This window comes from Cupressus sempervirens, chromosome 9 (assembly GCF_028749045.1).
Source record: "Cupressus sempervirens isolate cs-2001-9-10 chromosome 9, ASM2874904v1, whole genome shotgun sequence".
In the NCBI taxonomy this organism is placed as follows: domain Eukaryota; kingdom Viridiplantae; phylum Streptophyta; class Pinopsida; order Cupressales; family Cupressaceae; genus Cupressus; species Cupressus sempervirens.
The window spans coordinates 531,820,185-531,964,363 of record NC_143126.1 but is presented as its reverse complement, the minus strand read 5'-3'; the positions used below and the strand labels follow the sequence as shown (position 1 = coordinate 531,964,363).

At 34.1% G+C, this 144,179-nt stretch overlaps 1 pseudogene; it reads right to left on the bottom strand.

Moving 5' to 3' along the window:
* Positions 1–134,106: 134,106 nt before the first annotated feature.
* LOC149539688 (putative protein phosphatase 2C 55 pseudogene) lies at positions 134,107–134,652 on the bottom strand (annotated as a pseudogene).
* Positions 134,653–144,179: the final 9,527 nt, after the last annotated feature.

Genomic DNA, 144,179 nt, shown 5'->3' with positions numbered 1-144,179 from the left:
ATTTGGTTGCCATTAGATGTATCTTCTTTGGTGTACACATGAACTAACTTAAGGTATTAGCAGCATAACATATATCAAGTCGAGTATTCACCAAATACATTAAAGATTCAATAATTTGCCTATAGTAAGTAGAATCACTAAATTCACATTCGATCACATCATCCTTTAGCTTATGTAGATTGGCTTCCATAAGAGTAGTAACTGGTTTACAATCCATCATTCCAAATTTTGTCAAAATATCAATAGTATGTTTTCCTTGATTCAGGAAAATGTAGTTCCCCTTCTACCAAACTTCTAGTCCTAGAAAGTAGTGGAGAAGACCTAAATCTTTAATATCAAACTTTGTTGTTATTTCTTGTTTGCACCTGTTTATAAGATGTTCTTCACCTATTATTAACAAAACATAAACATATAACACAAGAATAATCATGTCATCACCATCTATTTTGAAGTATAGGTTAGGATCAACTTCATTCTTAGAGTACCCTAACTTTGTTAGATAGATGTCTATTCTTTCATACCATGCTCTGGGAGCTTTTTTAAGACCATATAATGCTTTCTTTAACTTACACACATAATCCTTTATGCCATGAGTGATGAACCCTTCTAGATGCTCAATATAAACTTCTTCAATTTCACTATTTAAGAATATTGTTTTAACATCCATTTGATGAACTTATCATCCTTTGGATGGTGCTATTGCCAAGATAATCTTGATAGATGTGTATCTAGCAATTGAAGTAAAGGTTTCTTCATAATCAATACCTTCCTTCTAAGAGAACTCGCATGCTACAAATCTAGCTTTGTATTTTTCAATGTTGTCATCAGGTGCATGCTTGATCTTGTAAAGCCACATAGAAGAAACAATTGATTTGTTTTTAGGTCTAGGTACAACATCCCATACATCATTTTTTAGTATTGAATTATACTCTTCAATCATTGCGTCTTTCCAAGGTTTGTTTGATAAGGCTTCTTTAATATTTGAAGGTTCTATTTTGATAAGTTCAATTAATAGTGCCAGATAACATGATTGATTTCTTGTCCTCTTGCATCCTTTAATTACTTCATTAGGTTCAACATGATTCTCTTCTATCATTTTTCTAGCCCAAAGTGGCCTCTTTTTATTGTCAGCATTTTCAATTTCTTAGATTTGATATGGTAGGTGAAGGAGGTTTGGTACTATTATCCCTCTCATTCTCTACTAGATGATCTTCATCTAATTCAATGACAGGTTCTGTATATGATTCATCACTATTTTTAGAAAGATTGAATTCAATATCTTGTTCAAATCTAGCATCTCTATTGATCTCAATTGTTCTTTTACTTGGAACATAGATCATGTAGCCTTTGGTTGTTTCATTGTAGCCAATGAGTATTCCCTTCTTTCCAAATGGTTCTAGTTTTTTTATTTTCTCTTTGGGAATATGAATATAAACAGGGAATCCAAATATTCTTAGGTGACTAAGATCCGGTTTGATACCTGTAAATACTTCTTTAGGAGTGTTGTTTTCTAGTACTAAGTGAGGACATCTATTTTAAATGTAAACTGTAGTGTTAGATGCTTCAACCCAAAAAGAAGTATGAAGATTTTGGTTGTGCATCATTGCTTTGGTTGATTCAATAATTGATCTATTTTTACCCTCTGCAACTCTATTATGTTGAGGATTACATGCTGTAGAAAACTCCATCTTAATCCCAATAGTAATGCAGAAATCTTTGAAAACTTTAGAGATGTATTCACCTCCATTGTCTGATCTTAGAATTTTTATTTTCTGTCCTAACTAGTTTTCAACTAGAGCTTTGAATTCTTTGAATTTTGATAATACTTCAATTTATTCCTTTTGTCTTAGGAAGTATATAAAATTCTATCCATAAATCCAATAGATATTGCTTTCTTGATGTTAGAGTTATTTGGCCAAGATAGAACTCTATTCTCTTGAAAGGTGATTTTGAATCCTTGATCAACAAGACCAGAGATAGAGACCAAATTTCTTTTTATACCAGGTACATATAAACAAAAATTAAGTTGGAGAGTGATACTTGAATTTAGATGAATTGAGAAAGACCCAATACCTTTAATTGGATGAGTAGAATTATCTCCAATGTTACCTCTATTGAGGAGTATTCTGAGAAGCATTCAATTTTTTCTCTAAAACCTGTAATATGACGAGATTTTCCACTATCTATAGTCCAAGTGTTTTTTCTTGAGTTTAATTAACTTGAGAGAGCTAGATAAAATGAAAGGTTTTCTTCTTTTTCCTCTTTCTCTTCTTTGACTTCTACTAGGGTTGCTTGAATTCTTTTGCGTTTAGGGAAGAAGTGGTGAGAGTGACCACTTGTTGATCTCAAATTGGTTTTGATGAGTGAGTGTCTATACACTTAAGTCATTTACTTAGTTTATGTTGAACAAGTAGTATATGTCGAGCACAACATGTATAAGATAAAGCATGTCGAGTCACTCAAGTGTTGAGAAGATAGTGTATGCCGAGTGATTCAGGAGCTGAGTAAGTAGTGCATGCCAAGTTATTCAAAGGTTGAGTCATAATATAGAAATCAATATATGCCAAGCATCAGAGACTTCAGATGTCAACTAACAGAGTTTTTTCATAATTATTTGTATTGGCACAAACTACTATAAAAACCATTTTTGAGCCAACTTATAGATTGAATTACGATATTTTGGTGATAAGGACGAATCTCATGTTGGAATCCCTATGCATTACATGCATCTAATTAGGTAAAAGGAAGGTTTAAGTGGAAAAATGGATGATTGACAACCATTGATTCATACCTAACCCTAAGTCACCTAGGTCTTCTTAAGGAAGATAAACCCTAAACTTCTTATGTGTGTGAAAGGAGGGAAGAGAAAAGTTTGCATGCACAAATAGGGTATTCATGGTGACTAAGGTATTGTGAATTGAAATTGCATTGCATAATTAGTTAAAGGAAAACAAAGGAAGGAAATAGTGAGAAATAGAGAGACATTTGATCAAGAAGGATCAAGAATACATCGGTTTATAAGTGATATGTTATCAAGCAACAAAGTGATAACCACAGGATCAATGTTAAGACATTCTAATAGGTGTATCAATTAAATCTCTTAATAGAGTAGTCCTAAAAGGCTGTATTGAAATCCTCTAACAAGGTGCTTACTTTATTGTGAGTTAAAGTCCTTTAATAAGGCACACTTTTAACAGGGTGTTGAAATCCTTTAACAAGGTAAGACCTAACAGTCTTTGTAAGCCTTTAACAGGGCAAACTTTTTATACGGTAGATCATGTCTCATGATCAAACATTGTAACCTTCATTTGATACACTTTATTACTGTGGTAGTGAAGATTTATGGGTGTCATTCCCACCCTATTTTTACCTTCTCATTGGAGGGTTTCTAAGTAATCATATCTAGTGTCATATATGTGTGAATGCTTACTTCTTTACATGATTTAGATGTACATGCTTTACATGGTATTTTAGTTTACTTATTGAATGTATGAGATGGATGTGTGGGGAATGTTTTATGAGTTTAAACTACTGATTCACCAATCCCCCCTCCAAAACAAAAAACAAAAAAGGTTTAAATTTTCTATTATAATTCCAACATTTGGTATCAGAGCCTAGTTCTCTAAAAGAGAAGCTTTGTAGCTTTGAGGAAAGATCTTGGAAATGGAAGTCTACAAGTTGGGAAAGATCATTGAAAATCAGAGAATTGAAATACAACTCATTCTACATCAACTGAATGAAGCAAGAGAAGACTTAATTAAATCACTAAAGAGAAGGAAGGAAATTGCTACTGAGGAGAATGACACACAATACAGAGAGATTGACACTACTAAGATATTCACTAATGGTGAATCTAATGAATTTGATGCAACAACTGAAGATCTAATGGAAAAGAATAGAGCCCAAGTTGAAGAAATAAAAAATCTCAAGTTAGAGCAAGAATTACAAGCTATACTACTATGTGAGGTGAATGAATAGAAAAAGAAAGCCATGGAAGACAAATCCATGATTGAAGATGAAAAAAGAGTTTTGACCAATAGACTGGAAGAGAATTGAATACTTTGAGTCAAATGATGAATGCCAACAATGAATTGAATGTCAAGGATATTGAGATAACAACATTGAAGTTGCAGAATGAGGCAAAGGTGTGTTGACAGCATTAACATTCTCCATAGAGAAACATTGCAACACCTTCTCAATATAATCAACCTGAGATAATGCCAATTTCTTGTTCTTCCTATCTTTGCAAATCTTCATGCCATGGATTTTTTTGCTTGCCCCAAATCCTTCATAAAAAATGCATGTGCTAACTAGTGTTTCAACCCTTTAATGTGATCCACATTAGACCCAACTACAAGCATATCATCAACAATAAACATAAAATAATGTAGCTATCATCATCCAACCTCTTAAAATAAACACAATGATTTGAATGACACCTTCTATATCCATGCTCATTCATAAACCTATCAAATTTTAGATACCATTGTTGAGATGCTTGCTTCAAGCCATATAAACTTTTCTTCAATTTGTACACTAAGTTCTCCTTACCTTTGACCTCAAATCTTTGTGGATGTGCCATATATATCTCTTCATCCAAATCACCATGAAACAAAGTTTTTTAAACATCAAGCTACTCCAAATGCAAATCTTTAGTAGCCACAATACTTAAAATAGTGCATATAGAAGTCATTTTAACAACAGGAGAAAATATCTCATCAAAATCAATATCTTTTTTTTGTGCAAATCATTTTACCAGTAACCTGACTTTAAATCATTTCTTACCTCCATCCTCTTCTTTTAACCTATAAACCCATTTATTCTGTAAATCCTTTTTACCTGCAGGCAACTTGCGTAAATCCCATGTCTTGTTTTTTAGCAAAGAGTCCATTTTTGCTTTTATTGCAGACTTCCACTGAATCTTTGTATCCACCTAGACAACTTCATCATAACATTTAGGTTCACCAGCATCAATAAGTAAAATAGAATACAAGAAAGAAGAAATTTTTTCTAGAGGTCTACTCATCCTTGTTGACCATCTAACATTCACTAGGGTGTGTGGTATTCATTGTTGTAGTTGTTGCACATCATGAAGAATTGTTGGAACATCAACTTTTGGAGTATCATCTAACACTACATAATCATTTTGTTTCTTCTCATGTTGATGCAATAGATCTTTGTACTTCTCATTGAATATGACATCCTTGCTTTTTATAATTTTACAATTTTCAAAATCCCAAATCCTATAACCAAATTCGTTAATGTCATATCAAAAAAATACATATTTCTTTGACTTAGCTTCCAGCTTGGTTCTATTTTTAGAATCTATATGAGCATATGCTTCGCAACCAAAGGTTTTGAGAAAAGAATAACTCACCTTCTTACCAGTCCATGCTTCCTCTAAAATACCACAACCCAAAGAAGTAGAGGGACCTCTATTAATCAAATATACAATAGTATTGACAACCTCAACCCACATGTTTAAGGGCAACCCAAAATGCAGCCTCGTGCTTCTTGCACGCCCCATTATAGTCCTGTTCATGCGTTCAACCACTCTATTTTCCTGTGGAGTCCTTGGAACAATTTTTTGTTCATGAATACCATTAATGGAGCAATAATTTTCAAATTCTTGATTGCAATACTCACCACCATTATTAGGTCTGGGACATTTTAATTTCTTTCCAGTCTCATTTTCAACCAAGCATTTCTATTTCTTAAAAGTTTGAAGCACATTAGATTTCTGTCTAAGGAAATAAACCCATTTTTTTCTAGTTGCATCATTAATAAATGTAATATAATAATGAGAGCCACTAAGGGAGATACCTAAGCTAGTCCCCATACATCTGTATGCACAAGCTCTAATTTCTCACTTTTATTTTCCTTCCTAGCCTTCACAAAATTCACTCTCTTTTGTTTTCCATACAAAACTTTCACAAAAATCCATATTAACACATTTCAAACCTGGTAAAACTTCCTTTGAATGAAGTACTTTGATATCTTTCTCACTCATGTGCCCAAGTCTATTGTGCCACAGTGCTACATTAGAATCTACAATAGCTATTTGTTCTCCTTGATCAACTGCAACAACTATTCCTGAACATTCATTTTTCTCTGAAACAATCAAAGTAGAAGGAACAATATGACCTGTATAAAGATATAAGGTGCCTACTTTTACACCTTTTGCTACTACAAGGGAACCTTTTGAAACCTTCCAATTTTTATCATTAAAAGTAACTACACAACCCTCATCATAGTTGCCTTACTGAAATTAGATTCCTACTTCGCCTTGGAACATGTCTTACCTCATTTAGTAGCCAATGATTTCCATTATACAACTTAATCTTAACTTTTTCCTTTCCAACAATCTGATAGGGTTCATTATCCCCCAAATAAACAAGCTCAAAATCTCCTTGGACATAATCAATGAAATAACCTTTATGAGGTGTAGCATGAAATGAAGCACCAAAATCTAAAACCCATGAATCATTAACACTTTCTAAAGATAGAAGCAAAGCGTCCTCTTCAGATTTGTTTCTTACCACATTTACCTCCTTGTTCCCTTCTACTTTATCTCCTTCATTGTTCTTTCGAGTCCAACAATCTTTCTTCTTATGCCTTGATTTCCCATAGTACCAGCAATCTCTCAGTCCTCTGGACTAAGACCTCTTCCCCTTTGAATTTCCTCTTGATTTCCCATGATTTTTGAAATTATTTCCTCTCACAATCATTTTACGTCTACTTTTTATTCAAAGAACTTCCTGATGTAGATCCACCTAAGGTTGTACCTACGAGTTTCCTCACTCAAAACAACACTAAACACATCATAATATTTTAGGGTACTAGATCCAAAAATAGAATTACTCACAACCATTACCAAGACATTTTAGCTTTCAGGTAAAGAACATAAAATAAAGAGAGCCCTGATTTCTTCATCAGCGTTGATACCCACAGAAGATAATTGACTAGTAATAGGATTAAACTCATTTAAATGATCTGTAGCAGATCCACCTTCTATCATTTTCATATTAGATAAGCTCTTCATGAGAAATACTTTATTTGAAGTGGAGGGTTTTTCATATAGTTTTGCTAGGGTTTGCATAAACTCTTATGTTGTCTTTTCTTTTGTAATATTGAATGCCACCGATGGTGCTAGGCATAATATAATGCTTCCAAGTGCCTTTCTATCCAAAAGATCTCAGTCGTCATTTGTCATAAATCCATGATTCTTGGTCTTTCCTTCCAATGGCTTCCATAAATCCTTCTGATAAAGATAGTCCTTCATTTGCATTTTCCATAACTGAAAGTTCAGCCCATTAAACTTGTCAACCCTAAGCTTACCCTTGTCTGGCATCGCTCCCATTCAATTGTGAGACTCCTACTCAAACATGAGAACTTCTTGAAGAGGAACACTAAAAAAAAGGCAATAGTCTAACCAAAAAAATGTTGACCATCTGGCTCTGATACCACTTGTTAAGATTAACCTCAGACAAAAATATCAATTACTTGCAAATATAACCAATACTAGAAAATATTAGATCACATAATAGAGAACACAAGACAACAAGACTTAACATGGTTCACCCAATCCCTGGGCTATGTCCACCAACAACGAGTCCAATATTATTATTATCTAGTGATTACAACCTGATTACAATCTGTAACCCCTTATAGCTCAATACCATTGCAAGAACCAATTTTCGCATCACACATATGAAAATCCCTAACTCTAAGCCTTTTTATACAAGCTTTTTGCCGCTTACAAAATTACAGCTAGAATAATAAAAAAATAGTAGCCGACGGCTTTTACAATATAAGGGCATTTTCGGCTTCGGGAGTGTTGCCCCCGAAAACCCCTGCAAGGGCATTGCCCCTCAATTCCACCCTGTACTATGACAAGGAGCACTGCCCCTTGACCCTGTCTTGGGGGGAAACCCTCGTAGAAATAATATGGAGAAAAAAATGTGCTGAATAAACCTTCAATTTCGATTAGGCTCCACATCACAACAATCTCCCACTTGGAGACTAATCAAGAATGTCAGAAAGTATTACAATTGTAAGCAATTGTAACATTGGTAGTATTGGTGACATGAAAATAAGAGAAGCATATGGAGAACTTTGTTAAAATGGTGTGTTAAGGGAAGAGTTTAAGATTGTAGAAAAGAAAGGGTTAACTTGTGCTCTAGATTTCCCTAACGTTTTCAAAACTGAATAGATCAAGATTTTTTTGAATAGGATTCATGATAGTTCACTATGGTTAGATAATGGGCCAATCAAAATTACAAAGAGAATAATCCATAGGGTAACAAGGTATCCAACCCTAGATCAGTCAAAGACTATGAGGAGTGAATCCAAAGAAGTTATTAAGAAGAACACAAGGGCTATGTGGAATAAGAGAGGAATGACCATAGACACCATCATAGATCCTCTGATAGATTTTGTAGTAACAGTAATTGCACATAAGTTTTACCAATCAAAGAAGATTGAATAGTGTACTCTACATTGCAATGGATGTGGGTTACAAGATTGTGAAGAAGGATCATACATATGATCTTACTGAGTTGTAGCTACAACAATTGATTGAAAACCTAGGAGCAATAAGGAAAACAAAGAGTGCTCATTGTAAATTTGGATCTATTTTGATATGTATTGTCTTTTATGTTCAAAACACGTTTCCTACATTTGACACTATGGCATGGAAGACAAATATGTTTTTTGTAGTTCAAATAGGAGAGTTCATTGAACAATTAGGTGAAAATTTTGAGTCAATAATGACCAGTTACTTTGAAGACTTCAAGAAATCTATGAAGAAAAGATTGAGGATTCCAATTTCATTAGTGGGAAAAAACTATGATGATGTTTGTTTTCTAGTTGATGTTGATTATACATTTGTTGAAGTAGAAACTCCAAGAGTAAGATGGTTGAGGCCATTATGATATGAAATTAATGTAGATGAGGCCTCTATAGCAATAACAACCCTCTATAGCAATAACAACATTAATTGAAAAAGAAATAGAAAAAGATGCCAAAGCATTTGGTAATTATGAAATGGCCAAATCTAAGATTACCATGGAACTAAAGACTGCCTTTGTCATCAAGAAGAAGGAGAAATTAGTAAAGAAATTGGAAGAAAAATTTGGTGAAGGTACCAAGAAAGAAGAGGACGAAGAGGCAAAAAACACTTAGATTCAAGCCCCACTTGCACTAACATAAGGAATAGGTGAAGATCAACAAGAGAGAGAAAAAAAAAAAAAAAAAAAAAATTCCAGAAGGTGCCGAGGAAGAAGAGCCAAGGAAGCACCTATTCCTATTGATCAGAAGAAGAGAAAGGCTAAGGCACAAGCAGTAACTAGACCCAAAAATATTGTTAAACCAAGGCAACCCAAACCTACTACACCTACCACAAGGGTTAGTGCACATATCACTGCACAAAAGGCTAAAAAGAAAGTGAAACCTACAGAGAATGAAATAGGAGCACAAAAAAGACCAAGGAGAAAATACATTGCTCAGGTTGAATCTAATGACAATAGACAATTCCAAGTGGTGAGTAATAATCCATCTTCAGATCTAGATAACCTATGTAGAATGTTAGAAATAATGTAGATTTATTAGGATTTTCTCACATTGATTTTGAAAATCTTGGAGAAGTTGAAAAGAATCAAGTCGAGGAGGCAATATATGCCATGATGGTTACTTTCAAGAAAACTCCTCTAGAGATTAAGAACTCCATACCTAAAAGCCTATATGAAAGATTTGAGCAAAAATGACACTTTTGTTTGGATATTGAAAGGCACATAAGAGAAATTTCCCTTGCTCAAGTTATGTTTGAACTTAGCAAGGCACCAATGGCTAAATCCATAAAGAAATATGCTATTAGATTTGTTCCCAAATATAGAGCCTTCAGCATACTATAAAATAATATAGAAGATGTCGTAAAGAAGACTACATAGATGTGGAAAGTTATATCTGGGTTAGCTACAGTCAAAGCAAGAGAACAAGAGCCTAGTGAGGTTAAACATGATGAAGAAGATGACTATAATGAAGGAACATTTGAGGGAGGTATTGAAATGAATATAGATGATCAAGCAACAGCTGAGAAAAAGCAACAACAAGAATAAAGTGTACAAGATACACGATTGCTGAATGTTAGCCCTCAACAAATAACAAGTGTGAGTACTGAAACTATCATAGTAAAGGATGTTTCTAATCTCACTGCTCAGAACATCAATCCCCTAACAAAGGAAGACTTGAAAAAGATACTTGATCAATCTACACTACAGGATAAATTGTGTGACAACCCTATATTGGTGAGTGTAGATAAAATTTAGAAATTGGTGACTAAAACTACAAGGGAGGAGGTGAAAATGCAAGAACCACCTACCAACACCCCTCAAGTCACTAGTGTACAACTTTTAGATAAAGCACCAGAAGTTACACTAGAAAAGGTTGATACAATTGGAGAAGATAAATTGGAAACTCAAGCCACTATTGAAGCACAGAGTCAAATAGGTCAAATAGATTCATCTGCACCTCTAGCACAAGTTCAAGGTGTAATTCAAAGTAATGTGGCAAAAAGGGACAAGCCTAAAGAGACTAAGTTGACACCAAAGCCAAAAGAGCTAGCATCAATTCAAGCACTGGTAACTTTACTAGTATCTGGCACTCCTTCCAGTCACACTCTTCAGAGGTAGTCACACTCTTTAGAGGCCGAGTACAAATGCAACACCTTTGCAATTCTCAATGCCGAGTCCAAGGTCATCAAAGGCAAAAGAGGTAATAACATATGGAGATGTAAGCCTGGATGAAGAAATTGTTTTGCCAAAATATGATTATGCCATAATGACAATAGAGCAAATGGGTATACTTCAAGAATCCCTAGCTAGAAAGAAACGTCAAGAACTTCTCAGAAGGGAGCATATGTAGAAGCAAGCCTTGCTTGATATTAAAGACATTTTCCTAGATGCATTCAATCTGCCTACTCTAGTTGAAACAATAATACTTATTAAACAATTGAGAAATATAGTGGAAAAGGTAAGTGATGCCAACCTTGAGACTGATAAAAAATTATTAGGATGGTCTGAAAAGAAATTTCAAAGCAAAGTGAATGAGAAAATATCTGGTGATATAGCACTTACATAGGTTGCATTGGCAACTAAGATAGAAAGTGTGAAGAAGGTACTTGAGAACATTTTCTCTTTATACACCAAACTATCTAATCCTACACTCTTCACACAAGAGACAAGGAGTCACATTTTGAGCTTGGAAAGTCAAATTAATTCATCAAGTGCAAAATTGCACATGACTCTAGCTCAAAGTGAGAAGCATTTCAGGACTTTATTGCAAACCCAGAGTTAGTTAGCAACATTATCTACAGATGAAGCCAACATAAGGGCCAAATTGATAAGCACCCAAACAATATTGACTCCTCACATGGAGATTTTGCACAAGGAGATAGGCTATGCATAAACTCTTACAAAGAAAGATCCCACTCTTTCTACATTAGATGGCCTAGTTCACCTTGTTGTCGAGCTGGGCATCAAAATTAAGTCTTTGGAGGTAACTTGTAACAATTGGGTTGCCGCTCTTAAAATTATTCTTGAGGTCCATTTATCTTTTTTCGACAAACACAGTATCAATGTATAACCCATTGACATCAATGTCAAAAAGGGGGAGAAAGAGAGCTAAGCAAAGGGGGAGAAAGTTAGCTTAAGCAAAAGGAGAGAAACAGAGATAAGCTAAGGAAGAGTAAGAGCATGGGGGAACAAGCAAAGAACAACAAGTACAGACAAAAAGCAAGTAAAAGAGTATTAGTTGAGGCACATCTACTCAACAAGAGTAACTTTTTGAGTACAAAGCCAGATCTAATAACTTAGGGGGAGTTATAAGATTTTGAGGTATAAGTTGTTGCAAAATTTTGATATTTTTGAAATTTTGTACAAAAGCTGAATAAGACATATGTTATGCTCGTAAGATCAGTAGTATTAATGCATGACCAAGTGTTTTTGACACTCATGTCAAAAGGGGAGATTGTGTTAGAAGCTAGAGTTGTCGTTGCACCAAAAGATCGACTTGTTACTGCCCGATACAACCACTAGACTTATAGAACACAAGAGGCGATTAAGCCATGTCATGAATCTCAAAGAGGAACACTGGCAGTTTTTCCAACAACCCCCCCCTTAGCATTACTCAAGGAGATTTGAACCTATGACCAAGCTTTGATACCACTTGTTAGAAGCTCGAGTTATCATTGCACCAAAAGATCAACCTGTTAATGCCCGATGCAACCACTAGACTTATAGAACATAGGAGGTGGTTAAGCCATGTCATGAATCCCAAAGGGGAATGTTGGCGGTTAGTCCAACATATTGTTGATCTCATATTGGTTTTGACCAGTGAGTGCCTATACACTTAAGTCATTTACTTAGTTCCTGCTAAACAAGTAGTATATGTCAAGCACAACATATATAAGATAGAGCATGCTGAGTCACTCAAGTGTCGAGTAGACAGTGTATGCTGAGTGATTTAGGAGTTGAGTAAGTAGTGCATGCCAAGTCATTCAGATGCCGAGTCATAGTTTAGAAATCAGTATATGTCGAGCATCAGAGACTTCAGATGTCGAGTAACATAGTTTTGTCATAGTTGTTTGTATTGACACAAAATACTATGCAAACTATTTTTTAGCCTACTTACAGATTGAATTATGATATTTTGGCGATAAGGATGAATCTCAAATTGGAATCCCTATGCATTACATGGATCCAATCAAGTAAAGGGAAGGTTTAAGTGGAAAAAAAGATGAATCACAACCATTGATTCATACCTAACCCTAAGTCACCTATGTCTTCTTAAGGAAGACAAGTCCTAAACTTCTTATGTGTGTGGAAGGAGTGAAGAGAAAATTTTGCATGTGTAAACAAAGTATTCATCGTGACTAAGATATTGTGAATTGAAATTGCATTGTAGAATTAGTTAAAGAAGAATAGAGGAAGGAAATAGTGAGTAGCAGAGAGATATTTGATCAAGAAGGATCAAGAATACATTAGTTTAGAGGTGATTTGTTATCAAGCATCAAAGTGCTAACCGTCGAATCAATCCTAAGACATTCTAACAGGTGAATCGATTAAATCTCTTAACAAAATATATTGAAATCCTCTAACAAGGTGCTTACTTTATTGTGAGTTATAGTCATTTAACAAGGCACACTTTTAATAGGGTAAGACCTAATAGTCTTTGTAAGCCTTTAACAGGGAAAACCTTTCACAAGGTAGATCATGTCTCATGATCAAACATTGTAACCTTCATTGGATACACTTTATTACTACAGTGGTGAAGATTTGTGGGTGTCATCCCCACCCCAGTTTTACCTCCTCATTGCAGGGTTTCTTGGTAATCATATCTAGTGTCATATATATGTGAATGCTTACTTGTTTACATGATTTAGATGTACATGGTTTACATGGTTTTTCAGTTTACTTATTGAATGTATGAGATGAATGTGTGGTGAATGTTTAACGAGTCAAAGTTTAAACTATTGATTCAGCGCCCCTTCCCCCCCCCCCCCCACCCCCCCCAAAAAAGTTTACCTTTTCTATTGTAATTCCAATGCCACTTTTTTCACATTTGAAGCATTTTACTTTTGACTAATCTCATTTCTTATATGGTTTGTTAAATTCCTTCTTATTACATTTGAATTTTCCTTTCTTGTTAGAATTTGCATGCAGAGCTTGAATGTCTCCATCTTGAGTTATACTTAATCCTCTTGAAACTAATCTTGATTCTTTTTGAGTGCATTCATTTTTTAGTAATTCAAATTTAGGAAGTTGGATCTTAGACCTCGAATAAAGGTTTCCCAAGATAGTGGAAGTCCTCTTAAAGCTATCATGTTGAGTTCTTTGTCATCAACTTGACTTCCAATTGTTGCAAGTTGATATTTTAACTCAGAGATTCTTAGAAAATAGGACGTAATTGACTCCCCATTATTCATTTTAATGTATAGAAGATCTTGCTTTAAAGTTAGCAGTCTACTAGTATTATTGATTTCAAAAGTGTCCTTAAAATAGAGAACATTTCAAATGCAGTTCTAAGACTGGATATAGATGTGAGAATATGATCCTTCACAAAGTCTATAATAATTTTCATGGCCTTGTTGTTGTGTCTTTTCTATTTCATTTTATCTGGATCATTTTCAGGAATAGATTTGTTTGATTCTATGTAATCTTCTAATTCCATTTCTCTTAGTATTATCATGACTCGATTGACTGTCTTGTTCTAATGATGCAAATCTTCAAACTTAAACTATTTTCCAATGCAAAATAATCTTCAAACTTGAATGACAATGGAGGATGATGAACTTGTGTTGAATGATGTCTCTTGTTTACTGATCTGATTAGGATCTAGGACTATTACAGAGGAATGCTTAACATTATTTCATAAAGTAAAATTTCAAAGCGTTAATTAGCAAATTAACACAACTTAAATGCTGAAATGAACAAAGCATAAAAAGGTAATGACTGAAAGAAAGAGAGTAGAGAGACATAAGGCAAAACACGAGATTGATAACGGAGTTCATCTGCAGGTCGGACTACATCTCCGGGTCCTGCTCCAATAGAGGGACCAATCCGATTTGCTCCAAAATCAAATACAAGTGTTCAAGAACTTCCCTTCAAGCACAATTACAGCATTACTCTCCAATGTGCAGGAATAATCATCAAGTCTCCAAAATCATAATCTCCTTCTCATCACCTAGATGCCTTTCCAAAGCCTACTACCCCCATTTTATACATCAAATTTAGCCAAAAATGGGCTAAAACAATTAACTAACAAAATCCCCCTTTTTGGTTACATATTTCGAATTTACCCCTTTAACCATTATTTGGATATGATTTGACACCAAAATTAAGGGTTTGTTTTCAACAAATACCCCTAGTTAAATAAGCTTGGGCGGATTTGTTATGAATAGATAACAACTCTTCCCTTAATACTACATATGCCATAAATAGCCCATTGGTTGGCCTTAATTTTAGGAGGCCAATGGTTAGGAGTTCAACTCCCATTATCTCATTCCTTTAATTCGAATTAAATAGCTATTTTAATTCAAATTTGAATGTTTTCCCTCTCTTTATGATTTCGTGATGTCATGCTGATGTCATCGAAATCCATACTTTTACTGGAATTTGAAACCATCATAACTTTTATATCCGATCTCCGTTCTTGATGAAATGAACGCCATTGGAAAGCTTTTGACGAGCTCTTTCATTTGGAATCCATTGTCAATACTTTTGAGATGATTATTTTTTCACCCTTTTACGACCTTTGGTCCCAGTTTGACCAAATTTTGACCAGTCATAATTTTTGCACTTGAACTCCAATTTTGATCGTTCGAGTTATGTTGGAGTCAAAATTGTGAACACTTGTAATGATGTTGATTCTTGGAGCATTGGGGACATTTTACTTTTCAGTAATTTTCATCCCCTGGATCATTTACTTGTAGGGAGAGCAATGATTGGAATTGTTGTTAGGATTAAACCATGGACAAAAATAACAATTACATGCAAATATAACCAATATTAGAAAATAATAGATCACACAGAAAAGAACACAAGACACTAAGATTTAACATGGTTCACCCAATTCCTGGGCTGCATCCACCAAACAGTAAGTCCAATATTATTACAATCTAGTGATTACAACCTGATTACAATTTGTAATCCCTTACAACTCAATACCATTGCAAGAATCAATTTTCATCACCTTATGAAACAATCCCTAACCCTAAGCCCTTTTATACAAGTATTTTTACTACTTTAGGGTTATAATTAATACTTACATGTCGGACCAAAATCTCGATAAAATAGGGCCCAAATTTTCTTTTTTGGGGTGATGCCTGGAGCCCCAAAGAATTTATGAAGTATGTAAAGTACTTTCTTGATCAATCACCACAAACTAACAATTGTATATGCCTTGTTATTGATATGTAGTCCTCAATGATTTCTCAACATTATTTATATAAGAACAAGGAGATACATCCCCATAGAGACATAACTCTACATGGCCAAAGGCCACATGGGTCATGCCCCTACATGGCCATAACTAACATTAGTTCCATGCATAACAAATGTATTTTGATTACTTTAGAGCTCAATATCACTTCGGCTGATGTTATTCATCAACAAAAGGCATAGATTGTGGAGAAACCATTGCACGAGTGGCCAAACTAGAAAGGGTCAAGATACTCCTAGTATTTGTAACATACAAAAAATTCAAGGTATATCAAATGGATGTAAAGTCTGTATTCTTAAATGGAGTTTTGGAGGAGGAAGTCTACATTGAGCAACCTAAGGTATTTGAAAACGAACAAGGTAAGAACCAAGTATGTAGACTAAGAAAATCCCTGTATGGACTAAAACAAGCACCAAGAGTGTGGTATGAGAGGCTACACTCATACTTGACAAAAATTGGGTTCACAAGAACCATTGATAACTACAATCTATACATGAAGCAAGAAATAGAAACAAGTTTTCTGATTGTAGCGATCTTTGTGGATGGTATCATCTTCGAAGGAGATGATAAGCCAAGGATCCAATGAAAAAATAGTTGAACCAGAAGGAGCTTGAAATATCCATGATTGGAGAAATCAAGTTCTTAATTCGACTTAGAATGTCCTAGTTAAAAGGAGAAATCTTCATAGGGAAGACTAAGTATGTGAAAGAAATATTGAAGACATTTAGTATGGAGGAAGCAAGGCTGGTAGTAACTCTAATGGCAATGAGTTGTAAGCTATCAAAGGAAAATAAAATCCTTGAAGTGAATGTGACACTTTAGTAATCCTTGAATGATAAACTGTACTATGCAGTTCACAACAAACCAAACATAACACAAGAGATTGGGTTAGCGGCTAGAGTTTTGGCCAACTCAAAGGAATCACACATGGTATATGTGAAACAGTCTTCAAAAAATCTGCAGGTTACTTAAGAATATGATCTATGGTATCCTTGCAAACATAAATTAAAATTAGTGTCTTTGCATATGTTTATTGGCTAGGAGCATAGATGATAGGAAGATCACAATTGGAGTTGCATTCTTTCTTGGAGGAAGATTGGTTACCTAGACCAAAAAGAAGCATAATGGCATATCATAGTGAACCACTAAAGTAGAATATGTTGTTGCAACAATGAATTATACTCAAGTTGTTTGGATCGAACAAATTCTTAAAGGAATTCAAGATAAAATGGAGTAACAGATAGTTATCAGCTATGATAACACTAGTGCAATCAATATATCCAAAAAACTGGCTATGCAATCAAATATAAAGTACATATCCATTAGATATCATTTTTTGAGGGAAAAAGTGTAAGAAAATAAGGTTAGGTTGGAATATGTACCGACCAAGGAACAATTGGAAAATGTCTTTACAAAGCCTCTTTAGAAGGATACTTTCAAGTATTTAAGAGAAAGGTTAGGAGTCTAACCCCTATGTAGCTAAACTAAGTGCAGACAAGTAAACATCGATCCATGATCAAGGCACAAAGAAGACTAAAGGTAGATTGATGAGAAAAAGGGGTTACTCCATAAGGGGAACAATCAAGAGAGGAACAAGAGAGAAAAGGTGGTTGCCTTTAGAATTTTCATCAAAGCAGGAGAAGTTGAGAGAAGGAGAAAAGGAGTTGCAGACAATCAAGGCATGAAAATACACTATCTCAGGGAAGACAATGAAAGAAGGAAAGAAAAAATACCCACATGAAATGGAGAATGCTTAAATGACTAAGTGTTTCCCTCAATGCCAAAGGGGGAGATTGTTGGCCTAGGTGTCTTGAAGATTTACCAATAGACTTAGTCATTAAAGGTAATGTCATTATTGGCAACACATAGGTGTTGTGATTGGTAGAGATGCACAACTAAAAAATAACACTAATGTGTGACTCTAACTCATAAGGGTAACAAGTTGAGATAATGTGGAATCCTAGTAGAAACAATGACAAAAGTGATCAACTTAGCAAAAGTATGCTAAGTGAATCTCATGTAAGTAGGAGGAAGCAAAGCGAAAGGAAAAGCAGATGCAAATGAGTTAAGTGAGCCACATCAGCATGATGAGCATGAAGTAAGAAACTTGTGTTGTCTAGTCATGAAGAGGGTAAGAGTAAACTTAACATCACATTTAATGGTGATGGGAAAAGGATCGAGGAGCAATCAAAATAATTCAAGTTTGATTTCTTTCAAACAATAGCAAGTCATCAAGAACACATGGCACTCGTGACTCTTGTATGGACATGCCATAACCTAAGAAGAGTGACACACTACTGCAAAGAGTGTTGACAATTGGCTAATGAAGATATGCAATTGTTGTCATTTATGGCAACACATGGTGTACATGCTTGTAGAAAACCTTAGAAATAGAGATACTTATCTTTTGGTACCAAGAAAATTGTCTAAGTATGAAATTGGTTTAATAATGTATTATTTTATATGCAAAATGTTTTTGACTTTGTATTATGAAAAGTGAAGTTAGATGGTGATAGTATACATGTTGATGATGATGTGTATAACCTCAGACATCAGTACGGATCGTATGACTAAAAGATATTCAAGATTTACCAAACATTAGAATTGGAGGTAAAGGAATTACTTGACCAATTAGGGCCAAATATCCTAGATGTTTACTTTAAGTTGGAAAAATACATTATGGTCTTAGCCAACCTAGAAAAAATTTGTGAAAAGGCATGGTATTTATGCAAAGGACATCTTGCAGAAAGAAGTGTGCAATTGTATTGCAATAAGTGATATGCAAACTTTCTGTGAAGCGATATATGCAAAGTTTTGAGAAACTGATTTTTGTGATTTGAGATCGAGTTGAAGTCAGAGATCGATCAAGAAGGAAGTTACAACACCTTTATACCTGAAGACTAATTACTTGTTTGGGTAGTGAGCTCTTCTTCTAATTGGAAGTGCATGTTTGGACAATGGGCTCATTTTGCATCTATTTTACTACAACTCCTAACAGGGATTCAAAGTCTACTAACAGGGACTCTCTATACTAAACTTGCTCATTGACTCCTAACAGGGTCCATCCTCTAACAAGGAACATATATATTAGTATATTATCTAGTCGGTATCATCCCCATTGGGGTTTTCCCTTGGCTAGGGTTTCCCTAGTTAACGAAATATGGTGTTATGAGTTATCTTTGTGCATGGTTATTGTTATCGTTTAGCTTTACTAGTTTGCTTTCTTATGTATGATTCAAAGTAATAATTTAATATCTAGTTGGCGGCTAAAGTTTGTAGATTACTGATTCACATCCTCCCCCCCCCCCCCCCTCCCCCTCTCGCTCAGTAATTCCTATTTCTAACAAAGAGATGTTGAGCTAGTTGTAGGGTGGGAATTGAAATTTTGAATTCTTAGATCAAGTCTTCCAAGTGAAGCAAGAGAAAGTACAAATGCATACAGAGTTGGAAGAGTAAAGGTTCGATTGCCAAGCAAATAGATAGAGAGCCAAAAGAATCGAGCTAAAGTGGAATCTCATAGTTTGAAGAAAAGTGATCAGAGAAAGGTCATCTTCAAGGAGCGATTGTGTTAAGAAGAGGATAGCGAGCCTGAATAACATAATGTGCATTGTGTGCATAAGAAAGGAAAGGAAAGCGCACAAGTGATCATAATCTCAATATCGCAGAGTTGAGAGAAGGTAGAACTTAGTTCCAAACTAGTCAAGAGAGATGAAGAAGAATCTATATCAAGCTAAGTTCAATAGCTAAATTGGTAGATCATTTTCTATTGTTCACTAATCTTTACATCAACAAATCTCATTGAGGGTTGATCCCAACAGGGTCTTTGTACAAATATCTTAGCATGGTGACACGTTAACTTTTGTTATGAAGTCCTTTAACCAAACTTCTCCTACCAAGGCAAGACTTTAACGGGTCTTATCAAAATCCCCTAAAGGGTGGCACCTTACAATGTCATTGTAATCTTTTGACAAGGATAAGCTCTTGACCTGGCACACTTTAGCAGAGTGTAAACTTGTGAGGATCATCTCACACTTTGTGGTTTTATCCTAGTTGTGTTTCCACAAGATAAATATTGTGTTATGTGTTGCTATTTTCATGTTATGTGTTTTTGCTTAATCTTGACCAATTAAATTATAGCTAGCACTAACCCGTAGATAAGTGAGAAGTTAATTATGTTTGCCTCTTTCATGACTGCTACCTTTATTTCTAGTGTTCACAACAATGAGTGCATCATAGGAGGAAGATTTTATATTCTTCCTTTGCCTATCTTCACTAAGAAGTGTAACTACAACTTCCATTACTACCCCTTCCCAACTAAATTTGGTAGTGAACATAACAATAAAATAGCTTTTATCTTATCATGTAGAGGTGTATCAATTTGAGAAACCAGAGTATTGAACTCATTAAGGTGATTGAACATAGCCCCACCTTCTTTCATTTTCAGATTGTACACATTTCTCATCATGAATATCTAGTTCGATAATGATGGTATTTCGTATAATGTAGATAATTTTTAATAAAGTTATCTCATTATCTTCTCAGTTGAGAGATTAAATAACACATTACTTGAGAGCAAAAGAAAAGTTGTTTCTCTTTCCTTTAGATCAAGTTTCTTCCACTTATTGTCTGATAAGGAACCTTTACCATTCTCTTTACCAAGCAATGTAGATGCTAGATCATGCTTCATAAGTAGTGGTTTCATCGACACTTTTCACAACCCAAAGTTTTTCTTAGAAAATTTCTTGATTTTCAATTTGTCTGCCTCATTCTTGGCGTTGAGAAATCTTCACCAATTTCCAAAAAATCAAATCGAGACTCTAAGCTCTAATACCAATTGTTGAGTTTAATAATTGCAAAAAAAGAAAAAAGAAATCTAAATAGCCCAAACACACATATCTAGGAATCTCACATAGACAAAGAACAACACACAAGAATTATAGTGATTCGTCCACAAACTAGACTACATCCACTCTCATGGGGAGGATATAACTATTACCTAATCTCTACTACAATATTGCAGCTTCAATGCTCTTTCCAAGTATATACCATGGAAGAGGAACAATTGTAATAATAAAAATCAATGGTTACAAAAGGAATCAGATGATTGGGAATCATTGATAGAATCATTACCAATATAACCATTATAGTAAATACCAAATTTGGTGATCTAGGCACTAGGAAATTTTAGCCAATGATGATGGATTTAAGTGTGCAAGGGCTGGTTACACAGTCAAATTTGATGGAGAAAAACTTTATGGTGTAAAAGAATATGAAAAAAATGAAGTTCATACAAAGTAGGGAGCCGAAGAGGGGGTGGAAAAGGTGGCTTATGGTGGAGCAGGAATGGAGTTAGGACGGTGAATTGCTCAAACTACTGATTGAAAAACCTACTCAAACCTTCAGTGATAGTGGAGAAGACATTTTAGCTTCTTGGATAAAGGTCATCTAAGCCACTAAAATAATGAAGTGGAGCTAATTCACTCAAGTCATAAAAGTTCATATTTTCTTTTTATACATTTAATTTGAATTTGTGTTTCTAATTAATTAAAAGTAATAGATTATATTTTCTTGTTGTATTATTCTAAAAATGCTAACATAAAAAATAAAATAAAAAAGAAGCAAAGTTGTAATATGCAATATCCAATCATGCTAATAATAGAGATCTATGAAAAGGAAATGATTTCATATAACTAGTGCTTGCACCAAAAATGTGCAATAGGTGTGCTAATTGGAACATATACTTGACAATATGGAAACCATAATAAATAAATAAAATGTAGATATATTTAGAAGTATGACATATGCAAAATAATTGTACTTTATTATAAATGACACCAAAATAATAATTTACTTTTAATGTTAGAACCTAAACTTAGTTGAAACAAATGCAAAATAATTGTACTTTATTATAAATGACACCAAAATAATAATTTACTTTTAATGTTAGAACCTAAACTTAGTTGAAACAAAACCTAAATTATTCCGACCATGTTGTCTATGGCTCCAAAATTGTATGTATGTTGAATCTAATATCTAACAAAATCCATCTTATAATTGTTATGCTTTGGTGCATGCACATAACCTGTGTGTAAGCTTTCGTGTTGCGCATGCCATGAAAATATGCCACAAAGGATGGGGGCATTAGCACTATGTATGTTGTTATATTTGGTCGTAAATTTATAGAGGCCTTTTGAACAAAATGATTTTGCGCCTATTTAATTGGGCCACTTTCCAATATGATGTCTTATAATAATCTTCCTTCACCATGACGAACTACCATTCACTATCAATAGAACCATTTTATTCTCCAAATGACTTGTCTTGCAAGGTTTGAGTTGTTCAACGCTCTAACCACAGGCTAGAAACTTAAATGATCATTCAATGCTTCTCACTACTTTTCCTTTCTAGAAGATTTTTTTAATTCCATGCATCAACTTCACACTTTGGCAATCTAAAACACATCTATCACACCTACAATACCTGTGTGGCATTAAATTTTAGATTTAATTTTTTTATGTATGTTATTATTATTAGATGTGGTTTGGTTACATTGAATAATTGAGTTATTATTATTATTAATACATTGTATTACTTGAAAATTTTCAGCTGCACTATTATTAATATAAATCTATTAAATTATATTATTATTTTATAACGGTATAAATTAATTTAAATCATTAAACTTACATTAAAAGAAAAATATAAATCTAACAATATTTTATATATTTCCATAATGTGATTTGAGTAGTATCAATTACAAAATTTGTAAATAATTATTAAACAAAATACTCTTGTTTCAATTTTTTAATTTTTTTTAAAATTAAACAAATATAATTAAATATAATTGGTACAGAGTGAAATGAAACATTATAGCACATGCTCTTACTTTTCCTCATAGTTCTTAGGGATTATACTATGTGTTGTAACAATTGTAACCACAGTATAGTAGATGTTATGAACTCTCTATTCTATTTTTGCTTTTCTTATAATTAATTGGACTAGACAAGGTTGGACAAACTACTGGAATGTATGGAACCGTCTTGCAAGTGTTACTAGCAAATGGTCTAGCTAGAATGATACTGTCAACATTAGAATTGTAGCAGACAAATCTTTTGTCTTTTTAATGTACATGAACTCTACATCCATGCTACCATTGTATAATAAATGCAGAGCTTTAGATGGTAAGAATCATGATAGGGGCTGTTCTGCCGGTATGTATTGCTGATAAAGTGCTTGTTGCACTTGCTATCCCTCTTTTATTCCTCTCAACTAGGCCACCGAGAGGTCATTAGCCGATAGGCTTCTTAGATGGATTTACCAGTCCACAATTGAACTGTAAACCTGTCTCACGCCTGAAAATAGTTGTAAATCTATGGAGCTCCAGGAAATGAGTCGATGCAGCGAATTTTGTCTTCTAAACTTTGCCCAAAAAAAGCCTCAGGGAAATCATTAGTGCAAGTTGTCTGCTACTTGTAAATGCAGTCACAGTAGTATTCAAAATCAAATCTTCCAGCAATAAAATATCAAACAAACAATAACATACCTTAAGTAGTAACTGGAATGAATTGGATTTTTATCGCCTTGTGCAGAAGCATGTGACTAATATAAAATATGTCACTTGCATTTTCTGAAATATAGAACATGTCACTGTAGTGATAAAGATATTTATTAAATTTCAATTGAAAGTTCAGAGTTTAAATATCATGTCGTATGCCATAATACATATCAGCCACCCTTCAAAATGCCTATGTGTATATATATATATATATATATATATATATATATATATATATATATATATATATATCAACTGCCATTTAAAATGCCAAAAAGAGAAGAGAGAGTTAGGAGAGTAAAATGGTTTTTCCATTGAGTGAAATAATACATTTAAGAGTGTTTTAGGGCTTTTGGGTGAGGATTTTTTTTAAATGTCTTTTTCTGTTATATTTTTGGCTGCTGAGCAGCTTTGGGTACCTGCAGGCACACCCTGGTACTTACCCAGGGGAAACGGCTAAAAGGTAAACTATTTTGTTTGCCCACTGCCTATGTTTTGTTTTGTTTTTATATCTATCTATACAGGGGGCAAACAAAAAAATTTACCCTTCAGCCATTTCCCTCACCCAGGCATACCTATGGGTAAACCCATACACAGATGCACCTAGTATGGTGGCGGACAGATTTTGAGCGTACCTAGAAACATAATGGATCTCTAGTTAAGATGGAAAGATGTTTTATTAAAGAGGTCTTAATCATCCAAAAGATCTAGTTATTTATGGCTTGGTTAAGGGAAGCAATTTTTTTGAATGTTGGACTCCAAGCTTCAATCTCCCCAGATGTACTTGACAGGTTATTTCCTTCAGGAGTAAGCTTGTACAAATGAGTTTCACTAGGATGTCTACTCAGATCAAATCCCTTGGAGGACAGAGATTACCTAACGGAGCCCACATGAGCTACATGTATCTAATTTATATCTAGATCTAATTATTCCTGCTACCTCTTGTAAACTAGGAAAATAAACTTCAATTATGAATAATAGTGACTAGAACACAGTGATCAGACCTTTAAAGTATGCTTGTAATTGCTCATAAAGCAAGCTTGATACTGAAAACTGCCTACCGCATGTAAACCAGCCTATCTATTAACAAGATATTATTTCTTTTTGTTCATGTACCCTAAGTATAATTATATACGTCCAAATGAACATCTGTGTCTGTACAAATAGGTAATAAACATCCTGGTAAACAGGGATTCAAAACCCTCTCTTAATTCAAGAGATTTTAATCAATGCCATTGAGCTGTTTCCATTTCCAAATTATATTGCTTTTTCCCTTGACAAGAATACCACAATACAAAATAATTTATTTGTAAAAATAAACAATGCAATTCTACAATGTCATGTCCAATTTGAGTAAAGTACATACTCATTTTAAAGTTTAAACAGCATTGTTCATGAATGCATTCATTATAGCTTGCCTTGATCTGCTTCTATAGACTACCCACTGTAGGTATCAATGTTGAAGACTGCATTGAGAACGTGGGCATTGATGATTAGTGAAAAAGAACAATCACCTAATCTAAAAGGTAAATTTAAATTGGTGAGGAAGGTCAATTTAAATTGGTGACTACAAGCTTCAAATCTGGAATTAGCAAATCATCAACATATACAACTGATCTACCATCTTGACAAAGAGAGTTGCATCGTTTAGATTGAAGTGCTTGTAGTTTAATTTTAGGAGATGCCCAGTTAATTTTTCATACCAAGCACATGGTGCTTGCTTCAAATCATACAAAGATTTTTCCAATTTACATACCTTTTGTTCCTGATCTTTGACAACAAAACCTTCAGGTTACAACACATAGACATCTTCTTTCAAGTATCCATTCAAGAAGGCCGTCATAACATCCATATGATGTATGTTCCATCCATAATGTGCTGCTAAAGAAAAGTTTTGAATAGTGCCGCTCTTTGCTGTAAGAGAAGAAGTTTTTGTGGGGTCAACACCTTCTTTTTGGGCATATCTTTTTGCTACAAGTTTTTCTTTGTGTTTGTCAGGTGATCCATCAGCTTTATATTTGTTCTTATATACCCACTTACAGCCAATAGGTTTGATTCCAATTGGAGGGTCCACCAACCTCCAAGTTCCATTTTTTATGAGAGCATCATACTCTCTTTGGATTGCACTTCCCCATGCATAGTTGACAACATAAAAGTTTAATTCAAAATCATCATACCAATTTGGAATTGTCTTGGTCCGCATTGATCTATGGACTGGTTGCTCTGATGTTTTCTCAATTTCAAGAGTTTTTGAATCAGGTTCTTTACAAGCTGATTTAAATACTTTAGAGTTAGGTTCTTCAGAAGCTGGTTCAGTTTCTTTAGAATTGTTCTCTTTCAAACTATCCTCATTCTCTTTCAAACTTTCTCATTCTCTTGAACTTCCAAAGATTGACAAAGAAAAGGAATCCCCCCTTCAAAAGTTGGAAGTTCATTATCCCATTCCTGATAGAATTTCTTGAATGAAATCTATCAAGATGAGTGAGTTGTTTGTCAATGGTGACTGCAGATTTGTCAAATTCAAGAAATATAACATCTCTAAAAATGATAAACTTTTTGTTTTCTTATACATGATAAGCTTTGGAAGCAGTAGAATAACCCAAAAAAATGTATTTCCTACTTTGGGCATTCAATTTTTTTCTTAGGTGTTCAGGAATCAAAGCATAACAGGGGGAACCAAAAACCTTAGAATGCTTTACACTTGAGAAATGGCCATGCCGCATTTCATAAGGAGTTTTGTTTTGTAATGCAGCAGAGGGACTCCTATTCTTTTTGTAGACAGCACAAAGAATTGCTTCTCCTCCGAATATTAAATTAACATTCTTAATAGATCTTACCATATTCAGCAATGTCCAGTTCATACATTCTGCACACCATTTTTTTATGTATCATAAGGAACAGCGGTCTAATACTTAATACCATTGTCCTGCAGATATTTTTCAAAATCTTTAGAGGTGTACACACCACCATTATCGGTTCTAAGGGTTCAAATATTGAATTGAGTTTATTTTTATCTACAAATGAAAAATTTTAAGGTATTAAAAGCTTGCGATTTTTCTTTTAATAAATAAACCCAACACATGCTGGTATAGTCATCAATAAAAGTCATTATGTAATTATTTCCATTTGTTGATGGAATAGGCATGGGCCCACACAAATCTGAGTGAATAAGGCCTAGCTTGCTAGAAGCTTGAAATATAGAATCATGAAAACACTGTTTGACATGTTTGCCCAAAATGCAAAGCATTACATTAGGAAAGTTGTTTTGACTTGGCAAGAAGTCCTTGAGTTCCTTTTTGTTTCATTATTCTAGGACTATCATAGCTAATGTGACCAAATCTTGCATGCCATAACAAGCACGAAGACAAATTACCACTATACTAAGACAAATTTGTACTATTCAGATAATTGGATGAGGTATCTTTCAACTGTAAAAGTTTGTTGTCTTCCACTCCAATTATTACAATCACAAGATCATAAGCTCGTCTAATCTCAATGGTGCCATCAAACAAATGTATTGAATGACCTTGTTGTCTAATATGCACAAGGGATATCAAGTTACCCTTAAAATATGGAAGATAAAGAACATTACAAAATATGTAATTTGCAAGACCTGGTAATTTATGTCTAACAGAACCAAAGCCTTAAGGCTTTAACTGAGACTTGTTAGGAAAATAAACTACTTGGCTTTAACTGACACTTTCAGGAAATAAACTACTCCATGCACTTGATCATTGAATGTCTCAGAACAATCTCTTCTAAATGTTATATGGCATGTGGCCCCAGTATGTGCTACAACATAATCATAATGTGCAGATTCGGGAGGGTTACCTTTGTCTAGTAGTTGCTCTTTCTTGTCACGAATCCTCTCCCAAGGGGTTTGCAAAAGATTGACAGTATAACCCATTCTTCCATATCTACAGCACTGCATAGATTGTTTGTTCCTTGGTTGGATGTCTCTGTGTTGATAAGCTCTATGCTGGTATTGTGGCTGAGAATACTATCACCTTGATAATTTTTACCTCCCCTTCCTCTAGATTGTCCTTTGTCACAGCCTCTACTGCTAGTGTCTTGTTTAGAAGATTCATCTTTGGATGTCTACCTATGTTGTCCAAGACACATAGTCTCGGCATTCAAAAGTGACACCTTCTTCCTAAAGGCTTTTCCTCTCTGCAATTTTCTCCACAAATGTATCAAATGTTATGTCTTTCATCTTTTCACTAGCTTGAAGAGACTCAAGATAGTGTGAATAGGTAGGATAAAGAGCTTTAATAAAAGCAGTAAGTTGTAGATTAACTTTTACACCTGTGGCTTCAATATCATGAAAAAGAGCTCTAATTTCAGAGGCTGACTTCATTGGATTATTAACTTTCATCTCTTAACTTCATTAAAAATTGAATAAAGATCTTTGAGTTTCTTTAAAGCTGCGAATGCAATCTTACAAGAAATTATATGTCTACTTAGCTCTTCACTGACAGAGGCAGCAATTAGAGCATAAGCTTTTTTTGTCTTTACTCTTCCAGAGGACGAGTTCTTTTTATTGTGAAGGTTGCTCTTGCTCTTTACTGTCATCTTTGCTTTCACAAACATCATCCCATAAATCATTAAAAACAAGAGTATTCTTAACTTTTCGAAACCATTCATGGTAATTCTCTTTACCAGAAATAACTATTCCAAAGATTGAAATTAGAAAATGCATTGGAATTTACTGTTCAATCTGAATTCTATTTTTGATTTTCTATACTATGCTGAAGCAAAGTTTCAAATTATTTACTCTAGAGCCATAGTTTTATACCATTGTAATAGGCCCATTATTCAAGCGCACTCAAATATTTATTATTCGGAAATGAGAAGAATATATACAGTTCAAACTGTTGAGACGGTTGGGAGGAAAACTATAGAAATAGTTAGAAAAAAATAACTACCAACCTTTAGTTAACTAATAAAATAATAAAATAAAGATCCCGAAGGATTGGTTAACAACCAAGAGGATATCACAGCGATTGCTTGAGTAAAGGAATAATAAGGCAATGGGTGGTGGAGTGAATTTAAAAAAAAATTGCATTGAGAATAAGGAAGCTGTGTTAGAATAAATTGAAGGAGAAGTGTTGGTGAATGCGTGAGGAAGAGGTGTGCAGTTTAGCCAAAGGAAAGAGAGTCTTGGTAGATGACAGCATAGAAAAGATTCACATAATACAAGTGTGTCGAAAGAACAGAGTAGAAAGCAGATTTGGTTTGATTCACGGAAATTCTATAAATCATTGTAAGTGAAAGGGAAGCCATTATTGGCCAAAGTAATGTAAAATAATTGAATTAAGTTGTTTGTTTGTGCTGCCATTTGAATTTAATTTTAGAGAGTCTTGCAACTGCCTATTTTGCCTCAAAGTAGAGCAGTGAGTAACGTTTCGGAAGCAGTTGGAGTTAGCTCTCTTACATCAGAGCTGATTAGAGAGAGGTCGATAGAAGGCCAGTGTCTGTAATTGTGTCTGCAAATTCGATAGATAAATTTTAGCGTTTGGTAGCATTCTATTTGTGAAATTAAGAACAATGAGTCTCTATTCTGATTATGTGCTTTTTGAGTTTCCAAGTCAAACATTGTAGGCAAGAGTATGTTGTCATTCGCATCATATGAGTCTATTCAGATGACTGTAATCTGATTAAAGACAGAGATACTGATATCTATGTAATCTTTGTTGAATACATTAAAAAAACTGCCAATTCAAGATTGAATCTGGTAAAATTTTGAGGAACATTCAGTGATTTCTACACCAAATATAAAGACTCATTTATAATAGAACTTAATTTAATTCAGCTTTAACACATGACTACACATAAATGTTCTGTTTAACTTCAGGGTAAAACAATAAAAAAAATGTTCACAATTAAAGGGAGAGAAATGGAATGCAGAAAAATGTAGATTTGGTGGATATTATTATGATTCTTAGAAAAAAAGACACAATCTGAAAACAGGGGAAGAAACAGAGAAAACAGGGCATTATTAGACAAAAAATCTCTTTTGATTGATTCTAGGGGATAACAACATTGTGCCTCAGTTATGAGGACTTTTCTTTGCCTTACAAACTTTCTATTCCGCCATAATTACAAGACCAACAATTATATAGATTTGGCATCGAAAAATACTTTGTCCTGCAAATCTCTGAGCTACTGCCAGTTATGCATAAACTCTGTTCTGAACGATGATTAATTTTCAGTTGATAATATATAATTATCAATTGCATGGAGTTTCCTTGAATTAAGCTTTTCAAACCAAGTGTTTGAAAATGCAGTCACGGAAGTCGGCATGAATCGTATGGTGGTGATACTGAATTGAACAGCAGTAACACTGAGCTAAAGAGCGGTGATATTTGGACTTACCATCAACTGTCTTCAACGGATATAAGAAAATTCCTCAGTATGATCAATACAACATACCTTAAAAACGCTACCTGATGCATTGCAAATCACCGTTCAATTCCAAGTTATCTTTGATGAGTTGTTAAGAGTTCAGGTACTTCATCATCCACCGTCTCGCCCTTGTATTTTTCATATAACTTTTTGAGCTCAGGACTGTCGGACAGAAACCTTCGAGTGAAATGCTCCTCACTTATTTGGAGACTTGTAGTCAGACCCATGCTAAGGTCATTGGGAGCTCGCAACGAATTTAGATACTGATACACCTTATACCGTGGCCTTAACCTTTTCTCTACACTTAAATTCAAAAATATGGGATATTTAACCAAAACATTTGGTTTTAACCCTGGAGTACATGTCAAGAACTTCATGTTCTTCTCTATCTTGCCTACAGAGGAACTAAGGAATCGAGGATCCTTTTCAAGAATTTCTTTAATCTCATGCTCTAGAAGGCCTGCATCTTCCAAAATTTTGAATTTATTATTCACTAGTTCAACATCACAACACAAAATCCCTGGTGCCTTCCGAAGAACCTTAAACAGGTTATCCTTTGACCCAAAAATCTTGATCAGGAGTAAGATTTTCGGAGCAAGACTTCTATCCAAGCTATCACTAAGAATTCTGGGATGGGCGGAGACCATAAAGTTCACATCTTCTTCAGCTAACCCTAATGTTTTCAAGTATTCAATTGTACGCTTCGACTGGATGGCCGAACAGGAAAGAATAATTGGGTTTCTGAGAATGGTTCTCATTATCTGCTCTATAGTGAATCCACAGTCTTTCAACACCTGAAGTACCTGATTGGCTCTATCTATGGATTTTCTTCTGAAGAGACTGGGCTCTTTGCTTACCAGTATTGTGATTTCAGAGGAAGAAAAACAGCATTCCTTGCGCAAGAAGTCTTTCATGGCATTATGGCGGCGCTGTCTCTTTTCTTGTATTTGTGGATTAAAATATTTCTGCTTTGTGGGTATGGCTTCACATGATATACGCCATGAAATTTTTGACGAAATGAGGACTGTTGGGGGATTTCTAGCAAAGGCAGAATGAAAATCAGGCAGTGCCAAAGCGATTGAATGTAGAGACATGGAAGAAAGATGAGATACCAGCAATGCAGGTGGAGAAAGAAGAGAAACCCCGGTGTCGTAAACTGAACAACAGCGAGCTAAGCAATCCATTCAGTCTATGTTTCTAGCCGTAGTGTGTGGCCCTGTTTTCTTGCATTTTGAGCTTTTGTGGTTGCCGTACAAAATAATAAAGGAAAAGAAATAGCCGCAAGAACAGTTTCGAGATAAGAGAGTTGGGAGAGGAGTTACAAGTGCTAACACCAACTTCGCACTTTACGAGGGTTGCCACGGAGATCTAGAGGTCAAATATCTTGTCCCTTGACGGACTGAATTGGCAACCCCAAGGACAAAAAAAATTCTTCTCGAGATTCAGCTTTTTTTACACTAATTCCTTTTAGATGTCGGGGGTTTGCAATCACCAAGACTTGATCCCTAGTGGGTGGGTTCTTTGTGAGCCTTTCAACTTCACCAATAGACCAAGGGCCCTTTGACCAAGTAAAAATTATGATCTATGAATGGTAGTTTTGCTATGTCAACGAATCCTTTGTGCCCAATGTGTGCAAAAACACCCCTTTTGGACTCTCAAGAGGAGGAGCAAAAGCTCACAACTAAAATGTGCACAACCTAACACTCAAAGTGGAGAGGGTGGCCACATGGCATTTGAGCATATGGCCACCGAATCTACTAACACTATTGCCATTGTTTCTCGCTGACACTTTACATTTAAACGGGCAATCATATTTACTACGTGTCACCTCTCTTAACTTTCCTATGTTAAGTTACTTATTTCAATGTCTATCAAAGTCACTACTTGACTTATGGAAGCAAGTTGAGGCACCTTTCATTTCATTGTATCTTGTCCTTTCTAGAAAAGTCATTGGTTTCGGGATTGAAATGTATTTGATCGCAACCTCTACAACATTGCCATATAACCATCAAACACCATCTTCGTCACTAACAAATGTAAAGTTTTGTAGGTCTAGAAATGAGTTTGACTCATTTTGCAATGTCATCTTACCTCTGCCACAAGATGCATGTCCTCCCGTGTTTCTATTATAGGTGGTGTGGACTCTACATGCAATAACTTTCATGATAATGCTTAAACTAGTTCCTTGTCAACACAGGTGAGGGATATTTCCTTACTAAGGTCACCCATCGACATTTTGGGCTTTCAAACCATTGTTTGTGGATTCATTTTGGTTTGTTTTGCAAGATAAATGGGAAAGTTGTTGTCATGTTCCTATGTGAGGCAATGGGTTTTGAATGTTTGTCTTCATGAACATAACTTACAATGTTCATATATGCTTTCATCCAAAAAGGGGAAGCTTACTCCTCTATTCAAGCATTGTTGCATTATTGTTTTGGGTCATGTAGAATTTCTTTTGCTATTATCAAGCATTGTTGTTGGTTTTTTATCATCATTTTCACTTTTATTGTAAATTTTTAATGAATAACGCTTTGTCTATGGTTTATTGGGTCTCTTCTTATGTGAAGATTTATTGAATACTTGCGTGAGGTTTTGTGAAAGATGTTTTGTTTGTAGATGCAAAGTGATGTGTTGGGACAAATACACTTTCTGCTAACACAAATGCCTACTAGTGTTGCATTTTGGGAAACACCTTTCTTTGAGATATCTTATCAAATTTTTTGCATACTTGTTTGCAAGTCATTCATGTTAAGGCTTTAAGCTACATGGATTATGGGGGGCCACAAATTTTGATTGTTGATAAAATTGGTAAACCAATTCATATTAACTGAATGTGGCTCTACTCCTTTAAGTTGTTGGGTTTCTCTTATTACGACACCATGATAATTCTTACATATTTATCATGGCTTAACCTATCAGGCTACATAGTTAACCATTTCTTGTTCTCTTTCCCTTTTTCAAAATCACTACCATTTGTGTTCTCTTTCATTGTTGCATTTGCAATTGTCTCTTGCATGTAAAAATTTTTGTGTTGTAGTCGTTTTATTAGGATATGTGTTTATGGAAGGGAAATACAAATTCCATTAGTAAGCCATGATATATTGGTATTTGGTATTTAAGTTGTAACTTGAAGTTAGATTGATTGCAAAAAAATAGAATGCATAATATTAATGGATTAAATAAATGCCTAGTATAGCTAGTAGTGTAATTCAATCATGTTAGTTTATTGTTATTTTGTTACCTTCAGATATGGAATACAAAGGAACTCTAGTTGATTATGGATATTAAGTGTTGGGAATTACGTTGCTTATTGTTCAAATGGATGAGTAGTTTATGTAATAAATATTGAGGATTTGGTAAGTCTTCATAACATGGTATTTTAAAAAAATTACAATATAAAACAAGGTTATATTAGATTATATGGTAGTCATTGTTCAATTAATAAAATTGTGTTTATCTAGGTAAAAAATAGATTTCATGTTATCTATGTAGGAGTTGTAGTTTTAATTTATTGATAGTTGTTAAATATATTTACAATCTAGATTATTAATGTTTGATGAGGTGCAAATTGTGTGTTTATTTATATTCTTGAGTGAGTTTAACAAGTGGTCATTGTTATTTTTCAATTTTACTATGTAGCATAACAAAGTAGACAATATTGCTTTCTTTTGGTTTATAGAATGTTTCCTAGTTCATTAATTTTCAATTTTACTATGTAGCATAACAGAGTAGACAATGTTGCTTTCTTTTGGGTTATAGAATGCTTTTTAGTTCTTTAATAGATTATAACCTTGTATTCTATGAGTCGTAGACTTATTTATCATTGTTATCTATGTTTTGTCATAATCCATCCTTTCATCAGTTGTTTTGAACAATTAGACCTCCTCCCTTAGACAACTTCTACCCCTTATAGAATACTTATCTTGCAAGAGTTGCAAACAAAAGTGTAAAGTTGGGAGATGCTTCTTCATTCAAAATGTGCTCAATCAAATTGAAATTTTACATTATTTTAAGAAAGGCTCCAATTTTATTATTCAACACATCAATGTTTACCTCAATTATTCTTTCTATTTTCCCATGCCAAATCAGATTGTCTTCCATCTTTGATATTTCAATGATTACAAAAACCAATTATTTTCCAATTTCACTACAAAAACCTTCAAATTGTTAATAGGGACAGTTCATCAAAAGGACTAATCAAAATTGATTTGAATTGATCAATGCCAATAGTCATACCTATGTCATGTGCATCTCCATTCGTTTCCATTTCACCACATTTGTTCTTAATAGAGGCTATATATGCAAGCACCAAAAAGCGTATACTATTAATATCACAATGAGAATATGCAGTTTTGTGGTAAATTTCACCCCAAAGAACCACTTTGAAATCCCATGTAATCACAAAATATGAAATATTTAGAAACCAATTTTTTTGGAATATTGAAAGTTTTTTTATCAGTTTCATTAACTCTTAAAAATATGAATATGTAGAAATTCATTTTTATGGAATATCAAAGTATGTTTTCATGAGTTTTATTGCACAAACTTCATTTTTGTTGGATTATTTTCTTTTGTTTCAATTTATCGACTATTTAACACATCAAAATTGAAAACAAAAAGGTAAGTTGGGATAAAAGACGAACTAAGAAACCCAATCATGAAATGTCACCATTAAGAATATAGTAGTGTTAATAATGAAGCGAATGGAGGCCAGTTGAGGCACTTGAGCACTTCTTTTATAGTTCCTTTCCATTATGCTTGATCGATAGATGGAACTACTTCAAATATGTCACTTGCTTCATGCGCCTTTCATTATTGAGCTTACTACGTGTATGCAAAAATTGAATATGGTTGTGGGTATTGTGAGTAATGGTGTCCTTATTAAAGAGATTATATTAACATTGCTTCACAACTTGAATTGCATAAAATGTCATACCCCACCTAGGTTAATATAAATCACAAGAATATAAAACAAGAAGTGGCAACAATTTATATAAAAAGATTATTAGTAATTAAGGAGAACCATTGTTAGAGTAGATAATATTGATTATATGCATATGTTATTTCATGCATTTTTATAGAATGAATGACACTAAATAAAATCAATAAAGCACCCTAATGCAACCCTTAACAAAAATGTTCACCAAATATCTGAAGGCCTAATCAATATAGGGCTATTCCATGAATAAATGTGCTATTAGAGTGGAATCAATTGGGCCAAAACTTACAAAACCCCATTTTTGTTGTGGCATGTAAATATGTTCATACTTTTTCATCTTGAGCATTGTAATAAGATGCAAATATAAAATGGTGATCCATGAAATGTTCTTTCTTATGAATCCTAGGCTCCATGGACATCATATTACAAGATACACTACTTTCTCCAAAATAGTGCATGCTTGTTGATACCAATTTTGTTTAGGAATGCAATGCACTTTATATTCTATTGAATCAGGACTTTACTGAATTGCATTACACACACACACACACACACACACACACACACACACACACACACACACACATGTTAGCATAAAGGATTAATTTAATTACATTTATTAAAATACCTTTATTCCCTACTTAATATTTCACTTTATGCACATGCATTCCCATTAATAATTAAATATTAATTATTAAATGTCACTTACCTCTTAGAGATTCCTTTTTAGGTTTTACAATCTCTTCTATAAGGATTGATCCATTATATATTGTACTTATTCTTTTGTCTAATAATTATAATCTTGGATATTTTTAGAGTCAAACCCTTGTCATCTCTTGTCTTCGCTTCTCTATGATAGGTTCTTGCATGTAGGTGTTCTATTGGATCTATGGATTTGTATTTGCTCAAATCCTTTATGGTCTTAAAGTTGGATTTGTTGCAACTTGTTCATGTTTTTTGAAGTTATCAAAAGAATAAGGGTTTGTGTAGATCAAACTATGAATTTTAAAAGTTTTTTGTATTGAAATAGGGAGGCCATTGATTTTTGGTGCACTTTGAGAAAAAAATAGATCTCCCCATTGCAAATCACTTCTACCATTTTCTACAAGCAAAAAGTTTCCTCAGCTTGTTCAAATGCTCAATCGATGGCATTATCAAGGTCAAGGTTTAGGACCACAAGAGCAAGGAATCAGAGAGCCTATTATTGCACAAAAAAATCTAGGATTTCATGGTCTTGGATATGTATCCAAAGGCTCACCATCTAAAGGTGTTGGTACACCACACCCCCAAACCAAGCCTATCTCCAAGCCCACCATGCCAGCCTCCCATCACTCCTTCAAGAAATCTTATGTCATCCCCCCTCCACCATCTTTGCAACCCAAAACAACCTACCATATCCCCCCTTCATCCGCTAAATCCATTTTGGGTCCCTATGTCCCAAAATCTACCATCCTCCATCCTCCTATCAGCCATCATAAAAATCCTATTCCTTCCATTTCTATGCAAGATCAACAAAGGCACATATCAGGGCACATCATCCATCATCATCCCCCTACATGCTCTTTCATATCCTCTCCATCTCACAAAGCTTCTCCTAACCATCTTCCCAAAGCTTACCACAGCAATGTGAATGCCAACTTCAAAATGCATAAAGCTAAAAATCCACATCCTAGGCAATCATATGTCTATTCTAAAAGACATACTCCAAAAAGGCAAAATCCAATCAAAGAATGCAAAACAATGCAAAAGCCTATGAAAAGAAAATCCAAAACCATGTGGATCCCCAAGAAAAAAGTTGAAACCCAATGCATAATGGCATCCACCATTGCTAATCCCCCATATAGTGACTCATGTCCCCCATCTCCTAACTCCATCTTGGGTGCCTATATCCCCAAGCACGCTTCCACAAATCCTCCATCACACCCGCATCTACCATCTATCCCCCATATGCTCTTTTCACACCCGTTCCAACATGTGCCAATGTTGCTCTTGCAAGCATCCCCATCTCATGCTCCTTTCTAGCATTTTCATCCCTCCATCTCCTACCATAAATCCCATCTAATCCGATCTATTGCATAAATCACACATCCGGTGTACCAACAGCTAGCAACAAAATTGAACATTCCAATAGCCAGTGAAAAATCCCAAAAAAGCCAAAATAGATGAAGAAAGCCAAAATCATTCCAGCTAAGTCCAAAGTCAAAAAGTCAAAAAAGAAAAGAAAAATAAAGTGTCCACTGGTGAAAACTTGGCAATTCAAGTGCCTTGGACAAGTACCATGATGAAAACTTGGCAAACAAGTGTCATGCGTAATCCCGCCATCCCCAACTTAGCCTGTCACCCTCATGCTTTTGGTCATCTCTTGACATCCAACTCCATCTTCCAATCTATCCACCTATCCTCCATCCTCCAGCTTCCATCTCACACCATCCACTAATCTTATGTAGCTTCAGCCAATCATCTCAGCCATCATCCATCTCCCTAGCCCCTTCAGCTTTTTCCATCCTAGCTTCAATCCTATCACATCCATCATAAGACATCCTTCCGCATGTTATCTTATGATTGGGGGCACTATATTCCTTGGAGATCTTGTCTTGTCCATCCTCCCTTGTCATTGGTATCTAGCTCTAGGCTATCCTCATGCAAACCCAATGTCATCTCTTTATATCCATCATAATCCTAGCTATCTACCATCCTATCTAGCCATCTCATCCTGCTCCTCTAGCTATCCTTGGTCACAAAATCTCTCATCATCATTGGATGCATCCTGCCAAATCCATATCTTTCACTATCACCCCACCCTTAGCTTTCGCATCTTGCACAACATCGAACCATCCCGCTATCCTATCATCCTGAGCTTTTGCCTACTTGTAACTATCTTGGTCCGTTAGCTTGTACCATATCTTGATTAGCTCACTTGTAAATATCTTGGTTTGTCAGCTTGTACATCCTCTTTAGCTTAGTACCATTGCATCTATCCAGCGTTCATGTCCGTTCATCCTTGATCAGCATCTTGCACCCATCGCACATCTTGGTTAGCTATTCCAATGCATCCTTTAGCTAGATTTTCTATCACCAAAGTGTTATCTTTCTTAGTTCAGCTTGCCAGACCCATCACTCATCCAAATCCACCAGCTTAGGTGCTCTCCGATAGGTCCTTGCAGGATATAGCTTTCCTCATGTCTGATCTTGGTCTGTTAGTACCTCGTCTTACCCATCTCGTTGGAAAACGGATCTCTTTTGGATTTTTGCTTTCTTTTGATTTGGAATCTCCCCTTTTGGGTCTTGAAGTATCTTTTCCAAGCAATCTCCTTGTTCCCTCCTCAAGGTTGCCATGATCTTCCATATCATGGTATGCTGCGAATGGGGCAATTAGAGCGTAAGGTCTTGATCAAGTCTTTCGTTTATTTTTCTTTTCTGCTTGTGGGTTACCTAGTGTCGGTTCTGCACTGCTTCCTCTGGGATTCATGTGTGATGCTCGGGAAACCCTTGCGTGTTTGTTTCGAGTCAGTTTGTCAGTCCTCTGGACAGTTGGTGAATAGGCCTTGATGTTCTTGGTAACCTTGGCAATTAACTAATAGTCCTATAGCAAATCTAGTGCTCAACTACATGGTGGTACTTCTCTTTGAAGTATCCCCCCGCTCAAAAAGCTTCAATGGATTCCCTTCATCTCCATTATCCCCCATCCATATCCAGCATCCATCTCTCCTACACCAGCTTATGCATTAGTATCTCTTTGAATCACTCCTCACCTTTAGCTTTAGGGATCCACAATCCTAGTCTTAGGGATCCACCAATCCAAATCAATCCACCAAGCCTCATCTTTCGAGATCCACAATCCTAGTCCTAGGGATCTCCGAAACCCATCTTCCACCAATCTGACTCTTTGAAATCCTGTTGCATCAACTTTTTTAATCCCCTCATCCATCTCCCCATCCTGGATTCCTTTTATAGCGCTCCGCTCCTTCATCCTCTGCAATCCCTGAGATCTTAAGCTTGCTTCCTCTTGTGCCTCTGATTCTCCCTTTATCATTCTCCTGTAGTGAGAGTTTGAGCTAACCAAACCTCTTCTTGTAAGCAAATCTAAGTCTTCTTGCTCATCTCGAATTCTTGTACTTTTCAAGAAGTCGTCGAGCCTCGCTTTCTCTCCCCACTGCCTTCTTGAGGGGGCATCTCACAGTCCATTCTCTCCTCTTCTGCTCTAGCCTTGGGCATCTTATTTTCTTATCTTTGATGCCATGCCACTTGCGGCATCACATCAAAGAGGGGCAAAATGTAGACACCTAAAAATTCTTTAAAAAATAAAGTATTTTTATTTTTTGAAAAAATCCCTGATGACATCATCATTTATTAATTAATTTTTATGCCATTAAATCCCTTTATCTTAATTAAAAATATTTAATTAAGAAATCCCTCCAAAAAATGTTTAAATCTTATTTAAACATTATTTCCTTATTTATTAATTATTTAATTAATAAATTGACCAAAAATCCCAAAATAAATAAATAATTTATTTTTTCCCCAAAAGTTGGCCAATTTCCTTAAGACCAATAACCTCTTTCAAAATCTTCTAATCCTTCTTTAATTTCGATTAAAGGCTAATCTCATCATTTCCTACCCCTAATCCCAACTCAAAATATTTAATCAAGATTAAATATTAATCCTCATGTTTATTAAAAATATTTTAATAAATATCTCCTCAACCCAAACCCTTGAAATAAATAAAACTTTATTTATTTCATAAAATCTTATCCTAGGAAGTTCTAGACTCTTCTAGAAAGTCTTCATCCTCATCCAAAGCCTAGACTCTTCTAGAAGATGTCTTTAACCCTAATCCTAATCCCCTCCTAACCTTGTCACATTCCCTAAACATGGGTTAAGACTTGCTAACTCAAGCCAAAGTTAACAAATATCTCCTCCTTCACCCACCCTCATTAATTGCAATCCACTTGCCATCCACTTGCCTAGTCCTAAGCCATCTCTAACCCTTCCTCTAATCATTTTTACAACCCTAAGCAAGCTTAAAACCTCCCTAAACCCTCAAATTCGAATTTCATGGTATCTCTCACAAATATCTTCAACCACAAAACTTTATAAAGCCCACAAAGTCATAAATGTTCTTACAAAGCACTTATGAAGGGTCTTTATGAAGATTTTATCCCTTGAGCCTCCTTTGTTGACTCATCCTTCCCCTTTCCTCCATCCTCTCACCATGTGACATGTGTCACTCCTTGATTGGTTGTAAGGAAGCACAATCCATGTGCTCTCCTCTCATGCAATCTAAGCCCTCCATGAGCTTTTTCCCATCCTTGCATCTTAGCCCTCAATCCCTCAAGCCTCTTGCCTATAAATTGGATCCTTCCCCTCTGCAAAATAACACAATCCATGAAGTAAAGTTATAATGCTATTTTGAGAGCCAAATCCATACTAAAACCATCTATCCACACCAAAAATTCACAATCATCTATTGAAGCCTTTGGAAGCATATTGAGCATACATCCTATCCATTTAGATAAAGCCACTCAACAAGAGAGCTTCTCATTGAGAGAGCCCATTAATGGCTCATATTTTCAATTGAGAGCTCATCTTAGTCTATCTTGAAGTTTATGAATTTTTTTTAGTTTGTAGAAGCTTTATTTAAATTTGGTTTCTATTAGCATACTAACATTGCTCATATATAGTAAGTAGAGATATTTGTTTGAGTTTTTTTTTTTAATATATAGATGTATTGGTTTACTTTATTTAAATGATCAATGCACACACACACACACACACACACACACACACACACACATATTTTATTTATGGATATTAAAGATTCTTTCCAGATTCTCTGTCTCAAGGGGAGAATTTAAATTTTCTTCCCATACAAAAACCAGAGAGTTTTTACTCTCTTGAAACACTTTTTTTTAAAGAAAATTCCTAAATGTAGATATGCAAGGCAATGCATTATATATATATATATATATATATTTTAAGGTGTATTTTTTTTGAAAAGATTTAAAACATTGATACCAAAAACATTTGATCTCCTACAAGTCTTAAATTGGAATAATTCAACCTCCATCAATAATTTCTTTTATATGAAAAAACCATAAAACCTAATTACAATCTTAACATACCAAGAATATGAATTATCCATTTTATTCAGTAATGCAATACTTGTCTGATTCAATAATCATGAACACTGAATTTACATGCATGATCATAATTTTTTTCATTTTCCACATACAAGAAAACTTGAAAACTTGCCAAGTTAAATCAACATCGAATCCATCCTATTTTTGATATGCATCCATCCAAATCTAAATCATGATTAAATCACAAGATAAACAATTTTACTCAAACACCAATTTTATTGGCAAACCTGATTCAAAGGCTCAGCCGGGAAAGAATCAGGAAGAAAACCCGACTTCATTGCCAATCCAACAAAGTTTTAAATACCAATTTACATAGGATATCAATCCCAAATTTCAACAATATAATTGAATTTTCTTCATGACCCTCATCAAGGGATTTATAATGTTTTCTGCAACACATCTCTAGAACCATGGAGGGAACAAAATCTGATCGGGTGACAACCAAGCATAACCAAGAGACAATCAAACATGCATAATCATACATGGTTTACACAATAGGATTCATAATGAATCAAAACTAGAGAAAGGTGGATTCTTCCAACTAGGAGAAGTCAAGCACAACACCAAACAGATGCCCAATCGGGGCTATATACCAAGAACTTCTGTTCTTCCATTTCAACATACCACAATCATACAAGGTTTGTGCTGACAGGTAGGGGCCCATAACACCCTACCCTTTCTCCCTCTTCTCATCCTGAGAAGAGACTCTACACTGGTTGGAGTTTGACTAAACATACCTTTCCCAAAATTGGTCACTTCTGCCCTCTCCAAGGGTGAGTAATACCAAAACACCCATGCAAGAAAAAATCTCAAAATTGCAGACATAAACATGAAAGGAAATCATCCAAAAATAACATGATTTTCAAAGCTTCCCAACATACCCACAAACATAAAACCATTGAAACAACAACAAGGTAGCGTAAGCATGAAACAAGAATGAAATCTGAACAAGGGAGATGAGAATTCCAACCTCCACAAAGCGGTAATGGCAATGAACAAGTTTGAGTAGAGCTTCCCTTTCCTTGCTTCAACCTTCAAGAACTCCTCTCTAAATGTAGAGATTCGGTAACCACCTCAACAAGTCCAAGAAGGCCTCTAAATAAGCCTCCAATTCAACCACCCAAAAGGAGCAATAACTACTACCACCCACTAGCACTTCTAGAAACTCCTAACTCAACCTACACTATGGTTAAACCCTAAGTGGAGATAAGGTGAGGTAACTCAAGATAACCATGGTCAATTTTCGCACAAAGGCAAAAAGAGACTTTTTGAGTGACCTCAAAAGTCAATAAAAGGGGCTTAGGGGTTGGAAAAGACCCCTAACCCATACCCATACCCTTTGGGTATAATAATTTCATGTTTTAAAGCCTTAGGAATAGGTTTAGAGCCAAACAAAAGCTAGGAAATAAAATAGGACCATAAAATAACTCAAAAATGCAAATTAAGCACTAATCCAGATTAGGGATGACTAAACTCGATTAAGAACCCAATTAGCAAACTGACACTAACTTAAACCAACTTGGGTCCAAAGGTTACACAACTAACCCTAATCAGCACATAGAAGAACATAAACAATTTACGAGTGTCAAGCGACACTAAAAGAACACAATTACGAACACTAACATTCACTGAACACAGAAAGATACATACATACATCTCATAGTACAATACGTGAATTATGAACAACAAGGTTTCCAAAATTAGCACAAAGAGATCAGTTCTGTTCCTTCATAGTGTTTCTCGGTTAAATATCTGCACACTCATTGCACACATCAGTAGTCCCATAAAATCACATGTACATAAATGTATACGTATTAGAAATTCTCATAAATTAAAACATACATCAATAAGGGTTCCTCTCATCCTATTCAATTCTTAACCATTTAAAATATCTTAAACCAAACTATTAATCCTACCTCTTACTTAATTCATCGACATACATATACATAAAACATTAAATGACAACATCAAATATCTAAAATAACATCACACAACATGAAATAATAGGATAAGTTCAAGTATCTAATAATGTCTCAACATCTCGAGTCGTGAGTATCAAAATGATAAAATAACAACTAGGGCTATGGAGGGTCGGGGCGAGGCCTCACAGTCCACCTTCCCTACCTTCCCTTGAAATTATGTGAGTACCCAAGTAGGCTTGTGATATTGTTGATGCAGTTAGACTTATGGTAGGAGATCCTATAGATTCCTTTTGCACTCATGCTCAAACATCTGGTATTGGACTATTGATTCATGCCATTTAAGATGATCCATAGAGTTTTTTGCAAGAAACAACACACTCAGATTGGAATAGGTCTATGAATGAGGAGTACTCTTCTTTGATGAAGAACCACACTTGGGATCATTTTCCTCTTTTGAAAGGAAGAAATTTGGTTCGGTATAGGTGGGTGTAACATACCAAGTATGATGCAGATGGTTCTATTGATAATGTACAAGGAACTTCTTGTTGTGAGGGGATGGATAGTATTTTTGATGGATGTGAAGAGTGATTTTTTGCATGGAGACTTACATGAGGATATCTATATGAAGCATTCTTAGGGATTTTTGCAGGGCTCTTCTATGGTGTACTTTGGAGGTCCTTGTATTGTCTCAACCAAGCCCCTTAGGCTTGGTATGAGAAGATGGATTCCTTCTTGCTTGTATCACACTTCATATACTATCATTTTGATCCTATAGTGTACATTCAACATCATGGGCTGATCCATTGATACCTATTCTATATTTTGATGATCTCATTAGAGGTAGCTCACCCTCTATAATTAAGAGTGTTCAATGAGCTTTGAGAGAGCAGTTTGAGATGACAGACCTTGGACTTATGCATTATTTTTTGGGCCTACATGTTATTCAATCTTCAGATGGGATATCCATGCTCTAGTAGAAGTATGTTCTTGATATGCTGTAGAGATTAAGCATGCTTGATTTCAAGCCTGCTCACACACCTTTTCAGTCAGGTGTTGTATTATCTACAACTTGCTCTACTCCTATAGTGGATTCCACTTTGTATAGATAGCTTGTGAGTAGTTTGTTGTACCTGATGCACACATGTCTTGATCTTTCCTTTGTGGTTAGCCTTATTTGTAGATTCTCACATGATCCTTATGAGAGTCATTGGAAAGTTTCCAAATGTATTTTGGGGTACATTCAGGGTAGTACATGTTATGTCATTCATGATAAATTAGGGGATCCTCACATTGTTGGTTATACAGACTCAAATTAGGCTAGTGATATTGATGGTCAAAGGTCTACTTATGGCTTTATTTTATGTCTTGGTTATGGTCCCATCACATGGTCTTGCAAGAAGTAGTATACTCACACATTATCATCTATAGATGAAAAATATAGGGCAGTGTTGCTATCTAGTTAGGAGGTTTTATGGCTTTGATGGTTGATGAAAAAGTTTTGATTTCCCCCTAATAGTTTTACCTTTCTTTGGTATGACAATTAGAGTGCTATACACACTTCTCACAACCCGGTTGAGCATCAATGGACCAAGCACATCGATCTTCATATGCAATTCATTAGGAATTTGATCTAGGATGGCTTTCTTAGCTTGGAGTATATTGCCACTATTGAGAAGGTTGCAAACATCTTCAATAAACCTTTTGCATCCATGTGATATCTTCATCTACATTCTATGCTTGAGGTGAAGGAAGTTATCCTTGGGGGTCTTAGTGATGATTCTTTCCTTCCTCTTTTTTGTTTTTATCATTCTTCTATCTCTTTTTGGAGTAGGGTTTTTCCCACACAAGTTTCCCTATTTCTCCATTTTTTAGAGATTTGGTTGTGTTGGGTACCTCATCAGACCATTATGCTAGGACCCATTTATGTTTTTAGCATTGTAGTTTCCTTTTTTTCCATGCATTTATTGGAAATATAAAAGGATTAATTGTGAGGGGAGGGGTGAATCAATTACCACTAAAAAAATTCCAAAACCCTTAAATATCAATACAAATTTCCTTTAAACTCACAGCTCAGTTAGAACTAGATATTCACTGTTACTTGGTTAATAAAGAAATTTGATATATTAATGTGCATTAACCATTAATAACTTAGTTGCAGAAAGATAAATAAGTAGGCAAATAAAATTAACACATGAAACACTAAGATTTAATGTGGGAACCAAATTTGGGAAAACCACCAATGCAACTAGTTACAACTTTTCACTCTTTTAAAGTGAACCCTAATAGGAGCCAACCCTATTAAAGGATTTAAATCACCCTATTAGGAGTGGCCTTGTTAGAGGTCTTAAGACACTTCAATCTAGAAATACCACCTAGTTAGAGGATTTATAAAATGACTATTAAATCAACTTTGTTAGAGGTTTCTTCACTGCTACAGTTGTTAGAGAGTAACAATAATTGACCTGATTTATGAAGCAACAAGATTGGAGATTCAGATAATTGTTCTAGCTTATCCTATGGATCCTCCATGATCAAAATGTTCTTTGCAGCTCCTTGTATACTTATCTCTTAATCAAATATCCTTCTTTTTTCGCATCTAATATTCTTCACTTATTGCCCTTCTTTCAATCCACATCTTGACCTTTCATATATATGAAATCCAATGTCAAGTCAGCTTGAATATCCTTACAAACAAACAAATAACATCCATTGAGTTGACTTGCATAAACCAAAAAATGAATAAAACTAATCTACTAGAGGTCACCTAAAAATGGGTCACTCGATTACCACTAAGTTCCTTGGTAACTGACCTGACTCGGTTTACACTGAACTCCTTTGGTAGCCAAGTTGACTCGATTTACACAAGAATTCCTAAACTTCTCTTCTTATGAACTTTTTCTTGGCGAATATTGTAGTCTTCTAAACTTGGTTCGAATTGGAAGTGCTTGGTAGTAGTATAAATCAATGACAATATACAATTGAATAATTTTTATAAAGAGCATTGTTTGTAGCTACACTGTTTCTCATCTTAAGGGGGGTGTTGGAGTAAAGGATTAATTTAATCACATTTATTAAATTACCTTTACTCCCTACTTAATATTTTAGTTTATGTACATGCATTCACATTTAACAATTAAATATTAATTATTAAATGTCATTTACCTCTTAGGGTTTTCCTTTTAGGTTTCACACTCTTCTATAAGGATTAATCCATTGTATATTTTACTTACTCTTTTGTCTGATAAATATAATCTTGCATATTTTTAAAGCCAAACCCTTTCCTTCTCTTATCTTTTTATTTTCTTGCATGCAAGTGTTCTAATGGATCTATGGGTTTATATTGCTCAAAGTTAGAAGCCTTCCACATGTTCAAAGTGTACAAAGCTAAGGTGGAAAGAGAGACCAGTAGAGGAATTATAGTGCTTGAGGTCAGACTAGGGAGGTGAGTTCACCTCACAAGAATTTGAAAGCTATTGTGAAGAGTATAGAATCATAAGGCAAATGTCAGCTCCTAGGACACCTCAACACAATGATATCATTGAAATAAGAAACATAACTATCATAGATTGTGCTAAAACATTGAGGATCTTTGTAATGTTGCGCAGATCTACTTGAGAGAGGTTGTAAGCATAGTTGTGTATACCTTAAATAGGGTACAAGTGAAGAAGAGGACAAAGAAGACTCTCTATGAACTATGGTTTGGTCATAGACCATTTGTCAATTAGTTCAAGGTATTCAAAAGAAAATATAATATCAAGAGGGATGAATACAAAGGAAATCTTAAGCCTAAGAGTGATGAGGGTATCTTTTTGGGATACTCTACGAAGAACATAACATACCAGTGTTTGAATCTTTGAACAAATTAGATTGTAGAATTTGCTAATGTAAAGGTGGATGAGTTCTTAGATAAGAATGAGGAAGACAACAAGAAGAAACTAGAAGATTACAATAAATTTGAAGTATAGTTTACGACCAACTTCATTCTTAGAGTACCCTAACTTTTTTAAATAGCTATCTATTCTTTCATACCATGCTCTAGGAGCTTGTTTAAGACCATATAGTGCTTTGTTTAACTTACACACATGAGAATTTATGTCATGAGTGATGAACCCTTCTAGTTTCTCAATATAAACTTCTTCTTCAATTTCACCATTTAAGAATGTTGTTTTAACATCCATTTGATGAACTTCTCATCCTTTGGATGGTGTTATTGCCAAGATAGTCCTAAAAGATGTGTATCTAGCAACTAAAGCAAAGTTTTCTTCATAATCGATACTTTCCTTCTGAGAGAACCTGCATGCTACAAATCTAGCTTTGTATTTTTCAATGCTATCGTCAGGTGCATGCTTGATTTTGTAAAGCCACTTAGAAGAAAAAACTAAATTTTTATTAGGTCTGGGTACAACATCCCATATATAATGTTTTAGTATTGAATTATATTCTTCAACCATTGCTTCTTTCCAAGGTTTTCTTGATAAGGCTTCTTCAATATTTGAAGGTTCAATTTTGATAAGTTTAGTTAATAGTGCCACATAACATGATTGATTTCTTGTTCTCTTGCTTCATTTGATTACTTCATTAGGTTCAACATGATTCTCTTCTATCATTTTTCTAGCCCAAAGTGGCCTCTTTTTATAGTCATCATTTTCAATATTCTTAGGATTTGATATAGCAGGTGAAGGAGGTTCAATATCATTCTCCCTCTCATTCTCTATTAGGTGATCTTCATCTAATTTAGTGAGAGGTTCTGTATATGATTCATCACTATTTTTAGAAAGATTTAAGGCAATATCTTCTTCAAATTTAATATCTCTATTGATCTCAATTTTTCTTTTACTCAAAACATAGATCATGTAGCGTTTGGTTGTTTCACTATATCCAATGAGTATTCCCTTCTTTCCAAATGGTTCTACTTTTGTTCTTTTCTCTTTAGGAATATGAATATAAATAGGGCACCCAAATATTCTTAGGTGACTAAGATCTGGTTTAATACCTATAAATACTTCTTCAGGAGTGGTGTTTTCTAGTAGTGAGTGAGGACATCTATATTGAATGTAAACTGTAGTGTAAGATGCTTCAGGCAAAAAGAAGTATGAAGATTTTGGTTATGCATCATTTCTTTGGCTGATTCAATAATTGATCTATTTTTATGCTCTACAATTCTATTCTATTGAGGATTATATGATACAAAAAAACTTCGTATTAATCTCAATAGTAATGCAGAAATCTTTGAAAATTTTAGAGATGTATTCACCTGCATTGTCTGATCTTAGATTTTTATTTTTTGTCCTTACTGGTTTTCAACTAGAGCTTTGAATTCTTTAGATTTTGGTAATACTTCAATTGATTCCTTTTTTTTTAGGAAGTATATCGAAGTTCTTCTAGAATAGTCATCAATAAAAATTACATAGTAGAGGCACCCATTTAGGGAATGTACAGACATAAGACCACATAGGTTTGTGTGAATAAGTTCAAGTAAAATTTTTGATCTGCGAATTATTTTAGGAAAGGATTTCTCAGTGTTTTTTTTTCTAGGGAACATCCTCTGCAAATGCCTAGTTGATTAGTTTTGAGACTAGGTAATCCTTTTACAATTTTCCCTATTGATGATAATGCATAGAAATAAAGGTCGCCTAGTCTCCTATGCCAAATTTTGGTAGAATTTGATGTTTCATGACTTAGGGATAATTTTTGTTGATTAAAAAGTTTATATAAACTTATATCCCTAAATCCAATAGATATTGCTTTCTTGATGTTAGAGTTCTTTGGCCAAGATAGAACTCTATTCTCCTGAAAGGTGATTTTGAATCCTTGATCAATAAGACTAGAGATAGAGACCAAAATTATTTTTATACTAGGTACATATAAAAGAAAATTAAGTTGGAGAGTGATACCTAAAGTTAGATGAATTGAGCAAGACCCAATACCTTTAATTGGATGAGTAGAGTTATCTCCAATGGTTACTTCTACTGAGGAGTATTTTGAGAAGCTTTCAATTTTACTCTAAAAATTGTAATATGACGAGATGTTTCACAATCTATAGTCCAAGTATTTTTGTTTGAGTTTAATTTACTTGAGAGATCTAGATAAAATGAAAGGTTTTATTCTTTTTCCTCTCTCTTATTTGACTTCTGCTAGGATTGCTTGAATTATTTTTCATTCTAAGAAGAAGTTGTGAGAGTGACCACTTGTTGATCTCAGATTGGTTTTAATGAGTGAGTGTCTATACACTTAAGTCATTTACTTAGTTTATGTTGAACAAGTAGTATATTCTGAGCACAACATGTATAAGATAGAGCATGATGAGTCACTCAAGTGTTGAGCTGATAGTGTATGTGGAGTGATTTAGGAGCTGAGTATGCAGTACATGCTGAGTTATTCAGATGTTAAATCACAATATAGAAATCAGTATATGTCAAGCATTAGAGACTTTAGATGTTGAGTAACAAATTTTTGTCATAGTTGTTTATATTGGCATAAACTACTATGTAAACCATTTTTGGGCTGACTTATAGATTGAATTACGATATTTTGGTGATAAGGACAAATCTCAATTTGGAATCCCTATGCATTATGTGCATCCAATCAGGTAAAGAGCAGGTTTTAAGTGACAAAATGGATGAATCACAGTTGTTGACTCATACCTAACCCTAAGTCACCTAAGTCCTCTTAAGGAAGGTAAGCCCTAAACTTCATATGTGTGTGGAAGGAGTGAAGAGAAAAGTTTGCATTTGCAAATAGAGAATTTATGGTGACTAAGGTATTGTGAATGGAAATTACATTATAGAATCAGTTAAAGGAGAACATAGGAAGGAAATAGTGAGCAACAGAGAGACATCTAATTAAGAAGGATTAAGAATACATCAGTTTAGAGGTGATTTGTTATCAAGCAACAAAGTGCTAACTGCAGGATCAATACTAAGACATTCTAACAGGTGAATTAGTTAAATCTCTTAACAGAGTAGTCCTAGAAAGCTCTATTGAAATTCTCTAACAAGGTGCTTACTTTATTGTGAGTTAAAGTCCTTTAACAAGGCACACTTTTAATATGGTGTTGAAATCCTTTAACAAGGTAAGACCTAACAGTCTTTGTAAGCCTTTAACAGGGCAAACCTTTCATAGGGTAGATCATGTCTCATGATTAAACATTGTAACCTTCATTGGATACACTTTATTACTGCAGTGGTGAAGATTTGTGGGTGTCATCCCCACCTTAGTTTTACCTTCTCATTGGAGGGTTTTTGGGTAATCATATTTGGTGTTATATATGTGTGAATGCTTACTTGTTTACATGATTTATATGTACATGCTTTACATAATATTTTAGTTTACTTATTAAATGTATGAGATGGATGTGTGGTGAATGTTTTATGAGTCAAAGTAACCCACCTTACCCACCCCCTCCCCTTGCCCTCTCAAAAGTTTACTTTTCTTATTGTAATTCCAACAATTGGTATCAGAGCCTAGTTCTATGAAAGAGAAGATTTGTAACTTTAAGGAAAGATCTTAGAAATGGAAGTCTACAAGTTGGGAAAGATCATTGAGAATCAAGGAATTGAAATACAACTCATTCTACATCAACTAAATGAAGCAAGAGAAGACTTAAAGAAATATTTAAAGAGAAGGAAGGAAATTTCTATTGAGAAGAATAACACACAATACAGAGAGATGGATAGTACTAAGCTATTTTCTAATGAAGACTCCAATAAATTTGATGCAACAGTTGTAGATCTAATGGAAAAGAACAGAGCCCAAGTTGAAGAAATCATAAATCTCAAGCTAGAGAAAGAATCGCAAGCCATACTACTATATGAGGTGACTGAATAGAAAAAGAAAGCTATGGAAGATAGAGCCATGATTGAAGATGAAAAAAGATTTTTTGACCAATGGACTGGAAGATAAATCATTAGAGCTAACTAGGATTGCTAACATGTAGTCAGATACTTTGAGTCAAATGATGAATGCCAACTATGAATTGAATATCAAGGATATTGACATAACAACATTGAAGTTGCAAAAAGAGAAATTGAATAATGACCTAAAAAGGGAAAAGGAATTTTTTGAAAGTTTCATTAAACCAAGTGAAGCCATCAAATACTTTAAGCAATTACTGAGATGCCCAAGATCTAATAATCATACACCTGGACTAGGATACACAAGTACTGAAGAAGGAGAGTCATCTAAAAGTGCTAAAGAGAGGAGAAACAAAGGTAAGAATTCTATACCTACTTTTCATAATTATGGTAAGAAAGGACATACTGCAAATAAATGTAGAAGCAAGACTATAAATCAAAGTGTTAAGAAAAAGAGCATGGGTCACTGTCAAAGTGCAACAAATAAGGTCATCAAGCACATTAATGTAGAACTAAGACCATGCACACTCAAATATTTGAAGGATATTTTTATAACTGTCAGAAGTATGGACATAGAGCTTTTGAGTGTAGATCCAAACCCATGTGGTCATCAAGCAAGCAAGCAAAGGTAAAGAACAATGGAAAATCTTATAATTGAGATTATAATACAAGGTTTAGTTGTCATTATTGTCAAGAGTATGGACATTTTCTTGAGAATTGTATTACAACACACTTTAGAAGTGACTACAAAAGGTGGTTGAGTCAAACCGCATGTTTTAGTTGTTTGAAGATCAATCACATTAGTCGATATTGTCCAACAAGGTCAAAGGCACCAAGTTGTGAGTTCAATAAAGGAAAAGGTAAGGCAGATATTGAAATTGTAAGAAGTGAAATGAACAAGACATGGAAGAAAAAGGAGGATTGCAACACATCAAGTGGAGAAGGGTCACTTCACCCAATGGGTCAGGTGATCACACCTTATCAAACTAAGCAATCAAATGGTATGTGGGACTGATATTCAAAAGTCATATCATATATCAGTTCCAAAGAATTTAGTTTTGAAAAGATTACATAAGCATGAACAAAGATGGAAGATGTTATTAGGAATCAAAGAAAAATATTTAAGTTTTTCATGTTACTACCAAGCATGTAAAGTTTCCTATGATTGCTGAGTGAAATACTAGAGGATACCGAGCTAATAGACTAGCTAGTTATTGTCAAGCTTGTAATGGTTTTCGAATGAATGAAAAGACTAGTGGATGTCGAGTGAGTCAAAAATTGGTTGATGTCAAGCTTACAACTGCATAAGCACTCAACATTAATTACAATACTTCAAAGGGGTATTTGATCAATTTTTGTTCATTCAACATCATTCAAAATTGAGAGAGAGCAAAAAGGAGCTAGAGGTGATATGAAAATTCCATTTGCAGTGATTGTAGGTGATTTGAACAACTATTCAACATCATCTCATCATATTTTGCAAGGTATTTATCATGTGTTGAGCTATGCTATTTCTAGTTTCATAAACCCTAGTTTTGTAAAATGGCATCTAGTTCTTTGAAGGCAAAAGATGTAGAGGGACAAGGAGTTTTGAATGTTTAGTTGGTTAGCAATGAATTAAAACAACCTATTTTCAAAGCCATACTAGACATTTTATATAAACAAGATACCTCTAGTGCACTATCTATGATACCACCAAAATTTTTAATTATTCATGATATTAGAAAGTGTTACAATTGTAAGATTGGTAGTATTGGTGACATGGAAATAAGAGAAGCATATGGAAAACTTTGTAAAAATGGTGTGTTAAGGGAAGAGTTTAAGATTGTAGAAAAGAAAAGGTTAACTCATGCCCTAGATTTCCCTAACATTTTCAAAACTAAATGGATCAAGATTGTTTTGAGTAGGATTCATGATACTTCACTGTGGCTAGATAATGAGCCAATCAAAATTACAAAGATAAAAATGCATAAGTAACAGGGTATCCAACCCTAGATTAACCAAAGACTATGAGGAGTGAATCCAGAGAAGTTATTGAGAAGGATACAAGGATTTTCTAAAATGAGAGAGGAATGACCATAAATGCCATCACAAATCCTCTGTTAGATTTTGTAGTAATGGTAATTGCACATAAGTTTTACCAATCAAGTAGATTGAATAGTGTACCTTGCATTGTAGTAGATGTAGGTTACAAGATTGTGAAGAAGGATCATAAATATAATCTTGCCAAGCTACAACTACAATAGTTGATTGAAAACCTAGGAGTAATAAGGAAAACAAAGAGTGTTCAGTGTAAATTTGGATCTATTTTGATATGTATCTTCTTTTATGTTCAAAACATATTTCCTACATTTGGCATTGTGGCATGGAAGACAAATAGGTCTTTTGCAGTTCAAATAGGAGAGTTCATTGAATAGTTAGGTGAAAATTTTGAGTTAGTAATGACTAGTTACTTTTAGGACTTCAAGTAATCTATGAAGCAAAGATTGAGGATTCCATTATCATTAGTGGAAAAACATTATGATGATGTTTGTTTTCCAGTTGATGCTGATTATACATTTGTTCAAGTAGCAACTCCAAGAGTAAGATGGCTAAGGCCATTAGCTATGAAATTAATGTAGATGAGGCCTCTACAACATTAAAAATATTACTTGTAGAAGAAATAGACAAAGATGCCAAAGAATTTGGTAATTATTAAATGGCCAAATATAAGATTACCATGGAACTAAAGATTGCCTTTGTCATCAAGAAGAAGGAGAAATTAGTAAAGAAATTGAAAGAAAAATTTGGTGAAGATGTTGACCAAGAAGAGGATGAAGAGGAAGAAGACACTCAAATTCAAGCCCTACTTGCACTGACACATGGAAAGGGTGAAGATTAGCAAGAGGAAGAAACATAAATTTCAGAAGGTGTTGAGGAAGAAGAAGTCAAGGAAGAATCTTTTGCTATTGATCAAAAGAAGAGAAAGGATAGGGCAGAAGTAGTAAAGAGACCCAAAAAGATTGTTAAACCAAGCCAACCCAAACCTACTACACCTACCACAAGGGCTAGTGCACATGTCATTGCACAAAAGGCTAAAGAGAAAGCCAAAACTATAGACTAGGAAGGACAAGCACATAAAAGACCAAGGAGAAAATACATTTCTCAGGCTGAAGCTAATGAGGAAAGAACTAAATCTGATGACAATAGACAATTCCAAGTGGCGAATCATAATCCATCTTTAGATCTAGACAACCTATGTGTGAATGTTAGAAATAATGTAGATTTATAAAGATTTTCTCACATTGATTTTGAAAATCTTGGAAAAGTTGAAAAGAATCAAGTGGAGGAGGAAATATATGCCATGATGGATACTTTCAAGAAAACTCCTCTAGAGATTGCCAACTCCATACCTAAAAGCCTATATGAAAAAGTTGAGCAAAAATGACACTTTTCTTTGGATACTGAAAGGAAAATAAGAGAAACTACCCATGCTCAAGTCATGCCTAAACTTAGCAAGGCACAAACTGCTAAAGTCGTAAAGAAATATGTTGTTAGATTTGTTCCCAAATATAGTGCCTTCAACATATTACAAAATAACATAGAAGATGTTGTAAAGAAGATTACACAGATGTGGAAAGTTACATATGGGTTAGCTATAGTCAAAGTAGGAGAACAAGAGCCTACTAAGGTTAAAGATGATGAAGAATATGACAATAATGAAGGAACAGTTAAGTGAGGTACTAAAATGAATATAGATGATCAGACAACATTTGAGAACGAGTGACAATAAGAACATAGTGTATAAGATACATAATTTCCAAATGTCAACCCTCAACAAATAACAAGTGTGACTACTAAAACTATCATAGTAAAGGGTGTTTCTAATATCAATACTCAAAACATCAATCCCCTAATAGAGGAAGACTTGAAAAAGATACTTGATCGATCTACACTATAGGCTAAATTTTGTGACAACCCTATATTGGTGAGTGTAGATGAAATTTAGAAATTACTGACTAAGACTACAAGGGAGGAGGTGAAAACACAAGAACCACCTACCATCACCCCTTAAGTCACTAGTGTACAACCTTTAGATAAATTACTAGAAGTTACACTAGAAAAGGTTGATACAATTGGAGAGGATAAAGTGGAAACTCAAAGCCACTACTGAAGCATAGAATCAAACAAGTTAGATAGATTCATCTACACCTCCAACACAAGTTCAAGGTGTAATTTAAGGTAATGTGGTAGAAAAGGACAGGCCTAAAAATATTGATTTGAGACTAAAGCTGAAGGAGTTACCAACAATTCAAGCATTGGTAACTTTACCAGAATCTAGCACTCCTTCCAGTCACACTCTTCAGAGGCTAAGCACAAATGCAACAAATTTGCAATTCTTGGTGCCAAGTACAAGTTCATCAAAGGAAAAAGAGGTAATAACATATGGAAATGTATGCCTAGATGAAGAAATTGTTTTGCCAAAATATAACTATGCCACAATGACAATAGAGCAAATGTGTATACTTGAAGAAGCCCTAGCTAGAAAGAACCATCAAGAACTACTCAAAAGGAAGCATAAGCAAAAGTAAGCTTTGCTTGATATTAAAGATATCTTCCTAGATCCATTTAATTTTCCTACTCCAAATGAAACAAAACCACTTATTGAACAACTAAAAAATATAGTGGAAAAGGTAGGTGATGCTGACCTTGACTAATGCAAAATTATTAGAATGGTTTAAAAAGAAATTTCAAAGTAAAATGAATGAGAAAATATTTGGTGCTATAGCACTTACACAAGTTGCATTAGAAACTAAGATAGAAAGTGTGAAGAAGGTACTTGAGAGCATTTTCTCTCTATACACCAAACTATGTAATACTAAACTCTTCACACAAGAGACAAGGAGTCACATTTTGAGCTTGAAAAGTCAAATTAATTCATCAAGTGTGAAATTGCCCATGACTCTAGCTCAAAGTGATATTGTGACCCTAGAGTTAGTTAGTAGCATTATCTGTAGATGAAGCCAACATAAGGGCTAACCTAATAAGCATGCAAACAAGGAGATAGGCTATGTAGAAAGTCTTATGAAGAAAGATCCCAATCTTTCTATATTAGATTGCCTTGTTCACCTTGTTGTTGAGCTGGTCATCAAGTTAAATCTTTGGAGGTAGCTTGTGATAATTGGGATGCTACCCTTAAAATTATTCTTGAGGTCCATAAATCTTTCTTAGAAAAACACACTATCAATGTACAACCCATTGACATCAGTGTCAAAAAGGGGGAGAAAGAGAGCTAAGCAAAGGGGGAGAAAGTTAGCTTAAGATAAATGAGAGAAAGAGAGCTAAGCAAAGGAAGAGAAAGAGCACGGGGGATAAAGCAAAGAACAACAAGCACAAATAGCAAGCAAGTAAAAGAGCATCAATTGCAACACATCTACTCAATGAGAGTAACATTTTGAGTACATAACCAAATCTAACAACTTAGGGGAGTTATAACATTTTGAGGTATAAGTTTTTGCAAAACTTTGATTTTTTTGAAATTTTGTACAAAAGCCGAATAAGAGATATGTTATGCTCAAAAGAATAGTAGTATTAATGCACGATCAAGCATTTATGATACTCATGTCAAAGGGAGAGATTTTTTTATCTCAGACTAGTTTTGACAAGTGAGTGTCTATACACTTAAGTCATTTACTTAGTTTATGTCGAACAAGTAGTATATGCCAAGCACAACATGTGTAAGATAGAGCATGTCGAGTCACTCAAGTGTTGAGCAGACAATGTATGTTGAATGATTTAGGAGCCAAGTAAGAAATACATGTGGATTCTTCAAATGTTGAGTCATAGTATAGAAATAAATATGTGCTAAGCATTAGACACTTCAGATGCCAAGTAACATAATTTTGTCATAGTTGTTTGTATTGGCACAAGCTACTATGTAAACCATTTTTGAGCTGACTTAAAGATTGAATTACGATATTTTGGTGATAAGGACGAATCTCAATTTGGAATCCCTATGCATTACATGCATCTAATCATGTAAAGGGAAGGTTTAACCGGAAAAATGGATGAATCATAGCCATTGATTCATACCTAACCCTAAGTCACATAGGTTTTCTTAAGGAAGGTAAGCCCTAAACTTCTTATGTGTGTGGAAGGGGCAAAGAGAAAAGTTTGCATGCACAAACAAAATATTCATGGTGACTAAGATATTGTGAATTGAAATTGCATTATAGAATCAATTAAAGGAGAATAGAGGAAGGAAATAGTGAGCAACAGAGAGACATCTGATCAAGAAGGATCAAGAATACATTAGTTTAGAGGTGATCTCTTATCAAGTAGTAAAGTGCTAACCACAGAATCAATGCTGATACATTCTAACAGGTGAATCAATTAAATCTTATAATAGAGTAGTCCTAAGAGGATGTATTGAAATCCTCTAACAAGATGCTTATTTTATTGTGAATCAAATTTCTTTAACAAGGGACACTTTTAATAGGGTGTTGAAATCCTTTAACAGGGTAACACCTAGCAGTCTTTGTAAGCCTTTAATAGGGTAGACCTTTCATAGGGTAGATCATGTCTCATGATCAAATATTTTAACCTTCATTGGATACACTGTATTACTACAGTAGTGAAGATTTGTTGGTGTCATCCCGACCTAGTTTTAACTTCTCATCGAAGGGCTTCTAGGTAATCATATCTGGTGTAGTATATGTGTGAATGCTTACTTATTTATATGATTTAGATGTACATGCTTTACATGGTATTTTAGTTTACTTATTGAATGTATGAGATGGATGTGTGGTGAATGTTTCATGAGTCAAAGTTTAAAATACTGATTCACCCCCCCTCAGATGTTTACCTTTTGTATTGTAAGTCCAACACCACTTTTGTCACATTTGAAGCATTTTACTTTTGACCAATTCATTTTTTATATGCTTTGTTAAATTCCTTCTTGTTACATTTGAATTTTTCTTTCTTGTTAGAAATTGCATGAAGAGCTTGAATGTCTCCCTCTTGATTTATAATTAATCCTCTTGAAACTAATCTTGATTCTTCTTGAGTGCATTCATTTTTTAGTAATTCAAATTTAGGAAGCTCAAATTGGGATCTTAGACCTCAAATGAAAGTTTCCCAAGATAGTGGAAGTCCTCTTAAAGCTATCATGTTGAGTTCTTTGTCATTAACTTGGCTTTCAATTATTGCAAGTTGATCTTTTAACTCAATGATTCTTAGAAAATAGGACATAATTGACTCCCCATTATTCATTTTTATATATAGAAGATCTTTCTTTAAAGTTAGCAGTCTACTAGTATTATTGATTTAAAAGTGTCCTTTATAGTAGAGAACATCTCAATGCAGTTTTAAGATTGGATATAGATAGGAGAACATGATCCTTCACAAAGTCTATAATAATTTTCATGGCCTTGTTGTTTTGTCTTTTCCATGTCATTTTATCTAGATCATTTTCAGGAATAGATTTGTTTGATTCTATGTACTCTTCTAATTACATTTCTCTTAGTATTATCATGACTCAAATTTTCCACGATGAAAAGTTTGATGCTCCCTCAAGTCTATCCTCTAATCTTACATGATTAACCATTTTGAATTTGAGGACAAAATTATAATATTCATAAATTTGATATTTTACTTTTAATTTTGAATAATAGATTTTCCTATCAGGATGGATCTAATACAATATTAAATTCAAGATATCTGACAAAGACAAACTATAATTGCACATTGTACACATTAAGAATTACTTACTTGTATATCAGTTTGATTGTCTTGTTCTAATGATGTAGATCTTCAAAATTGAATGACAATGGAGGATGATAAACTTCTGTTGAATAATGTCTTTTGTTCACTTGCAAGGAGAGCAATAACAGTGATTGTATATGCCTTGTTATTGATATGTAGTCCTCAATGATTTCTCGACATTATTTATATAAGAACAAGGAGTTACATCCCCATAGAGACATGCCTCTACATGGGCAAAGGCCACATAGGGTCATGCCCCTACGTGGGCATAACTAACATTAGTTCCATGCATAACAAATTTAATTTGATTACTTTACAATCAGTAATATAATAGATATAAATAAGGGCACAGATAACAATAATCTTTTACAAGAATAATAGCCTGATTTGATTGAAGTCATTCATGAACATTAATCATATATATAATCATATATGTATATTATTCTTATTAGTGAAACAAGGTTCATGTAAACCATGAACTGAAGAGCTCAATATCACTTCGACTGATGCTATACATCAATAAAAGGCATAGACTATAGAGAAACCATTGCATGAGTGGCTAGACTAGATAGGGTCAAGATACTCCTAGTATTTGCAACATACAAAAAAATCAAGGTATATCAACTGGATGTAAAGTCTATATTCTTGAATGGAGTTTTTGAGGAGGAAGTCTACATTGAGCAACTTGAGGAATTTGGAAATAAACAAGGTAAGAATCAAGTATTTAGATTGAAAAAATCCCTGTATGAAATGAAACAAGCATGAAGAGTGTGGTATGAGAGGCTATACTCATACTTGGCAAATATTGGGTTCATAAGAACCATTGGTAAAGTTTTATGATTGCAACGATCTTTGTGGATGGTATCATCTTTGGAGGAGATGATAAGACAAGGATCCAACAATAAAATAGTTGAACTAGAAGGAGTTTGAAATGTCCATGATTGGAGAAATCAAGTTCTTCATTGGACTTAGAAAGGCCTAGTTAAAAGGAGGAATCTTCATAGGGAAGACTGAGTATGTGAAAGAAATATTGAAGACATTTAATATGGAGGAAGCAAGAATGATAGTAACTCTAATGACAAGAAGTTGTAAGATATCAAAGGAAGATAAAATTCTTGAAGTGAATGGAACATGATACTGATCCATGATTAGTAAATTATAGTATGTGGTTCAAAATAGACCAAACATAACACAAGTGGTTGGGTTAGTGGGTGGATTTTTGGCCAACCCAAAGGAACCATACATGGTACCTGTGAAAAGAGTCTTGAAAAAATCTAAAAGGTACTTAAGAATATGGTCTCTTGTATCCTTTCAAAGGTAAATTTAAAATAAGTGTCTTCACATATGTTTATTGGTTGGGAGCATAGATGAGAGGAAGATCACAAGTGGAAGTGTATTCTTTCTTGGAGGAAGACTGGTTGCCTAGACCGACAAGAAGCATAATGGCATATTACAGTGAACCGCTGAAGTAGAATATGTTGTTGCAACAATGAATTATACTGAAGTTGTTTGGATCAAAAAAATTCTTGAAGGAATTCAAGGTAAAATGGAGGAGCTATTAATTATCAACTATGATAACACTAGTGCAATCAATATATTATAAAAAATAGTTATGTAATCAAATATAAAGTACATATCCATTAGATATCATTTTCTGAGGGACAAAGTGCAAGAAAATGAGGTTAGGTTGGAATATGTACCAACCAAGGAACAATTGGAAAATATCTTTACAAAGTCTCCTTAGAAGGATACTTTCAAGTATCTGAGAGAAAGGTTAGGGGTTTAACACCTATCCAGCTAAACTAAGCTCAAACAAGTAAACATCAATCCATGATCAAGGCACAAAGAAGACTAAAGGTAGATTGATGAGAAAAAGGGATTACTCCATATGGGGAGCAGTCAAGAGAGAAAAAAGAGAGAAAATATGGATGCCTTTTAAATTTTCATCAAAGAGGGAGAAGTTGAGAGAAGCAAAAAAGGAGTTGTAGATAATCAAAGCATGAAAATACACTATCTTAGCGGAGATAATGAAAGAAGGAAAGAAAAAATGCCCACATAAAACAAAGAGTGCTTAAATGACTAAGTGTTTCCCTCAAATTCCAAAGGGGGAGATTGTTGGCATAGGTGTTTTGAAAATTTACCAATAGACTTAGTCATTAAAGGTAATGTCATTATTGGCAACACATATGAAGGTATTGTGATCAATAGAGATGCACAACTAAAAAAGCACACTAATGTGTGACTCTAAATCATAAGGGTAATTTGAGTCAAGATAATGTGGAATCCTAATAGAGGCAATGATAAAGGTCATCCACTTAGCAAAAGTATGCTAAGTGAATCCCCTGTAAGTAGGACGAAGCAAAGTGAAACGAAAAGTAGACACAGATGAGTTAAGTGAGCCACATCAACATGATAAGCATGAAGTAAGAAATCTGTGTTGACTAGTCATGAAGAGGGTAAGAGTTCACTTAGCATCACATTTAATGGTGATGGGAGAATGATCAAGGAGCAGTCAAAATAATTCAAGTTTGATTTCTTCCAAACAATAGAAAGTCATTGAGAACACATGGCACTCATGACTCCTGTATGAACATGCCATAACTTGAGAAGAGTGACACACTACTACAAAGAGTGTTGATAATTTGCTAATGAAGATATGTAATTTTTGTCATTTATGGAAAGACATGGTGTACATGCTTGTAGAAAACCTTAGAAATAAAGATACTTAGCTTTTGGTACCCAGAAAATTGTCTAAGTATGAAATTGGTTTACAATAGTGTATTGTTTTATATGCAAAATATTTTTGACATTATATTATGACAAGTGAAGTTAGATGGTAATGGTATACATGTTTATGATGATGTGTATAACCTCAAACATTAGTATCGACTAGACAAATAAAAGATATTCAAGATTTACCGAACATCAGAATTGGAGGTAAAGGAATTATGTTGTTTACAAAATAGTTACTTGACCAATTAGGGCCAACATCCTATATGTTTATTTTAAGTTAGACAAGTCATTATAGTCTTAGTTGACCTAGAAGAAATTTGTGAAAAGGTATGGTATTTATGCACAAGATATCTTACGAAAAGAAGTGTGTAATTGTATTGTAATAAGTGATATGCAAACTTTCTGTGAAGCAATATATTCAAAGTTTTGAGAACCTGATTTTTGTGATCGAAGATTGAGCTAGGGTCAGAGATCAGTCAAGAAGGAAGTTACAAAACCTTTACACTTGAAGACTAATTACTTGTTTGGGTAGTGATCTCTTCTTCTAATTGGAAGTGCATGTTTGGGTAGTGGGCTCATCTTGTATCTACTGTGCTACAACTCCTAATAGGGATTCAAAGTCTCCTAATAGGTACTCTCTATACTAAGTTTTCTCATTGACTCCTAACAGGGTCCATCCTCTAATAGGAACATATATATCAGTATATTATCTAGTGGGTATCATCCCCAACAAACTTTTCCCTTGGCCAGGGCTTCCCTAGTTAACAAAATATGGTGTTATGAGTTATCTTTGTGTATGGTTACTGTTACTATTTAGCATTACTTACTTACTTTCTTATGTATGGTTCAAAGTAATAAATAATATCCAATTAGCAATTAAAGTTTGTAAATTGTTGATTCACCCCCCCCCCCCCCCACCCCCTTAGTAATTCCTATTTTTAACAAAGAGATCTTCAGCTAATTGTAGGGAGGGAATTGAAAATTTGAATTCTTAGATCAAGTCTTCCAAGTGAAACAAGAGAAAGTACAAATGCATACAAAGTTGGAAGAGTAAATGTTAGATTGCCAAGCCAATATATAGAGAGCCAAAAGAATCAAGCTAAAGTGGAATCTCATAGTTTGAAGAAGAGTGATTAGAGAAAGGTCATCTTCAATGAGTGATTGTGCTAAGAAGAGGATAGTGAGCCTGAATAGTATAAGGTGTATTGTGTGAATAAGAAAGGAAAAGAAAGCACACAAGTGATTATAATCTCAAAATCGCAGAGTCGAGAGAAGGTAGAGCTTAGTTCCAAACTATTCAAGAGAGATGAAGAAGGATCTATATCAAGCTAAGTTTAGTAGATAAATTAGCAGATCATTTTATATTGTTCACTAATCTTTATGTCAACAAATCTCATTGAGGGTGGACCTCAACAAGTTCTTTGTGCAAATACCTTAGCAGGGTGACACATTAACTTTTGTTATGAAGTCCTTTAACCCAACTTCTCCTACCAAGGAAAGACTTTAATGGGCCTTTTCAAAATGCCCTAATAGGGTGGCACCTTACAACGCCTTTGTAAAATTTTAACAAGGATAAGCTCTTGACCTAGCACACTTTAGCAGAGTGTAAACTTGTGAGAATCATCTCACACATTGTGGTTTTATTCTAGTTGGGTTTCCATGAGATAAATACTGTGTTATGTGTTGTTATTTTCATGTTATGTGTTTTTGCTTCATCTTGACCAGTTAAATTATACCTAGCACTAACCCATAGATAAGTGAGAAGTATAATCTAAAGTAAAAATTTGAGATGAGTGAAGTATATTGATCCCCATATTGGCCTATGGTAGGAAAAACATAACCTTCCATTGTAATTATGTTTCCCTCTTTCATGACTCCTACCTTAATTTCTAATGTTCACAACATTGAGTGCATCATAGGAGGAAGACTTTGTATTCCTCCTTCACATGTCTTCACTAAGAAGTGTAACTACAACCTCATCAAATTTTATTTTACTTTTGGTAGAGATTGAAGTTTCAACTTCCATTACTACCCCTTCCCAACTAAATTTGGTAGTGAACATAACAAAAAAATAGATTTTATCTTATCATCTAGAGGTGTATCGGCTGAAATCAATTTAGAAACCAAAATATTGGACTCATTAAGGTGATTGAACATAGCTCCACCTTCTTTTATTTTCAAATTGTACACATTTCTCATTATGTATATCTTGTTTGATAATGATGTTATTTTGTATAATGTAGATAATTTTTAATGAAGCTCTCTCATTGTATTCTTAGTTGAGAAATTAAATAACACAATACTTGAGAGAAAAAGAAAAAATGTTTCTCTTTCCTATAGGTCAAGTTTCTTCTGCTAATTATTTGATAAGGAACCTTTACCATTATCTTTACTAAGCAATGTAGATACTATATCATGCTTCATAAGTAGTGGTTTCATCAACACTTTTCACAGCCCAAAATTTTGCATAGAAAATTTATTAATTGTCAATTTGTCTACCTCATCCTTAGCATTGAGAAATCTTCACCAATTTCCAAAAAATCGAATCAAGCTCTCTAAGCTCTAATAACAATTGTTGAGTTTAATAATTATAGAAAAAGAAAAAAGAAATCTAATTAGCACAAACACACATATCCAGAAATCTCACACAGGCAAAGAATAACACACAAGAATTATAGTGGTTCACCCACAAATTGGACTACATCCACTCTTCATGGGGAGGATATAACTATTACACAATCTCTACTACAACATTGTAGCTTCAACCATGGAAGAGGAACAATTTTAATATTAACAATCAATGGTTACAAAAGGAATTAAATGATTGGCATTCATTAATAAAATCATTAGCAATACAACCATTATAGTAAATACCAAATTCGGTGATCTAGGCGCCATGAAATTTTAGCCAAAGATGATGAATTTAATTGTGCATGGGTTGGTTACCCAATCAATTTTAATGGAGAAAAGCTTTATGATGTAAAAGAATACAAAAAAAATGAAGTTCATACAAAGTTGGGAGCCGAAGAGAAGGGGTGGAAAAAGTGGCTTGTGGTGGAGCAAGGATGGAGTTAGTACGATGAATTACTCAAACTACTAACTGAAAAACCTACTCAAACCTTTAGTGATAGTGGAGAAGACATTTTAGCTTCTTGGATAAAGGTCATCTAAGCCACTAAAATAATGATGTGGAGCTAATTCAATCAAGTTATAAATGATTCGTATTTTCTTTTTCTACATTTAATTTAAATTTGTGTTTCTAATCAATTAAAAGTAATAGATTATATTTTCTTGTTGTAGTATTCTAAAATACTAACATAAAAAAAGAACAAAGTTGTAATAAGCAATGTCAAATCATGTTGATAATAGAGATCTACGAAAAGGAAATGATTTCATATAACTAGTGCTTGCACCAAAAAGGTGCAATGGGTGTGCTAATAGGAATATATATACTTGACAATTGGAAACCATAATAATAATAATAAAATGTAGATATATTTAGAAGTGTGACTAATGCAAAATAATTGTACTTCATTATAAATGACACCAAAATAATAGTTTACTTTTAATGTTAGAACCTAACTTAGTTGAAACAAAACCTAAATTATTCTGACCACATTGTCTTTGGCTCCAAAATTGTATGTATCTCGAATCTAATATCTCACAAAAGCTTATAACTGTTATGCTTTGATGCATGCACATAACTTGTGTGTAAGCTTTCTTGTTGCACATGCCATGAAAACATGTCACAAAGGATGGGGACATTAGCACGATCTATGATGTTATATTTGGTTGTAAATTTATAGAGGTCTTTTGAACAAAGTGATTTTGTGCCTATTTAATTGGGTCACTTTTCAATATGATGTCTTATAATTATCTTCCTTCACCATGATGAACTACCATTCACTATTAGTAGAACCATTTTATTCTCCAAATGACTTGTCTTGCATGGTTTGCGTTGTTCAACACTCTAACCACAGGCTAGAAAATTGGGATTTATTGAAATGGAAACTGGAAACTTCAATGATCATTCAATGCTTCTCACTCCTTTTCCTTTTTAGAAATTTTTTTTTATTCCATGCATCAACTTCACCCTTTGGCAATCTAAAACATATCTATCACACCTACCGCACCTATGTAGCATTGAATTTTAGATTTAATTTTTTTATGGATATTATTATTCTTGGATGTGGTTTGGTTACATTGAATAATTTAGTTTATTATTATTAATACATTGTATTACTTAAAAAATTTTAGTTGTATTATTATTAATATAAATCTATTAAATTATATTATTATTTAATAATTGTATAAATTAATTTAAATCATTAAATTTATATTAAAAATATAAATATAAATCTAATAATATTTTATATATTTCGATAATGTGATTTGAGTAGTGTGAATTATAAAATTCGTAGATAATAATTAAACAAAAATTTGTAAATAATAATTAAACATAATACTCTTGTTTCAATTCAATTTTTTTTTCAAAATTAAACAATTTGAAATATAATTATATCTCCATAAAATTGACTCTATATTTAGATATTCTAATTTTATAGTTTTTAAAACTAATTGTTTTATTTATTAAATCTTTATAATTTATCATATATATTTACATTAAATAGACAAAATTATTTTTATGCATTTGGTTAGAGAAAAAGAATATTATTGCACATTTTTTTAATACACATTTAACTTTATTAATAGTAAATATTTGTAATTTGGTTTGATTTGATACATACTATAATTTAAACATATATAAATGCAAACTCCTTAAGCCATAAAATATTAAACATATTTGAATTTACATAAAAAATAAATTTAAAAAGGAAAAGCCTACAACACAACTATAACTAGTGAGCCTCTTATGTGAGAGTTCTTGGGTTTGAATCTACTCTCATTTAACTTATAACAAGTGCCATGTAGTGGATGTACTTGTTGTTAATTATAATTATAGTAAAAAAAAAATTATAATAAATAAATTATAGTATAATTTTAGTTTTGTTTTATACTACTACACTAATTATAATAATAAAATAACAAAATAAGTGAGTGCTTTTATTAATATGTGTCCATATAGAGTACAAAATGAAGTTTTGCATTTGATTTCCTTATATGAATATTTTAAATTTTTAAATATTGATTAGGATTTCTGTTCATATAGAGTACAAAATGAAGTTTTGCATTTGATTTCCTTATATGAATATTTTAAATTTTTAAATGTTGATTAGGATTTCTATTTAGAATTTAGAATAGTACAATATAATTAGAGTAAAATATGTTTTAGAATTTAGGATTAGTGTGTTAAAAAAATAAAGAGTAGTATTAGTATTTAGTTAAAAATATTGAATAGAGGTTAAATGTGGAGAAAACTAATAAGCATATTAATTCATGATTTTGTGCAAAATAACTTCACTGATTATATTAACCATGTTCTCTACCATAAATTTTAGCCAAAAATATTGCAATATGGAGAACCTTCGAAAGAAGGGCTCCTATAACACAAAACTATTCTACCAATCATAAAATTTCTATAAGATATAAAATTTATAAATCAATAGCAAAGCTTTAGAAATATTTTAATAATTAAAAAATCATTGCTTGTGATTGGTGGATTTATGTTAAACTAATTGAGTAATCTTCCAAAATGAATGCAATAGTACTAGTGGCAAGTACAATAATAATTAATCCATAATTTATCATTTTTAACCAGCTCAATAACTCAAATTTAAAAATATTTGTAACAATAAGAATATTTATTGGATAATTCCACACAAAATGTAAATTCACTATTAAAATAATATAAAGCCTCATCATAACAATGTCCTCCTTTCCTAACATAAATTCTCCAGAAGAGGGCTCATATAGATCAAATTATCCCAAAATTAGTTTATTGATAAAGAATTAGCATCAAGAAACTCTTTTAGAAATTATTCTATTGACTTTTTTATATATAACTTAGAGTTTCAAGATATCCACACTATAATAATTTATAATTTTGCTATGTTTCTTTGAGTTTGTGTTATTCTTGAACTTTTTTTCCATGTCTAATTAACTTGTAGATTTAATTTTAAGATTGCTTATATTAAATGGAAGAGTATAAGTAATCCTAGTTAGTTCAAGAATTCACTAATTCTTTTAAACTTTTGATTTATCTAAACATTAATATTTTCCCGTTTGTGATTTCATGGATTGAAAGTTTACATTCCATCTTGAAATTTTGGAACATCCTTTAAAAAAATTATATTGAAAAGTGAAAAATATGTTGTAAAATTGTTTTCTTTTTCATAAACCTAATTTATTAAAAATTTGATTTCTTGACAAGAATATAAATTGTTGGAATTTGATTTGATAACTTGTGCTCTTTGATTTAGTCTATTATTCTTGTTAATTATTATAAAATTTATTTATATAAAAATAGTTTGTATTAAAAAATATAAGTTACTAACAAATTTTACTTGAATAATTTATTAAATTATTAAAGTGATTGGATTTATATAATGTAAATAATAAATACATAAGAGTTTATAATATAAAGATAATATGTGAGTCTCTCATTGATGAAATTTTGGATTACACATAATAATAATTAATCTCAACAAATAATAACAATTAATCTACTTAGAAAAGAATGTAAGTAATAAATATTTAGTAAATTAAAAATTCTTGACTATTAGCAAAATTTGATAATGAACAATATCGTGTGTCTTTGCTATTATCAGCAAAATTCTAGATATAAGCATTGTAATTACTACATGTAGCCTGCAAAACTCTCAGGTTCAAGCAGCGATTTTTTCAACATTTAGGTGGAATTTTATGAAAGGCAATGAACTTTCTTCAAATATGAGCTATAACATTATATTGGCTCTGCTCTGCATAAATAGTGAATAGCAAAACAAAAGCACATAATCAAAATAAAAAAATTGCGAAACAAATAAAACATTTTTCCGAAACAAATATGGGAAATAATTTAACATGAAAGAACAAACAAAGTCTTCTACACCTTTGATTTGCAACAATAGATTCTATGCCCTAAATCAACTTATAGAAAGGAATATTTTAGAGCTTCCATAAGATGGAGAAAATTAGAATAAGCATGATCTAATCAAATCAATAAATTGTCCACTTAAATTGCAAAATTAGGGTAGTAAGATGGACAAAGATACATGGAAAATGTTGGTGTATCGAATAAAATGCACAAATAATCAATAGATTGATTGAAACATCACTTGGATGACAACATGCATTTTTTTCCAAAACCAAATATGCCCAAAACAAACAAATGAGAAATCAAGCTATTCCATTTCAAATGCATAGATGAAATAATCCCTAAAACAAGTATCAAAAGAAAAAGGTACGGACTCAAAGAAGAATGAAAGATAATCATTTGGAAAATAATTCCAAGGATCTAGAAAGTATGGGATATGCTAAGCCAATGTAGATTAATAAGAACAAGAAGAAAGATTATTTAGACCAAAGAAGGTTGTTAAATAAAACAAAACACATAGAAAATGATCATTGGACTTGTCAAAGAGAAGTCAAGGAAAGAATTTATAAAAAGTCATGATCATAAGCAATCATTTCTTAGAACTGGTGGTTTCAATGCAAAGACTTTGGAATGTTTGTAGTCTAGAGTAATCCAAATCTAACAAAATCTACTATGGCAGAATGGTTGAAGGTAGGTTGTGAGGATTTAGTAACTATTTTATCCTTCTTTGATTCTTTAGCATCCTTACAATGTAAAAGAAAATCAAAGATGTTCTACTTCTAAATTCTCAATATTTTCTTAAAGGATATAGCGTAAAATTTTGTATTTGATCCCCCAACTTTGATAACACTCACATTAGTAAAATGAATAAACCAACTTGGATAATAATAATAATAAATATAGTGGAACTTAACCATATTCACATACTTAAAGAAATTGAAAAATCTATAGGTGAGTTTCTAGGACTAGAACCTAGCTTTCCAAGTTGCAACGGAACCAAAATCCTAGTTAGTAGGAAGACTAAAATTTGGGATCTAGACCCAATTAAAATTATCACCAATGGGCCAATCTACAAACTACAACCTAGTTTATACCAAAATCAAATTCAAGAAATAATTTTTTTTGATCTAGAGTCTAGGCATAGTGATTACAATCTTTACTCAATTGTGCTACCAACATCAAATTTGAGGAATCAGTGCTTCAACGGTAAAAAACAAAAAGTGCTAGGGGTTATTTGTAATAAGAAGATGGACGTCAAAGTTTAGGAGATGCAGTGAGTACAAGTAAATTCCTAATAAGCATGATCCAAATTTGAAAACCAAATATCAAAGGAGAGATAGTGGAGATGATTTCAATCTAAACCCTTAAATTAATCAAGCTCAACATTGTTCAGGCATAAGTGAACAAGAAGAGGATTACTCAAAATAGAGAAGTGGAAAAGGAAACTACAAAGATAATAACATATGTGATTTAATAGAGAAGGGGAAGGATACAACTAAGTATGATAAATGTTAAACATACAATTCAGCCATAGTGGATAAGATAATGATGCTAGAACAATGTGAAAAATGTATTAAATAAAATCTATTCATTGAAGACATAAGACAAATAACATATTACACAACAAGTTGATGACAGACATAAGGTTGACTTATAATGATATTTGTGATCAACTCATTCTATGGGAAAATTCTCATCACCCCCACACAAAATTTAAGGATCAACTTTTGGAGAATGATATGAGGTTAAATCTAAAAACATGGCCAATGAGCGGTAAAATTTGTGACAGCCAAAAGATAGGAAATAAAAAAATAGACATAAATCTAACTCTAAGGATAAATAATCATATCCTACCTTCTAACAACCAGATGGATATAGAGATTTTGACAAGGCCTTTGAAACAAACATTATATAATAATATTGAAACTAATTTCGAGCAAACAATGGACAAGGATTTACCTTTATCACATCATCTCTCACATGAAAATCCACCAGAATAAGAGGAAGGTATAAATAAAGTTATCATAAATACCAAGCACCTAACATCCCAAGAAAGCACAAAAGAAAATAATTTAAAGGGAGGTAAAACCAAAGATTCATAAAAAATAGAGATGGTAAGAGGGGAAAGAATAAGATACAAAGGCCAAAAAAGAGAAAACAACCTATGGAAAAAACAAGAGGTCAAAGTAGAAGATATCAATCTAATGTTAGAAAATGTAGAAGTAGAGAATATAGGAAAGAAAACTCAAGAAATAGAAAGGTAGATGGATAATTAGGCTACTAATATGAAAAGGACGAAAATCAAAAAAGAATAAAAAACTATATAGGTTTTGGAAAATGGAAATAGGAGGTAGACATCCCCTCAAAGAAGAAATTATGCTTGGAAACCAATAAGGGGAGAAAAAGTCTACTTCTAATCCTCAAAAGACTGAAATTAGAACAAAAGATGTTCAGAATCAATTAACAAAAAATGATGAAACAAAATCAAACAAAGTAAATATGGAGGATCGACCTAAATTCATCATTCCTTTGGATGAAGTTAACTTAGATGAAGAAGACTTTCTTGAGGATCTTGATGCTGAAGAAGAAGATTAAGACAATGAAGAAGTGATGGAGGAAAAAAATTTGGGTAGTTGAAAGAATCATTGAAATAGATAAGGAGGATTTTGAAGATGAGGTTTTAGAGGATAATATAGTTAAACACAATTTAATAGATACCAAAGGAAATAGTGTATCAATATCAGATAAAAACATAGTCTTAAATACTTCAATAGGAATAGGGGAAGATAAATAATTAGATATAACAACAATAAAAGAGTATAACAATGTAAAAGAAAAGGAAAAGAAAGCTAATTTACTTTCCCAAGAAAAAGTAGAGAAAAGAGATAGTGATTGAACATATATTCCTATAGAGGTGGAAACACTTTTAAGGGAATTTGAATTGATAACTCAAGAAGAGATATCAGATAAAATGGGCTTGGATTATCTAGATAGGAACAAAGAAGGAAAATTTTGAAATTGGAGGAGTTCAGGATCTAGGAATTAGATGAACTTCATCAAGATATTGTAATACCCCAAATAGGGAGCTAAGAACACCACATGTAGAAGTGAATTTTCTTTTTTAAACCTCTAAAATTGGTGGGTATAATAAAAGCCTTCTACTAAATCTTTAACAAATAAATAAATCCCCAAAAATTTTATTAAACAAACCACAAAATAAACTACATTAAAGGGCATGAGTATGATCATACATTTATTCTAAAGTAACAACCACCTAGTTCTTACTTGAAAAATCTGTACAAAAAACTATATTACTGTGCATAAAACTTTATCCCACCTTTCAATAATATGGATCACAAATTACATGGTCCTTACATGTTTTTTTTTCAATTACAAGGGTTTACAATTTCAACAACTTAATATACATGTGATACAATATTTCTCCAATGTTCACTAATCCAAGAATTTCCATGAACGTGAGGAAGCCAAAGTGTAGTAAGAAAGCTAAGGGACCACAAATTAAGAATCCTGACCTCGGTGGAAAAATGATTGCCATCCAACCATGTGAACCTTACAATTCACCCCCCAAGCTAGGAGATGAACCTTAGATCTACACAAATCAAATAACTCAAAGTATCCAAAATAAACACCTCTATAGGCTAGAAAGAAAGTGTTCACAATTTCCAAGACTCAAGAAAATTAATACATAAATACAATTGTGTTCAAAGAAAAGATTGCACAAGGAGCAATAAAAATATCAAGACAAAGATACATGAATTATTAAAAAATATCCTCTACCAATGGGAGGGGTCAAAAGAAACTAAGATGCTTCTAGGTTTTGATTGAAGAGTGTCACACTACTAGATCAACATCCTACAAATGGATAGTGTTGGTGTAAATAAGTATTTACTTATTACACTTACTTAAGTTTACTTAGGTTAATGCATTATTTATTATTTTATTATTTTTATTTGTATGACACTTAGGAGTTCACACACCTTTTTGAGTTGTCATGTAGACAACACAGGAGTACGCAACTCTATTTTAACACATGGTGTCTACAACATTGTTTTGTGTGTCACACCCTTGTAGGCTTATCCTCACATCATAGCACATACTTTCATGCTTAATGGAGGATAACCCATATCTGGTGGACATGTGCTTGGTTGTATGACACATCATGGTGTTGATTACGAGACATCCTAGATGTATCTCAAAGGCCTTTATATACAAGCACTCCTAATGTACTTTGACATTGCATTAATAATGACATATTGAATACATTGTCATTATGATCATATTCTCTCTCTCTCTCTCTCTCTCTCTCTCTCTCTCTCTCTCTCTCTCTCTCTCTCTCTCTCTCTCTCTCTCTCTCTGGTCTATTGTGTGCTTGTGTTTGAGTTCTTAGTTCCTAGGTGAATTTTGTCCTTAGGTAAATTCTTACATGTATCAGAGCAACTTGGAGACTTTCTCATCACTTAGCTGTTCAAGACCACGCTTTGCTTTAGCACCTCAGCTTGAATCCAGAGTACTGCAAAAATTGGGAGCGTCTAAAGCCAAATCTGACCTCGCCATTGCATCCGGAACGCTGAACCAATAAAAATCAACTATAAACTTGGCTAGCTTGGCCTAAAGTCAACCGTGAGGCAAAATTTTTTTGCAAATAGGAACCTAGAGGCCCCGATTTGCACAACGGGTATGGTCATTTTAGTATTTTAATTTCTATGCAATTTAATTTTCGTCAAATTTTTGGAAAAAATTTCGCCCATCTAGCAGAGAAATTTTTTGGGCAAAACTGGGCTATGAGCTTGCTATGAACTCCTGACCTGCACAGGGTATCTTTTATTTTATTTGCAGGTCATATATTTCTCATTAATTGCAAGGGCCTCTATACTATCTCGGCCCTACAAATTAGGCGGCCAAACCCACAAATTAGCAGAGGCACACTAGAAACTGACCGGCGAAGAAAAACCCCCCAATGGCCATACAAAGCCCGACATCCTGCACGGGCGATCTCACTTCATTATTTAGAGTGAGCACTATTGGTTTTAAACCACTACACAATCCAAGGCACAACGAATGTGGGATTATTTTTGTAGCAAGCTGCATCGATAACAGACGATGTTAGTGGAAGGAACACTAGCGAATGGCTAAAGACTTGCTGTGAAATTGTGCCCTAGGCCATCGTACAATTTTTGACCGAGTCTGTCAACCTCACCAGTGAGAGGAAAACCTCTGGTAGGCTCTTTGTTCTATGTTGGGTGGTAGTTTGGTTTTAAATAGCGCATTGTGCACACTCCCAACAAATGTGGGACTATTCCCACTAATTTTTGGCATGCAGAGTGGATCTCGCAAGCATATTTGACTCTGATCTTTGGCATCAACTTCAATTTTTTGGCATCGTGGATTTTAAAATCCTCGGCACCTGTAGTGCATGAACTTGTACCACACACAGTGGATAGCTCAACGATTGCATAAAGAACTCCGATAGCTACTGTATTTTCTGGCAAGTGTAAACTCTCGACGATTGCTTTTTTTTCCCGTCCATGAGCTTAGACTTTCCAGCAACCCTGGTTCAAATTTGGGGTTGAGGGGCATCTTCGATGGGAATATTTTGACATCTTTCCTCTTGCCCATGTGCCAATATTCCCAGCTCCCGCTTGTTCTTCCCGGCAAATTTTTGGCATCCAACGACTGCCCAGTTAGTGCCATGTTAGCAGAACTAACTTGGTACTGCCATGCAATCCTATGGAAATTGTTCCTACAAAAGCACCACATCACTGTACTGCTTGAAACGTGCCATTCCATACAGTACAGTCAAACAAATCATTTGTCATGTCATCGCAGGGTGCAAATTTTTGCTGACATCATCATAACACTATGCTAAAATTGACAGCCATTTGACTGTCATTCTCAGGCATTTTACAACTGCCATTATGACTATTTGATCATCAAATTTAGACTTATAGCTTTTTCTCCAAACTCCTCTCCAAATTGCTTTTCAGTTTGGTAGCCTGACTTTGCGAGCCCTTATCTTGGACATCCGAACTCCGATTCAGGTGCAATTTTTTTTGAAATTGGGTAAAATTTCCTAAATTTTCTAGTGGTGGTGCTATTTTCTAGTTTTGGTGCATAGATCTTTTAGAAATTGTATTTTTTGGTGACTGTACTTGCATAATCCTGCATTTTACAACTTTAGAAGCTCCGTACGAGCACATCTGGTCACTTTTACAGGTTTTTTTTTTTTTGAAAGTGCATATTTTTTTTGTCTACTTTCTAGATTTGAAGTCAAATTCTAGGGTTGTGTGGACCAATTTCTCACTTTTAGAACTTGACCTTCTTTGGCATTATAAAACTTTGATTCTTTTTCATAATTGTTGTAAAACTAAGCTACAGTGCTTAAGTGATAGATTTAAGCCTCATAAGGTAGTTGTAAAAGCAAAATCAGAAAGTCTACTTTGTTCATTTTGATAAGTGGCCCATTGTAAATGCACTACTTATAAAGTGCCAAAGCATCTTTTTTTGGGTGGGTCTTTTGATTGAGTGAAAAGGGGGGGTGTGTATTGTGTTTTTTGTGTCTCTCTCTTGTGCTCTTTTTATTTCTGCATCATGGGTTTTAAATGTCCTCCTCTAACTTCACGCAACTATTCTACATGGAAAGATATTGCATGGAGTAGATTAATGGAAAAAGGATATAGTCTACATGTTGATGGTACAATTACCAAACCTACTGATGCTAAAGAACTCATTGATTGGCAAAAACAAGACCAACAGGCTTTAGGTGTTATCAGGAGTTGTGTACATAGCGATCTTCTCTTCCACATTAAAAATTGTTCAGACTCTAAAGACACTTGGGATAAACTTGAACAATTGTATGGTAAGGTGGATGAAGAAAAGGGATTTCAGATTGAGGATGATCTACTTCTCTTGGATCCTAAGAATTATGACACAATTCAGGATTACATCATTAAAGTCAATGAGTATAGGGCACTTTTGAAAGATTGTGGAAATTCGATGAAGGATGACAGGTTGATTCATCACATCCTTAAGAGGCTACCTTCTGAGTATACTAGATTTGTTTTGAGTTTTAATACTCATAAGTTGACCATGGGATCTACTTACCAGAAGCCTTCCTTTGATGGATTTGTAGACATGTTGATTTTTGAACAATCTCACTTGGTGGATTTTGGACTTCTCAAGTCATCTAAGACCAAAGCCTTGCTGGCTAGTGATGATCAAAAATCAAGTCAAGGGGGGAAAAGCAACAACAACAAGAAGTAGTGGAAGCAGAAAACACAATCTGAGACACAATCATCCTCCTCTCAAAAAGGGGGTTCTTCTTCAAACAAGAAGGGAAGTAATGAAAAGAAGGACAATTTTTTTTGTGCATACTGTAAAAAGCCAAATCATGACGAGCATCATTCCAAGACAAAAAGAATTGATGAGTTAGAAAATCTACTCAAGAAGAATAAGATTCAAGTGCTAGGTACTTCCAAGGATTCAACTCCAACCTCTTCAAAGGGTAAAGGTCAAGCACTTATGGAAAACTCAAATTCTTCTTCAGAATGGATACTTGACTCAGGTGCCTCTTACCACATGGGTTCTTCAAAGGCAGACTTTTCTTCATTGAAGCAGTCAAAGGTACCACACATCTTCGTGGGAGACGATACTAAGATGGAAGTTGAAGGGAAAGGACATGTCGAAATGGAAAATGGGCAATTCAAAGATGTTCTCTACATTCCAAATATAAGTTCTAATCTCCTATTAGTTTACCAAATCACTCACCTTGGAGATGGTCATAAGGTTGAGTTCCTTCCAGACTCAGTGATGGTGCGAAGTCTCAAAGATGATTCATTGGTAGTAGTGGGGAAAGTCAATGATGATAAGAGGCTTTATTCCTTCTCCCACTTTGTGCCTAAGATTCCTTCCCAAGCCTTGTTAACTCACTCTACTTCAAACATCAACCTATGGCATGAGCAGTTTGGTCACCTTGACTTCCACTCTCTTCAGCAACTTTGCTCTAAACATATGGTCAAAAGTCTACCTAATATTAACTTCTTTAAGGGAGAGTGTTCATATTTTTCAGTGGACATGAATCTCAAGGAGAAGTATGATAAAGGGAAGTCTTCTCGAGCTCCAGTTGTTCTTCAACTAGTTCACATGGTATTAGCAGGACCCTTTGCAGTGACTTCAGTCAGCCAAGGCCGCTACATACTTATATTTTTTGATGACTTTTCAAGATTCACTTGGGTCTTCTATCTTCATCATAAGAATGAAGTGGTTCATAAGCTTCAAGACTTCAAGACTCATGTTGAACACAAGTCAAGGAAAGCCATCAAGGTACTAAGGGTGGACAATGAGAACAGATATGTAGACAGAAGACTTAAGAACTTTTGCAGAATTGATGGGATTGATCTTCAGAACTCACCAGCATTCAGTCTACACAAGATAGATGTTGCAGCTATGTGGATTAGGACTCTCAAGACCATGGAAAGTTGCATGATAAAGGCCAAGTCTCTCGATCCTACACTTGAAGTTGAAGCCATTAGCAGTGCTACTCACATACTTAACATGTCTCCTCATCCAACCTTAGATGGAGAGACTCCTTTTGAGGCATGGTGTGGCAGAAAACTAGTTGTGAGTCACCTTAGATTCTTCAGTTGTCTAGCATGGGGAAACCTTTCTTCTAAGAGGTGCAAGGCATCGACACCTAGGCCTTGTACCTTCATCGGTTATGAAGATAATTTGAAGGTTTACAAACTTATGGTTCCAGAGACACATGAGATTTTTGTGGAGAAGGATGTTCATTTTGAGGAGAGTTCACCCAACTTATCCTCTAATCCTCTCTACACATTGTATACAGTGGAAATTGATAGTGACACCATCGATAGTGCTTCAACAGGTTCAGACAAGTGGGGTTCTATTGAAAATTGCAGTGAGAGGTCACATCAGTCTAGTCCACATGCTTATATTTCCATAGTGAAAGGTCCAACATAGCATGCTACATCTCATCTTCCAGCTCCAGCTTCACTTGACTTGGGAGATAGACTTGAGGACATACATCTTCTCATTGATGAAGGTGATCCTTCTACAGTTGTTGCAAGGGCTCACTCTAATCCTCATGTCCATTCTCTACATGATCAATCTTTCGAGGTTGGTGTGATTGTGGATCCTTATGAACAAAAATTAGTGGAGGTCTCTTTGTCAGTTGAGGAGACAGATGATGCAATGGAACAGGTTCAACAGACATCCTTGACTGATCTGCATTCATTCTTTTCAGCACAGTTGGTAGGGGTGAACTTCAGCATCAGTACAAGGATACTTGAGTAGGTTTTAGGGCCAACACACATCTTTAGGGTTGTACCTTTGGCATTTTTTTCTTCCTAAGGGGAGGAACACCATTATGCATTCTTGGACTAGCTTCTTCATTGGAGTGGCTTTCACTTGTTGGCATTCTTCTCTTGGGGGGGGGGGGGGGGGAGCCTATACTATCTCTCTTCCTTCTCTGATTCTCTTTTGTATATACTGGATGTATGTCGTAATGGGGGGGTCTTGATTACTCCATCCATCAATGCATCCTTATTTATCTCTCTTTTTGGGGGAGGGTTTTTCCTACATGGTTTTCCCTCTTTCCCCTCTTTATGAGAGATTTGCATCTTCATTATATACATGGGTACCTAATATGGCCTAGTAGTCGGGACCCATTATGCATCTTAATCCTAGTTTAGTAAGCTTAAGGGCATTCCCCTAAGTTGCACTTAAGGGGGGGTGTTGGTGTAAATAAATATTTACTTATTACACTTACTTAAGTTTACTTAGGTTAATGCATTATTTATTATTTTATTATTTTTATTTGTGAGACACTTAGGAGTTTGCGCACCTTTTTGAGTTGTCATGTAGACAACACAGGAGTACACAACTCTATTTTAGCACATGGTGTCTACAACACCGTTTTGCATGTCACACCCTTGTAGGCTTATCCTCACATCATCACACATACTTTCATGCTTAATGGAGGATAACCCATATCTGGTGGACATGTGCTTGGTTGTATGACACATCATGGTGTTGATTATGAGGCATTCTAGATGTATCTTAGAGGCCTTTATATAAAAGCACTCCTAGTGTACTTTGACATTGCATTAATAATGACATATTGAATACATTGTCATTTTGATGATACTCTCTCTCTCTCTCTCTCTCTCTCTCTCTCTCTCTCTCTCTCTCTCTTTGGTCTACTATGTGCTTGTGTTTGAGTTCTTAGTTCCCGGGTGAATTTTTCCCTTAGGCAAATTCTTACAAATAGGCTACTAGCTCAACCTCCCATAGATATATAGGCCTTCTCTACCCACCCTCATGAAGAAAGCATACATTATCTAGGCATGGGAGAGGCATATTAATATGTTAATTAGTGTGATAACCCAACCCAATCTAATTTTAATTAAGTTTCCACTTGTTTAAAAATCTATCATTGGTTTACCCAGAACTAGCCACTTTGGGCTCTAGCCCCTAATGCAAGCCACCCTTCAAATCTATACCTAGCAATCCCTCCCACAATAAAATCTCATAGGAAGAAGAAAAAAATGATAAAAAGAAATCCAATAAATAGGAATTGGGAGTACAAAATCACCAACCCATAAGAAGAAAAGAAACATTTCTTCGAGATCATTGCATGGCTTGAAAATAGAATAGTAATCAAACTATGCATCCAAATTTATAATTGTGGTTAATTACCCATAACAGAACAAAGCTCAAAATAACTTCTAATTTCTATGAAAAGAGCATGCGGTAAAATCTGAAATACAAGACATAGAGGCGTGGGATAGTTGTGCATACCAAAAGAAAACAAAGGTCAAGGCTCAACAATAGTGTAAGACGAGATGTGTTTCTTTAAGTAGTCTCACAATTAAATTACTTGATGTATGTTGAACATTCAAATAATTTCATAGATTATAAATAAGAATTAGTTTCATTTTCTTATTTTATATTTTTCTATTTCATACTAATATCAACCTACCTTTGATATGTCTTATGTCTTCACATTAACTAGTTTTTCTTATAGACTCTGATCTCCCCTCTAGCGCTTACAATTGGTATGCTCAGGCCACTATCCTATTCAGATCAATTAGGATAGACATCAACCATCTCCCTTTCTACCATTTCTCACTAGATGCTCTATCTCACCTCCTCCCCTCTAAGTAGGAGTTGAATAGATATGTTAGACTCGACTCTACATGCATTATATTATCTAGGCCTGGGTTGATCCTCCAGGGGATTTACACCCAAGGATGGCATTCTTTTCTGAACACTTCCTAGATATTTGAGATGGGATCATTTGGCACCCTAACTACTTACATAGACAGTGGACCCATCCCCTACATATCTAATCTCTTAGCTCCTTCATGGTGGGCTCTCACTGACTCCAAATTCAGACCACCACCATATTGATAAAGAGGATCGAGTTTGTAGACTTTGTACCATGATAGAGGTAGAATCTAAGACCTATTTAATTTTCAGATGCCCCATATACTACAATATTAGAGGGAGATTCTATTGTTTGTTTAGAGAGTGCAAATCCCTCTCGAACTTCTTTAGGTATACAGATTAGCATTGCCTTGCACTCTATCTTCATGAATCCATATAGCTTCGTGACCACACTTTGCAGCTATCTTTCCCCACGGGTCAAACCTAGGTACATCTTATCACGACCTTTTTCTCACTCTTATTTCATGCTCAGGCTACAAAGTGACTGTATAGTTTCCTTAGCACTGACCACTCCATATCATTGAAACCCCAGAGTGCTCCTCTTCACCAAGGACACTTCTCTCGCAACATTCAGTGATAGAATAGAGCCCCTAGTTTCCCCCATCCATCTCATTCATTTTTGTCCTTCTTCCCTTCAATGAAGGATCCCTAATCCTCTTCGAGGCAACTCTTGCTCTCTTCTTCATCTTCTTTTTTAGGTTTGTGCTTGCTCTTTTGTTGACACTATTTAGTGTTCCTTTTGGTGCTATCTTCTTGGTTGTGTGCTCCTAGTTTCATAGACCAGTGTTGTGGTCTCTTATTGGAAATTAATATATTTATCTTATCTTATCTTATCTTACAGTAAGGATACATGATCACTAAAAATATTTTGAAAGAGATTTAAGATAACTACTTAAGTTCATGATTACTGAAAAAATACTATCGCATCTCTTTTCTAGCATTATAATCTTAACAAGTAGAAACATAACATACTAAAAGGAAAAATTATAGTAATTTATACAATCACAAACAACTTATGTGACTAACTATTGTAGTTTTTGTTAGTAATCTTAGCCTATTAGCATCTGCTATGTCTCATACAAGTGATCCTAACAACTTAATTACTCATTAATACTATATACAATTACATGTTACATAATCTCCTTAGCTCATAATGAGAAAACCACTAAAATATGCTATCCAAATTTAATATCACACTACACAATAATTCTTAATGGGAATCGGATTTATTACTTGACGAGTTAACAAAATATTGAACCAAGATTAGATGAATTTGAAATCTACCTCAACACGAGAAGTACTTGTCACACTCTTTACTTGTTTTTCCTCTTGCACACTCTCCATAGGCTGCCCTTTTTTCATGTAGCTGATAAACCTTCATTACCTACCATGCTTGTTGTCCACTTATGATCTTTCCTTTAAAAAAAACCCATTGTTTCTATTCTCCACACGTTTTGTTCATCTTTCCATAAGTTGGCTTTTGTTTCTTCTTAAAATATTGTTTCTAATCTCATCTTAATAATTAATATAGCATTTATACAAATTCTTCATCCCTTCTTTTAAAATGGTTATATGAGGCCTCTAAATACAATATTAATGTTTATTCTATTCCACCCCAAACAATTTGTTAATGTTTCCAATAGTGACACTAATAAGAATAATAAATATTGTAACAATTATAACATTTAAAATTGTAGATCTGTTACACTCTTTCTTCATATACATAATCATATATGATTACCAAGACTACATTTTTTAACAAATTAATAATAATAATGACTATCATCGTGAAACACATTCTTTTCATTATAATAATCTTTATTATATTATTAATATTGTTAATGGTAGTGAGATAATTACTAAATTATATACACATATTTGTGTATATATATCTACACATATTTGTATATCTATATATTTTATAGCATTAATATTTTTTTTGTATCACTATAATCATAACCTTAATCTTTAATCAAATATTTTATTTACCAATACTAATAATGATAATGATATTAATATGCTCCTTCATCTTACATTACTCTCATTTATACTATTGCAATATACACAACCATTTGATCAGCATACTAATTATCTTTTAGCTAACAATGGTATCATCATTATCATGATTTTTTACCTCTAATGATGATAATGCTTTAATTTACTAATTCTTTATATTATTTCATGTATCCTTTGTTTTTCTTACTAATATCATTTTTTTTCATTGTCTTCTAGAGGTGACTCACATTTCCTTCCTTTTCTACTGGCAGGGAACAAAGGGTGCAAGAGACAAAATGACAAGTGAAAGCTAAAAAAAACCCAAAAACATAATAAAATAAAGTGTGAGACATGACACCGAAAGCAATACTGAATCAATATAAGGGTATTAGGGATCTGAAGATCATCTCCATTAACCACTAATTTTCCACTAAGAGATGGTACACTCAATCCTACCAATTTTGGTAAATGTGCATGGTACTTGCAGCTACATCACACAATCGAAACACAAACATATACATATGCAAATCCCTAAACATGAAGATAGTATGATCATATACACATCCTCCATAAGGTTAGTATTGTTAGTACATGTGTGTGTGTGTGTGTGTGTGTGTGTGTGTGTGTGTGTGTGTGTGTGTGTGTGTGTGTATATATATATATATATATATATATATATATATATATATATATATATATATATATATATATATATATATATATATATATATATATATATATATATATATATATATATATGAAGAAAGGAACCAATATAAATATCCAAACAAATGATCATAAAATTTAAGACAAGTTGTAAATAAAGAAATTCATAAACTCAATTTCATTGCATAAATGTCTAATTAATTTCAATTCATAATAAATTTCATAATTATTTATCCATCTAGAGTCTACACTAGAAAAGTGAAACCATATCAATATCATGTCTCTAAGATTAACATGTTATATCATTTCAACATACACTACATTGCAAATTTTTCGCTCTGCAAGTTGCCACTCTTTTGAAGTTTGAATTTGAGTTTGTCCATGGTGGGCCCTAAGCCTTTGGACCCTCCACCTTGCCCTAATTTATAGATAGTGTTGACCTTGCACATAAATTTGGAGGTCATGATTGATGGGTGTGGGTTCGTGGAGGAGGTGGGAAGGAATCTTTCTGACCCTAATCTTTTGGAAACTGGGGTCTCAGTGGGCTGCCTAGTGGTAAGTGGTGAGAAGATGACAAATAGGGCCCTGGGAGGTTGGAGGAATGCTCTTGTGGGATCCTAGATGGTTAATGTTTCTAAGGAGGAACCTAGGATAGCTCACAATGCCAATGGGCCGATGATCTCCCTCCTAGATGATTGGGTGGATTGTGTTACCTCTAATTAAAAATTTTTTGTGGTTGGGAGATTTGTTGCCTTCAGATCCATGATAGAGATGGTGCATAAGCAGGTTAGCTAAAAATGGAAGATAATGGGTAGTGTTGATATCTCTACTATGTCGAGTGGCCTTTTCTATTTTAAATTCTTTGGAGAGGAGGATTTCAATTTTATACTCTCAAGTGTAAGGAAACTCAGGTGTGGAAATAGCTTCCTACACTAATCTCATAAGGAAAGTATGATGCAAATCCTATTAAAATCTTCTACACTTACAGATTCAATATCATGTAAACAACAATATTGCAGCCAACCATGCATATAGAAAATAGACAGAAAAAAAGAACACATAACACAAGGATTTGCCGGTGGGGAAAAACCTTTCGATAAAACAACCCCACCCCTTCAAAACCTGCACAATGTATTATCTTCAACACGAGGTTACAATACACTTGCAATGCAAGTTCAACATCAACAATAGAAGACTCCAGTAACTACTCGCAGTACCAACAATACACGTTTTTTGCATCTCTTTGCAACCCTAAAAATGCTTATAGCATGCGCTTCACTTTAGGGCTACTCCCAAAAGGTAAACCATATTAGGGTTTTACCATTCTCCGAGAAAATAGGAACTCAAAATTTTTTTTCAGGCCGATGCCCCTGTAGACACCTAAAAATCCTTTAGAAAATAAAATATTTTTATTTTCTGAAAAAAATTCTTGATGACATCATCATTTATTAATTAATTAATTAATTAATTTTTATGCCATTAAATCCCTTTATCTTAATTAAAAATATTTAATTAAGGAATCCCTCCCAAAAATGTTTAAATCTTATTTAAACATTATTTCCTTATTTATTAATTATTTAATTAATAAATTGACCAAAAAACCCAAAATAAAAAAAAAAAAAAATTTTTGCCCAAAACTTGGCCAATTTCCTTAAGACCACTAACCTCTTCCAAAATCTTCTAATCCTTCTTTAATTTTGATTAAAGGTTAATCCCATCATTTCCTACCCCTAATCCCAACTCAAAATATTTAATTAAGATTAAATATTAATCCTCATGTTTATTAAAAAAGTTTTAATAAATATCTCCTCAACCCAAACCCTTGAAATAAATAAAACTTTATTTATTTCCTAAAAATCTAATTTATCCTCATCCTAAGAAGTTCTAGACTCTTCTAGAAAGTCTTCATCCTCATCCTAGGAAATTCTAGACTATTCTAGAAAGTCTTTATCCTCATCTAAAGTCTAGACTCTTTTAGAAGATGTCTTTAAACCTAATCCTAATCCCCTCTTAACCTTGTCACATTCTCTAAACATGGGTTAAGACTTACTAACCCAAGCAAAAGTTAACAAATATCTCCTCCTTCACCCACCCTCATTAAATGTCATCCACTTGCCTATCCCTAAGCTAATCCTAAACCATCCTAATCCATCCTCTAATCATTTGCACAAGCCTAAGCAAGCTTAAAACCTTCCTAATCAAGTCCAAGTCGAAATTTCTCTCATCTCCCTCAAAATATCTCAACCATAAAACTTTATGAAGCCTACTAGGCCATAAATGACTCTTCCAAGCCCTTTTATTGCTCTTACACGCCATTATGAGGGTCTTTATGAAGATTTTATCCCATTAAGCCTCCTTTGTTGACTCATCCTTCCCCTTTCTTCCATCCTCTCACCCTGTGACATGTGTCACTCCTTGATTGGCTGTAAGGAAGCACAATCCATGTGCTCTCTTCTCATGCAATATGAGCCCTCCATGAGCTTTTTCCCATCCTTGCATCTTAGCCCTCAATCCCTCAAGCCTTTTGCCTATAAATTGGATCCTTCCCCTTTGAAAAATAACACAATCCATGAAGTAAAGTCATAATGCCATTTTAAGAAGCCATTTTACATCAAAACCATACACTCACACCCAAATTCCAACTCCATTTGAAGCCCTTTTTGAATCATAAGCGTGAGCATACATCCTATCTATTTAGACAAAGCCACTCAACAAGAGAGCTTCTTATTGAGAGAGCCCATTAATGGCTCATATTGTCAATTGAGAGCTCATCTTAGTCTACCTTGAAGTTTATGAATTTTGTTTAGTTTGTAGAAGCTTTATTTAAATTTGGTTTCTATTAGCATACTAACATTGCTCATATACATTTTGGCACGCCCGGTGGGACAAAATGTATATACTAATCTAATGTGCTAGAAATACTAATCTAATGAAAGCATTTACACATTAAACTAACATAACATATATGAGAGACAAAGAGAAGACAAACTCAAATGAGAATGTGAGCCATGGATAGGCTCTCTTAATGAGATTTGTTCTCTTGTTTTTGAGATGTGTCTATGTGTAGATTAGGGTTGTATGCTCAAGGTTCCCAAAAACTAGCTTCAATGGAGATGAAAAATGGCAAATTGGTAGCTTTGTGAGCTCTCAATTTGGCATCATAAGGGTATGGTTGATGGCTTTTGGCTCTCAAAAGGGCATTACAACTTTAGCTCCAAGATTGTGATCGAAATGGCTTGGGATGGGATTCAATTTATAGGCTAAGGGCTTGAGGGATGGAGGGCTTAGATGCAAGGATGGATGAAGGCTTAAGGAGGGCTAGGATGCACTCCAAGGAGAGCACATGGATTGTGCTTGTTTAGCACCAATGGGAAGGTGACACTTGTCACAAGGAGGATGAGTGTGAGAGGGTAGCGTAAAGGGTTGGTTAAAGGCATGATGAGCAGGGTTGAGTATGTATGAGGGATGTAAGAGGAATGAGTGTGGAAGAGGGAAGAGTGTGGAAGATGGATGTAAGAGTCATGAGTGGGCTTGTAAGAGTCTTTGATGGTTTGTAAGAGCACTCATGACTTGGTGGTTGGGATTTTTGAGGGGAGACTTTGGTTTGGTTTAGGAAAGTCTTAAACTTGTTTAGGGAATGTGACAACATTAGGGGGTGGATTAGGCTTGGGTTTAGGATTAGATTAAGGATGTTAGAGATGTGCAAGTGGATGTCATTAATGAGGTTGGGTGAGTTAGTGGCTAAGCTAGGTTAGTATGGGTGGATGGGGTGGATTAGGCTAAATGGAGGATTAGGGATAAGTTAGGGGTTTTTGGATTTGAGGATTTTATTTATCAAATAGACTTATTTAATAAATGGGGATTTTTGGAATTAGATAGAAGAATAGGATTTAATTGATAAATGATAGGTTATTTGATTTATCAATTAGGACTATAGATGATTAATTAAATTAATCAACCAGGGGATGACAAAGGATTAATTAAATAGAAATTTAATTAATGATGCCTTTTTAGATAACTAAATAGGATTACTAAAATAGTGTAATCAAATTTAGGTGTCTACACCCCAAACCCCACTATTGGGGTAGAGTGTATAGTAATCAAATATCTTAGTTGCCACATGTCTTCACCTATCATTGAATCTTCCTAACATAGCTCTTACGTGTCATAGGAATCCATCATAACCGTTTTAGTCATGATCTCCTTACACACAATTCAAGATGTCGACACATCAACATTATTTGCAAGAAATACATTTTACAAAACAAATAATAAGAATAGGAATTATACAAGGTTGAGACACCTTATTCCTAACATCAGGAACCTGGTACTATGGGAAGCATTGTCTTGCATTAACAAGGTGGCAACTGAGATTTGATGCTAGTGTGGAACTCAGTAAGCTAGCTCCTTTCTGGGTAAGGCTACCTGGATTACCACTTGAGTTTTGGGATGAGAAGATACTAAGGTGGATAGGAAATTCCTTTGGTCACTTTGTGACTATGGACAAGGTGACAATGTAGAAATCTAGGCTAGTGTATGCCAGATCCTATGTGAATGTGGCATTGAATCAATCTCTTTCAACTGTAGTTACCCTAAAAACTAAGTGGGGAGAGAAGTACCAACACATAGAGTATGAGAACACTGGGATTTTTTTTTAGAAATGTGGGCAATTTGGACATCTTATTGTTGACTATAAAATCCAAATACAGAAAGAGAAACAAAAGGTTGGATCCCCTAGAATAGTTAGAAAGATTGCTGGGGAACCTTCAGATGCCTTGAGACTAGAGAAAGGGGGGTGCTAATATCCAAAATATAGAGGATAACATGACTCAAGATATCCTAGTTAAGAGAGTCGGGGGGTAGAGTGTACCTGAAGCAAGGGAAGCTCTAGAGGAGAATAGAAAAATGGAAGAATACCCATTTAGACGTGAGATAGAGGAATTAAGTTCACCATTGGGGGGCTTAAGGAAGGAGAAATAATGTAAGAGGGTGAAATAGGGGCACACCACTCCCTTCCTAGTTCTCAAGTAAGTTTGGGTGATATGTGCTTACAGGAACATATTGAGGTAGACTGTGGAACCTAGGAATGGGCGTGCACTCCTCTAAGAGTGATATAGACCTCCCCAATGAAGATCGCTACTAAGGTAATGGAAAGTTTGGAGAAAGTTGAAAAGGAATTAAATCCCCATCTCACTACAAGAGGATGAGAATGGGGAATGGGAAGTGCAAAAAATAAAGAAAGATGGGGGGCAGAAACCAGATGTAGGAACTTGTGGGACAACAGGAAGATTGTCTAGTAGAGCAACTAGGATCAAACAAGTAGCAAGGGACATGGCCAGTAGTGAGTAGCTTACACTAGAGACTGTAACAAGAAGTAAGAAATGAAATTTGTCTCTTGGAACCTAAGGGGGTTAAATAACCCCCAGAAGCAATATGCTCTAAAGTAGTATATATTTCAGGAAAAGGTTGATTGTGTGTTAATTCAAGAAACAAAAATGTCTAGTGCTAATTCTATTAGACTAGTTTGTCATGTCTGGCTGGGAGCCACCTTTGTACATATGAATGTTGAGGGAGCCTCAGGGGGTATTGCAACCATGTGGAACCCATGCTCTATGATTGGGGCTAAGATATGGAAGGACAATTTTTTTATAGTAATATAGTTCCAAACTAGCAATAAAAAATGGGGGCTTATTAACATGTATGCTTCTAATAACAAGGTAGAGAGGAAGGAAACCTATCGAAAGCTAAAAAGGATTATAAATACCATGAAAGATGAATAGTTAATGTGTATGGGAGATTTTAATACCCCCCTCTATCACTCAAAAAAATTAAGGGTAAATAGAGATAACCCTAAAAGCTTACAAGATCTTCATGATTTTATGGGTAGAATGGATTTTATTGATGTTGATTTAAGAGGGAACCCATTCATGTGGACTAATAATAGAAAAGGAAGAGATCTAATCCAAGTAAGATTGGATATATTAATGGTGTCAAGGAATTGGGACCGATTGGGTAATTCTCTTCTGGAAAATCTCACAAGAACTATCTCTGATCACTCCCCTCTAATGTTTCATTGGGAGGATGGTTTGAGAGGAGGATCAAAACCTTTCAGATATGAAATTATGTGGCAGTCCCACCTAGAATTCAAAGATCATAACCAAGAATGGTGGAATATAAAAATAGATGGTACTGCTATGCACAGATTAACACAAAAGCTAGACAACATTAGGAGGAATGTTAAGGGTTGGGCTAAAAGTTCATTTGGTGATTTTTTCAAAATTAAAGGGGAAGTGAAGGAAAAACTTAAAAAGCTACAAAAAGAGATTGCAGGGGGTAATAATTTGGATGTTGTTACTTAGGAGAAGGAAGAATATAGAAAAAAATGGAAGGACATCATTTTAAGGGAAGAAATTTATTGTAAGTAAAGATCAAGGGTTCAATGGTTAACTGAGGGAGACAGGAACACTACTCTATTCCATAGGTCTGCTTCTAATCATAAAAGAAGAAACATGATTAATAGTTTGGAAGGAGAAGGGGGAAGAGAATATAAGGATCAAAAGGAGATGGGGAGACATGTGGTAGAATATTTTTGCAAGGCCTATAAGAAGGATAACAATATAGGGAATCAGGTTATTAGAAGAAGTTTCATAAATACAATCCCATAGGTGCTCAGAGATGTGGAAAATAATTGCATTTTAGGTAACATCACATAAGAGGAAGTGAAAAGGGTTGTGTTCTCAATGAAAGCCTATAAGGCCCCAGGTCGAAATGGCTTCCCCTCTATATTTTTTCAGCATTTTTGGGAGGTCATTAAAAGTGAACTGATATGTGCTACTAGAGATTTCTTCAAAATAGGGAAAATGCTAAAAAGGATAAATAAAACCTTTATTGCCTTGGTTCCCAAGACCCCGACACCAGTGAGTCTACTAGATTTTAGACTGATAAGCCTCTGTAATATAGTGTATAAGATATTTGCAAAAGTATTAGTGAATAGAATTAAGCCTTTCCTGGAAAGTATTATAGGAACACCATAGAAGGGGTTTGTGTCAGGTAGAAAAATCCTAAATGCATCAATTACTACACATGAAATCATACATTCTATGGAAAAGAATAAAAAACCTAGTATGGCTTTCAAGCTAGATATATCTAAGGCATATGATAAGGTAAAGTGGGATTTCCTTTATGATGTGCTTGGAAGAGTGGGGTTTAATGATAAAGTTATAAACCTTATTAAGATGACGGTAGGGATAGTTTAGTATGCTGTCCTTCTAAATGGATCTCCTTGGGGTAATTTTATTGCAGAAAGAGGATTAAGATATGGTGATCCGCTATCTCCTTATCTTTTTATTATGGTGGTAGAGGTGTTGGGGAGATCATTTTTTAAATTAGTTAATATAGGATATGTGTAAGGAATAAAACTTGCAACTACTACTGATACTAAGGTGTTACAACAATTTGTGGACGACACATTTCTGTTTGGCAAATCCTCTATTATGGAAGCTAAAGCTTGGAAAAGTATACTTAGAAATTATGAAGAAAGCTCAAGGCAAGAAATAAATTACTCTAAGAGTAAGCTTTATTTCTTCAATATTGAGGCTATTATATAGAGGAGGATAAGGAACATATTATGTTGTCAGTCAACCAACCTCCCAGACACAATCTAGGACTACTATTAACCACTAGGGAGGTGACTAATGAATTTTTGAACACTATTGTGGAAAGAACCCAAAGGAAGCTGGCAGGATGGAAAGGGAAGATTTTGAGTAATGCTGGTAAATTAGTTACTCTTTGTGGCCCTCCAAGGCATTCGAATCTATTTTTGTCCCTTTTTAAGATTAATCAAAACATGGCTAACAAAATAGAGAAAATACAGATGAACTTTCTGTGGTCAGGAATGGAAAATAAGAATAAATTAAACCTAGTTAGTTGGGAGTTGTAAACCAAAGAAAAAGGGGGGTTTGAGAGTTAGAAGACTTCGAGACCTAAATAAGGCTCTCCTTGCAAAAGTTGGATGGAGATTGGGAGAAGGAAATATTGATTGGAGCAGTATCATGAAAGCTAAATATCTCTCAAACTCCCTATTCTCCCATAATATGTTTAATAATGATCTTTCGAGAGGTTCCAAAATTTGGATGAATATTATTAGGAGTAGGGGGCTGCTAAGGAAAGGGGTAAGATGGATCTTGGGCAATGGGCACAAAATAAGGTTCTGGGAAGATAGCTAGATGGGAGGGAAACTACTAGTTTACAGCAAATTTAGAAGACTAATGGAGAATTTGAAGGAGCTGATAGGACAGCGAGTGGTGGATTATATTGATTAGGGAAGAAGGTGGAAGAAATTGTAAAATGATACGTATTCTTAGGAGGATATTCAACTCCTTAAAAAACTGGAAGAATTGATGGAAGCACAAAGAATCCCAATTCTAATTCAAGAGGATAAAGTGGCATGGGACTTAACTCATAGTGGTAACTTTACAGTAAATTCAGCTTACAAGCATCTATGGAGTAAATAATTGTACCCCATAATATGGCATAAATTTTGGATAAGCATTCTCCTCCCCAAATTTTTTTTTTGGTGGACTGTTTAGCATGGAAAAATTCTAACATTGGACAATATGAAAAAAGTAGTTTTATTATACCAAACAGATGTTATCTTTGCAAAGGAGAAGAGGAGAATATCTCCCACCTATTTCTAAAATGCCCATATACTTTAAAGATATGGGAGTTTGTTTGGGGGAAATTGGGATTATGTTGGGTGTTGAAGGATAACTTAAGTCAATTCATGGAAAATTGGGATTGTCCCTTCTATCACCCTAAACTAATACTTCTATGGAAAAGTGTTCCATCATATATTTGATGGCACATTTGGAAAGAAAGAAACAATATAATCTTTCGGGAGGAGGAAAAACCAGAGGAGGTTATCATGGGAATCATGCAGAAATTGCTAAAGGAAAATAGAATGACTGCTAAATGCAAGCTACCAAAGGAAGAACCAAGTGGAAAAGAAACACAAATAGCAAAGAGATAGGGTATCCAGGAGGTTTTAATCATTTTGATAACTCCAAGGTCTTAAAGAGACAAAAAAAAAAATGGGAACCACCAACCTTAACATAGCTCAAAAAAAAAATTGATGGTGCTGCAAAAGGGGGTATAGGAGCAGTGGGTGGTGTGCTAAGAGATAGAAATGGATATGTGTTGCTAATATATTTTGGAAATGTTAGAGGAGGAAGTAATAATCTAGCTGAAGCAATGGCTTTGCTCTGGGGCTTGCAATTGATAAGGGAAACGTAGATAAAAGAAATAACCATAGAAAGGGATTCCAACTTAATCATTGATTTGGTGAAGGGAGTTTCTAAACTTGGCTAGAATATCCTAAATGTTATTATGGATATAAGAAATATTTTTGATGGGATGGAGAAAGTCCAATTACAACATATTTACAGAGAAGGAAATATGGTGGTAGATGCTTCCATTGCCATGGGATTTGAATTAAGGAAATTGATATGCTAGAGAAACTCAAAAAATTTAAAGGAGGAAATGAAGGCCTTGATCAACAAGGAAAAGGAGGGGAGCAAAAGTTAAGCATGATTTGGCAAATAAAGGTCAGTGCCAATTTTGGCAACATTATACCTAGGAAGACGAAATGTGCTAAATATACTAGAAAGTTTATGGGGAAGTTGATAAGATGGTATCGTACTGATTGGATAATAAATGGAGGTGATTTGAGGTGGTAGTTATTTTGCCATTATGGTAACAAAAGGCAAAATTTGAATTACTTACTTTTTGAAAGTACAAAAGCTTTCAATACCAGGCTGTCAGTACATTTAGGGATGTGAGAATAATAATGCTAAGAATTTTGATTGGGATTTCAAAAAAACCTGAAAACTAGTTTGGGAGACGATTAAAACCCCTATTGGTGTTAATCGTAGAATTGTTGTGATATTGTTGATTAATATTTACAATAATCTCGACAATAAGGAAATTCAAATGCAAATTGGTAAGGTTGGAGGGTGGACAATTAGAAAGGAGGAGATGGGTGGATATTTGAATAGATTGGAATAATCAAAGATTGTAAATCTTAAAGACAAAATGACAACCTAGTTTTTGTTAAAGGAGGGGGGATTTCTTCCCTATATGTAGGCAATGGAGGGATATGACAAAAATTATGCTCTCCAATTTGTGAATGGGTGGAATGAGCGCAAGGTCACAATAAATGGCATTACATTCCAAGTTAATGAGGAAGTGATTGCAATGGCTATTGGGTTGTCCATGAGGGGAGGGGGGAAATGGTGGAAGGTCACAAAAACTATGGACGAGGCTAGTATGATCAACTTTTTTGAGGAGAATGAAGAACCAGTAAGGTATAGGGGAGGATTCAAAAGGGACAAGCTTCTAGCTCAGTGGGACGATGTCTGCCTGGTGATTATGAAATATCTTACGCTTAAAGGCAAGTTTGGAGCTTACTACTATCACTTTCCACTGCTCAATCATTTTAGAAAAAAAGATTTCATTTCTATTTCATTTGTTCTCTTTCATTCCCTACAGAATATGGTTAATGATGTTAGGGAAAAAAGGAGTAAGGGTCTAAATTTTACCATTATCTATTAAGGCCTAATTTTTAGGCTCTATCAGTTCCACCTCACCCTTTGTCCCCCTAGGTTTATAGTGGTTGATAACCAGTGCCAAAACTAGAATTCCCTCTTGAGTACCAGCATAGGTACCAAAATCTACACCCCGCGCCCCTCCCCTAATGGAGATGTTAAGAAAAAGAAAAAACTAGAGTTGGCTATAGAAAAAAAGGGTTGTAAAAAAATTAATGTTGAAAATCCTATAGAGGTGGAAATTGAGGAGTCAGAAGAGGAGGGAGTGGGTAAGGGTAGGAGAAGGTCAGTAAGGCTAGCTAAATCCCAGGCTAGGTACAACTCGAAGTCCAAAAGATATAGGTTGGAAGAGGAGAAAGAGGAGAGTTATGAGAGCAAGGAAAGGGAGCTGGAGGAGGAAAATCTCTCTGACTCCAAGAGAGATATTGAGGAAGGGAAAAAAAGAAAAAAGTGAAAACTTGGTAGATAATTCCCAGGTGTCTGCTGGTAATACCCTGGTGTCGACTGGTAAAGACATTACCATTGAGACGCATGTATAGGCCAGTTTCACTCTTCAACCCATTACTTTTTGTGATGACAATAACAAAGTGGACACTTCCTCCATCACAATTTCCTCCCTGATTAAAGTAAAATGTAATTTTTTTACTAACCCTCAACTTTTGTAGGATGAAAATCAGTTGACAAAGACTAATGAGGGACCTAGAAAGGTTGATAAGGATGGAAATGAAAAAGAGGAATGAAATGAAAAGACTGCACCACTAGAAAAAAGAGTCAAAACCTTGGAGGAGGGATTTTGTACTTTCTCTAAATTTGCATTGAAGGTCACTCATACAGCGGGTACCACCCTCCAATTGCTAGCACAGGAGAAGGATGATTTGGGGATGGACATGGAAGATGATCAACTCCTCTACAAGTTTCTTGTTGATGACTAGGCCTAGGTCCTTTTGGCCAAGAAAGGGAAAGAAAAAAAATGACTATTTTTAAGGGATTTAAGGATCCTAGTTTTTTATTTTTATTTTTGCTGCAACATATTTGCTAGTTCACATCTGTTACTAAGACTTGGGTTGGCCTATTTGAGCTAATAGTTTTTTATTCAAAACTTTATAGTTTGTTTCATACTGTAGTTTTTGGCTATTGCGTTTGGTTATATGATCTTGAACATTAGTTGGTTAGATTATTTTAGACTTCTACTAGTTTTGCTTCCTTATTGTTGGTGCTTTTTGGTTGATATTGTCTATGTGGCTGGGTTGCACCTTGTTATTTCTGTAGGTGTTTGCTAATAGTGTGCTAGTTACCAAAATTTTTTGTAAGGGCCGATCCCTTTGTTTTGGTCACTTTTTATTTCAAAAACATGTTATATCCAACAATAATAAGTGACAAAATCACAACTATTGCCAACCAGAAATCAAAAATAAATAGCATGATCCTATCATATTATCATCTTTCCATTAAGAGAATCATAACTGAGTCTAAGAATATTGCATCATGTAAATACAAATAGTATATCTAGTGGAATCAATATAAGTATCATCTAGTGTCTACATCAGCTACATAAAGTAAATCTCTAAACAATTGAGTCAAAATGGAGGTGCACTACAATTATTGATAAAATAAATGGTGAAAATAGTCAAATTAAGAAAATAATATGTAGGAAAATGGATGAGGATTTAGTAACAAAATTATGAAAGAATTAGAAAAAGGGTATTTTTATAATATAGAAGATGAATCTATTGTTGCAAGTGTGCAAAACGCTAGTAAAAATCTCGAGAATCATGGTATTATGGAAAACTCATAAGGTTTAAAAAATTCAATATGTGGAAAAAAAAACAAGAAAAGAGGAAGGAAATTCTTAGTTGAACTTGAGTAGAGGTCTGGATAGCAACCAGAAAGAGATTAATGTTCTTATGAATGCAAGGAAGTGGAAGTTTCTTCCCATAAAGCCATAAAGCTAACTGCATAGAATGTTAGGGGCCTAAATGCTCCTAACAAAAAGAGTTTTCTCAAGTGCAATTTAACATGATTTTTATCATATATAGTACTAATACAAGAATCAAAACTGAACAAAGAAAGAGGAAAATTTAGTAGAAAACTAGGTTCTTGGAAAATAGAACTAGTTGATTTAGTAGGGGCCTTGGGTAGGATTGGTATTATATGGGACCCAAGGATGGTAGATTTCAATCCACTTGTATCCAAAAATAATTGGATGGGAGGGTATGTAAAAAAATTCAAAAGTAAAATTCAATTCCTACTTATTAATGTGTATGGGTCAACACCAACACTGAATAAGAAAGAAAATTGGAATGCGATCAATAGTTATTTAGAGTCAAATCCACAAGAAAATGTTTTCCTCAGGGGAGATTTTAATGCAATTCTAGATCCAGGAGAAAAACAAGGTGGATCCATGACAATTAACTAGGTTATGCTAGATTTCAAAGCATGGTTTGCAAAATATAAACTTATTGACATTCCAACTTCTAACAATCTCTTCACATGAAATAATAGATGAGTTGGCTTCTATAATATAGAAGAAATATTAAATAGATTGATATTTGAAGTAAATTTAGTATCTTTTAATGATCCTTTTAATTTAGTCATTCTCTCTAATGTGGGATTTGATCACTATTTGGTTAGACTAGAAATAGTTGAATCACAAAAACTATCAAGAAATCCATTTAAATGTGAAAAATATAATTTTAGATAAATAATTTTTTAATAATATACATCAATGGTAGCATGAAGAGAAATTTGAAGGACTGAGGATATTTTGTTTCATAGCCAAATTGAAATCATTAAAAGAAAAAATAAATAAACAAAATAAAGACCATTTTAATAACATATTTAAAGAAAAAATAGAGAATGAAGAAGAACTGAAAAAGTTAAATGAAGAAATCATTAGGGTGGTAATGAAAAATGAAAAATATATCAAAGAAAAAAGAACTTCTAGCCAAATAGGAAAATATGGACTAGCAAAAGAAGAAATATTCTAAAGTTAGAAGAAGATATAAATGCAAATTTTTAATATAATAGTACTATTAATAGGAGAAATGTTAATAAATTAAAAAAATCAAGGATAATTTAGAAAGGGTAAATGAAAACCCAAATGAGATAGCAAAAATTGATGGAGACATATCCAAAGACCAGAATGAACACACAGGAAAAGAGAAATACTATTATCAATGAAAAATGCCCTATGGGTTTACAATAGTATGATTCTGGAGAAAGAAATCCTCCACATAGTACCCTCTCTCTAATTCCATTGAGAACTGCCTTTACAATGCCATAAGTGTTCTTAAACAAGCCCCAAATGGTTTAGGGTTAGGAATACATTATAGAATATGCTAGTTGGCATCCATCATCAAAATAGAAGGTTCCATAAATCATGTTAGAAGTCAGTGTAAAATTAGAAGAATCTAGAAATCGTAGTTCAACTTCTGGGAGTCATAACTTTTGAACCATGACTCTGATTGACTAACCATTTACATTTTCAGAAAGCTCTCAAAGTTCTCTACAGCCTTATGGACCAGCTTCACTTGTCCCCCATTTTTCAGCCTCATACAAGGCCATTTAGTGCCCCGAATCTGACTTTGAAGTGCTCTTAGGAGGTCTCTAGGAAAATTAAAATTGCAATAACTTTCTAATCGTAAAGCCTTTTGACCTGATTCTTTTTTCTGGAGTGCTTTAAATTATAATTATAATCATCCCTCCAACTTACACCCTCTAACTCATCTGAATTTTGGCTTAATTACAAAATAACCCCTTTTCTACATTTACACATATCCCAAGGTGCTTAAAAACTCTAACTCAGAAAATGAATAGTGGAACTGTGAGAGTTGGAACCTTTATTTGACCCGAATGGGTATCCATGAATAAAAACACATTAAATAGAAACTATCTCTAAGCATATTTTTGGGTGATACAAGATTACCCTTACACCACTAGATGCTCCTGCATCAAAAACCTTTGTCAATTATTATACATATATCCTTAATAACTTTGAATCATCAAATTTAATAACTCAAAATAAGATGTTAGGATCTATTTCAAACATAATAAATGTAGAAGATAACTAAGACTTAAATAAGAAATTTACCAAAGAATAAATTAAAGATGCCCTTTTTCAACTTAATCCTAATAAATCTTTGAGGCCTTATGGGTTTCAAGCCTTTTTCTTTCAGAAATGTTGGGATGTAAGGGAAGAGAACCTTTGGAAGGCTATCACTCCCCCTTCTAACTAAAATTAACAATATATTCCTTCAAAACTTTAACCCTTAAAACATTCACCACAGATCCATCTCACAATTTGCATGTAAACTGAAATAGCTAGCTAAACATATTCATCCATAGCATGAAAGAAAATAACATTCAACATATGTATGACACAAGATATTTGGTTACCCATAAACCCTTCAATGAGAAGGTAAAAATGAGGTGGGGATGGCACCCACAAATCTTCACTACATGTAGTAATAAAGTGTATCCAATGAAGGCTACAATGTTTGATCATAAACTATGATCTACCATGTGAAAGGTCTACCTTGTTAAAGGCTTACAAGATGGTTGAATCTTACCCTATTAAAGGATTTTAACACCCTGTTAGAAGTGTGCCTAATTAAAGGACTTAAAACTTGCAATGAAGTAAGCACCCTATTAAAGGATTTACAACAGCCTATTAGGACTACTCTTTTAAGAGATTTAATTGATTCACCTGCTAGAATGTCTCAACAATGTTCCTATGGTTAACACTCTACTACTAGATAACATATCACCTCTTTCTTGATGTGTACTTGATCCTCTATGATTAGATGTATCACTTTTTTCCTCTAACTAATTTCCTTTGTTCTCCTTTAATTGATTCTACAATGTATCTCAATTCACAACTCCTTAGCCACCATGAATGCTCTGTTTGTGCATGAAAACTTCTCTCTTTGCTCCTTTGACACATCTTTCTTTTAGGGTTATTCCTCCTTATGAAGACTTAGGTGACTTAGGGTTAGGTATGAATCAATAATTGTGACTCACCCATTTTTCCACTTAAAATATCCCTTCAACTGATTGGTTGCATGTATTGCATAGGGATCCTCAATATAGATTCATCCTTATCATCTAGAATCACAAAATAATCCTTAAGTCAGCTCAAAAATAGTTGACATAGAAGTTTGTGTCATTACAAACAACTATATCCAAAATTGTTTACTTGGCATTTGAAGTGTCTGATGCTCAGCATCCATTATATCTTCAATGTTGTAACTTGGCCTCTAAATGACTTAGCATCATCTGTATGCTTGACACATACTATATATCTTTTCTTGGCATATACTATATGACAACTTATGCTCGACATACATTACTTGTTTGACATGAACTAAGCCAATGACTTAAGTATATTTTCACTCATATGTCAAAACCTATCTAAGATTAGCACTTGAATTATATTAATGACATGTACACAAAATAAATAATATTAATTGAAGCATGATCACAACAAAATTTAATTAATTGTGCATACCAGGTTGTATGAGGTCTTAAATACAACCATAGTTTTTTGATACAAAAGTAACATTCTAGCCTTCATTTTACTATATCATCTTGAAAATGTGTATGAGTAAGTGCTAATGATTTATGTTGCCAATCTTCAATTCATTGTGTATTCTCGCATTCTCCCCATTCATCTGTAAGAAAAACTTGACAAAACCAAGCAAGCTCCCTAGTCCATATAGTCCAAGTGTTAGAATTTGAACTCCTAAATGAATACCATTTAGATGACCCGCTAATTGTGTCATAGTCATATCTTGAAAGAATATTCTTCTCTTCAACTAGTTAGAAGAAATATCTGATTGTAGAGTTCTGACTTCATCCTATGTATAAATATTTGTTACACCATTCCACAATTTCATGTGCATTTTTAAATTCGGCCTTTTCCTCAAATTTTAATTGCTCTTTCAAAGGGCTCTCTTCACACATGCCCTAGAACCATCATGTTCTCCTTTACCATGTCCAGTCTCAAAAAGCCTCCACAAATGTTGGATACTAGTTTGCCTATGTGTCCTACTCAACCAATAGAGAATTCTAGCATTCTTGAATTGTCTTGTACAATTATTTGACCATATCCCGTGTTGTATCATCTGAATTTGTCTCTCTCTTAAATTATCATAAAAGACCTTGAAAAAATATTGGAAAAACTCAGATGAATGAAGTTTATCATCATTCATATAGAAATGGTACTCTCTTAATATTTTTTGATCTTCCTCTATACTATCAAGTGCATGCTTATAAACTATATAACCATAAATTATTACTTGCACTGAATTTTAATATTATGGTTGTACCTCATCTTGTGGTGCAAGTGTGTAGTTCTCCACAAAGTCAACAACTAAAAGTATAGTACCAATTGGAAATGTATTCTTAAATATGTGAAATTGTCCATCAAGCCATCTAGCATATTGAGAGTGTTTAACATATTTTGGTATGATCACACTCTTAAACTCATCCATAAATGCAAGATAACTAAATTTATCTATAACTAGATCAAACCTTCTTCCAATCTTCCCATCCTTTAATGGATATTTAGTAGTTTTGAAACTTTTTACATCAATTAATTGTTGTCCAAAAGTAGTCAAAGAAATTTCATGCAAACATTCATCTAACAAAGAAAGATTGTCACACATATCACATGTACTAGAAAGACATGCATTTGAAAAGAAAATATTTGTGATTTAGGTGGATAAAAAAACAAACTTGATATGAAATCCTTTCTAGTTTGAGGTGGCATTTTTACACCACATTCCTGCAACATTGTTTTATGATGCATGGTACCACATATAGTCAAAATACATCATAATGGTAACAAAATTGAACATGAGTTTTACAACAACATGTGATTCTTTCCTTGATGATCCTTGCATACCATGGTTTACACTTTTCAAAAGATCTTTGACTAGTGATAACAGTTAACATCTTATCATTTAAAAGTTTTCTAAACAATTTAGATTGAGTCATGTCCAAAAAGTGTTTAGGATGTGGATCACATATTTTTGAGTCAACTCTCAATTTAAGAACATCTCTTAAATTAGGTGATACTCTTGTATTATCATGCCAAAAAATTTCGACCAAACTTTTGACTTCACTAGTAGGTTTCATATCACATCTTGGGAGTCTACCACTACAAGTCCACAAACTATTTGTTGGAACAAATTCAAACTTAACCCTTTTCTTTATAGCTCTTTCTAAAGTCTTACGATTCACATTAAGATATCCACTTATGTTAATCAATCTTTTGTTAGTAGTTGATTTGTTAGCTAAAGTAGTTGTTATTGCTCATTGTGTTGTATTTTATCTTTGGAGAGACTTGTTGTGTTGTATTCTTATCTTTAGAGAGACTTCTCTTTCTGATAACATCAAAGGCACTAGTAATAGTGGATACAACTTGTTTTAAAGACTCATTTTTATTGTTGGGTTTTGCATACTTTCTAACCTTTTCATTAATTTTTGCATTTTAGACATTTTAATTAGTTACAACATCAACTAACATTGAAACCCAAATTTCTTATTATAAAAAAAATGTCTACATAATCTAGCTCATGTGTCCTAATTTGTCTCCATGGAACAAATCCATGAAGATTATCTAGCACATTATTCAAAAAATGAAAATTATGTTCTCGTACTTTAGTATCATTGAGACATGTTTATTCAATACTTGGTGCTTCCATGCCTACATTCATACTATTATTTTTTTTCAATTAGCATTTCATTATCAATGTTATTTGGAATTTTAATATCATTTTCATTTTTTGTTGGTATTTCTTTTGGAGCTTGCACTTCCATTAGAGTTTTTTGTGTATGATCATTTGCAAATCTATTCTCATGAAGAAAAAATAAATCATTTAAATCATAACCCACTTCTACATAATCTCCAATTTTTTCATGAGAAAAAACTTGAGGATTTGGAGACACACCTGTATTGAATGTTTGATTAGAATGTGCACCATATTCTCCTTGTATTTGGTTCTCTTCTTAGCCTCTTCATCCATCATGGTATCCTCAATGTCTTTCTCTTCTGAAACATTGCTCAACTCTCTAATTCTTGGTCTTCTCTCTTGTTGACATTGTGCTCCATTCTCTTTATTTGTTGCAATCTCCTCATTTGTCAAAAATTTTATGTTCTTCTTTCTTCATTATTTTGATCCCATGTTTGCACTAGTTTTGAACTCAAATCAATAGCTTGCAATAATAAAATAAAATAATTGTGACATAAATTTATTAGTGCAGCTTGAAATTGTCATTCAATCATTGCAATGATTGATAAGTGTTATGTAGGGTAGCTTTCAGGGCCTGTATTTTGCATGATGCTTAATGACAGGAATCATTTCAAACTCCTCTCTTGAAAAGCTAATCTAGGATCAGCTCCAAGGTTCCAAGTGATATTGCGACCTATTGGAATACACTTAGTAGAAGATAAATGTGAATGTTCATGAGAAGGCCTTTGCTAGTTCGACCAATTTTGGATAAGATGTTGAATCTACTTGCTATCTCAAAAGAATAACCCCACAAAAAGAAATATATTTTTGTATTTTTGTATTTATAATGAATATAGCTTTAACTATGCAACTATATGAATTCCTAAATTAAACAAGTGTTTGTAAAAGAAAATAATGAAGATAGGGTAACAAGAAGTTGAAGAAAATGACTTTGAAAAATAAATCCCTAACAAACATAAGCCACAGAAACAACATGTCTGCGAGTTAAGCCTTTGAAAAGATAGGTAGGTAACCAATGTAAATAGGAGAAATGCTTCCTCAATTCCACTAATACAATTGTCGATGGGAATTTAGTAATCGTAAGATGTTTCACTTTTCATCAGATTGCAAGGCCATGGAAAGTGCACTCATGTGATATAAAATCTATGTAGGAAAAATAGGTGATCTCTTCTCCAACTAAGTACGTTAGCAGAATTTGTAAACATGTGGCAAACACCAAAATTAAATTATCAATCAATCAAAATAACACAAAAAAACTATTGGCCCCATTACTGAACATACATTCACAAAATATAACACACTCAGACAAGAATAAATACACTCTAAACGAGAGCACAAGTAGCATATATTATTGCATCAAAATAATGGCCTGGAATACATATGTAATTCCTCAATTTATAGGAACTATTCTCCTCAATTTAAGTTGAGAGTGACAGATTCCTTCATGCAAATATATGATTCTAAACTAATAAAGCAAATCTATTTATGTACAAACTGACTCTCTAACTGGTTCTAAGTAGGACTTCACCCTTATTTATATTATTTAATCGGTGCATAAACCTTTACATCTCTTAAAATAAAGAAAGCATGAGAAAATAAGAAGAAATCCATTAAATGATGTAGGACTCTCTGGAAATGCCAAAAATAGAAGCTCAACCTTCTCTGGAGGTTTGTAGAGCTAAACTGTTGTCAGAATTCATTTTTGATGCATGGAGAGCTCTAAATTTGGAACTAGTAGTTAACTGTCAGTGCACCTCTAAGTTCTTCAAAAAATTCCAAAGCACCTTTGGAAAGGCGCACCTTTGGAGAAGTGCACCTTGGGAGAAGCACATCTTGTGCACCTTGGGAAAAGTGCACCTTGGAAGATAGGTCCAAAAAATGCAAAATTTTACCAAGTATCAATTCAAACTCAGCCTTTTCTAAGTGCCTAAAAACTTCTTTGATTCACACAGTGACCATTAATTTTGTAGTATCCATAGTGGGATTTCCAAGAAAGACCTCTTTGATCTAATAATCTTTTGGGGTCAAATCCTCAATATCTACATGTAGAGGAGGGATAGCAACATGGGTGAACAAGTCTTGATTTTGATCACTTATAATGAAGGCCAATGTCCATGCATCACCCATGGGTGGCTCAAGTTTCTTGAGAGCTTCAATTAATTCTCTCATTCCCTCTTCCTTAGTACAATACAACTACCTTTTATGTCTAAACATCACTTCTTTCTCAACCATCTTGTAGTATCTTCCATCAAAGATTTATCCTTAGATGAAGAGGGAACTTGTAATGCTAGGCATTTTCCCTTATCGCTCCTCTCTCTCTCGAGTCTTCTCCTTTTGTGAGAGATCCACATTAGGTATCTTTGTATTTTTTGAGTCCACAGTCCTCACCTTTATATCTTGGGAAGTCTATTAAGGTTCCTCATATATTTTACCCTCCTCTAATACTTCATTGGTGGGTCTTTGTTGTGGTTCTTCTTCCTATTCATCTTGTACCTATTCTTCATTATGTAGAGGGAGAGGAGTAATTGAACCTTTATCCAAGCAAGATAATTCTTAACTTGGTGATGGTGGAGCAATTAAAGGTCCTTGTGGCTGAGGTGGAAATTGACTCCAATCCTCTTGTGGAGGTTGATTTGTAGGTGTATCCCTTATCTGGTCTCCTACAAGTTGAGTGCCTATAGGCATGAAATCAAAATCTAACATCTTAAAGATATCAGCTACTTGGTCTTCTTGCTCATTAATCCATTCTTGTAATTCATCCTCCAAAGGTGTAACCTAAATAGGTTGTGTAGGAATGGATGATGGTGTTATAGTGGTGCTCCTTCTCCATTCTACCTCTATAGCCCTAGCAAGATGAGTCCTTTGACTCAAGGGAAGGTTATCCTCTTCATCTTCATCATCCTATTATTTTTCCTCTGGAATAACTTCTGGGACTAATCGAAAAGAAATAACCTTTCTTATCACCTTTTGTCTCCTTGTCCTTTTAATTACAATTTTCATCTTTCTTCTCTTGGGAGCCGACATAGAGGCTTTTTCCTCTTGTATAGGCAAAGACACTTCCTATGCTTCTTCTTTAGCTCCTTGCCCTTGTTCTGGTGATGGCACTGGAAAATTATCCTGAGTTTGGGTGGCCTCTACATTCTCTGCCCCTTAGCTCCTAGGTGCTTGAGTTTCCTCCTCTTTGAGCTCAGTTTATTGAGGGGAAGTTCTTTTGCTTTTATTTTACCCTTTTGTGCCCTAAAGTATCCAACTTCTCTATCAAGTTGATGCACTATTTTTGGTCTTATTGGAAACTAAGCTGTGAATGTTGGCACTATCACCTTTACTCCTCTACCTTTCACTATGTAGGCAATAGCTTGGAAAACTATAGTTTGTGGAATCAAATCTAGCTTGAATGGTCTCTTAATCCATTCCTTGGTTACCTAGATTACATGCCTCACCGTATGATTGATATCTATATTTTCTTCTCTATCAATCTCTACATTCATAATAGGCCAATCATTTATCTTATCTCGGTTATACAAGGGATCTAAGACCTCTTCAGTATCTTCTTGCATGATCTATAATGGGACCTTCATTTTCAAGACATTGCCTACCAAATCAAGAGTCATCTTGCAATAATACCTTATTCAGATTTCATAGTCATCCACTGCATTTATCCAATGATCCTCTATGGCATCTTTATGTTGGAACTACTTTCCTACTTACCATGTATTGAACTCTACCAATGTTATCAAAACAAGGATGAGGAGAGTTATAATCCTCCAAGGGATATTGATCTTGTTCAGACTCAAAAGTCATGACATCTTGCTTATGTTTAACACCAAATGGACCTATAGTGATGAGCCATACCCAAGTCTTCTTATGTTGCTTCCTTACTCTCTCATATGTAGATGAGAGTTGTCATGCCATCTCTAGCAATATAACTCTATCACATGGATACTTAGGGAGCTTCTTTGGATTTACAATTGTACCTGCTACCCTTAAATAGGTGAATGTCTTGAATTGGATGTAATAGGCACCTATTTCTGTAATCTTTGTTTCTACCTCTTTTGACATCCTTTTTGTATAATCTCCCTCAATGAACTAGATAATTGTAAAAATGAACGCATCATTCACTATTCTATATTCCTTGTTGTGATCCAAGAGTTTTTCCCTCACTAGCTAGGGGTATACCACATAAGGCCATTCAACAACATCTTGGAAGTTGTTCCTTTTAAACAATCTTGGATAATCTTTCCCACATTAGGCCATGCACCAAATTTATGCTTGATGGTATTTCAACCTAATGTACAGGTCTACCCTAGAAAGATGAAATACTTTCTCTATATTCTTGGGCCTTAGATCTAGGATGATCTCTCCAATTATGCTTTTTACCACCCTTTCCTCTAAAACATAATTTTTTGCCAGTGACATGATCAACTTAGAAGATTGTACTAAAATAGGGTGTGAAGTTGCATTTACTAGTCTTGATCTGATAAGTGTAGATACCATTGGAGGCCTCTTGATTGGTTTATTACATAAGACTAGGAATGTGTTCTAATGAATATGGTCTAACTCAGTGTCTTGAATCTTTGAATGAGCATCCTAGAAGTGTGACTTCAATGGAACAACTTGAAATTTGAGACCACTAGTTTTAGAGCCATCTTTGCTGTGAGGGAGGATGAGAAGGAAGCCATTTTATCTATCCAAAATAGACATCCATTATTTTGGAACACTAGTAAATTTGAACTCAATTTTCAACAAATTTTGGTTGAAATTTTGACCAAGGTTGGTTGAAATTTTGCCCAAACAGTTTGTGGCAATTTTACTCATCAAAATTTTGACCAACTTGTAGGTTGGTCAAAATTTTGAGGAATGCATTCATCAAAAAGTTTTTGTCTTGACTAACTCTAATTTGTCATTTTTGGTCAAAATTTGTCAAGAAATGGTCAAAATTTTGACCAATTCTTGGTTGAAAACTTTCAAGAATTGGTTGAAATTTCCATCAATGTTTGGAGGAAAAAATTCAAAATTTGGTGGAAATTTTGACCAATTCTTAATAGAAAACTAGAAAGAATTGGTTGAAATTCCCATCGATTCTTGGTTGAAAACTTTCAAGAATTGGTGGAAATTTTGACCAATTCTTGAAAGTTTTCCACCAAGAATTGGTCAAAATTTCCACCAAATCTTGGTCAAAAACTTTCAAGACATGGTCAAAATTTTAACCAAACTAAGTTGTTTTTATAAAAAAAAATAGAGCAGGTGAATCCCCCAATGAATGCCTACTCGTGTTAACTCTCTATTAGATCATCTTCTTCGATCACTCAACTAGTGTAGTTTTAGAAGGGGCTTGGCAGTGGTTTCCATTCTATAGTGCATCTGTTCAGTGATTTTGAAGTTGATCTAATGGTTATCCCTTCTCTAATATTAGGTGTTTTCTTAGTGCTCTAGTAATTTTTTATGAACCTATCATGGCTAATGGGCACCAACTCCGATTAGCTAAGGCACCAACTCAAAAATCAATATCTCAAAATAACATAATAAGCAATTTATAAGAGTGAAACTCAACTCTTTCAATCCCTAAGATGTACATACAAAAACACACATCTCCTTCAAAAATCTTCAACTCAAAATCATATCCCCAATAGATACTTATTCACCACTCACGGTCTTCTTTGTTCAATATAGTTATGTCTAGCAAACGCAAACCAAGAAAAAATAAACACCCACCATTATACAACTACAAGAAGGAAGGATCTTCAACACCCTATAAAAAACTCAAATACTTCTTACTACTAACCTATGATTAGAATTTGTTGTCAAAAACATGGCTAACAATGCCCAACTCAATCCACAACCTCATATGAAACCTCTTTTTTATACCTAGTCTTCTTCAATCAGCTCCCACACAAAAAAATTCACTCTAAAAATATATGCAATTTCAAACTCTCCTTAGTCATGTCTCATGCTCACAAAAACATCTGATAAATTACTAATATTCTCACATATTCCTCTTGTCAAACTTTATCCCCACCCAATTTTTTCTCCAATAAATGTCTTCGTTATTTTATTAAGAGCACGTTACCATCATATTCAACTACTATATTAGATTAAAAATTCCATTGTTTCCAACACCCATACAGTTACACAAATCAGCAAAGATAATTCCTCTACACACAATCACCCTTATCAAGCCAACACAATAAACTCTCCCTAATTATGTTTTCCTTTTTCTACAAATAGAAATGGACCATGAATATTGTGCAAAAAAAAACATTATAGCCCATCAATAATTAAATCATGCCTCAATTTATCATCGATTCATAACTACTAAAATAAAAAATAAACCTCCAATGCAAAATGCAAATTGTATCATTGAAAATGATTCCATGAACAAAGGCTAAGCTGATGAATATTTTCATTAACTGTTGACTTGGCAATCTAACCTGGCAAGACAAGCCAAGAAGCAAGTGAAGTGGACAAGTAGCTAGCTGTAATTCAAGCACACAACCAAGTAGCTCAACCAGACAAACAAGCCACTAAAGCACACATCCAAGTATCTCAAGCAACTCAACCAAGTGACCAAGTAGCTCAACAAACAGTTGAGTAATGAAGTAACTCAAGTACACAATCACGTAGCACAAACAACTCAAGAAAACAACTAGACCTAGAGGTGTTGTGTAACTTATGGATTGTGATTTAGGTGTTGTGTGTAGGCTAAAAACTATTCTCCTTTCCTTTTTTTGTGTTGGTGCTTAAACTAAAGTCAGTGCCTCCACAAGTGGAATTTGGTGCTTCAAGACAAGTTTGTGCTTTCTAAAAGTCAGTGCTCTTTGTGGGTTTGTGCTCCCTTATGTAATCTGAGATGGTGCTCATAAGGTGAATGAAATCTATTCTATGTCATGTTTTCTTGAACCAAAGGGGTTTTCCATAAGAAATTTGGTGTTAGCATCTTAATGGTTGCTTTCTTTATGTTTTATGTGGTTTCATGCAAAGATTCAACAACCCTTTTAGTATTTCTTGTGTGCTCTTCACCTCACACACCAAAGCTTCAACATGCCCACATTTTCTTCCACCATCTTCCCATTAAGTACAATAAATATCCACAGAAGCACATCTTCCACAAATCAACTCATCGTTATGCATTTCTCATATATACTAGCTACCATTAGACTAGCATGGGAATAGAATGTAGTAAAAACATTAAAAATAGGTATGTTCATGGATACCATATGCATAATGAAAAGAAGATTAGGCAAAATAATATTATATACATAATGTGTTTGTTCTGATTGCATGCAAAGCAGAACTGTAGTCCACAAAAAAAGAGTTTTTAATTATTTATCCTACAAGATAGATGTTAATGTTAGGTTAGGTTCTTCACTACAAGACTCAATACCAATAATAGCAAAGAAGGCTTGTAAAAGATGGCTCTTTAAATTATTAAATTAACATATTTTGTGAAATAAAAAACTCTACTACATGATATGTTTTGGCAACTATCTCCCTATAACTGCATACCAACAGAAGCCAAAAAGACTTGAAATAGACAACCAGATGGACTACAAATGTGGGTACATGGTACTTGTTAGTCAATTGCTTTCCCTCATCACAGCACTGACCAATCAGATGAAAACTACCTTTATAATCATTATATATTTCCATACACCCACTTAAGACTCCAAATCAATAGACTAAATCTTTGAAACTAATGTGCTATGCATTGATTTGGCTAATCTAAAGGTTTCAAAGTACTTCAAGGCCTTGTTGTTTGAGATGTTCTCTTACAAAAATAATGGATGTGAAAGGAGTATACATTTTCATAGGAAGATAACTACAATAAAAAACAACAATATTATTATTTAGCATCTAGCTTGTATAGTACTTTAATTTTAATCTAATAGAAATGATCTTTAATGAGGGCATTTTTTGCTAAAAGTACTACCTCATCTGATGCCAAAGTACTACTAAATTCAACAATTTTTTGAAGAATACCATCAAATTGTGTCGTATCAAAAGACATCATTCCTCTCTACAAGAGAATAAAATTAGTCTAAGTTCACTGCAAAAAATAGGAATATAAATGCATAACCCAATACTTTTTTACCAAAAAGAGAAAAATAAAGAAACACATATAAACCAAGTGTGTGTTGTAACAATTTATCATTTATCTAGATGCATTTAGTGCATATGAAAAAAATGTCAATTAGAAATGATTATTTCATTAAAAATTTACCCAAAAACTTTGACTGTGAAAACCAAGTAATTATAGACACAATATGCAACATTTCCATTCATTTATTATTGATGAGTTTCAATAGAAGCCAAGAAGCCCATAACTAGCAAGGTCAACAAAAAAGGAAAAAAAGAATTTGATACATCCATTGATGTTATTCAATTTTCTACCCCAAATTCAAAGACAAATAAAGAACATTTGAACTATTCTTAAGCTTTTATTTAAGAAGAGGCCCCATTAATCCATATTTGAATAATCATAGAGTTCTCCCAATTAAGCATAAAATACTCAGGCATACATAAATTTTCTTTAATGAATTTTATGAACAAGGCATTGAGATGTACACTCTCAAGCCGTAGACATTTAAAACATTTGAAGGTTACTTATTTCAAAAACTTCTATTCTACAATTTATCATTAGGTCTATAACTACGCATACCAAAAAATTAGTGGTTGGTTCATATGTAAAAGAATCAAGGAAAAAGTGAGATACAATGTAACATAAAAGTTAGCAGAACCTTTAGAATTGGAAAAAAATCAATAAGAAAGGTGATTGCTTTGTTGGAAAAAGGCAACACCTCCCTATTAAATTCTACGAGACAACATTACAATTTAAAAGTTGAGGTAACAATAAATGCTACTATGAGTCAAAGAACAATTGAATTCTAGCTTGCTTAAGGTTGTATTAAGATATCTATAAGAATCATATTATTATGGATTAATAAGTGTAAAAATCCAAGATCTTCTGAATTATAATTTTTGTAGAGAATGTGGTGTTTTGCATTGTTGCACAAAAAGAGGGAGACATTAAGTACATTCCTTAAAATCACTTTTAACATTCAACATTAGGCACTAAAAATTTAACATTTACCTACCATATAAAAGGACCAAGATTCTCTCAATTATGCCCTGGAAAAACCAGAAGCTCCATCAAAGCTATAGTTGTGGATGTAGTCGTTGTTGGAAAAAAATTCTAGCCAAACCATGGATGGACTAGTTTCCAAAAAAGCTAATGGCTCAGTAGTAGAGCACACTGACAACAAATAGATAATCCTAAATTTTATACCAACTGATCCATGAAACAGTTTCAGTCCCAATAAAAAAAATTGGGTGATTTTCAATGGTGTCATGAACACTCTAGCAACCCAAAGGTTTACTTCTATTGTTTGACTTTGAAAAGTATAAGCAAGTATAAGGCACATTTTCAGATCTAGCATAGAAAGAAATCAGAGGAAAAGTTGAAGTTTCATAATAACAATGCAATCATGTGAGAGGAGCTACAAAGTCAAGTTGTTTTAGATGGATAAGTATGATGTTAATCAGATTGAATGAAAAGAAAGAAAAGGGCCTCTTCATTGTTCACATCAATTTTGAATGTCAGCTCGTGTGCTAGCAATAGTTTATATCATTGGAAGTTTGTTATTGTGATTGATGATATTAATCAAAAAATAATAAGCAGAGGGTGTGTTGGAATTGTACTTCAGTAGACAAGATGGGGTAGAAATTACAGTAGGCATCCTCAAGAATACATAATCCATCATTTGTAGATTTTGGTAGCAAATCCACTTTAAAAATTGGCTATGACTCTTACTACATACTCTAAAGGTCCACCACCTTTAATAGCTCTAGTTTTATTATCTATATAAGTGACATTGTAATCTACTATCTCAAGAAATCTAGCATAACTCCTGGATATCAATAACTTAGAAAAAGAAAGTCCTTCTTTACTCAACAAATCATTGCAAGAAATGAACACAATATTTTCCATGTTGATATTGTTGTATCAAAATAGTTCTAGTGCCTTCACTAGAAGCACCACATTCCAACACAAAAGAAAAATGAAAAAATTGGGATAGCAAGCACTAGAGAAGAACATATTAGATTTTTTAGTTTATTAAAGATCTACAAAAAAACACCCATGCAATTGAATGTTCACTTCTTAGTCAAATTGATGAGTAGGTAAAAGATAAGAGAAACCTTTTATAATCCTAAGAATCCTCTTAATTACAATAAATTCTTCGGGAATGGCCAATCCCTAATGGCCTAGGTCTTTTGTTGGTTGACTTAGACTCCTTGTTTGATGATGACATGTCTGCAAAATAGAATCTTCCTATGGCTAAACTCACAATCAACAATGGCTCTTCTATGCAACAATCACATTGAATTCCTTAAGTTTTCAGCTATCAAGCCCTTTCATGCCACTAGACCCTCATCTATTAAATTCAATCTGACCCACAAGAGGATGTTAAGTCATATCATGAGTCTTCCAAGGAGGTGTTGACCACCAAGTTAACAATCTCCCTCTCAAAACTAATATATCCTTCAATACACATTGAAGGGAGAATCAAACTTGTGACCCAAGGCTTTGATACAAATTGTTGCAATCATTTGTTCTTGCACCGAAAGTTCAAACTATCAACGCTTGATACAAATATCACATTTAATTCAACCCATGGGTAGTGGTTAAGTCATGGCACGAGTCTCCAAGGAGGTGTTGGTTATACTCTCTACAACCTATACTTCAACCACCCTAGAGGGGTTAAATGCCTAGTCATGCACTTGTATCTATTCCCGCTCTGACATTATTTCTTGGTGACATTCTTCTTTTGAGATGAGGATCTCTAATTCTCTTGCTTCTTCAACAAACATTGCCTTGAGAGATTCCTAAAACTAAAGATTAGTTTCTAAAGTAGGTCTTTGTTCCTTATTCCTTGGCTAGTTGACGTCTAGGCTATCATGCATTGATAAGTGATTTGGTATTGCAACCACCTTTCACTTTTTTGATCCTTCATCCTATAAGAATTTCAAATGTCTGTACACTACAGGAACTAGCTAGTAATTATGCTTCTACCTCTTGCCTCTATCTCTTTTTTGGATGCCTTTCACTAGGCACATTTGATCTTTTCTTTGGAATTTCTCTCATATGATGCTTTTATCTTTTCCAGGCCCTTTCTTCTATGGTGAAATTTTTCCTTTTCTAACTTCTAATGGTTGTCCAAATCTACTATTTTTTGAGTCTGGATCTCCTATTTGGTCATATGTCAAGAGAATATTTTTCACCTATAATTTGTTGACTTGACATTCAATACATGACCTTGAAAATTTCATGATTGTCTTGGATAGCATGTCAAGATTTTTTTCTCCAAGTCCCTTCCAATTAATATGGTTCAATGGTCTTATTCTTTAATTTCTTAATGTTTTGCTAAATCAAATTTTCATCCTCCTCCACTTGATCTAGTAGTGGATGAATCCTACATATTTTGATCTTTCAAAGAGGCAACTTAGAAAACAACCTTTTTCTAACTTCATATACATTCTTGGCATTATCCCCATACTCTTCAAGGTGGCATAATATGCTTGTATTTCATGTGATCCACCATTCTAATTTTACTATAAGAATAAAAAGATTAACTTTTCATATGAACAACTAAATGATAGATGTCTAACTCTTTTGTTGATCTTTCAATTGCTAGCAAACATGGACTATGTTTGTATTTCTTACCAAACACCATTCTAATTTTATAATAAGGATAAAAATTTGACATTTTACATGAATTTCTAAATGATAAAATTGTAACTCTTTCACTAACCTTTGGTGGTTGGGAGACATGGACATACTTCATCCTAAGTTGCTATGATAATTGGGAATTCAATTCTACCCCTCCTTTTCTTCCTCTTGATTTTGTCATATGCAGTCGATTGCCTCACAAATTATAGCAACAACATTTTATATGTCTGATACCTTAGAAGCCTTTAAGGGTGAGAAGAGAATCATTGAAACCTAATATATGAGAATATTAAGAATTAGATGAACCAAGGGTTATACTTTTCCATTAACTTCATGGTTTCTTATGGCAACCTGTTATGGTGTCCACAACACATGCCTCATTCCTCTCTAAGAATGGGGACCCCCAACTTTTTTCGACTCCTAGACTCACAATTCGAGAGTTGGGAGAAGAAAATCCAGTTAAAAGTTCCAGTCATAGAGTCAAATTTGAAAAAAATAAAAATAAAAAAAAATAAAAAAAATAAAAATTGAGAAAATCACAAAAAATAGGGAAAAAATGCAAAAAGAAGAAGTTCACATGTTGGTGCGTGTGCCAAGGCACGCTGCACACACCCTGGCCTAGGCGCGGGGTTATAAAACCCAACATTCCTTGTTTATTTTTTCATTTTGTGTTGAGAGCTCGATGTAGTAAACAAGCCCCATGCAAGGTAAGGCAATGGTGGTATTTGGGAGGTCCTCTCGCGCCTACACTAAGGCCGCGACAGTGTATTTTACCTCCCACACTTGCTTAGGCTAAGGCCACGGCAATGCATTTCACATCCCATGCCCACCCGCGCTAAGGCCGCAGTAATGCATTTCACATCTCACGCCTGCCCGCGTTAGGGAAACTACGGTGTATTTTACATATTGCCTGCCCACCTTAAAGTGGTGGTGGCACATTTCACATTCCCTGCTCACACTAAGGTAGCGACAACGTGTTTCAAATGTCACACCCATGCTAGGGCAGCAGTGATACATTTTACATGTTGTGCCTGCACTAAGACAATGGTGGCGCATCCTACACTCACACTCAAGATAGTGGTGGTGCTATACATAACAAGCATCACACGCTATATATATTAAAATGTCGAGTGCAACACTAAGATAGTGGCAGTGCTATACATAACAAGCGCCACATGCTATATATATTAAAATGTTGACCACAACCCAAAGGCAGCATCGACACTATCAAGCGCCATGTGCTATATATATTAAAATGTCAAGTGCAACCCTAAAGCAACAACACTATCATGCACCGCACCTGTGCCAAGCACAACCCTAAAGCAGCGACGACGCTATCATGCTCCATGCCTGTGCCAAGGAAGGCCACAACACCTATATCAAACCCTAAAAACATGCATGCTTCACTCATTTTGTTTATTATTATTTTATTTTTGCAAAAATAAAAAAATAAAATAAAAAATTATATATATATATAACTTTAAAAATCAAAAAAATATATAAATAAAAAGGGAATAAAATTTTCAAATTAGAAATAAAAAATAATAAATCCCCAAAGGTGGACTTTTTTTAATGTTTTTCTTTTACGCTATCTTGTGACTAATAACATTTTTTTTCTCGTGATGTGCAGGTAAAGTAATTAGATGGCGTCCACGTCCAGAGCAACACCCAAACCCATAGTTCTCAAGTTCCAAGGCGTACCCCCAAAGTCAAGGCTACATGATGATTACACTAAGATCAAAGATATTAACGTTGGACACACTGACTTGGGAAATTTCCTGAGAGCTTGCAACAATCTGACAGAGAGGTCAACCCTGGTGTCTGCATTGATCCATTTCGAGTTAGTGAGTATAGTGTCACATCTTGTGTCAGTGCAATTAGTTGAATTAATCATGACTCTATCACAACACTTCGTTCTTGATGAGAGGGTGGTCAAGGGTGTCACAGGGGAAGTTGTGTTGGATCTGTGACTTGATAACATTGAGAGGATCTTCCATCTTCCTAGAGCCAACCAATTCATCTGACTTTCCTATAAAGTGGCTAAGAGATGGTACATGGAGCATCAACAAGAGGCCATTGACATTATACAATCCTCATACCTAATTGAGAAGCCTCCTTGGGGAAGGATAACCAAAAAAGTGGATATGACTTGAGGATACATGAAGGATGACATCAGATGCTATATCATTCTCCTAAGCACAGTCATGGGCTTACCTACAGTGAGTCATCTCACTACATTCATGGTCAACTTCATTGAGACCATCAGATATGCAAGGATACCACTAGACTAGGCCACCACACTAAGCAAAAACTTGTGTGATCAACTAATGATGGTGAAGGACAAGAAGAAGTTTTATATGACTTCTTATATGGTTTACCTACTTGCAGCTAAGGCAATGAACCATTCTAGTTTGTACAAGAAAGGCAATATGTAGGACCCCAATGCTTGACCATACATAGTCTATCCTTAGTTGGTGAAGAAGAAGCTCTCAACACAGAGCAAGGAGTATGGGATTGTGAATGATGCATTCATCTTTGTGATCAATTGATTCATTGAGGGAGACTATGGGAAGAGGTTATCTGATGAAGCCAAAGCACGGATCATGGCTCTTGGAGCCTACTTCATTTAGTTGAAGACATTCACATATCTTCAAGTAGGTGGTGCATCCATCAATCCTAAGAAGCTTTTGAGATACCCAAGTGACAAGTTGGTATTATTGGAGATCTCTAGGCAAATTGAGTTGGCCTATGAGAAGATAAAGAGGCAATAGATACCCTATTGGAAATGGCCACTGGTCATTGGGCCATATCAGGTGAAGTGGAAATAGGATATTCTGACCTTTGAGTGGGAATGGGAGAACTATCCTCTTGAAGAATACAACTCTCCTCGGCCATACTTTGACAATGTTCATAAAGTGGAAATCCTGGTAGGAAAGGACTTCCATCATGAGGATGTCATTGAAGATCATTGGATGAATTCCACAAATGATTATGATGTCCGCATCAGGGACTATTGTAGGATGACTTTGTATTTACTAGAAAAGGCTCTCCATTTGAGTATCCATGATGAGATAAGGCTACAAGACTCTAAAGAATTACTAGATCCCTTGTTCAATGCAAATAAGGTCGATGAAAGAATGATTTTGAATTCAGAGGTTGATAGAGAGGAAGGAGATGACATCAATCATCGAGCGAGACATGTAATTAGAATGGAAAAGGAATAGATCAAGAAACCTTTTCTACTTGATCCAAATCCTAATACTATAATATTCCATGCACATGCTCACCTAGAAAGGTGTGAGGGAAGGAAAGTCATAGTTCCTATCTTTCCACTCTAGTCTCCTATTAGGCTAGAGATAGTCTACCAGCTTGATTGCCCAGTGGGATATTATCATCCTCCTAAAAGGAAGGGAAAGAGGAAAAAAACCTCTCCTCAAAGGATTCAAATATAACAGGTTGCAGAACATGTGTCTTCCTACTAGCATGAACAGAGCTCACAAGAGTCCCAAGGTATTGGAGCCTCTCAAATCCAAGATGAACCTTAGTTGGCTCTTGTTGTGCCAAGCCAACCAAAGGAGGGAGAGATTTTAGAAGCCTCCATTCCTCCTATACAAGAAGAGCCCCCTTCTCCTTCTGTCTCCAAGAAACATAAGAGGATCAAGATTAAGACGAAGAAAAGGCAAAGGATTAGTAGAATATTAGTACCTAATCCATCTATTCTTGAAACTATTCTGGAGGAAGAAGAAGATGAGGAAGAAATAGAATTAGAAGAGAAGGAGGAACAGGTACCCCTACAAAGAAGAACTCAGTTAGCAAAATTTATAGAGTTGGAAAGAAGAAAGAGTGCCACTAGTACCCTACCATCCACCTAAGTAGAACCATTAGAACTCTCTTCTTTAGAAGATGAAGTGCAAAAATGGGTGAATGAGCAACAGGAAGGAGGTGAGGATGTTTTCTCCATGATGGATTTTGATTTCATGCTTGTGGGTATAGAGTTGTTTGGAGATAAGATCAAAGACGCCCTAGTAAGTGAACTCTAATAGGAAGACTAGACGTAGATGCCACCAGAAACACAAGTTCCTAATCTCACTCCTCCATCTCCACCATAGATTATGGAGGTAGATAAGGGTTCAATAACTCCCCCACCTTTGAGTTCAAAAGAGGAGCAAGTTCAAAAGGAACCATCACCACAAGAGAAACTAGAGCTAAGGGCTACTGATGAAGCATCAAAAGAGGGATAGATGGTAGAATATGCACAACATCCTTCCCAAGATGTTGAGGAGCAAGCTACAAGATCTACGAAGAATAAGGCTATAGAAGAAGAGTCTTCACAACAAGAGATGACTCCAAGAAAGAGCGATAAAGGGAAGGAGGTAGTTGAACACACCCCTTTGTTATCAAGAGCTAGATTCACAAGAAAACATATCTGAAGATGGTTCTAAAAGGAGATAATGATAAGTGCTAAGCCTCAGTTCCATGCTTCAGAGGATGATATTTGTGATATTGCAGAGATCTTGAACAAACCTGACTCTCCATTACATGATGTGACACCATTTGCGTTTGTACTACCATACAAAACTAGGATTTATTTTCACAAGTGGCCCTCACTCCTAAAGGTATAGATGTAGAAGTAGTTAGTTTAGAGGATTATGAAGTGAAGGATGTTATGTTGGGAAGGCTTACATAGGATTCAACTTGACAGGTGATGACTATGGGAGTCAAAGAGGTTCTCAGGAACATGGAGTAGGATGAGATTGAACTATGAACTCTTCAAAGGCAAGTTGATATCCTAAAGAAATATCTAGCCAAAGTTTTTGGTCCTCTTGATTCTAAGTTCCCTAAGGAGACTCTAAATACCATTCTTAGAGAAGGGGAAGGTGTACAACTCAATCCATTTTTGAGAGCTTGTCAAGAATGGAAAGAAAGCCTTGAAGATAGAGGTGTTACCACAATCATAGGGAATTTGAAGTTATTGCATGCTATATAGGAGAATGTGAATAAGATCATAGCAATTTTGAGGCATGAATTTAGTATCATGGATGAGGTATGGGTATGGAGCAAGGATTTGTAAGCTTTACAAGCCATAAAAGGGAAAATGTACCACACTTTGATTGATGTATATACCAAAGAAGAGTGAGACTTGATTGATGACTAGATAGAGAAGATAGTAGATGGAAATAAAGTAATGGAAACATTACACGAGGAGATCCATCGGCTCAAGGACCAAGCCTGAGAGGAAATTTTGGAAGCAGAAAAGTTGTATAGTGATGCATGCTTGGATATTTTTGAAGATGAAGAATGAGAGAATCTGTTGCCAGTTGAGGTAGTAGTGGAGAATTTCAAGAAGGCTTTAGAGGAAGCATCCAGTGATGCAGACATTAGACAAGCCTTCAAAATAGAGGAAGCACTATTAGAGTTGGACACCAAACTTAGAGATTTTGTAGAGACTTGAATTGAGGTGGACAACTGTAGATAGAAGGTAAAAGGATAAATATGAGGCTTTAGATCTTCCAGATGCAGCCAAAATTACTGAGATGATAGATAAATTCAAGAAAAAACATCCAAACATAGCTTTGGGATGAAGAAGAACAAAACCCAGATGCCAAAATTTCAATTTTGACACTTAGTAAAATTTTGAGATTTTGACCTTGTCGAGGTCTGCAGGTCTACAACTCTACATTTTCATGCAACTATGTAGGTCTATAGCTCTGCATTTTCATATAGGTCTGTAGGTACATAGGTGCACAGGTTTGCAACTCTGCAATTCAAACGTACGATGACAATTAACTACCGATTCCAAAAATAGTGCCTTCCATGTATCAAGGACGCATTCTGATGGAAGTTTAACTCTAACACATGCCTAGTGAAGGACTAGCTTCTATTTTTGGTGCCTCCATGCACTTCCACTTTGACTGATGGCTTCCTCCCACTTTCTCTCTCATGCTTTCTTTTTTTTGACATGTAAAGGGCTCATGCATCCAATTAATGAATAAAATATAGATGGAGTCCCTCTAAGCACCAATTAGATTGTTAGTTTGTATATATTTAATTTGTTTTAATGTTTTAAAAGAATTTTATTGCATGAAGATATCTCTCACTCTCAACACAAATTGAGGAGATAGTGTCTTATAAATATTCCATTATAAAATGCAACAAGGGTCATCGTTATTATGCAATAAAGTTATGCTTTTGGTGCTCGCATTTGGAGTGTAGTAATTCTTGCCTAAATGTGTCATTATTTTGTGAATTTTTTTCATGAGATTGTGATTTACCCAAAGGTTTATTGCATTGTTTCTAGTTGTGTGATCTTTTAGTTCTGGTGTTTGCTACATATTTGCAAATTCTGCTGATGTATCTAGCTTGAGGAGAGATCACAAATTGTTTCTAAATAACTCTTTGTCTCGCATTAGTGCACATTCCATGGCCTTGCAATTTGATGAAGAGTAAAACATCATTTGGTTATTTAAATTTCTCATCGATGATTGCATCAGTGGATTCTAGGAAGCATTGCTCCTGTTTTCATTGGTTTCCTACCGATTTCTTCAAAAGTTTAACTCACAGCATGTTGTTTTCTATAGCTTATGTCCATTTAGGATTTCAATTTCAAGTGATTTCAATTTCATGTTATTTTCTTTCAATTTTTTATTTTATTTGGTAATCCCTTGTTAGAATAGGAACTCATTTTAGTTGCATTGTTAGATTGCATTCATTAAAAAATTAGAAAATACAAAAATATTGTTCTTTTGTGTGTTATTTTGAGATAGAAAATAGACTTACTTCATTCTAAGATCATAGTAGAACCAGAAAAGGCCTCGTCGTGAAAAATCACATTTATCTTCAACTGAGTGGATTTTGGTATGTCACAAGACAAATACTGAACCTTGAAGTTGATCCCAAAAAGATTAGCTTTTCAAGAGAGGAATTGTGCAATGGATTCCTGTCGTTGATCTCGTGCAAAATGAACGCCCAACACAACCTTGTGTGAAAGTTTTTCTAGAGAGATCTAATTATATGCATGGTGGAGACATCATTGTTTTTTACCTAACTAGGCACATTATATAAGTGCAATTCTAGCTAATATTTGTGTAAATTCAATTGATTTGGAACATGACTTGTGGGTTTTCGAATATCAATCCATCATACTTTGTAATCCTTGTGATCATATATGTAACATAAAGGCTCATATAGAAACCTTTAGATTACTCCAAATTTGTGAATCGTTTGTCCAGGTTGCCACTAATAATCCTTGACCAATCCACAACCTTGACTCCATTGGTAACTTATTCAATAAAATACCACATCCGAGGCTTGAAAATGAAATATTGCAAGCACTTAAATACTATGTTCAACATCATCACCAGGCTACTATACTCATCTATCAAATCCAACCAAACAATTTGTTTGGTAAATCTTGAATGATGAACCTTACACTTTAGCAACCAGATCCTGGGAATAATCTGCACATTTTCAAGGTCTAGTTGGATGTTTTTTTTGTAGTGGTTTTGGTATAAATTACCTCTAAGTGTTGGGAATTGCATAGATTTCTAGGTGACTATTTTAATGATAATTCATACTATGTAAGGCAAGAAGAGTAACTATTCCTTCAAAATTAGCACATGATAGAAGATCTAGCCCCAACCCTTCTAAACATGTTCTTGGTCTAGAATTCTACCTAATGGAAAGTAGTGGACTAAGTAGCCAAGAAGACATTACTAGTGAACCAAAGCCTATTTAACATACATTTAGTCTAGTGTCCTTATTCAACTAGCCAAAATGTGGAGTTCAAAAAATTCCACCATAGCTCACTCTTGTTGCATTCATTAGCCCCAAGTCTTCCAAAATGGAAATTATTCTTTAACAAAGGAAAATTTGGTTATATGATAGCAGATATGTGTTATCAATGGTGTAGGTGTGGAATTAATGGATGAGGCCTAAGGTATTGATTTGCAACATCCTACCCTAGATTTGGAAGTAGCTTTGTTCTGATGTAGATGTTGGTGCCCTATGGATTCATGCAGGAAGTGAATCCTACGCATCTAGATGAACTCAAACTTCTATCCTAGAATCAGTATCAAGCATGTTTACATCTATATCCTATGCATTCTTTGTAGAGAATTAGTCTCATCTAAACAATATAAATAAGCATTGCAATTTAAAATAACTCCTAGACAAAAAGCATTATTAATTTATTTATTCTTTGACAACTAAATAGGAAAGAAAATTCAAACCTACTTTAGTAAAATTATTTGTCTAGGCAATCATAGAAGAACTCCAGGAAGCATCATTATTTATATATATACAAACAAAATTAGAAACATGGCCTAACCAGTTGATTTAGAATGTTTCACTCTTAAGAAAATAATGGATGCAAACTATAAACATGGGAAAATTGCCAAAAAATGAAAAGGCCATATTGTATACATAGACAAGAAAGCACTTACAAGAGGAGTTCTTGTCATACAATGTGCTAGCACATAAATAGTAGCATAGATAGCCCCATGACTATCTTCAAATCTGCAAAAGAGAATAAACCATTGTTAAACACTAAAGGCCACCTTTCAAAAGATCAATAGTATTCAATTCTAAATAACAAGGAGAAACAACAAATATCCTACAGAAGAAACATACACAAACCTTATGATATTCACATCAAGATTCAATTGCATAGGTTCTAAGTCATCTCATTGTAGTAGACCATTCATTCTCATCCCATGAGATATGGTCCAACTAAATGACTTGTACTTTAGTGATAATGAATGAACTACCACTAATAAAACATGGGTCTATAGAGTTTGTCTCAAACACCTATACCACTGAATCTTGATTTTACTATCAGAATTTGAGACATGGTAAATAATACTTCTTATAAGTTCACAAACCTTCCTTTGTTAGAAACTTTAAACTTAGAAAAAAATTCCTTAATGAGAATAGATGATGAAGAAGTAGATAAGGCTGAGCATGTGATCCCCACCAAACAAGCTTTAGACTTATGAGTGTCCATGTCTATGTGACCTATATATTGTTTCAGCCATGGAAGGTGTTCAACATATATTGATGCAAGTATCTTCACCTCAAGCAAAAAATAATAGCTCAAATGTGTTAGCAACTTCATTTAATTTTACATTTTATAAATGTAGAGATCAAAATAGTAAAACAACAGTGTTCACTATAGTTGGAGAATGGTTTTGGAGGGTTAAGTTGGAAGTTGTGAGGAAATGTGTGCAACTTATCACTTAAACATGTTGAGTATTATGGAAAAGAGAGTAGGGGATTGTATAATGTAGAATTTTGAAAAACCATATCACCACTTAGAATGGGAAATATATCAAAGCTAGGTGTTTTGGAGCCAAAGGAAATGGTGCTTTTCCCTACAGAGAATCTAGGGACAAATTGACAAGTTGTGGAGGAGTACAAGAAGTGGAAGTGGAAAAGTGATAATTACGTTGCCTTCTCATGACAATGTTTCATTAGGGATTAAGCAAAGCTCAGGAACAAAATTCCTAGGGTAATGGAAATTGATTAGATGCTTATGCTCCAATTTGGTAAAGGAAGTTAATATATTTTTACATCATCTCTTTATAGGTAAAGAAATAAGCAAGTAATAAGCATCACCTTATTTGTGTCATCGTGAATATTCACTTTTAAAGAAAACACAACTCTTCAATGTATAGTTGTGACATATGGAACAACAATAATTATGTCATCCAACTTCCCCCCTTTATACAAATAGGCTGCCCTTTGAGTAGCATCAAGAAAAGGAGCATCTTTATCTTTGTCTAATGCATGTTGCCTTGCAAATTCAACAATTTTTTCAGTAGTTGTCTAAGGTCCAAAGTTATCCCGTACTACTTCAAGGACTAGTACATTCAATTCACCATCATACAAGTTTTCAAATAGTCCATCCATACCAGCAATTATAACATCTCCATGTGCCACATTAATGGTGAAGGTCTACAAGCATGCTTCCCAAATAGGTTAAAATTACTCTGATTAAATATCAGGTGTACAAGTAGAGCTGCAAGTCTAATGTAGTGAATCAAAAGGAAAATAATATATGCTTCCATTACCTGAGTAGAACTTGGAAGATCAACACCATCACTAGTTTGAAGCTGAAAACAACCATTAAAGCCATGCTACTAAATAGGGGACTTGAATAGTGTATGGCCACCTCTTATTACAATGAATTGTCTATAAGTTAGATTTGCTACACGCAGTCCCTGGAAATATAAAATAAAATAAAAATAGATATTCAGGTATAAAAGAAAACTTGCCTAGAACCATGAAGAAGTTGTTGATCTCATATTGGTTTTGACAATTGACTGTCAACACACTTAAGTCATTTACTTAGTTCATGTCAAACTAGCAATACATGTTGAGTACAACATGTAAATATTAGACCATGTTGAATTGCAATGAGTGTCAAGTCACTCATGTGCGAATTCACTCAAGTGCCAAGAAAATATACAATGCCAAGTGATTCAAGTGTTGAGTAAATAGTAGATGCTAAGCAATTTAGGTGACAAGTCAAAATAGAATATGTCAAGCATCAGAGACTACATATGTCGAGTAACATAGATTGGACATATTTTTTATTAAATGCAGAAACAACTATCTAAACTATTTTCAAGATGACCTAAAAATAGTTTTTGATTCCTTAGAGATAAAGATGAATTTATATGAAAAATCCCTATGCAAATTACATGTAGCCAATCAAAAAATGGGAAGATTTAAGCAGCAAAATGGATGATCCTAAGCCACCTCAGTCTTCTTAAGAAGGATGAAGCCCTAATTTTTTAAAGAGAGTTGAGAGCATTGCAAAGGGGTGAATGATCGAATTAGAGGAGCAAACAAGACAATTTGTAGAGCATTCAAGGTGACTTAGCAGTAAGAGTGAATTACAGAATCAATTAAGTGAAGAATGGAGGATAGAGGATACAACATTGATACATCAGATTGTGAAGGACTAATCAAAGATTGGATAGAGGTGATCAATTATCAGGCAAGCAAGTACCAATTGCAAGATCTATGCTAAGACATTTTGACAGGTGATTTCAGTTAAATCTCCTAGGCGGAATACTCCTAACAGGCTCTACCAAATCCTTTATGTTACGTTTATAGAATCTATTGCAAATGTAATGGCATTGCCTTGTAATCAGGTATATGTTTTCCATATGCAACATCCTCTCATTTATATTGAGCATGGGTAAATGAATAGACATGTCTATTCATTAAAAATAAAATTAATAATACAAACTTAATTATTTTATATATATATATATATATATATATATATATATATATATATACCAAATAATAAGCTTATATCTCACATACTATTATATCTCATATATAATTTTATATGAATAAACATAAAGTTATCTAACAGAAGCTACCAAACATTAACACTCCCTCTTAGCAAGGGAGGATAAACACAATACAAATATTACACCATTGGTAATATTAAGGATATCTCAGAAGTTTTCAACCATTTAATATAGCATATAATATCAAGAGTATTGATTTCCAGAATATCAACATATGATATTCATCAATTTCTCAAACTAGGGTATGATATCACATTTGATATCAAGAGTCTTGATCTCCCAAAATATTGACATCAGATATTCATCAAGTACTCAAAACAAGGTTTGATATCACATTTGATATCAAGAGCATTAGCCTCCTAGAATATCGACATCTGATGTTCACCAAGTACTCAAATAAGGTTTGATATCAGATTTGATATCAAGAGTATTGGCCTCCGAGAATATTAATGATATTCACCACTTACTCAAAACATTTTAGATATCACATTTGATATCAAGAGTATTGGCCTCCCAGAATATCAATGATATTCATCACTTACTCAAAATGTTTTTAGATACCTCATTTGATATCAAGAGTATTGGCCTCCCAGAATATCAATGATATTCACCAAGTACTCTAAGAATAATGGCCTCCCAGAATGTTGAGATGCAAGACATTCACCATTTACTCAATTTATTTCATGTCATTATACAAGTTGATTGTAAGATTGTCACCTTACAACAAATTCTCCCAAATACAAGTGATTATCATTTAGAAGTTGTCACTTCTTCATGATGCACACAGGGGATAGGCCCACACATAGTCACAATCCTCATAACTGTGACAACTTATTGAACATTAGAGAAACCAACTCAACATGGTTTACTCCCTCTCAATCAATAAGATCGGGTTCACTGTAGGTTAACCTAATAGCATCCTCAGTCTTCTCCCTATGAATCTTAATCTCCCTCTTTTTCCTGCAAGAACATTCTCAGAGGAAAAGATCAAGGCAAATAGCTCATATAGAGATATAAAATAAGAATGATAACATTAGTTTGATGTTTAGTAATTTAACTCATGCATATTACTAACAACATAAATGATTATAACATAACTCTTTGCTTTATATTTTCAATAATAAAATTAAGATAACATAATACTTAATTTTATTCATAATATAATACTTAATGATAATCAATTCATTTCATACCACATATCAACTATATATATTATGAATTAATTCATAACACATAACATATAGCATATCAGGTTTATATAGTATGAATTAATTGAATTATAAAATTGGAATAAAACATCAAATATATCATACCTTCACCAAGAATTCATTTGGTACCTGTCCTCTTTCCATTCAACGTATTACATAAGGAGTTGATTAAAAAATATACTATTCCCTTTTTGGTTTCGTACTTACTAAACTGTTTGGTTATAGCCTTGGTTCTCATGCAAATTTGATGACTAGTCCTCTATCTATTTGATGTCATCCACGTATGTGCCGCTCAAAGAAAACACATAGACTTGATTGGTATTTTAAGTTAGATATCAAAACACAATTTAAATGAAATAATATATTTGATGCCAAGAGAAAAGAAAAAATGGCACATGCTCATTGCAACGAGTGAAACCCAATTTCACTGACCAATAGGCAACCTGCTCTCATAATATGCAAAGGTGTAAATATATCTACTAATTGTATTTGTTTATCAATAAGATTAACCTTAATTTTACCTACCTCATTTTTTCAAGACATGGGCCCCAGTTGGTGTTTTATCTTCCCATCTCTGACCATTCTTCTTAATTCAATATCAGTATGTAACCTAGATAGGCGTCGAGTACCAATCAACCACCAATCCAAGACACCCATTGACCACCAATCCATGATGTGGGAGTGTAGTTTTCCCTATAGAAACTCTAGCATAATGAACTCTTCTATACACATAGACAAATTAGACTTCCACTCACCATCTTGGCCATCCCTTGATATGATGCGAGACAATAGATCAAAATCGGTGAGCATTATGTGTCTGCTATCTTGTACTAAAATATTATCTGGCTTCATCATAATCCATGTCGTCATGATTTGATGCCACACTCGCAATGCCTCTTCTCAAATTTTAAACTCAATCGAAGGTGTGCTAAAGCTTGATTATAAGACAAAGGTATTGGTGTATATCTCATTAGTGAAGATGGGATATTGTGAAATGCCTATAATATTCCACATTGTAGTTTGTGGTAGATTCTCCCACTCTTGCACTTATTGTGCAAATCAAAACATAAGATTAGATAATTTAGTTGGGGTTTGATCTGGGTTCATGCTAGAGAAACAACAGCCTGACCTAGTTATTGAAATCTTCTTCTAATATGTTTAAATTAATTTAGTCATTTGCAATGACTATCTTTCTTTAGATTTCTTCAATAATTCCTTCACAATATTTGTTTGGGATCTACCTTCAAGCTGTTAAGCTTTATGGAAGTAACCTGGCTCTGATACCATGTTAAGTTTATAGAATTTGCTGCAAATGTAATGGCATTGCCTTGTAATCAGGTATATGTTTTGCATATGCAACATACTCTCATTTATATTGAGCATGGGTAAATGAATAGACATGTCTATTCAATAAACATATAATTAATAATACAAACTTAATTAGATATATATATATATATATATATATATATATATATATATAATAAGCTTATATCTCATATATAATTTTATATGAATAATCATAAAGTTATCCGACAGAAGCTACCAAATATTAACACTTTAATAGGGTGGCATTCTAAGTGAATGACCTAAAGTCCTCTAACAAGGCACATTTCTAACAGGGTGTTGAAATCCTCTAACAAGGTGGGACTTAACAGTCTTTGTAAGCCTTTAACAGGATAGGCCTTTCACAGGGTAGATCATGATTCATGTTCAAACCATTGTAACCTTAATTGGCTACACTCTATTGTTGTAGTAGTGAAGATTTGTGGGTGACATCCCTACCCTAGTTTTACCTTCTTACTTGGAGGGTTTTTGGGTAATCATATCTAGTATTAAAAGTGTGTGTGTGTTTGATTACATGTTTACATGATTAATGCATATGCTTTATATATTATTTCAGTTTGTTATGCATGTGATGTATGAAAGGTGAAAGTTTTATGGGTCCAAGTTTAAACTCATAATTCACACCCCCCCCTCCCCCCCTAGAAGTTTACTCCTTTCCTACTTGTAATTCCAACAATTGGTATAAGAGCCAAGTTATCCAAAAGAAAAGCTTTGTAGCTTAGAGGAAAGATCTTGAAATGGAAGTCTACAAATTGGGAAAGACTATTGAGAACTAGGAGATTGAAATACATCTTATACTACAAATGAATGAAGCTAGAGATGCTTTAAAGAGTTCCTTGAAGAGAAGGAAAGAAATTGCCATTGCAGAAAATGACACACAATGCAAAGAGATTGACACCACAAAGCTATTTTGTAGATGGTAACAAGAGTGAATTTGATGTAGTAGTTGCAGATCTAATGGATAAGAACATAATCCATTTTGAAGAAATTAGAAATCTCAAGTTGGAGCAAGAATCACAAGCTATATTGTTATGTGAGGTGACTAAACAAAAGAAGAAAGCCATGGAAGACAAAGCCATGGCTAAAGAAGACAAAAGGATTCTAGCAAATAGACTAGAAGAGAAGTCAACAAACCTACCTAGGATCTCAAACATCCAATTGGATACTTTAAGCCAAATGATGAATGCTCATCATGAGTTGAATGTCAAGGACATTGAGATAGCTACATTGAAGTTGCAGAATGACCTAAAAAGAGAAAAGGAATTTTTTGAAAGTTTCAACAAGCCAAATGAAGCTATCAAATACTTTGAGCAATTACTAAGATCCCCTAGATCTAACAAAGATACATCAAGATTGGGCTACACAAGCACTGAAGAATAAGAATTAGCCAAAGTTGTTGAAGAAAGGAACAACAAAGGTAAGAATTCCAAACCTACTTGTCATAGTTGTGGAAAGAAAGGACATAATACTAATATGTATAGAAGCAACAATACAAATCATAATGTCAAGCCAATGAACATGGCTCATTGTCATAAGTGCAACAAACAAGGTCATTAGGCACATGAATACAAGACTAGGAGCATGCATAAACAAAGATTTGAAGGATATTGCTACAACTATCAGAAGTATGGACATAAAGCCTTGGAATACAGATTCAAGTCCATGTGGTCATCAAAAAAACCAAAAAAGGTAAGAAGCTATGGAAACTCTTATAATTGGGATTACAATACAAGATATAGCTGCCACTATTGTCAGGAATATGGACATATTCCTGAGAATTGTATTAGGACTCACTTCAATGGTAACTACAAAAGGTGGTTGAGTCAAACCACATGCTTTAGCTATTTGAAGACTAGTCATATTAGTAAACATTTTCCAACTAGGTCAAAGGCACCAAGTTGTGAATTTAATAAAGGCAAAGGCAAGGCAAATGTTGAACACATTAGGAATGAGATGAATAAGACATGGAAGAAGAAAGATGGTTGCAGTACATCAAATGGAGAAGGGATCACTTCACCCAATGGGTCAGGTGGTCACACCTCATCAAACTAAGCAAACAAGAGGTATTTTAGACTTATATTTAAAGTATTATATCATACATCAGTTCCAAAAGAAGTTAGTACTCAAAGGACTAAATTAGCATGAATAAAGATGCAAGATGTTGTTGAGAATTGAAGATTAAATTTTTAAGTTATTACGAGCATGAAATTTTTTCAATGGATGCAGAGTAAAATACTAGTTAGTGTCGAGCTACCAGGCTAGCTAGTTGATTATGAGTTTGTAGTAGCTACTGAGTGACAGTAATATTAATAGATGTTGAATGATTCTAAAATCAAGTTAATGTCAATTTTATAGCTGTACAAGCACTAAGCATTAATTGTAAGGGTTTTTGAAGGGTATATGGTCATTTTTCACTCATTTTTTGTCATTTTGAATTCAAGCAAGAAAAATAGAGTAGAAGGAGACTAAGAAATTCGTTTGAATCATTTGCAAAATATTTAGGCGACAATTTCACTCTGGTTCTTTAGATTTTAAAGGTATTTATCACAAGTTGAGCTACATAGTTTGCACTTGCAAAAAAACCCTAGTTTGTCACAATGGCATCTAGCTCAAGAAACGTAGAAGGGAAAGAGGTCTTGAATGTCCAATTAGTTAGTAATGAGGCAAAACAGCCAAATTTTAAAGAAATTTCAGATGTAGCTTACAAACAAGATCCTTTAGGCGCGTTGTCCATGATTCCCCAAATGTCATTATGGTTCAAGATGTCAGAATATGTTATAACTATAAGATAGGAGGAATATGTGACATGGAAATAAAGGAAGCCTGTGATAGATTATGTGAAAATGACATCTTGAAAGAAGAATTCAAAATTGTTGAAAGGAAGGGTTTGATGCATGCCCTAGAATTTCCTACCATATTCAAGATAGAATGGATAAGAATTGTATTGAGCCGAATACATGATGGATCCTTATGGTTGGAAGGTGGACCAATAAAGATAACCAAATGAATAATCCATGAGGTTACTGGTTTTCCAACCCTAGATCAGCCAAAGACTCTGAGGAGCGACTCAAAAGAAGTGATATAAATGAACATAGGGGAAAAGTGGAACAAATGAAGAATGACAATAGACACTATAACAAATCCACTAATAAAATTTGTAGTAAGTGTTATCTCTCACAACTTTTATCAATCTAGTAGATCAAACAATGTACCCTATATTGCAGTAGATGTTGGATACAAAAGTATGAAGAAAGAACATACTAATGATCTAGCTGAGCTTCAATTGCAATAATTAATGGAAAATCTTGGAGTAGTAAGGAAGACTAAGAGTGCACAGTGCAAATTTGGATCAATTCTAGTTTGCATATTTTTCTATGTATAGAATGCATTCCCATCTTTTGGCACCATAGGATGGAAAACAAATAGGTCAATTGTTGTTTAGATAAATGAGTACATTGAGTAGATGGGAGTAAATTTTGAAACTATCATGACAAGTTATTTTGAAGACTTTAAGAAGTCTATGAAACAAAGGATGAGGATACATGTTTCTTTGGTTGAACAATATTACAATGATATATATTTTCTTGTAGACATTGATTATACATATGTACAAGTTGCTACACCTAGGATATGATGGCTAAATCCCTTAGGTTATAAGATTAATGTTGATGAAGCCTCAACAGCCATCACTGCACTTCTAGCAGAGGAAGTTGATATAAAGGAAAACATATTTGGAAACTATAAAGTAATGAAGTCAAAGGTAGAAATGGAATTGAAGATAGCCTCTACACTAAAGAAGAAGGAAAAATTAGTGAAGAAACTTAAGGCTAAATTTGGTGAAGGTGTTGAAGAGGAAGAAGACGAATGAGATGAAGAGGATGAAGAGGAAGAACAAGAAAAAACCCAAGAACTTCTTGCATTAACCCAAGGCATGGGTAAGGATAAAGAAGAAGAGGAAATAGAGGGTGCCAAGGGAGAAGAAGTTGAGGAAGCACCAACACATGCCAAACCAAAGAAGAGAAAGGCCAAGGCACAACATGTGGCTAAAACAAAGAAAGTTTCTAAACCAAGCCCAACAAAGCCAACAACACCTATCAATAGAGAAAGCACACGAGCTACCACACAAAAGCCAAGGAGAAAACTAAGTAGACAGAACAAGGATGCCAAGTGCAAAAGAAGAAGAGAAGGAAATATATTACACAACATGACTCAGATCAAGAGAGAACAGAATTAGATGATCTAAGCCAATTGAAAGTGGTAAGTCATACACCACTTTCTGATCTTGAAAATTTGTGTGAAAATGTCAAAAACCATGCAGATCTATCTTGCCTTAAAAATGTAAATTTTGATGATTTGGGAAAAGAGGAGAAAAATTTAGTAGAAGAATCCATATATGCAATGATGTCTAAATTTAAAACTAGACCATTAGAATTTGCTAACTCAGTACCCAAGCAATTAAATGATTTAGTTGAGAAAAAAAAACATTATTATTTAAATTTGGAAAAGCAAATAAGGGAAACTAATTTGGCCCAAGTAATGCTTGATCTAACAAAAGGGAAAATTGCTAAGGCAAACAAAAAATATGGAGGAAGGTTCACACCAAAGTATAGAGCCTTCAACATTCTTCAAAATAACATTGAAGATGTTGTCAAGAAATCCACTCAAATGTGGAAATAATCTATGGATTAACTACTATGAAGCAAGGAGAGAAGGAGCCCTTTGAGGGTAAAAATGATGATAAAGAAGAAGATGAAAAAGAAGATAGCAAGGAAGAAAGAAATACAGTTGAGGAGGAGACTGAGAAGATGGATACTAACGTGACCACAACTGAATAGCAGTAAGAGGAATAGAGTGTGTAAGACACACAAATATCAAGTGCTAGTCCTCCTCATGACATTAGTACAACTGCAGAAACTATCATTGTCAAGGATGTCTCTAATACATCAGCTCAGACATCAATCCATTGACTACAGAAGATTTGAAAAAGAATCTAGATCAATCTACACTGCAAGCACAACTATGTGTAAATCCTATTTTGATCAGTGTAGAAGAACTTCAAAAGGCAATAACTGAAGTTACAAGGGATAAGGTGAATACACATGAACCACATTTTTTTATCCCTTTAGTTATTGGTGATCAAACTTTAATTCAAACAACTGTAGACACATCTATTAAGGTTAACAAAAATATTAAAGTAGACATAGTTGAGCAAAGGAAAACTACCAAAGAAGAAAAACAGACAACAACAAAGAAAATATGATAGATAGATTCATCTATACCTAAAGCACAAACACAAGGTGCAAGACAAGTTATTGTCATAGATCAAGATAAGCTAGAAGAGTAGGAGCAATTACTAAAGGTAAGGGAACAAGAGGCCATCCAAGCATTGGTAACTTCACCAACAGCTGGCTCTTCACCTACAAAGGTTCTTCAAAATTTGAGCACGAAAGCTATACCCCTACAAATCTTAGTGCTAGGCTCAAGCTCTTCTAAGGTTGAAAATGTAATTCACTATGGTGAAATTACTTTAGATGAAGAAATAGTGATTCCTAAATTTGACTATGCAACAATGCCATTAGATCAAATAGGCATTTTGCAATGACCATTAGAGAAAAAGAAGCATCAAGAAATGCTTGGGAAAGAATATAAGAAAAAGTAAGCACTGCAAGAAATTAAAGACATCTTCTTAGATGCATTGAGCTTGCCACCTCCTAAAGAAACCAAGACACTACTAGAAAAACTATCAGATATTGTGGAAAAGGTTAATAATGAAGACTTGGATACAAATGGTAAACTTTTAGAATGGTTTGAAAGAAAGTTTCAAGGGAAAGTAAATGAAAAGATATCTAGTGACGTAGCACTCACTCAAGTTGCATCAGCAAACAAGGTTGAGAATGTGAAGAAGGTACTTGAGAATATCTTCTCATTGTACACCAAATTGTGTGAGCCCACACTCTTCACCCAAGACAAAAAACATAGAATTCTAAGCCTAGAGAGGAATCTAAACATATTAGGCACACAACTACCTAAGAACCCAACTCAAAGTGAGAAGCATTTCCATACATTGCTTCAATCACATAGCCAATTAGTTGTGTTAATAGTAGAAGAGGCTAACATAAGAGCCAAATTGACAAATATTTAGGCCTCCCTCACCCCACACATGGAAATCCTCCATAAAGAACTAGGCTATGTAGAAACTCTATTGAACAAAGACCCCAATCTTTCTACACTGGATGGCCTAGTACACCTTGCAACTAAGCTCACTATCCAAGTCAATTCATTGGATGTTGCATGTGAAAATTGGGATGTAGCTCTTAAAATAAAATGGAAGTCTATAAATCCCTTTTGGACAAATACACTAGAAGTGTATAGCCCATTTGACATAAGTGTCAAAAAGGGGGAGTAAGTAAGAAAAAAGAAAGGGGGAGTAAGTAAGAAAGGGGGAGAATAATGAAAGAGAATTAGTTACAAGTGCAGTGAAGTCAAAGAGTGTCAAAGACGAATATTTTGGATACTGAACAAACATATTAACTTAGGAGGAGTTATAAATTTTGAGGTATATAGGTTATTGCAAAATTTTGAAAATTTTGAAGTTTTGTATATAAGTCGAGTCATGGATATGTTATACTCGAGAAGATTAGATTGATTATGAATATTCAAGTGTTTTTGACACTCATGTCAAAGGGGGAGATTGTTGATCTTAGATTGGTTTTAACAATTAAGTGTTAACACACTTAAGTCATTTACTTAGTTCATTTCAAACTATTAATACATGCTGAGTACAACATGTAAATATTAGACCATACCAAGTTGCAATGAGTGCCAAGTTGCTCATGTGTGAAGTCACTCAAGTATTGAGTAGATAGACCATGCCAAGTGATTCAAGTGTAGAGTAAATAGTAGATGTCGAGCAGTTCAGGTGTCGAGTCAGAATAGTGTATGTCGAGCATCAGAGACTACATATGTCGAGTAACAAAAATTGGACATATTTGTTTGTAAAGGAACAAACAACTATGTAAACCATTTTCAAGCTGACCTGAGAATAGTTTTCAATTCTTTAGAGATAAGGACAAATCTATATGCAAATTACATGCAGCCAATTAAAAAATGGGAAGGTTTAAGTGGAAAAATGGATGAATATTAGTCGTAGATTCATACCTAACCCTAAGCCACCTTAGTCTTCTTAAGGAAGAAAAATCCCTAAAATTTTTAAGAGAGTTGAGAGCATTGCAAAGGGGTGAATGATCAAATTGGAGGAGCGAACAAGATAGTTTGTAGAGCATTCAAGGTGACCTAGCAGTAAGAGTGAATTGCATAATTAATTAAGTGAAGAATAGAGGATAGAGGATATAGCATTGATACATTAGATCATAAAGGATTAATCAGAGATTGGATAGAGGTGATCTATTATTAGGCAAGCAAGTGTTGATCGAAAGATCCATGCTAAGACATTTTGACAGGTGATTTCAGTTAAATCTCCTAGGCAAAGTAATCCTAATAAGCTTTACCAAATCCTTTAATAGGGTGGCATTCTAAGTGAATGACCTAAAGTCCTTTAACAAGGCACACTTCTAATAGGGTGTTGAAATCCTCTAAAAAGGTGGGACTTAATAGTCTTTGTAAGCCTTTAATAGGGTATGCCTTTCATAAGGTAGATCATGATTCATGGTCAAATCATTGTAACCTTAATTGGCTACACTTTATTGCTGCAGTAGTGAAGATTTGTGGATGACATCCCCACCTCAATTTTACCTTCTCATTTGGAGGGTTTTTGGATAATCATATCTGGTGTTAGGTGTGTGTGTGTGTTTGATTACATGTTTACATGGTTGATGCATATGCTTTATATGTTATTTCAGTTTGTTATGCATGTGATGTATGAAAGGTGAAAAATTTATGGGTCCAAGTGATGTAATTCAATCCTCCCCCCCCCCCCCACTTTTAGAGGTTTACTCCTTTCCTACTTGTAATTCCAACATAAGTAAATGTGTCTATATCAATAAGTATAGTTGTGAACAACTTTTTCTTTAGAAGAATCTCAGAGATTCTAATCTACAAACAATTTTATGAATAAAAGATGTTGAACTTTTATGACAAAAACTAAAAAAAACATATGTAGGATAATAAAACAAATCAAAACAATGTAGGCTACTCAAAAAAAAATGTTACCTTATCTAAAAGTACTACAATGCAAGCAATAGAGGATTCTTGTGAATTTGTACTCAAATAGGCCTTCTCTAACACCTTAATAGGATCAATTAAATTTTGAGTCTCCCCTTTAATGGCAACAACAACATTTTCCATGAGTTCTCTAGCATAATATCCTACATTAATGCTCACTTGTGCCCACCCTCCCACTCCATCAGCTACCCCAATAGCTGGTTCATCGGTAAGGTAAAAGTGAGCATCTTCTTCACCTCTATCCTCTTTGTCTGGATGTGGAAGGTAGTGTGATCCAGAAACCAATTTCAAAACTTTATTGTCCATAGATGTCCTGAATATTAAGCATAAGAGACCATGAACAAGACTACAAAAAATTAATGCACATTTACAATAGTGTCATGAAACTCTATCAAGAAACATGTCATTTGATACTCAAATCCAACACAAAAAATGGTATATAAATGAAGGTGCAAAAATACAGAACACAAGGACCACTCTACTAAGAAATATTTCCCTTATTTGAATAACTTGCAGATAAGATCAATATATGACAAGCTTTTATCTAGGGCATATATATTACATGTAATGTATCAACAAGTAGGGGATTTCTAAAAGCATCCAAAACATATACGAAACCATCCAATAGAAGTTGACAAACACCACAACTTAAAGACCAATTTGATCACAAAGAATCTCTGTGTGCAACAAACAAAATAAGCTTAAGTTTCATATGTGAGTAATAATTTTGTAAACATAATATGCTACCTCATCTACTCTCAAAATATGCAATAATTCATATTGATTATAAAATAACAAAGCTTCCAAAAAATGTGCATAGGGATTAAGAAAAGTAGGGAATTATTGTATAAAGTTCAATTTATTATTGAGTCATTGATGACTTCGAAAATTTACATAAGTTTCCATAGCTTGTATGCACTATGCATCTATTTTTATTAGGGCATCATTTTAAAGCATATATGATAAATATTCTATCTAAAACCCATCAATTCACTGCAAATAATTCCCTTGTAACACACTCTCTTCCCAATGTGTAATTCTTGCTAATCATGGAATCAAACACCATTAATGATCCATTCACACATACAATGTATGCTCTCTATCACCAAAACCAATGGCACAAAACTTGCATCGCTGTGAGGACACATCTCCCCAAAAATATTGCATTCCTTATAAGGGAAAATTTCAAAAATTGGAGAGTTGGGGAAAATGTTTCTCCCACTCCACCACCAACTCTACCACCTCCACCTTTCCCCTGCTCCACCACCAACTCTTCCACCTCCACTGAAGATGCCGCCAAGTCACTTGCTATATGGCACATGCCATTACATACTGATTGAAACCTTTAGCTTTATGAAAACTAGTTTGCCTCTTGTGCAACACTTAGCTATGAAATTTTCAATTCACCTCAATTTGTATATCAGCGCTGCCCCCCACCACTGCTTCACTACCATCCCTTTTTTGTTCCCTAGTAATTACCAAATTTGGGCCCTTAGTACCCCCATCCTTGTAACCTGTCCTGCATCCTCCATATGAAACTCCATGTAACTAACAAAAAAGGTTGAAAAACATATATTCCAGCAGCAAACAAGTTAAATTAATGCTTTACGATTTTGATTATTCTACCAAGAGTAGATCAAATAAGGTTCTTTGGAGCCAACCCTAAAATTCTGACAGTTAAACTCACCTTCATGTTATAGATTGACCAGAATCCATGAGAAAGACACAAATTCTTCATCTACAAATTTGAACATGACTAAAAGTAAAGGTGCAGGGATGTGGAAAAATTGGTTCAACTATACTCTCTATTAATTAATATTAATTATCAAATGAATACATCAAAGAATACAAGCAGACCATTCCACAACCTTGAATCTAGTCTATACTACAACAATAAAATACATAGAGTTACAACCTTGAATAATAAGATATTAAAAACCCATATACAATCAGGAATGACCATTAGGACTAGCTACTCTAGTTCTCTATTTTGCAACAGTACTATAAATTAACATATTGCGTCAATCTATTCTTGAATCCCAACAAAACATGTCCATCAAATTTCAAAGCATAACTCAATTTCTAAACAAACATTGACTTTGGTGATGCTCATATGTATGCATGTATGTACACACACACATATGTGTGTGTATAGATAGATAGATAAATAGAGAGAGAGAGAGAGAGAGAGAGAGAGAGAGAGAGAGAGAGAGAGAGAGAGAGAGAGAGAGAGAGAGAGAAGACTTTGTGTCTACAGAGTGAGACATGTACCCAAAAATTCAACATGAAAGCCATAGCCAAATTTAAAGAAAGATCAATAGAATCTTCAAGTGTCATGTAAATTAAATAATACTAGCCAATATATACTTCTTACCTAAATTTGATAGTTGATCAATGCTTGAGATTATGTCAGGAGATCAGCCAAAGGTTGGCTAACTACATTAGACAATAATACTAGTAAAAATAGATGTGTTTATTGTGTGCTCATAAATGCATGAGTGTCCAAAAAATGATCTTCAAAATTCACATGGATGAGGACAAAAAAGGTTCTTCCAATCTTAATTCCTTTTTTCATATCTAAGATATTTTGCAATCTTTCTGTGCATGGTTTCCAACTTTCCATCATAATCAATTGGCTATCTTTAAAAAAGAAGTCAAAATTTCCAGCCATCAATTTCTCTATATAACATTCCATCTTTCTAGATTAGGAAGGTCAAAACAAAGATAACTAGATCTTTTTGTAGACTTCATGGGTTGAGAGAGAAAAATAACCATGTCAAAAATTGCAAATCCTTTTGTCCACTTGCTGAGTGTGCCTGAGGAAACAAATAATTGCTTTGTTGGAAAAAAAAAAAGTAAATCCAAGCTCCTTTTCTTTCCACAAAGAGGCTATAAATTATCATTTTCACTCAGCATAAATGCCTCCAGTTTATCTACAATGAAATCAAAAAGTTCTTGCACACATTTAACAAATCAATAGAATTAAATGACTAGCTAAATATAAGATATTTCAGAATATAGAACTGGGAAATCTTCTGAAGTGTGAAGGTATGATGTACAAGAGAGTTGGGAATTAGGTCATTTTCTAGGGCATATTTCCAATTTTCCACTCAACATATGTCGGCTCTACAAAGCAAAAATGGGAAAATCCCCAATTTTACCCACCAATTTCAATGTTACTAGATGTAGAATGAAGCCCCTAATACACAGGTGAATTTTTCAATGGATATGAAACCTTCATGTGATTATAATGATAAGAGTGAGGGGCAAAAGGATTTGGTTCAAGAAGATAAGAAATGTAAGGGTGGAAAAAAGCAATGCTTGCTTTCACTATTTAATGTTAAAGGTCTTTCACCATTGAAGGAAATACCGAGACCTTGATATTTTTGGACCATACTCGACACACGAATGAAGCCCCCCCACGCTCATACGAAGCTTTAGTAATATAATGTGACATAGCATTATAAAAGTTTTTATTTTTTTGTTATTATAACATAATTCAATTTTGAATTTGGTTGAAATGAATACATAAGTTGGTCAAAATTTCAATCAAAGAAGGCATACAATTTTTATTTTTGACCAACTTGAGAATGTAAACAAAAAAGAAGAAGGAATCATAGCTTTGGTCAAAAAAATTGGTAGAAAAACAAGTGCAAATTTACTAGTGGAAGGTTGAAAAAATTAATTTAAATGAACCCTAGTTGTTAAAAAAAAGACCTAGAAACCCTAAATCTTATTACAAAACCTAAAAAACCATTTTCTAACTCTGATGAACAAAAATTGCTGCACCTTGCACAACTTGAGGGTGCGCTAGGTGCGCCATTTCTAAGCAAAAAACCTCAACACTAAAGGTGTGCACATATCTCACCTTGTGCGGTGCACTATGTGCACACCCTTATAGTGCAAAGAAAACATTTCTATTGAAAGGGGTGCACAAATAGTGCACCTTGTGGGGTGCACTATGTGCCCACCCTTATTTTACATAGGGGGATGTTTTGCCTTTGTAAAGGTGTGCATGTGTGCACCTTTGATAGGTGTGCATATGCACACCTTTATCTTAGGTGAAGTTTAGCTTAGGTTTTTTTTTTTCAGTTTTGTTATTAAGTGTTTTAGGGAGAAGAAGGTGCGCATCTTGGATAGTTGCACAAGGTGTACACCTTTTTCCTCTAATGTTGATGTGTAGGTCTTAAAACTGTGGGCATGGTGCACCTTGGAAGGTGTGGAGATGTGTTTTTGATTCACCTTGAGGAGAAAAGTGCATGAAGGGGAAAGGGGATCCTAGGCTTTTATAGGCCTAGGATGGAGCGCACCTCTTGGAGGTGCACACCTACACATGTGTGCAAGTGTGCACTTCCAAGAGAATGTACTCTACACTAGTGCTACTAGCGCACTAGCACACCTTTAGGGGTGCATTAGGTGTGCTAGGTGTGCTAGAGCACCCCTTTCCTTGAAAAAATCAACTTGTAATCAAAAAATTGCTGATTCCAAGATTTGGGTTTCTCTGGCAGAAGGCTAAGCTAGGTTTAGACACCAAATAAAACCCTAAAAGGACTCAGACTCCAGACTAGGGATCTGAAGAAAAAAAATTATACTAGGGGGTCCCCATTTTTAGGAGAAATGGGGAATGTATTGTAAAACCACAATAGGGCCAATGGGTACTTTAGAATCGGGTACCCAATTTTAAATCGGTTAAGTATCAAGTGCCTGATTTCGATAATGGTTAAATTAGAATCGGCCACCCAATTTTTGAATTGCAAATCAGTTGCCAAATTTTAATGCCATGGGGTGAAAATCTACCATGGATGGGAATTTCCACTAGGTTTTTCCTTGGGGAAAGGCATGGAATGAACCAAATTTTGACTAAGGCATTTAATCGACAATTTTAGGGATTGTCATCATTTTTATACAATCTTCCCCATTAAATTTTTTTACAAAATAAAAACCCACTGTAGGTCTTACTATTTTGATTTCAAAAATGTAAATTTTATAGTGTTATGAGTTCATTTGCTATTTTTGCATTATTTATTAATCAAAAGTGTCTCTTAAACATAAAATAGTGAGATTCACTAAAACTCTAATAACTTTTTAAATTTTTCATATTTTTTAAATTAATTTACATGTCATCAATCTTCAACCAATTCGTTTGAAGTTTAAATAAATAAAAGTAAAGTTTTGATTAAATTATGGTGCTTGTACACGAGAGGTTTTAGAAATTAGATTAATTGTCAATTAAAATTATTATTAATAAAATATTCATCAAATCATCAATCTTTGGTGTATCAGGTAACTTCATTTAAAAGGCTTCACAAAAAATATTTAGTTGTGTCAAATTATGGTGTCCATACATGATTGTGGTATGGTCCTGAAACAAACATTTTGAAAAAGTGATTTTTAAAGATCTATACCAAAAATATATATTATATGGGTATACAAATAAATTACATATTCAAAAAGGAGATTCTAGACACTACAATTTTTATTTTTGAAGTTTTTTAAATATTTAATCTCTAAATGCCTCAAATTTTGGCATCAATTGACAAGATATTTCAAAAATAGGAAAAACACTTCAACTTTTTGGCCAAAAGTGAGACCCAACTTCTTGCACTGACCCATTTATCTTATCATATCTTATCTCCCTCTTCCTCTTCTTCTATATTATCTATTTGTTTTTATCTACCTCTCATCCTCTACCGTTATCTCTCCCTTTACCTTTCCCTATCTCTTTATCTATTTAACTCACTCTCCCTCCCCTCCCTCTCACTCCATGAATGCTTATGTTGTTATCACTCTATACCTCTATTTGTCTCTATCGCTTCCTCTTCCTCTATATCATCTATCTCTTTTTCTCTACCATTATCTCTCCCTTTACCTTTCTCTATCACTTGATATATTTAACTCTCTCCCTTTCTCACTCTTATCTTTTCCTTGATCTCTTTCTCTCTAAAATCCTAAATCTATATCTCTATCCTAGTTTTTGTCTAGTGCTAATGATTAAAAATGGTGTGAGTTCCATTTGATAATCAAGAAGAGAATAATATATAACTAAGGGAATTTTTCTAGTTATGATTCTCTACTAGCATGCATGATATGCTTAAACATATACTCCAAATGTTTCATCACTTCTTCAAGTTCTATAATTCAAATATTGGTATGGATATCTTTCCACGTTGCACATATTTTTAGTTGTCAATGTAGAAGGTGCAAATTTTTCTAAATCATATGTATTGATCATAGCATGATATTAAGTACTTAGTTTCATATGGGATACTCTGGCCTCTTGTTCTTGGGCTTAAATGCCCAAGGATACAATAATATAAAACATGAACTTAATAAGAAAATATGAGCCATCCTACCTGTAGGTCAGTTCAGAAGTGCATTTCTAGGAAAAATTTAATGCATTCATAATCCTAATTTATAACTTTCTAGCCTTATTCTCACTCATCTGCACCTCTACAACCATTATTCATTAGGCAAGAACTATGACACCTTGTGTCTCTTGTTTCATAGTTATATCAACCAACAATTATTGGTCTATTAGATACCTCTACTTAACGAAATTCAATGAACAATAATTAAAATAGAAAAATAAAACATTATCAAATCCAAATTCAAAAAGGGAGCGGGATGGGAGGAGGGGAGGGGTTCAGAGTCTTGGTCCCTTAAAGTGCTTGGTCTCCATGACTTATTTAAATTATTCATTCATTCATAGTCTACATTCAAATTTTAAAGACATCAAAATGGATAAGGATAATAAAGAGAATAATAAACCAATGTAGATGCAATTTGTTGTTGTTATGTTAGAACAATTAGATGAGTGGCAACACTCAATACAAAGTTCATACTCAAAAACCTCATTTTTGAGTGAAGAATCCAAGTGCAAAGGAAGATAATTCATAAGTAAACTCAAGCATCTTGGAAAACATCTTGATAACTCAAATTGTAGAGGCGATGATTTAGTGAGTTTGTCTCTTCTCTTAGAAGAATGTATGTTGGGGGGGGGGAGGGGTGCGCACGCTATAAGAACCAACATCAAATTAACTCATTTGGATAATGTTTCAAAGTTGTGTGTGATTCTTCCATGGAGGTTGTGTGAGGTTTATTGGGGGAGTGAGGCAGACAAGCAATGACTCATCCATAAGAGTTGCAAGGATGGAAGTGGAAGCACTAGCACTACTTTTGAAGGTGTAACTTGCAATGAATAGGGTAAACTTGCAAATGTTTCTCAATGGATGTTTTGTGCCCATTTTTTGTTAAGCTAAGATACCTCCATGGCCTCTATTTACACTACAATAAGTTGAGAAGAGATAATTTGTAAGCTTAGAGAGTTTGTCGATCTTTATATCAATGTCAATACATGGACTGTTTATTCTAACCAGTGCTTTATAGGGACTATCTCAATGCATATCCATAGCCTTCCTTTAGAGCATAGAGACAATTAAGTTCTTGAAGAAATTGAGAATCAAGTAGAGATATTTCTCAAAATTGATTTTCTCTTTTCTGAAAATTCAAAGCTTCCACCTTATAGATTTGTTTGCTTTTTTACTAAGATATATGAAGATTCATTCCAAAAGTGGTGTTTCAAAAAAAATTAATTAATGAAGGATCTAATTCAGTTTGTACATCACCATGATACAAATACGATCTAAGATTGAAAGATAAAGGAAAATGGAGACAAATAGTAAAAAAGTTCACTTCTTAGTTTCCTACCATAGATAAAAAGATGAAGACTCAATGAACAATTGTGATAACTCAAAGATTAACTACAATAAAAAAGAAGATATTTAAACTCAAATATTTAACATATATCCATTCTTTTCCTCAAATGCAAAACGAAAGGCTCAAATATCATTTAGTCCCTTTACAAAAATCATGTTTGGAACAAGAAAAATACCCTCTTCTAGACTAAATTACAATCAAAATTCCTAAAAATATAATTCTCTTGGATACCATAACCTCTTACCTTGTCTTCCTTTCAAATATATGAAAATCCTTTCTACTACCATAACATGTGGTATATAGTTGCCAAGCATACTACATACACAATATCTAGTCTAGTAGAAGTGAGGAATAATAATCCTCTAATCATATGTTTGTAGTTACATTTATTTTCAGTGAATCATCCTCCTTAGTCAACTTAGAGCCAATAACTATAAGAGTGAAAACAAGTTTTGAATTTTTTCTAAATCAATATACTTTAGTGATTCTTTCACAATACTAAGATTGAGAAATGAAAACACCTTTACTATTCTAACTTACTTGTAATCCAAGAAATAAATTGAACTCACTGATCATTAACATTTCAAATTCCTTCTACTTTTCTTTAGCAAATTTATTGAAACATGGTCACAACATATTTCCACAAATTAATATATTAGAAAAAAAAATCTAAGTTAAGAACAATGGGTTATATTTGAAAGGCTTGATAGTTAGAGGATATTATTAAATTAAATGAAATGTACCTTTTTTAATCCTTTTGGTGTCTGTTTAAACTATATAATTTTTAGAAGAATGGTACTATAATGCTAAATATTATAATAATTGTCAAGATATTGTTGAAATTGATTGTTCAACACTACCCATTCCATAAATGTCACTATGTACTAGAGCTCCAATGAATTTTATTAGTTAGGATACTATAGCATCCACTAGATGTTTTTTTTGTTGTGTTTTACTAGCCAATAAAATCATTTGATTTTTTCATAATAGTTGTGTATTATGATGTTTCTATATTGTTCTTTCATTTTCTAAATTTTTTTAACTTTGTAAAGATTTTTTTTTGCATATGATTGTACATTGAATAGTCAGTGTTGTGGAGTTTTATTTCTTATTTTTAAAAACATAAAAAAGTTCTAAATAGAAAATGAACACTTAAAACTTGTGCTTAGAAAAGACAAGTGCTTTCTTACTTTTTGCAGTATGAAGAGGAGGTCCATACAGACTGATTTGTCAAAAACGCATTTAGTGAAAGTCTATCTAAAATGTTTGTGTCACATTTGCACTATAGTTTTGTGGATTTTTTTAGTGCATGGAATTGATATTTTGTTCAGACAGTAGGTAAGTGCTTGTCTGAATAGCTTTGAATTTATTGCAGCTATCAAAAGAGTAGTCTTGGGAGCCTCATTTTCCATAGAAAGGTACTATTTGAATGGACACATTGCTTCATTTGTCTGAGTAAACAAGGAAATCATTAAATTCTCAAATCTGCAAGATTCCTTAATTGATAGTTGATTGCCTCTATCGAGATAGTCTTTGTGGATGTCGGTCTTCAGGAGTTATAAATACAGAGATGAGCAGAGTTGTATGGTTATCAAGATTAGATTGAAAAAGTTAGAGAGTGCTTTGTGCTTCTCAGGTAAGCATGTTTTTCTCTTCCCATTCAGTTCATTGTTTTCCTTGAAAATGTCTTGTGTTAGTAGCAAGACTAAAATATTATTTGGGTTAAGGTGTTCATAGTTTTTCCTATTTCGTGTTTGTCTTAGTTTAGATCTCAAACTGTATTCTTTTGAGACCTTTAAATGTTGTCACAAATTGGCCTCTGCTCCAGCTTTGAGCAATATTTGTCACGGGGATGTGGTAAGGGTTTTTCTAGTTTTTGTTGTTTCTACTTTCAATGTGATTTCATGATATCCTTGTTGTCTTTAAGATTCTGACTTTAAATCATAAGTGAGGGTTTCAAATTTGTGATCTTTTCATGAAGTGGATGTAAAAAAATTTAAGTTTGTTTATTTTTGGAAGCCAATTCGAGTTTAACATTTCTCAAATTTACTTATTATGTTTTCGAATGTGATTTTTAAAGATTTGACTATAAATGTAAGTAAGGGTTTCAATTTGTA